Genomic DNA, 121,896 nt, shown 5'->3' with positions numbered 1-121,896 from the left:
AAGGAGTCAGGTTGTGGAATTTCATAGACAAGTTTAAGGAATTTGGCTCAGGGCGAAGGCTAGTTTCTGTGGGTTTAACAAAAGGGCTATTTCCCAGTGTTTCCCAGCAACAACTAAACAGCTTTGTCAGTGCCTGAGAATGTCCGAGACCCAGCTTTCCTTCAAGCCTGCAAAGGAAAGCATGCAGCTGGCCAAGTGATGGAGTAGACAAGGCACTCTGTGTTTCCCGGTCAGGACACAGAAAGACAGCAGGGGACACTGGGGTCCCTACAGAAGGGATAACTGAGAAGGAAGAATAGAGCTCACCTGAGTTGTGTTTGCATAATACATTTGTGAGCTATACTCTCCTTATTCCATTAGCCCTGTGGGACTCTGGAGCTAAGAAGGCTTTTCCTAATTGGAAACTAAGGAAATTGATCCTCAGAGAAGTTGACTGCTTTTTTCATGTTCATAGAACCATTACAAAATTTTTGGTAACTTGCTTCTTTGAGCAAGCATCTACTGAGCTGTATGGAGTCCCACAAGCAATGTTACATCATCATCATCATCATCATTACCATTATCATTAAAACTGGCACTTATGTAGTGCTTGCTGTGTGCTCAGCCATGTGTATTCATCTTATTCAATCCTCACACTATTCCCACAAGGAAGGCATTATCATCCCCAATTTAGACATACTAAAACTGAGGTGCAGAGATGTCTGTAACTTGCACTGTATTACAGAACTAGTAAATGGTGATGGTAAGATTCAAACCCAAGCATATCTGAGTTCAACTGTCCATGCTTCTGGCCACTATGCTATCCTGTTGTACAACTTCACAAGTATGAGCTATGTGTCAACAAGGGAGCTTCTTAGATTAGGCAGAGCTTTGGGTGGTGGCACAAAAAGAGAAGGGAAATGGAATATCCAACTCTCTATTACCACTCTTAGTTCTTGAACTCCCCAGGCCAAAGTCTGTATTCTGGCTCCAGTAACTGCTGACCCTATATTACTCATGCCCCTCCTTACTGGCTGTTCCACATGAAGAATTACTTTTTCATGCAATACTTTCCCTTCTTCTCAATGCCACACCTCTCCCTCCCAACCTGCTTGCTCACTGCCCTTTTCAAGAAAGCCTTCTCAAATGAACAAAACCTGCCACCCAGTCTCTCCATTTCTCCATGACATCCCCAACATCTGGGAAAGTGCTTGCTCTCTCTGTGATTCCAGTCTGGTGAAATGTTCCCTGGTTGGCCTCTGCATTTTTCTCATGTTTGTGTGCATGACTTTCCCATATGCCATGTGGCTCTAGTGTCTTCTTTTACCTCACAAAACACCCATCCAGGTTAGACAGTGCCGTAAACAAGGGCGATTGAGACATGGAGAATTTCAAATGCAGTTTATTGCAGCAAAACAAGGAAATGGGGAGTTTAAGACCTCTCCACAAAAGAAAAACAACTTGCTTACACCTTATGTACAAAACCAAAACAGCACAGAGATAAGATGCTAAGGAGCTGTCCACACCCTGGGTCTAGCTGGTCCTACTCTGGCTGACTTAAGGAGGTGCTTTGAAATGTCATGAGGGTGGTGGTCACTGCTGAACTGTTTCTCAGGGAAAGAACAAAGCAGGGTCATAGCCAGGGGACTGAGATTGCCACTGATCTGAAAACTTCATTGGGAAACAGCAGAAAAGAAAGAGCTGGGGGAATAGGATGAGCTAGTGTAACTAACCATAGCTCTTTTCTCCGGTAAGGCTGGGACAAATCGACCTCGGTCTTGCCAAGCATTTTTGTTAGTGATGCTGGGGGAGAACTAGAGCTAATGAAACAGAGGGCATCTCTTTATCTGGTTACTCCGGAATAAGTGGTAGAAACAAACTTCACGCTGGAACTGCCACCAGAGGACTTGACACCCCCAGAGCTGGATCCCCGGCCTCCTATGGAGCCTCCAGAGCTCCCGCCGCCAGAGCCCCGGCCGCCAGAGCTGCCGCCGCCTCCAGAGCCACCTCTGTAGCCTCCACTGCTGCTTCCGGAGCCGTAGCTGCCATGGCCGCCGCCGCCACCTCCAGAGCCATAGCTGCCACCTCCGGAGCCGTAGCTGCTACCTCCGGAGCCATAGCTGCCACGGCCCCCGCCGCCGCCACCTCCAGAACCATAGCTACCACCTCCGGAGCCATAGCTGCTACCTCCAGAGCCGTAGCCACCGCCGCCACCTCCTCGGCCGCCACCTCCACTGATGGTGGTGTGGCTTGTGCTCACAGCTGCAAGAGGAAGCTCAGTTATTTTCAACCTCAACTCCATTTCCAACCCAACAAAGCCTGCACATGCCCCTGAGAAATCGACTTGTACTTACACACACTCACGTTCGGGGCACATTCTCCTGACATCCTGTAGGAGAAAATAAGAAAATTCCTCAGGACACTCCAGCTTCCCAAACCGCTTCCCCATTCCCCGCTCCACCACCTTGAAGACTTTCCCCATCTGGGTCTTCTCCAATGCACTTAATCTGAAACTTAATCCAATCCCCTCTGGCCTTCCAGACCTGTCATTTTTTCTCAGCAAGAGTACAAACACGGAGAAATTCCCATATAAACAAGACAAGAGCCTTGCAGCCAATGAAGGCCCCCTCTAAAGGTGCCGACTTTAGGCCAGCTGCCATCTGAGGCAGCCCAGATAAAGAATAATTTGCTCCACCTCAAAGCTCTTTCTAGATATGTTACAGCCCTAGAAGAAAAAAATAAACAGCTTGGGACTCCAGTTCCCAAAGTAAAACTAGGTCCTTCCTCCTGCTCCGTGTACTTTTCATTTCCCCACACCCAGCACAAGCTGCAATCAGATGGCTGCATCTTCAACAACAATCAGCTTGCAAGGAAGGAAGACCATGAGAAGAGGTTCGACTCCCAGCATCCCTTCCTCACCTGCTTTCTTCTCCCTCCAGGAGGGTCCTGTAGGTGGCAATCTCCAGATCCAGGGCCAGCTTGGTGTTCATCAGCTCCTGGTAGTCACGCAGCAGGCGGGCCAGGTCTTCCTTGGCCTGCTGCAGGGCATCCTCCAGGTCATTCAGCTTGTTCTTGGCATCCTTGAGGGCATTCTCGCCACGCTGCTCTGCATCACTGATGGACTGCTGCAAGTTGGAGATCTGAAAAAGAATATGACACCCTCTCATAATATGCATTCCCCCCTAGGCCTCCTCATCCCAATTGGTCTCCCCACTCCAGTGAGGCCAGTAATGAGTCCAACAGAACCACTTGGCCTTAAGTCATCTCACACCCACCTCCAGATAACACATCACCATGCTGACTTCCTTAAAAGACCTTAGGGATAACTCAACAGCCTCTCTTGGCCCTGAGTCAAGGCTCCTACAACCCTTACAAACTTGACATTCTTCCAAACACCTGCTCTAAAACCTCCTGGCTGCCCTTCCTCTCACTCCCCAACTCTTAAGTCCACTTTGGGTCATAGGCTAGATCACTCACATTGACCATCCCATCTTTCTCTACTAGGCCATTCTCACAGATTTCCCTAAAGCCAGCACGATGGCTGCATTCTGGAAACTAGCATAGTCACAAAAGGAACCAGGGATAATAATGTAGCCTTGGGATGAATTGCAAGATTCAAAACTAGGAAAGCACTAGCCCTTTACCTGAGGGTTACCCCCATTCCATACAGCTGAGTGGTAGAGGGAGGAAGCACATACCTGCTTCTTGACATTGTCGATTTCAGATCTAAGTCTCTGGATCACACGATTCAGCTCAGAAATTTCTATCTTTGAATTTCTCACACTATCCCCGTGTCTGCCAGCAGTGATCTGCAGCTCTTCATACTAAAGATGGTAGATAGCATTTGTTAAATGTAGGCAGAATTCAGCATGGCACAGGCACACATACATGAGATAACAGGATAGCAAGACAAGCCATTTCAGGGAAACTGGCTAGGCTTTCAGCCCACTCACCTTGCTCTGGTACAAGGACTCGGCCTCAGCTTTGCTCTTCTGGGCTATATCCTCGTACTGGGCCTTGACCTCAGCAATGATGCTGTCCAGGTCAAGACTGCGGTTGTTGTCCATAGAGAGGATGACATTAGTTTCACTGATTTGAGTCTGCATCTGAGACAACTCCTGCAAGACATAATAGGTTAGTGACTCTTACAGCACTAAAAAAAAAACAACTTAGACAGAGAAAGCAGTCAGGAAATAAAAGATAAATATCTATTCTTCTGAATCGTTGTGGGTTCAGGCTTAAAAACTCTCCATTTAGATAAACTTGGTTGAAACTGGAAGACTTACTGCTTGGTAGAGTGCTGTAAGGAAATCAATTTCCTGCTGCAAGTTGTCAAGTTTGGCCTGAAGGTCCACCTTGGTCATATAAGCACCATCCACATCCTAGAGGAACAAGGGACATCATGAAGGCACATTCTCTCCAGGGCAGGTCCCTCTCATTACCTGTGAGGGGATTCTCCAAGCAAAAAAGGAGATTTGGGTCTACTCCACTCCTTTTTGCCCCAGGTAGATCACAGTTCCCTGACTGCCCCACCCCCGGATAGCACCATGAAGGGAGTGTGCCTGGCTTGCTGAGAACCTGCCACTCCACTTACTATGTAAGGTGCTGGGAAATATGGAGAAGCCAAGTGCCTGGATCAGTCCAGGTCCATGATGATGTGAAAATACAGCCCCACTCCATATACTCCTCAGGTCTACTACCTGGCTCTCCATATCATGGCTGCTTTCTGCTTAGTAATTGGAGACCCTCTTCCCTTATTTATTTCAAATGTGAGTTCCATCCTACAGAATTTGCTCACCTTCTTGATGGTCACAAATTCATTCTCTGCATTTGTCCGCTTGTTGATTTCATCCTCATACCTGCAGGAAAGCAGAAACAATTAGGAGATTCAGAGGTGGTAAGACCTGAAGTCCAGCATTCTAGACTAAAGTTGGCATTGCCTATCACTGCCTTTCTGTTATGAACCTAGGACATATTGGCCACTACTTTCTACTGAGCAATAAAACCACTAGACTATTTCCATCTCCTGAGAAAATGAAGATTTCTGAAAATGTCAAACTGATGTGCCTCTAACCTAAGAAAAGACATAGCTACATGCTGCTTCATGATCTTAGCTTATTACTTTCTGGAACTCTTTTAGAGCAAAAGTTAAGAACTGCCCAGACAGGGTCCCTTACTTGTTCCGGTAATCCTCCACCATGTCCTGCATGTTCTTCAGCTCCGAATCCAACCGAGATTGATCACTCTTCAGTTGGTCCACTCTCCTTCTGAGATTGTTGATGAATGACTCAAAGTAGGGCTCTAAATTATGGGTTCTAGTGGAGGTATCTACCTGCTGCAGCAGCTCCCATTTTGTTTGCAGTACCTGGTTCTGCTGCTCCAGGAACCTCACCTAAAAACACAAGACCCCATTACTCCTGATGCAGAAATGGAGTCTCATAGCCATGGAGACCTGTGCCTCATTTGGAAAAGAACCTCAAATCCTATCTTCTGACCATGACAGAGAAATAGGAAGAAGATGATCAAGTTAATATCATCTGCATAACAAAACCCAACTTGTTAATTCAGAGAGGGCTTGGAAGGGAGTAACTAAACAAATACCAATAGCAAAGTGCATACAGAATTATTGCAATTATGTTTTGAAATAGGTGCATGGTATTTAAGAGATTTGCCTTCCAAAATTTTGTTAGGTATATTACCATAAAAACTGGTTTGCATCCCCAGGTCACACACACATTTCAAAAGTATATCAGGAAAATTCAAAATTGGATTTGAAATTTGTTGTGGATAACCTTGGATTGGCACTATTAATGATTAAGCAAAAAATTAAAAAAATGGTTTATCTGAGTTTTTTAGAGCTGATTTTTGGAGATATTAGTATAAAAAAACTCTAGCTTCATCCAGTACCAATGTAAAATTATTAGAAGGCAGAGCTCCCTTCTGACAGCAAAAGATGTTTGGCACTGACTTACTACATGTTTTCTGCTACAATAACACTCTATACTATGTTCACACTCAACTCCCTTTCTATGGTTAGGAAGACCTTTCCAGGGTTCTCACTTGCACCCTGGAAAGTTCAGTTAGCCCCATTTCTATTATCTTCATTCAACAGATATGAGTCCCAATTCAGCTCAAGAGCTGAATAAAAAGCCCTTAAATGTTAATGTCACAGTGATCCACCTTTAGGTAGACCACGAACCCTTTGTCCAAGAGAGAGTCATTAGCACCATTCACAAGCATACTTCTAACATATCTCCTAGGAGACCATTCCACAAAACATTCTTTTAATCACGTAAACATGGAAACTTGAGGTTCAAACCTACATGTGTTTTGACTGCACCAATCCCAAGTGGACCAGCAGCAGCCCTACCAGTGCAATGAGAGAAACTCACCTTGTCAATGAAGGAGGCAAATTGGTTGTTGAGTGACTTGATTTGCTCCCTTTCTCGAGACTTCACTTTTTGGATCTCAGGGTCAATCTCCACATTGAGGGGCTGAAGAAGGCTCTGGTTGATAGTGACTTCTTGTATGCCACCAGGAGGGCAGACAGGCCCATAACCACCCCCAAAGCCACCTCCACCAAAACCACCACCACCACTGCCAAAACCACCAAAGCCACCACCCCCAATGCCACTGCCACCAAAGCCACCACCACCAAAGCCACCACCACCAAAGCCACCACCACCGTAACCACCACCAAAGCCACTACCACGTCCACCTCCTCTAGCCACACTTATGGAGATGCTTTTACTGCCACCAAGGTTAACAAGACTCCGACTTCCAAATCCACCACCAGCACCAAAGCTACCACCACCACCACCGCAGCTTGAAAATCTCCCACCACCTCCTCCACTGCGGCGTGTGGAGCTGCTGGTGGTCCTGCGCTGGTAGTTGATGATCCCAGCAGAGCCAGAGCTGAAGCCCCCTCCACTTCGGTACCCAGACCTGGAACTAAACTGTCGACTCATGTTGACTTAGAGAAAAGTAGGAGCAAGGTAGAGTAAGGGAAGGAGCTAAACACTCCTCTACCCCAAGCATAGAGACTTCCCCTTATATACAGGGAAGAAATTGGGCTTGGTCCTCTAGAGTCAGCGGAGATGCAGTGCCTGTCAAGGGTTTGGCTTGCCTGCAGCCATACAAGATTTTTACGAGCCTCAACAATACGATAAACACTACACACCTAGCTCCCAGGATGGGCTCTCAAAATTGCTGTGCATGCAAGATTGGTTCATGTGGTAATTATTTTATCACACAAGATCTTCCTTCAAGCGTTTGTGGCTTTGGGAAAACAGGACCCCACATCTGATACCTGGTGTTTCTTGGTAGGATTTCATAACCCCCATCACAAAGGCATGAAAGTTTCTATTCTCACCTTGCCCTTGTGAGCTACCAAGCACTCTCTCTTACCATGCACAGCAGGTGCAATTCCCCGTGCTTGGATCTCAGAAGGAGCTCTCTCGCCCATTTCTAAGATCTTCCTTCCAAACTCCAGAGCTCACTCAGTTACACCCTGACAAAGAGAAAGGGCTTTAATAACTAAAAAATTAAAAGGTCTTTCATAAATATAAGCTTTATAAATATACCACAGTGATTAATTAAAGGAAGAGAAGCTGTCATTGAACAAGATGGATGAGTGGGTGGTCTGGAAGAACCAGAAGGGAGAGACATTTTTTTTCTCTGTTTCTCAGTTATTCCTTTTCTTGTTTCTTTTCTTCAAAGATAGAGCAGGAGACAGACACCAGCAACAGAAAACAGGTAGCAATGGATAGCATGCAAACGCCCTTGAGTGAAAAAGCCCACAGAGCAGTGAGACGAGTAAATAGAAGCTCTAGGACATTTTGTAAAGCACAGGGATGGAGGTGAGGCTTGACAGGTGATTCAAGCCTCACACTGGACTGCAAAGAGAGAGAGATAAATGCAGATTTGGAAGGGAAGACAATGAGAGGTGTCTGGAGAGCCTGATATGAGAAGTTTCAATTGTTTCTGGAGGTGATAATAATGATAATACCTAACATGTATCAAAAACTGACCATGTACCAGGCACTGTTCTACGTAGCACATATGTATTAACTTGCTTAATTTTCACAACTTTGAGATAGATGCTATTTTTCTCCCCATTTGTAAAATTAGGAAGCAGAGACACAGGGGTTGAATAACGTGATCAAGTCTACACAGTTGGTAAGTGGGGTGCCTGCAATTTGAAGCAAGAATACCTAGCTGTCGTGTGCAAGATCCTAAACAGCATGTTGTATGACAGTACAGCAGCCGAATTCAAGTCATTCTGCCTGCTGTGTGTAGAGCCAGACAGCACAGGAAGCGCCCCACCACAGAGAGCTCTGAGGGCAGAAGGCCTATTTTATCACTCTGAGTCCTTGGCTCCTGGCACATGCAAGCCTTGGAAAATGTTTCTTCAATTCACTCTGAGAAGGGGATTTTGGTGGCACAGAGTTTAGTGAGGAGATTTTACTTCCATCCAAGTGCAAGAGCACCCGGCATGCGTTGCAATGGACCAGGAAACCTCAGGGGTCTTCCTGGAGAGCAGCACTTGATCAATATCAGTGGATAATAGTGGCACTGAGATCTGGACAGACTAGAAGCCCAAGCAGACTTTCATTCGAAGACTTCTTAGAAGCCTGGCATGGTCCCCGGGCCTGCACATAAACACAGAATTGAAGACTCAAAGGGGAGAAGCCAGCTCTAACTTCAGCTGGCTCCAAGCAACTCTGTAAGTGGCAAACCATAGATGTACATGGGAAGTCTCCACTATGGTGTGCAAAATCTATGGGAGAAAGGGAGTCTGTGAAGATCATCTGGTCCCATTGCTCTGTGGCTCTGAATCAGGCTGGCTATGTCTGTCCTCTCCATTGCACTCCGCTATTGAGCCTTGTCCCTCTTCTCCTCCCAGTTTTTGCCCTATACCCTCCTCCAGAAAGTGCCCCTCACCGCTCCCCTGCTACCCCTCTCCCTCGCCATCACTGTGGCACTGCTGTCTGGGACTCTGTCCTAGCACTAAAATCCTTCGGCTGCTAAACCAACCATCTCTTTAGGGAATGAGTAATTCAGGTCTTGTTAAGAACAATGGAGACTGGGACAGTCTTGGCATGGTAATGACTGTTGCCTAATCATTTTCTGACAGGCAATCAAAATTATTTTAGTTCAGCATACTCCCTCATGAGACATATTGTTCTGCACAATCGATTCCTTCTAGCATTTTGGAGGGGTGTGAGTATGTGTGTGCACACATGTTTGTGTGCACACATGTTTGTGTGCATGTGTGTGCCAGCCAAAAACAGACCTTGGCAGTGATCCACACTCCCATCTTTGAACTAAGAAACTGACATACAGAAAAATCAAAGGTTTGAATGAATGGTCAGGGAATTGGTAGACAACTTAGCTGCAAAACATACTCCAGGTGCTCCTGTGAGAAGGGAGAAATGCAGGACTAGCAGGAATAAGCGCCATAAACCTCACTATAGCTTACATTTGCACAGCTCACCCCACCAAACACATATGCAAAGAGCATCCCACAAGAGCCCTGAGAACTGGGCAATCAAGCTGTTCTCAACCCATTTCATGAAACAGAAAACTGATTCTCAGAGATTAAGTGGCTTCCTCTAGACACTCCGGATAGGAAAAGACACATCTGGAAGCAGAACCTGGGTTTTCTGATTTCAATTCAAGTGACATTCCTCCTGAACCAGGAAGAGGCTCAAAGACAGGCAAGTGGAACTGGGCCCTATAAACGAGTACACAGAGAATTACAGAATGTTCTCATCCATGGGGCCTCAAAGGTCACATCATCTAACCTGCCTCACAGAGAAGTGAGAGCCCAGGCCCAAAAAAGTAAACAAAATAAAATTTAAAAAAAGTGTCCAAGTCATAAGTCAATTCCTGAGACTCTTCCAATTGTTGAATCAAACTCCTTTTCTTTTTCCACTGCCCACTTTCAAGGCAGCCCAACAGAGCTGGAGCTGCAGTGCTGCCAGACCAGGCCCGTCATCTCCTGTGATGTCCCCAGGATCAGTGTGGGTGTGTGGGATATGAAGAACCACATGCAGGAAAGGTGTGAGCCACACACTCTCTCCTGGCTTACTTATGTACTGTGCATTTATGAAATAAAGACAAAATGAGAAAGAAAGAGACACTAACATCTACAGGCAGCAACTATGCTGTTAGGAGCCACATTGCATTGAAATACCACACAAAGTCTGCGTCGTGGGAGCTCTTAGCCCCATTTTAAAGAAAAGGCATCTTAGGTTTATAGAAGTTGAAATATATGCCCAAAGTCATCCAGCAGGTAACTGACAAGCCACGCTTGCCTCACTCCAGAGTCCAAGCCCGCCGCATCGCATGGGCTCCTTCTGTCATTGGCCTGCTCTCACCACCAGCACCACCTACATCTTACCCTGCTCACCCACTCCCCTGGCCTCAAGCCTTGACCCCTTCACTCTCGTGCTTTGCCCAGACTGTTCAACCCTCTTCTTCCCTTTCCATCCCTGTTCCTCTCTGTCTTCCAAGCCCACTTCTACTCTTCTCTTTTCTGAAAGGTCTTCTGGTTGCCTCGGCAACTTGCCACAAATCCCTACCCATAGTCAAGCTCTGGGCCACCAAAGATCTCAATTCCTGAGCATTTGGTCCTGAATCTGTTTTTGGTCCATCAGGGCTTGTGGGCAAATGCCTTCATCTCTCACTCAAGCAGGCAGCAGACAGGTCCAGATCTCATCTCCTCCAGGGAGTTTTCCTCAGTCCACATCGGGCAAGTGCTCTATTGGTCTCTTTTTCCAAGCTCGGCTGCTGCCAGACTTAGTACATATTGATGCATTTGTTGGCTCATTTTCATGCATGTGCTTGTGTGTTTCCTGGCCCCTCAATCACTCTGTAAGCCTTTGGAAAGCAAGACTAAGTCCCCTGTGTCTTTTGATTCCCTCCCAGCATCCCACTTGGCCCCTTATACTTGAGAGTTACCCCAGCGGTGCTGGATGACAGAGCACCAAAACACCCCCACCCAAGGACTCACACACACAACCCAGAACTGATCATTGAGATGAGGCTGCCAGGGGCTCGCTGTGGGGCATGGGCAGGAGCAGGTGTGGTGATGTTTTGAGAGCTTTTTGTGGGATGGGACCAAGAAAAGAGTGAAGAGAGACATGCAGTGACAAGCCACCCAGCCCTGAGGGACTCCACCAGGGACATGGGACAGGGAAATCCCAGGGGAGTGAGGAAAATTGAGGCCTGGGTGGAGTGAAGAGAAATCACAGACAATGGGGAGGCGGGGCGAGATGTTGAAAGCAGCCAGGCAGCAGAGGAGGGGCCAAGGCTTCTTATGCAGGAGGGAGAGCTGCAGACAGAGGGGCAGCCCTATTTAGGATGGACAGCAAAGAAAGAGGTCCTCAGGAGTCACTCACTAGCAAGGCTGGAGCAGAGCAGAGGCCAGGAAGGAGGAAACCAAAGATGAACATGGAGGAGAGAGGCGGTGGGGCCCGTCTTGCTCTGTGCCATGGAGGCTGCCAGGCCTGGGCTCCGCTCCTGATTCTGCACTGCTCTAGGCAGGTCACTGACCCTCTCTGAGCCTAAGTTTCCTTCCTCTGTAAAAAGGAGGCTTTATGTACCTTCCAGGGAAACTGAAGCATAGTAGAGGATAGATAAAGAAAAAAGGAGCCAGGCGTGGTGGCTCACGCCTGTAATCCCAGCACTTTGGGAGGTAGAGGTGGGCGGATCACGAGATCATCCTGGCTAACACGGTGAAACCCCGTCTCTACTAAAAATACAAAAACAATTAGCCTGGTGTGGTGGCAGGCGCCTGTAGTCCCAGCTACTCGGGAGGCTGAGGCAGGAGAATGGCGTGAACCCAGGAGATGGAGCTTGCAGTGAGCCGAGATCTCGCCACTGAACTCCAGCCTGGGCTACTGAGCGAGACTCCATCTCAAAAAGGGAAAAAAGGAAAGATTTTTCCCTCACTCTTGCATTTGAGAGAACCCAGAAGCTGATACAATAACCAGAAAAAAAAAAAAAAACAAACTTTAGAACAAGCCCCTGATTTACTGGAAACAGTGAAAAGGCTGGAACAGGACATTTAAGCCCTTGACATGGGCCCATTTCCTCATCTTGTGAGAGAAAGCCTTAAGAAGTCCACGGACTTGCTCTGGGAAAGCTAGGGGGCATCACATGGAAGAAGGGATCACAGGTGCATCACCAGGCGCACCTGAGGCTGGAGGGAGCTGGGGCCAGATGCGAGAAGCCTTTGCCCTCACTGCAGAGTGCCTGCTCTGCAGGGGGAGCACAAACACTGAGGGCTGAGCACACAGGGGCAGGTGTGGAGGTCAGAATGCACACTTAGAGCCCCCTGGAAGCCCTTCCAGGCTTGGGATTGGGCCACTCAGAGCCCGTCCTCCATGCTAGAAAACCTCCCAACACCCCAAATTCCCAGCCAGCCCTTCAACAGAGCATTGATCAACCTGAAGACATCCCATTTCCCGGACTGATCGGAAAGCTGATAAAACCAGGGCAACCTTGAAGAGGGACCTTCAAGCTCAGTGTAATGCCCAGTAATTTGCTGGACTTTTTTCCCTGGGACCAAATTAACCAGCAAATGGCTCATTAATTTGAAGATGCATTCTGGGCCAAAAGGCTGGGTAATTGCAAAGAGATGACATTCTCAAGAGACTCTTCCTCAGACCAGGAACTTTCCCAGCCCAGAAACGCACACCTTGTCTAAGGTCAGATGCAGTTAGAATTTTACTGAGTCAATGATTGCTCCTCCAGTTAACCATGTCCTCAGATCAAAATCTCTGTGGATGAGAAGCTGGTGGAATTAAATTTATATTTCCAGAGTGCCCCACCCTGTCACCCTGCCTTTCAGAGCAAAGAGCAGCTGGCAGACTTTCCCTGGGACTCTCACCAACCCGGGTATTTGCTCCCTCCTGCCAGCCTCTTGGTTTGATTGATGAATAAGCCTGCTTGGCTCTCCCTCTGAGTATCTGCCTTGTGGGAATAGCATTGATTAGGGGCAGGGATGGAGCACTCCATGGTCCCTAGAAGGACTGCAGACCCCCACACCTGGTCTCCCCACTCCCAGGTACAGTGGGACTCAGGTGAGATAATGCATGCGTGGGCATTTCCTACATGGTTTATAGAATTGCTTGTTGTTTTCACTGGGGTGAGCTGAAAGTGAGAGACATTTTCTCCTGATGGGATTTCTCATTGTCTCTGATGGAAATATTGTCTATTTCAGGAAATCTCTTCAGTGTCTTAGTGCTAGTCCTCCTTGTTTAGGTCCCTAAAGTTACTCTCTCTTTCCCTGAACATCGAATTAAGACTTCTCATTTAGACGTTGAGATGCCTTCTTTGACCAACTCCTCTCCTTTCTGTCCTTTATTTCTCCTGCCCCTGTCTTGTGGAATCTCTATTCCAATATTCTTCAGATTCAGGCACATGATTCCCTCCATCTGTCCCCCAGGCCTCCATGACAGGACAAAATCAAGAATTCGGAAGAGATAAGTCAGGGCCACATTTTCTGGGACAATCTCAACTTGTTCCCAAGAGAGGATGGGAAAGGTGAGCTGTGGTTGGCCTTATCCTTGCGCGTTTTCTCAGAGCCAACGTGGATCCCATTAGAGTATCACACATGCATGATCCCAGGAATAATCAAACTCACACCCTGTAATAGACCCTGTGCTGCCAGAAAACTTAGCCTCATTTAACAGTTCTGGCTAGGGCCTTTGGCTTCTTTGTGACTTTAGCTTTCACTGGCACCTGACCTTATTCTTCCCATATAACACAGAGAGTAGAATTTTTTTTCTCAGGTTTCGCCATGTGAACTCTTAGTACAGCAAAGATGTGAGATGCCTCCCTACACATATCCCCACCCATCTCCACTCCCGCCCTCAACGTCCTGCCAAACGGTTAGCCAATCTCTGCTTGAAACTTGATCACTCCCCAGGTAGCCTCTCCCATGTCAGGATCAATAGAAAGGTGCTTCTTATATTGAGCCAAATATGTTGTAGCTTCCTGAAGCGATATTGATGGAATTTGGATATGGGATTCATTGGAATAGGACAGCAACCCATACGAATAAAACATTGTGTTCCCAGGCATGCCCCTCCAGAAGTCTTTGGGGGGGATGTGGCAGCTAACTGCAAACATCATATCAACCCATAGTGATAAGACACTCTGTTTCCATGCACACCCCTCTATTCTCTCTGAGAAGTTTCTCCCCATCTCACCTATCCTGGCAGCAGGCCTGTCAGAGGACAGGCAGAAAAGGGAAAGGCGGGCAGAGAGCCTGCCCACATGTGGAGAAGCCCACCTTTCAGGGGACATGTGGCAGCTAACTGCAAAGACACTGCCTATCTGGGTCATCGGCTTGAGTCAGCCACCCTTCCTGTGGTCCCATGGAAGCCTTTCAAATTTTGCAGTTAGCTGCCACATCTACCCCAGAGACTGCTCTCCTGGCCTTTCACCGGCACTCCTGTGACCAGGCTTCTGATTCCCCACCACCACTGTCCTGGTCACCTTCCTCTGAGTAGGTTCCTATTTATTACAGTTCTTGGAGCTCAGAGTCCCCACAGTGATCTGACTCCAGAAGAGCCTAAATAAGCTCTAGACGTGACTCTCTTCCTGATTCCCAAGGCTGCCTCCAGCAGCTGCCACACCTTCTGACTCACGTCTCCTCACCTGCCAGCTGGACACTCGAAGTCATGTTTACGCCCACTGCTCCCCATCCATGTCTTCCCTTCCTAGTCCGTGTGCTCTTGGCTCTTGGCTGCAAGTGTGGGACACTGCATCTGTCTGCTCCCTCTCTGCTTCCCTTCAGACAGCCTCTCTGCCCATTTCTCCCTTTCCTACCCATCTCCTGACAGGCCTGCTGCCAGGACAGGTGAGATGGGGAGAAACTTCTCAGACAGAACGGAGGGGTGTGCCTGGGAACACAGTGTCTTATCAATATGGGTTCCTGTGATATTCGAATGAATCCCATATCCAAATTTCATCAAAGTCCCTCCAGGGAATTAGAAAGTAGATCACATCTTTTATGTGATTCTTTTACATGGACTCAGAACTACCACATAGGATGAGGTGATGGCTTAACTTGCTCCATTATGGAATTTCTGCATCTCTGTTTCCCTCAAGGCATCAATTGAAGATGTCTCTGCCCATGACCCCACTCAGTTTGTGGGCCTCAGCCCATTCCCTCCCTAGCTCAGTTTCTCCTGTCCAGCTGCTCCTTCTCACCCCCACACTCTCTCTTATTTTGAGTCTCTGAGTGGACTATTCCCCTGTTTGGAGGGCCCTTCCCTCATCTCCCCACCCACACCTCTCTTCCTTGGCCCTGTTCCATATCCCAGTCCTCCAGGAGCCTGTTGGAACCAAACGTCCCTTCCCCAGCACTGGCACCTGTCGTAAGTCCCACTGTTCCTGTTTTGGGGGGTCTGCCTGTGTCCTCAGGATAGGCCTTGCTTCCACTCTCAGGCTAGGAGGTCCTTAGAAGCACACTCAGATTTCTCTTCTCTCTGAATCTTCCCTCCCCCATAATATGTCATTTAGTTGTGAGCAACTTAAGAGTCAGAAACATGTTCATTCAACATTGCATTCCCAGTGCCTAAGCCACTGCCTGCCACACAGTAGGAGCTTAATAAGTGCTCATTGAACAAATGTATAATTGACTTTTGGATGATCAGCCACTTTAAGGGTTAATAAGATTATGTCTGTAAGATTCTTCAAGACTGTGTATTACTTGTACAATAAAAAATAAGAAGAAATTTTAACTTCCCAAATATAAATAATTTCAGAGGTCTGCAGAAATTTTTAAAGAAATGGCCCAGGTACCGTGCCTCACACCTGTAATCCCAGCAATGTGGGAGGCCAAGGTGGGAGGATCACCTGAGCCCAGGAGTTCAAGACCAGCCTTGGAAACATGGTGAGACCCCATCTTTATTTAGAAGAAAGAAGAAAAAGAGGAGAAGATGAAGATGAAGATGGAAGAATGAGAAGGAGAAGGAGAAGAAGAAGAAGGAGGAGGAGAGGAGGAGGAGGAGGAAGAGGAGGAGGAGGGAAGAAGAAGAAGAGGATGAGGAGGAGGGAGGAGGAAGGAGGAGGAGGGAGTAGGGGGAGGAGGAGGAGGGAGGAGGAGGAGGAAGAGGAGGAAGGAGAAGAAGAGGAGGGAGAAGAGGAGGAAGGCAAAGGAGAAGAAGGAGAAGAAGAAGAAATAATGCATCTCCTGACCAAACAGCAATTTGAGATCACAGAAAAATTTATTATAGAAATACCAGAAATGCTGCCCCTTGACAGTACAACTTTGAACCAGGAAATGATGAAGTCACAAGAACAGCCTAAGAGACCCACACTGAGCCCATCCAATGCCCCAAGAGAATCACGGACTTGGAAGTTGTGTTAGGACTCAGCTAGCAAGTGAAGGTGACTCCGGATCATAGAAGCAAAGCTACATTCCCTCTCTCAAGGCCTGATACTTTCCTCTTCCTGCCCTCTCTAGCACATCTCAAGCCTCTTACATAAGATTCAAAATTAAGAGTCATATTCTCACAAAGGGCTCACAGCTACAGAGAACAGAAGGCAGGAGGGACTAGAGAGGTCTGGGAAAGGGCATTAAAATGCCTTGCAAAAAAATGGGCAGCTTCCTGACTGACTTGGGGTTGGAACCCTTCCAAGACCCAAGTCAGATCCTCAGACTCCTCAGGCCCAAGGCACCTGGATGGAACAGAGCTGGGCTTCACATGCCCACCCAATGGGGCAATTCTCAGAGTGGTTATGATGCAGAGCTTAGGAAGGGTCAGGCTTCAAAAGAATGGAGCTGTCAGGAGGAAACAGGACAGAAGCAGAATTTGCTTGTCTGTTCATCAACTCCCGCATCCACTGCTAAAACGGGCTTCCTTTGGGTAAGGATTCATGACCCCATGCCCTCTGAAATACTTCCACCTTGAGTTGTTTACACAGGGGAGAATGCTTCCTGAAACAGAGGTTCAGAATCAGGACAGTGATGCCTTACAGATATCTGATGTGGGCAGCAAATCTATACTCTCCATCAACATGAGTGTATGAGGCTATGGACCAAGAGGCAGGAATAGGCCACTGGTGCAGAGGTTTTCCTTACCAAGCTAGCTTGCCCTGCAATCAGCAACTTCCCCCAAAGGGATCATTATGTGGTCCCCAGCAGGGCAGGGGGGCGTGGATTCTTGTTCACAGAGCAGCCCAGGTACAGCAAAGGGAGCTTGGGGTTGAGATACCAACTCTCCATTATGCGCCTTGTCGATGCTCTCTACAAGCTGTTTCCCTCCATTGCTAAACTAGATGCCTGGTGTCTTTTAGCACTGGGGATCAATACTTAGCTGCAGTGGCTTGAATTGGGGCATAAGGGCATTCTACTTGGAGGCAGAGGAATGATAACAATGACTTCTCCCTACCTTGCCAACTCACGCAGCCTCTGCCTCTAACTGGAATGTTTCTGCTCACCCTGGGCTACCGATCTTCCAAAAAGGTGGGAGCAGGAACAGCAGCAGGGCCAGCAGAGCGGGATCTGAGTGAGAATGTGCCTAGCTGTGACTGTGACTGCAAGCCAGTGCCCTCCAAAGAGAGATCTGCTGTTTGGACTTATCCACCCTGCTTCCCCCATTAGAGTCGAATTTATTGGCAAAATTGCTGAGACCCTTCAAGAAAAGTGAATGAGAGGGGGGTCAGGAAGGGCGTGGAGGGGAGGAGTTTGAGGAGAGGGCGGCGCGGGGCAGGCGTGAGGTGTGGCAGAAACCAGGCCTCTACTCCAGGATCCGCCTGTGGGAGGTGTTGGTGGAGGTCTGGATGATCTGCACGCGCGAGGATCCGCGGCCGCTTCTGCCGCTCCCTCCGTAGCTCCCGCTGCCGCCGCCGCCGCCGCTGCCATAACCGCCTCCACTCCCGCCTCGTGCCCCGCCTCCGCGGTAGCTTCTTCCGCCGCCATAGCCCCCACCGCTGCCGCTGCCGTAGCCTCCTGAGCCGTAGCTGCCGCCGCCTCCCTCGCCGCCGCTGACGCTCACCTGGCTGTTCTGCACGGCTGTTGGGAGGGGACAGTGCACACGGGGTCAGAGGGACCGGGCAAGGCCCCCACCTGCACCCGCCCCTGCACCTGCAGCCTCCTCCATCCTCGATCACCCGTGGCATCGACTTGCAAACCCCATACATTGAAAATTGAAAGTGTTCCTACTTGAAAAGTATTCTTCATACTACAAAGGGATGCCAGGGTTCCTCTCAGCAACACACTTACATTGTTTATTGAATATGTACCCTAAAGAGTTCTAGCCGCTGCTGATTCCTCCTAGGCATCATTTAATAAAAAGGCATCATAACAATTAAGATAAGCAGACCTGAAATCATAACCATTTATTTCAAATGAATTCTTCCAGGCTTTGCCATTACACTTGTTTACTTTGGTGTCTATTGCACAGGACTGGAAGCTAAAATGCCAGACTTTCCGTTCTCTGCTGGCCACCTCCTGGTCCTCCCTCCACCCAGCACCACCAGCCTCTCTCTGCCCCTGGGCTCTGCTACTTACAGATGCTCACATGGCTCTGCAGCTCTCCTGACATCCTGTAAAACCAAAGCACACGGTCAGCCAGACCCACAGGGCCTGAGGAGAGAAGGCGGTGGCCCACAGACATCTGGATCAGAGGTGTCCCCAAGCCTTAGGGAAATGTGTGTACATGAGCAGAGGTCAAGAAGCCAGTGGGGCAGAGAGAAATTTCAGGGTTTTCATGAAGCCTTTTAGCATTGGGGGTGAATACCCAGCTGCAGAGGCTTGGATTGGGGTATAAGGACATTCTACTTGGAGGCGGAGGAATGATAACAATGACTTCTCCCTATGTGAAGAGGCTTGCCCATTCACACAGCCTCTGCCTCTAATTGGAATGTTTCTGCTCACCCTGGGCTACCAATCTTCCCAAAAAGGTGGGGCTTATCTTTTCTCCAAATAGCCAGTCCCACAGCTTCATGGGTGCATCTCAAGCTTTAGCCCCAGAAACACAGCTGCCAAACCCACCTGCTCTCCTCGCCCTCCAGCAGCTGGCGGTAGGTGGCGATCTCCACATCCAGGGACAGCTTGACCCCCAGCATGGCCTGGTAGTCACGCAGCAGCCGGGCCAGCTCCTCCTTGGACTGCTGCAGGGCCTCCTCCAGGTCCTGCAGCTTCTGCCGCGCATCCTGGAGGGCCTGCTCGCCTCTCTCCTCAGCATCCGAAATGAGTGACTGCATCTGTTCAATCTGCTCCAGAGACAGTTGGAGACCATTTAATGGTTAAGTTTCCAGAGCTCGATCTGGCAGGGCATTGTGGGAGGTGCAGGGCTTGGTCAGCCCTCCCTGAGCACCCGTCCCACCTGCTTCTTCACGTTGCTGATCTCTGCCTGCAGCCTCTGGACGGTGCGGTTGAGCTCTGCAATCTCCATCTTGCTGTTCTTCAGGTCGTCTCCATGTCTCCCTGCCGTGATCTGGAGCTCCTGGTACTGGGGCCAAAGGCAGCATCATGGTCAGCATGTGCTACCCACCACAAGCCCCTCCAGGAGGGAGTAGGTCTGGGCTGCTCTCCCCTGGGAGATTCCCACCCACCTTGCACTGTGGTCACCCCTACATGCATACTCACAGCTATACCAAACCTCCCTCACCCAGGCTGCAAACACATGTATACATGCACACACTCACACTATACCAAGCCTCCTGCATTCCCACCAGTCTCTGGGCAGACTCTCATCCCAGCCAGACAAACCTGCTTTGTGATGCCCTTTCTACCACCTTTTCACACATCTAAGCCTTCACGTTGGTCCTTACCCACACTGAGACCCCCTCACTCTTTCCACCCACCATATAGCTTCCCACCCTTTTCCAGGATGATCTCCCTAGCAGTCAGGCAGGACCTCATGTCCTCAGAGGCCCTCCATCTGCTCCACGTTCAGTCTCATTTCCCCTCCATCTCTGTTTCTGTCTCTGTATTGCCCCATCAGTCAGAATTCCACCCCCAGGACAGGGCTCTGAAGTGGGTAGGAGAAGCATCGACTCAAGGGAATCTGCACTCTGCTATTTTTCACTGTTGGCCATCTGCTTCCTAGTCTAATGTCGAAATCCATTCCACCCCAGAACACTGTGCAGGACTGTGGGACAGAGGTCAGCCAGGATTGGAGTTGGCCACAGATCATCCTCAAAGCCAGTCATCAATGCTAGTTGTTCAGAATTTAGTGACTGGACTGTCAGCCACGCCCTTTCAACCAGAGGCTTCACTATCCAAAAAGATCCAGGTCAGTTTATGGAAAAGAAGTAACCAAAGATGTGCCCAACAACTTAGCCACAAATGAGTTGATCTAATAAGGGAGGATGTAGTCTAACAATATAATACCAGGCTGTTAAAAATGCGGCAGGTTATTTAGTGTCACAGAAAAGTATCCATATGTGATAAGTAAAAGAGAAAGTATAGCCTGGCCAACATGGCAAAACCCTGCCACTACTAAAAATACAAAAATTAGCTTGGTGTGGTGGTGCGTGCCCGTAATCCCAGCTACTCAGGAGGCTGAGGCAGGAGAATCACTTGGACCCAGGAGGCGGAGTTTGTAGTGAACTGATATCAGGCCACTGCACTCCAGCCTGGGAGACAGAGTGAGTTTCCATCTCAGAAAAAAAAAAGTAAAAAAAAATATTTAATAGATACCGTTATGAACAAAGAATAAAAATCATTCTAGTGGTGCGGGGAATGGGTTTGTAGACACAAACCCAATTTTAATTAAGCTCTGGCTCTGCCATTTACTAGCTACAAGGCATTAGGGAAATTAAGTAATCTCACACACTACTATCTATTATAAAATGATGATAATGAAATTCTTACCTCATTGGTTGTTGTAAGGACTGAATGAAATAATAATAAATATGTAAAGCACTTTGTGCAGTGCCTAACACACATGAGTTCTCAATAAACATTATTGGGTTTGTGCAAAAGTAATTGCGGTTCTCGTCATTACTTTTAATGGCGAGAACCGCAATCACTTTTCCACTAGCCTAATAGCGACAAAGAACTGGTAGAAGAGATATTAACATATTAATAGCGGTAGTGAGAGATGGGTAATCTTTACATGTAATTTCTAGAATTTGTATAACAAACACATTTTACTTCAGAAATAAGAGAAAGACAATGCAATAAAAGAAAGACAATTCTGGGAAGAATCTGTTTTTCTGGGCACCAGATCTGGGGGCCGCGCCCACCTTGGTCTGGTAGAGGGCTTCGGCCTCGTCCTTGCTCCTCTGTGCAATCAGTTCGTACTGGGTCCGCACTGCATCGATGATGCTGTCCAGGTCCAGGGAACGGTTATTGTCCATGGACAGGATGACGTTGGTGTCGCTGATGTGAGTCTGCATCTGAGACAGCTCCTGCGAGGCATGGCGCACAGGCTGACTCCTTCCATTCTCCTCTGGGGGCCTCAGTTTTCCTCTGCTGCTCCCTCAAGGCTCTCGGGGGAAGCCAGAAGCCTGGGCCAGGTAGTCTTGGGAAAAGCTCTTGGAATTGTTGTGTGCAATGAGAGATAATAGGGAGTGTCTTAACTGCCTCCAGGGAGAATGAAGGAGCCTAAACCTGGAGCGTTCAGATACCATCTCCCCATCACACTTCTCCTGCAGCTGCCACTCTGCCTTGCTCTGACTTGGCCACCATAGTGAGCTGGGCTCCTTGGCAGGCATGCCTGTTCCTTGAAACCACATGAGTTCTCCGAGGCAGTAGAATGGACTCTAGTTAAGGAGCCACTTGGACTCACTTTTGAGTCTTGGCTGTACCATTGACTAGCTAGGTAATGAAGCAAGCAATTTAACCCCTCAGTGCCTCAGTTTTCCCATCTGTAGAATGGAGATACCCATAACATAAACTTCTAACACAGCATCTGGCCCACAGCACGTACCCCCAAGTTAGACACAGGCAAAAGAGGGCCGGGTGGCGGAGTGTTTGATCCCCCACCACTAAGGTCAGGTTCCACTCCCTTTGAGACTCACACTGTCACCTCCCACAGAGTTTCCTAACAGCTCCATCAAATCCCCAGAATTAATGAAGATTTCTGGTTGATTTTGCCCCTTATATGTCTGGGTGATTTCCCAGACAGATTGGAAGCCATGAACCAGGGACACGTTCGCCTCCACCTAACTCAGGATTCTCCCAGCCTTCCATCTTCATTACCCCGACCTGGGGATTCTGAGGATTGGGGTGGAGAGGATGGCTGACTCCAGGCCCACAGAATCGGGGTACCTGGGGAGATGAGTCCCTAGTGGGTAGTGTTGGGTTTCAGGCCTCCCCTCTTACAGCCCGTACTCCTTGTGAGATGTGAGAAAAGAAAGGGGGTTCTTATAAAGGCTTAACTCACCGTCAAAAATAAATATTTCAAGAAATTGACCTCCCCAGTCAGAGTGTCCACCCTGGACTCCAGGTCCACTTTGCTCACATAAGCAGCATCCACATCCTGAATAGCAGGCAGAAACAGTTTGACTTTATTGCCCAGGCATTGCCTGCCACCAGCTCACTGGTTGGCTCAGGCGAGTGGCAGAGCCACTCTAGGTTTATTTCCTTACTTAAAAAATTCATCACCTCACTCGAATAAGGGACCCACAAGTCCTGGTTTTCCTGGCCAGAAGGAGATGTGACACCAACCTCCACATCCCAGTCAGTCACAACCAACACCCCAGGCCCTTCCTTAGGTCCCAAGGCTACACGTAACTGACACTCAAAAGCTGTCATTTCACTTCATTTCACTTTCAGGACCCCAGAGAGATACGAACTCAAGGCTTCCTGAAGAGTCATTATCAGTGTTAGTTCCAATGTAAGGGCCCCACATTCAGGCATCACACACAGCAAGCCGGCCGTAGAGGCCACCCTACTGTTGTCACAGAGCATCCCACAGGGATTCCTCACTCCCCTCAGCCTCCTGGGTCCACAGCTACCCTCAGGACTCCCCTTTCCCTCACCTTCTTCAGGACGACAAAGTCATTCTCGCTGCCAGTCCTCTTGTTGATTTCATCCTCATACCTGTCAGGCGAGGCAAAGGAGCACAGAAAGGCTGCAGGCTGACCTTGGCTCCCTGAGGTCCCTCCTTACAGCAGAAAGCTTGGAATTCCCCAAATATTTGCTGTCCTGGGTTCAGAGAACCCTGCTCAAGGTGCTGGCTGTCCATTCCCAGAGGCTGGCGCTGTCATGGATGAGGGCAGAGCCAACTCCTAGGTCTGTGGGCCAACAGAGGGGACCCCGAGCCAACATGGAAAACCCAGAGCCACAGAGAAGGTCCCTGGAATGTCTATTTTTATTTTGATGTTTTACCTTTGTAAATGTGTCAAACTCATTCATTCCTTAAAACTGAGAACATGAAATAACAACCACTTTTACTAAATATTTTTGAAGAGAAAAAATTTAACCTACAATTCTGTACCCCACCCCCCACCAGCAGCTCCAGTGTGGATTTCACTTTTCCCTTGTTGATTCACACACACTTGGATCTCTACTGGCACGACACAGTAAGAATGCCAAGGTGATGGGAGAGAAGCACCCTGCACCCCACATGGGGAAGAAGAGGGAGGGAGAGGCTCTGCTGCCTGCACGGCTCAGGAGCAGCTGATCTGGAATTCGACAACTCCTGTCACCGCTACTGTTTGTAGTCATAATAGCAAGGGTTTATTGACTGCTAGGGGTGTACAGCCACAATACTAAGAACTTATTAAGCATCATTTCATTCAAACCAGCAGTTCTCAAAGTGTGGTCCCCAATCCACAAGCATCAGCATCACTTGGAAACATGTTAGAAGTACAAACACTCTCGCCGCATCCCATATCTGCTGAATCAAAAACTCGGGGGGCAGAGCCCAGCAATCTGATTCCAGCAAACAGATGCATGCTCAAGTCTGAGAACCACAGATCTACCCACAACAATCCAACAAGGAAGGTTCTTGCTATTCCCACATTACTAATGTGAACACTAGAAACTTAAAAAGATGAATTTGTAAGCAGCTAGTAAGTGGCAGAGGCCACACTGGGAATCAGGCTTACTTGGTTTCAACATCCATGAAGCTATCCTGCCCCTCCCCACCCAATGCAATTGACAGCTGGCTGCCAATATCATTCTACCTGGGTTGCCACATACAAAACAGCGCCTCCTGCAGTTGTGCAGCGCAGAGCCTGCATGCCCCGCCCCCCACCCTTACACATAAACACTGAAGCAGAATGTCTTGCCCCTGTGACCAGTTTCCGGCCATGCTTCTCCCCTGTTTTGCCCTGCCTGGAGTCTCACTTGCTCTTGTAGTCCTCCACGACATCCTGCATGCTCCTGACCTCCGTGTTCTGGCGCATCTGCTCCGCATTGAGCAAATCCACCTGCCTCCGCAGGTCACCGATGTAGTTCTCCAAGAGGGGCTCCAGGTTGTTGGTTCCAGTTGAGGTGTTCACCTGCTGCAGCAACTCCCATTTTGTTTGTAGCACCTGGTTCTGCTGCTCCAGGAATCGCACCTAAGAGCAAGAGACCCCAGTCCACCCCAGGCCATGGATCAGAGCAGCTCCCCCATAAGTAGGAGCATCCATACCCCCTCAACACATCCAGACCTCAGAGAATCAGGATGGCTCCTCCAAGGGTCAGAGAGCTTCCTTTTCTCGGGATTGAGACACACAGAGGGCAATGTGGTTTCTGACTGCCAATGGCTGTAAGGTCAACTTGCCTAAAATTGACACTAAGCTTACTCTGGTTTTGAAGGTAAACCACTTCCTTCATTTACATCATAGAGCACTCACCCTCCACACTCAATTTATCCATGCCAACGTAAGGAAATGGTGTTTCGGAGCATCTGAGACACTGATGACCCCAAGGCTCCTTTCTCTTTGTGGTCAAAATACATTATGTGATAGAGGAGAGGAAGAAAGAAAAAGAGAGAAAGATCAATTTGGCTTAGAACATTAAACTAATTCCTGAGCAAACTTGCTTGGGTGCCCCTGCCCTGCAGCCACAACCACCTCTGCTGTCTGCCAGGATGTTTGTCAGGAAAGTAACTCATTTAAATGCTTTTATAATGCAGACAGAATTTTTAAGGCAAATGTTCTCATTTTTTAAAAGTCTAATGCATTCAAGTGCCCCAAAGTGAGGACTTTGGGTTGTCAGGTGTTTGAGAACTACCCACTTGCTATTTCCCGGGAAATGGAGAGTGGACATCACCCAATATTTTCACCACCTCTTCTCCCAAAACTGTGGATATGGAGGTAAGATGCGGGGCCCAGGGAGGCGGCTGGCTGTGCAAAGTGTGCGGCTTGTCCTTGGCATGGTAATGACCAGCCTCCACCTTTCCTCAGCCAGGTACACGCTGTGGAGCCTCCGCTCCAGTGCCCTGATAGCAGCAGTGGTGCTGCCTCCAGACTTTGCTCAGCCGCATGCGGGCGCACACGCCCAAAAACACACACCCTCCAGAATCCTGCTTCCTCCTCCAGGCACCGTGTAAAGGGGCAAACCCACTGCTTTGTGTGGTCAGAACGGAACCCTGAAGACACTCCCCTACCACGTGACACTAGTGAGGGTCCTCCAAATCCCCCGGCCCTTGAGACTCCACCCGTCTGAGGGGCCAACCCTGGTTAGCTCCCTTTGGATTCTGACTCTAGGCTGGAAAATGTTTGCAGACAACACAACCTCCCATGGCTCATTTTTGCTCACCTTATCAAAGCAAGAGATTAGGCAAGCAGCTCTCCCAGGCTTGTCAGCACAGCTCACAACACCGTGAGAAATTCCTGCCACTCTCTATTTTTACTCTGTGGTGGCACTCCCAGGGAGTGAAGAAATCAATTCAGTACTCATTCACTGCACTCAGTGGCAGTGGCATTGTGGGGACCAAAAGAAAGAATCCTGTGGTCCCATGGAGAGTCTCCACATAAAACAATGAGGGAGCAGTGACACAACTCTGGGTGCTCTGGCTTTAGCCCAGGTACCCACCCGCAATATCCAGGAGCTCATAGAAGACACTGTGGTTCTCATCAGGCCACCCAAACTGCAAAGGCAGAGTCTGGATGCAGGGAGTGCCTTAACCACTAGAACAATCAGTAAAAGCCACTGTGTTTTTCCCCAGGTTCCCCAAAACACTCCTGGTCTGTGTCCCACCAGCAAAACTCAAGGGCAGCTCAGCTAGCACCGATGGAATGAGGCATGCTGCTGAGCGACCTTCTGGCCCACCCTCTGCTTCAGTGCTCCTCCCCTGCACAGGGACCTCCCAGTGCCCTCAGCACCCCAGGTCTCCTCAACTCTTTGCCCAGCAAACTCCTGCTCATCCTTTAGACCTCAGCTGAGGTGGCATCCCACCAGTGTGTCCCCTTTGCAGCCCCTTGTTCCTTGCCTTTCTAGATCTGTTGAGACTTGCAGTCATGTGGCAGTGTGTGAGCATCTCTCTCCCGGGCTGCACTGGACCCCATGAGGGCAGGCCTATGTCTACTTTTTGTTCTCCAGGGGACACAGTGGACCCATGGACACACAATGCCCAACACGGAGAAGACAAAAAGTGTCATGCACTCATGAAGTGCAAAAGGTTTTAGAATTGCCTGCTGGTGTGGGCTATCCAGGCCACTCACCACTCTTAGCATAGAGGTCTAAGGGTCAGCTGATCAAGGCCAGGCCAGTGTCCCAGGGGTAAGAGCTGAACCCCTCCTTTCCTTTCTGAGGCCCTGTCCCCTTGTCATTGGCTCTAGAAAGCCTTTGGCTCCATTTCCACTCTCTGAGCATCCAGCACTGACCCCTGAGGGGCTGACCCAATTTGTCATCCGGTTTCTATTTATTGAGCAATTCTCATATGTCAGGCACTATTCTGGGTGCTAGGGATTTGGTAATAAACAAAACAGGCAAAATCCCTGCTTTCTAGGAGTTTGCATTCTATTTAGAGAGATTACTATAAAGAAATAATCATGTAAAAAATACAGTGCCTCAGATGGCTGCAGGGACTATGGAGTCACACAGGGCCGGGGCATAGGAACACTGAAGTGGTGGTCAGGGAAGGCCCCACTGAAACTGTGGCATCTGAGCAAAGACCCACAGAAGGTGAGGGAGGAAGGTGGGCCTCTCTTTGGGGGGAAGAGTTCCATGCAGAGGGAATGGTAGGTGCAAAGACCTTGAGACAGAACTGAGCCTTGGATGTTGGTGAGCAAGAAGAGAGCAGGAGAGGAGGCAGAGGGGCACAGGAGGCTGCAGACAACAATGAGTTGGAAGCCTGGGGGCTGTTTTCCAGGCCTCACTCTGCTTACTAGCCATTGTATCCTGAAAGCTGTTCCACCCAGTGAGGGCAACGTGGCCTGATTCCACAAATGCAAGTGTGGGCTTAGCAGCAGCTGCGGGTTGAAGGGCAGGTAATGTAGGGCCTTGTAGGACTTGGGCTTTTCTTTCAGTTGAGACAAGAAGCCACTGGAGGATTCAAATGGAGGAGTGTCATGACATGCTTTTAAAGGATGGCTCTGCTGTGGTGTCAAGAATAGGCTATACAGGGTCAAGGGTGAAAGCAGGAAGACCAGTTTGGAAAGCAGAGTCAGAAGTCACCTGTCATAGAAGCCTTCTTCCTTCCAGCCAGGCCACAGCCCACCTGGCTGAGAAGCCTCTCCTCATAGTCATCATAGGCTGTGCCCTTCAAAGGACAGGAGGCACAGGTCTCTTGCACCCTAGCCTCTGCCCACTGCCCTATGCCATGCAACTGGACAGACCCTGTTCATGGCAGGGGCCATAATCAGATGAGCCTCAGGAGGTCAGTTGCCAGCGGCCTGTGGTCATTTCCCAGCCCTTTCTCCTCCCTGCTCCTCTCTTGGCCCAGCCGTGACCTCCGAGTAGTGACTCCTTGCTCCAGTGAAACCCTCTAACCCCTGCCTGTGCCTGAAGCGTGGTGATACTCAGCCAAATTTCCCACGCAGCATGATCAGAAGCCACGGGAGCACGCTGCTGTGTTGCGCTCCTCTTCGGCAGCCTCTGGGCCTCAGCACTCTCACCCTCGTCCGCCCGCTCACACACTGTCCCATCCCCAGCATCTGCTCAGATATCAGAGGCCTGCCCTGCTACCCAGCATGGCCTCTAGCCACAGCTACCCTGCAGTCAGGCCACAGGTCAAGCTCTGGCCTCAGCACTGAACTCCTGTGGGGACTGAGGGAAAGTCACTGAGTGTGCAAGCGGCCTTGGTGCTCTGTGGGGCTTCCCACTGCATCCCTGAAGGCAAAGTTCCTCCTCGGGAGGTACTAGTGGCCGCTGTGCCTCGACCTCCAGACAAAAGGAGATGCTGGAGGGAGGTCTTCACCATGGCGAGTTCTCCAGCCTCTGCTGCTGCTTTGGACCTAATCTGAAGTTTCAACAGGGAACTAGGGACAGGGGCTTCTGTGTCTCCATCTGGCCCATCCTTGGCCCTTGATGAGCCAAAAGGGGAAACTCAGACAGAACCCTACATTGCATGCTATTGACTTTAGCCCCAAGAGATACCCACCACCAGGGCATTCACCATGCCCTGCCTGCTTCTCCTGCCCTGGCTCTGTGGCTTCATCTCCACTTCTCTCCTCCACCCCCTGGTATCCCATTTTCTCCAGGAATTGTAACTGTTTGAAATTCCCTAAACGCGTCATGCTTTCATGCCTCCTGGTCCTTCTGCCTGAAAATCTCCTCTGCCCTGAGAACCCATTTAACTCGTGCTCACTTCGGCAGCACATATACTAAAATTAGAACCCATTTAACTTTTCATCCACCTTCCAGACTCAGCAAGCAGAGCTCATGACACCTTCCTTTGAGCTACCATGGCCCAGAGAGTACTACCCCTATTGACACACTTCACATACACTGTCGTAATTCTCTCCCCTTTAGACGTGGGCTCCTTGATGGCAGGACCTGTGTCCTAGTCACCTGTAGCACCTGGCACGAGGTCTGGCCTATCATAGATTCTTAGAAAATATTTGTGGGCTAGATGGGTGGATGGATGCGTGAGTGGATAGTTGAATGGATTGATGGATGAGTGAATGAACAGATGAACACGTGTGTGTGTGTGTGTGTGTGTGTGTGTATAAATGGATTTTGTGGATGGGTGGGTGGATGGATGGATGGACGGATGGGTGGATAGTTGGGTGGATTGATGAATAAGTGAATGGATGGATGTGTGTGTGTGTTTGTGTGTGTGTGTGTGTGTGTGTGTATAAATGGATTGTGTGGATAGGGATGGATGGATGGGTGCATGGGTGGATGGGTGGATGGAAAGTGAATAATTATGAATGAGAATGAGGGTACTACATCATGTATCTGTTGAGTATTTTGACACTGCTTATCTCCTTTTCTGCCAAAAGGAAAGGATAGAATTAAATCCCCGCAAGAAGACAAATTGAAGCCCAAATGGATAAATGATTTTCTAAGGTCCCAGGTCAAGCTGAAACAGCACAATGTGGTGAGAGGTGGTAGGGTGTAATCTCTCTCAGTCATTTGGTCAGTGACCAATGACCCTCCCTGCCCCTGAGGTGCTCACCTTGTCAATGAAGGAGGCAAACTTGTTGTTGAGAACCATAATCTGCTCCCGCTCCTGGGTCTTGATCCTCTGAATTTCAGGGTCCACCTCCAGGTGAAGTGGCTCTAGGAGGCTCTGGTTAATGGTCACCTCTTGGATGCCCCCAGGAGGACAATAAGGACCAATGCCCCCAAGCCCAAAATTGCTAGTCCCAAATCCAGCACCCCCAAAACCACCTCCTCCAAAGCCACCACCTCCAAAGCCACCAGCCCCAGTGCTGCCAACCCCAAAGCCTCTGCCCCCTCCAAATCCCCCTACTCCCCCACCCTGGCAGAAACCACTGGTGCTCCTCCCCATTAGATTAATGGAGATGCTTCTACTGCCACCCAGATTGTAGAGGCTCCTAGAGCCAAACCCCCTTCCATGGATCCCGTATCCACCACCACCACACCTCCCTCGAGCATAACACACAGAACCCACTGCCCGACTCCCACCACCAGAGCCTGCAGAAGAGCTGGTACTATAAACCCGCCTGCTCATTGAACTAAACGCGGACTGAGAACTAAATTGGTGGCTCATGGTTGCTGGAGCATCCAGAGAAGCAGGCAAGAGAAAGAGCCTGGCAGGAAGGAGGCAGAGACCAGAGAGGAAAGGAGCTCTGACTCCTTTGAAAAGGATCTGGCTCTGTCTCTATATATACACACACACACACATTACTGGGCTGGGCACCTTTACAATCCTGAAAGGGGAGTATTAATGTTTAGTTTGCCTGCCAGCAACGTCTGTTTAAAACCTCACACCTATGAGTTGCAGAAATCAGATTGCAGACAAACTTCCCCAACTCGATCATTTATCATTCATCTCTTGCCATTTAGAGATCAGAGTGCAAGAATCTCTCAGGATCTCATTGCTGGAAACTTCTATACAGATTCCCCCAAAATCATCAGTTCATCTCTTCCTAAGAAACTCCACCATCGAGTTGTTTGTTTCTGGGATGTGCCTGGGAGATCTGGGGCAAAGTTAGATGGTGTTTAGAGACCTCAGGACCATAGCTGGGACAGAGGTGGAAACACTTTCTGTCATAGCATTGTCCTGGTGGGGCAAAAGTTTTGTTCCAATCTCCCCACACACTGCTTCTGCTCCCTGCAGTTATCATCACCATGAGCACCCAAAATTTTATCACATGGAAGTGCAATATTGTGGTCACTGAGTACAAGTGGAGGCCCACAGATTCTGCCCAAGGTCATTCACATTGTGTGTTGCTTGATAAGCCTCAGACTTCTCAAACACAAAACCCCATAAGGTACTTCAGCACCAAAAGTCTGTGGTTATAGATTTGTTGAGCATCTACCAGTACCTAATATCGTCTTCTAGACCAGAAGACAAACCATCCCTAACTATCTCTCTTTCTGTTTTATCATTTCCAGTTCTTTATAGACAATACTTTTGTAAAATAGAATTAAAGGAATTACCTCCTAAAGATAATTTTTTAAAAAAGATATACAAAATGCAAGCCCAAATTTGTTTGATTTTTAGATTCAGCAAACAAAACATTGTTTAACTGCTAAAAATAGCAACAATAATAATAATTTTCTAAATGGTTACTCTCAAATTCTGTGCTTACCACAAGGCAATAACAAAGCACCATAGACCAGCACTAATCTGTGCTCACCCTCTGAGAAGCACGTCCCAGACAGCATCCTGGGGAGAAGCGCATTCAGTGAGCATCAGTGTCCGCCAACAAAAAAATGTGCGTTTTCCCTCCGGACTCAAATAGCTGTGGCTTTCATCCAAAATGTAATAATAATTTTTTTAACTTGGGGAAAAACTCTCCAGCCTTAGAAAAATGGCTAAGCGATGGCTTGCCCAATTGGATACAATTATTTTAAATCATCTTGTTGGAGACTCTGCAGCAGAACCGGAAACCACTTGTGATACTATGTACCATATTAAAGGGAAAGGGCAGACTACATGATGGAGTCTGTGCTGTGAACTCATAAGAATTAAGAATGCAGAAGGCCGGGCGCAATAGCTCACTCCTGTAATCCCAGCACTGTGGGAGGCCAAGGCAAGCAGATCACTTGAGCCCAGGAGTTCAAAACCAGCCTGGCCAATATGGCGAAACCCCATCTCCACTAAAAATACAAAAAATTAACCAGGTGTGGTAGCACACTCCTGTAGTCCCAGCTCCCAGGGGTCAGGGGGGCTGAGGTAGGAGGATCACTTGAGCCTGGGAGGTCAAGGCTGCAGTGAGCCCTTATTGTGCCACTGCACTCCAGCCTGGGCAAGAGAATGAGACCCTCTCTCAAAAAAAAAAAAAAAATGCAGATAAGACAGACTTTGTAAGTAACTAGAAAGTGAGTTGATTTATTTAGAGACTGTGGGAGGAGTTTTCCTAGGTTTTTTTGTTTGCTTGCTTATTTTTTTGAGACAGAGTCTTGCACTGTTGCCCTGGCTGGAGTGCAGTGGCACAATCTTGGCTCCCTGCAACCTCTACCTCCTGGGTTCAAGCGATTCTCCTGTCTCAGCCTCCTGAGTAACTGGGATTACAGGTGCCTACCACCACGCCTGGCTAATTTTTTGTATTTTTAATAAAGACAGGGTTTCACCATATTGGCCAGGCTGGTCTAGAACTCCTGACCTCAGGTGATCCACCTGCCTCAGCCTCCCAAAGTGCTGGGATTACAGGCATGAGCTACTGTGCCCGGCTGAATTTTCCTGGTGTTTTAAATGTCCTTTTTCTTTATGTTCATTGCAATAAATATTTTTGGCTCACGCCTTTAATCCCAGCACTTTTGGAGGCCAAGGCAGGCGGATCACCTGAGGTTAGGAGTTTGAGACCAGCCTGACCAACATGGAGAATGCCATCTCTACTAAAAATACAAAAAATTAGCCGGGCATGGTGGCACATGTCTGTAATCCCAGCTACTTGGGAGGTTGAGGCAGTAGAATCACTTGAACCCAAGAGGCAGAGGTTGCGGTGAGCCGAGATCGCACCATTGCACTCTAGCCTGGGCAACAAGAGTGAAACTCCACCTCAAAAAAAAAAAAAAAAAAAAGAAAGTTGTAGCAGAAATCCCAATAGAGGTGGGGAAGAACAGGTGGTAGAAACAAGAGCACTGTGGGGGCGCCGCAGTGAAAAGTCATCCTGGTACAGGGAAATGCTCCAAGGGCAATTCCAAGCTTCCACACCCTCTTCTCATGAACCTCTGCATTCCGTACATGGTATCTGTTCAGTGGGTCATCCAGGAGACACTGTGTGATAGAGGAGACAATGAGCCTGAAATTTATAGGCAGAAGCTCTGCTGCTTGCTGGCTGTGTCTAGAGCCTCAGACACTTAAGGAACCTAGAGCCTCTCGGACACTTAAGGAACCAAAGTGTCTATTTCTCAAGGATTCAAAGCTATAAGTCATGTGGGGAGAAGAAAGCAGAGCACTGGAATCACTAAGCAAGCAGAAATAGCTGCTCACAGATCCTGGTGGGATGACAGCTGTCCTGCTTTGCCTGGGATTTTCAGTACTTAAACCAAGATATACCTGGGCAAATCAGAACAGTTGGTCACCCTAGTCCTAGGCACCTATGGTCCACACAGCCATACTCCTAACCCTAAGGTAAGAGAGGGAAGCCAGGGCCTAGCCTCCAGCACAGGGTGACAAGGAGAGAACCAGTAGAAGCAGAGGAAGGAAAGAGAGGTGAAGCTAGGGAAAGGGGTGGGTTCGTGTGAGAAAGCTGCCTGAAGACCAGGATTCTGAGTCAGGTATCAGAGGAGAGGCAGAAAGAACAGAGCAGGGGGAAGAAGCAGGGGTCTGGCTGAGAAAATGGGGGCTGATAGGAGAAGGGACAGTAAGTACCAGACAGGAAACAGCAGTGGTGTGGTGAACAGATCCTTGAGTTGGGCATCTTGAAACCCAGCTCTGACTCCTGGCTCCGCCCCCTCCTAGCCCCATGGCTGGGACACTTGACTCCTTGAACCTCAGTTTCCTGACCTCTAAAATAAAGAAAATAGTAACCAGGCCGGTACAGTGGCTCACACCTGTAATCCCAGCACTTTTGGAGGCAGAGGTGGGTGGCTCACCTGAGGTCAGGAGTTTTGAGACCAGCCTGGCCAACATAGTGAAACCTCGTCTCTACTAAAAACACAAAAATATATAATCCCAGCTACTTCGGAGGCTGAGGCAGGAGAATCGCTTGAACCTGGGAGGTAGAGGTTGCAGTGAGCCGAGATGGCGCCACTGTGTTCCAGCCTGGGCAACAGAGGGAGACTCCGTCTCAAAAAAAAAAAAAAAAAAAAAAAAAAAAAAAATATATATATATATATATATATATATATATATATATATATATATATAAACAGCTTTGTAGAGTGATAGTAATGAATGGCTATGAACAAATATGGAAGGGCACTTTGCAAGCCCCAAGGAGTCACACAAGTGAGGTTCTGCTCCCCAACCCCTCCCTGTGAACCCACCTCTCTCTCCGGCTGCACCACTCACTTTCAACCCCACCTCCCCCTCATGAAGAATACACATAATTAACCCCTTCGCATCTGTCTCTACTGCCACCTAAACAAATAGGAAGCTCCTTGCTGTTGGGACAAAACTTCATGGACCAGGAGCCCCTTTCCTCCCGCAACTGCTGGGCAGAGTGGGCCAATAACAAAGGCCTTCATGACTGAGCTAAAGTAAAGAGACGTGGACAGCTTGGAGAACCAAGAGCTTGGGCCCCACAATTAAGTGCCCCTGGAGTTAAAGCCCAGCTCCCCCCATGTACCAGTTTTATGATTGAACTAATCACTGAGTTCCCTGAACCCTACTCATCTGACCCTTAAATAGAGCACTTGAAGACAACAAATATTTTAAAAGGCTTGCTCTTATGAGAGGTGTTATTGTGTGGCTGTGGCTACAGCATTGAGACCTATGAATGCGATGAGAGTTTTTAGAAAGACAGGCAGCTGGAAAAGGCTTCACAGAAGCAAAGGCAAGCTCAAGCTAACCTTGAAGGATGTACTGTAGGCCAGTGGGAGGGTGCTCTGTTGTAGGGACTGGGACTGGGAAGGACCAGAGAAACTGCTCGTGCCAAGGCCTAGAGGAAGGAATGAGCATGTGAGGGGGTGGGATGGGGGAGCCATGAAGAGGCCCCCTTGCCTCAAGGGAGCAACTGGGAAACCCTGAGACCTGAGTTTGGCTTCGGTCACAGAGGGCTCCAGCAATGTCTTTGAGTGGAATTTGTTCAGCACTCACCCAGGTTTCTATATACTCTCATGCTGAATGTGAAAATATTCCATTGTGATAACATAAAAAAGGAAGTCCCAGACAGCAGAGTTTAGGAAGCTTCTTTGATCTCTGTCTATGATCAGCTTTCAGCATCCAATGCCAACATTGTCATCTACCTCCCATCAGCTGATGGCCCCTGCTGGGCTGCTGTCATCCCTTGAAGGGCTTGGGAGGGGAGGAGGGACACACCCACTAACTGAGCTTTTGGTGGAGGGTGATAGCTATTCTCTACTTCCTCAGAAGAAAAAAAATGACTTAAAGTGAAGCATGAGAGATTTTGCTTGTCTCAAAGGAAGTGTTTCAACTCAGATCAATATTAGTGGGTAAATAATGTTCCTAGGACGAATCACTACCCCTAAAAGAAACTCCTCAGCTGGTTAGACTGCAGAGAGCAGCGGTTTCTAAACTGGCTCACATTGGAATCACCTAGAAAGCTTCAAAATCGCTGATGCCTGGGCCCACACCTAAGGAGTAGAGTTTAATTGGTCTGGGGCTATGGTCTGGAATTTAGAATTTTTAAAAGGTGGTTTTAATGTGCAGCAAGTTTGGAGACCACTGACCTAGAGGAAACAGGACAAATGAAACGGCCTCTTGAGATTCCATTCAGTCTAAGGGCACAGATAGGAGTAACAATCATTATCATAATAGCGAACTTCACCAGGTGATTTCCATGGACAGCTGTCTATAATATGGAAGGTCTCGTGAAATCTAAATACCAACATCATAAGGAAGGTATTCTTACTATGTTCATTTTGCAAATGGAGAAAGTGAGACTTGGAAAGAGAATCTTGTCCAAGAATACATTAATGAAAACAGTGGAATGGAGATTTGAACCTGGGCATTCCCACTTCGGAACCTACATGTATTGCAGAAGAGATGGGGTCGTTGAAGAGAGATGTGCCCGCTTCCTCCTCTCCCCACCTGCCACCTTAAAAGGAAAGTGGGAAGTTAGTTGAAGGCTGCAGCTCACCCAGCCCATCTCCCAGTTACTGAAACCCAGGGCTGCCAAGAAGGTGAGGCCCAGAGCAACCGTCAGCCACCTGGATCACAGTTCCAGACAGCAGCAGGAAGCAGGGTTCAGAAGAGCTGCTAGCATGACCAGCAGGAGCAGCTCCCAAAGCTCTATCCCCCACCTCACCCTACATTTCCCAGGGTCTGGAGGTGGATATCACAGAGGTGTGTCAGGGGCGTGGGGCTGGAAAAAGGAAGGGAGGGAGACTCTCACTCACCAGTCCCCACCAAGGAAAGAATGGAGAGCTGCAGCCCCGGTCTAGGAATGGGGGCCTTTAACCTCCTTGAAATGAGAGCCTTTTGACCTGTCGTCAGCACAGGGGAGGCAGTGATGTGACACATATCGGAGAGAAACCTCTTGGAGCTGAATAGAAGCTGCTAGACTTGGCTTCCCCACCCTTGGCCCACTCTTCTTCCTGCATAACAGCATCACAGCCAAACATATGATGGACGGTATCAGCCCAGTCCTTCATTTTACAAGGAAGAAATGGGTACAAAGACAGGGACTTGGCCAAAGTTACCCAAAAAATTTGGTGGTGCAGATAGAATGAGAACTTGGCTACCCTCCCCCCGAATTCAGAAAGAATAAGGAGGCCTATGTGAAATTCCCAGGTGCCTCTGTGCTCCTGCAGCCTGGGAGAGATGACTATATGGGGCGTTCCACCTTCAATCTCTAACAAGACCGCACGCAGGCGTGAGAAGGTGGTGCCAGGCACACAGGAACATCCCTGGTGAATCCTCTGATTTCTGGGTTGGGGTGTGTGTTTGGGGCAACACCTAGGGCCTTAAGCTCCTACTGAGGCCCAAAACTAGCCTGGACACCACTTTGACATCCCTTTAACTAGAATCTCAGTGTCTGCCTAGAGCATAAGAATCGGGCAGTCTCCTTCCTTCTCGGCAAACCCAATAGGTGCTTTTGGGCCTGGATATTGTCTAGAGGCCTCACTAAGGGCAGCTTGCAAATTCCCACGGCAAAGGTCCAGAGACAATATTGTGCCAAGCGTGTCAAAGCTCTTCCATCCAACATACTGGAAGTCATGACTATTTATACAATCATTTATTTATTTATTTATACAACCATTTATTTGTTTATAATTCACCCAGGCTGAAATGCTCACTGCAACCTCCACCTCCCGGGTTCAAGTGATTCTTGTGCCTCAGCCTGGCAACTTTTTTGTCTCTGAAGCAAAGGGAGCAGCTAGGCAGGTGTGGCCCCAAAGGAAAATAAGGCTACAGGTTAGACTTGGATTGAATTCCAAAAGAAACAGTGAGGTTCCAACAGAGGAATGGTGCTGTCTGGGCAGAGAATGCTTCTATATGTTGGATCAAAGAGGACGGGCCAGTCTCAAGGTTACAGGGGTAGTTAGTGGTGGGGTGGGACCAGCATTCCAAGTCCCTGAGGGTAATATGAGACCTGCCATCAATTCCAGGTTCATGTCTCACTTGACCATGATGGGAGAGATTACAGTGCTTTATAACCATAAGGAATTTGCAGTGTATTATTCTCTTCATTTAAAGAATAGACAGGTTCCTGAAACATTGGCCATAATTAGTAATGACGCTTTATTGAGCTCTTACAATGTGCCAAGAATTAAACAGATGACATGATTCCATCCACACAACTGCATTTTACTGATGACTTTTGGGTGAGGGGTCTGGAGGGTGGCCAAGCCACCCACCTGGAGGGTGGCTCAAGGTCACACACTCCTGGTAAGGAGTGGGCCCAGATTACACCTAGCAGCTGGGTTCCAAAGCCTGAGTTTCTTGCTGTACTATCTTATCTTCTGCTTTATGAGGCAATTTAGGAGGGCTTTGAGGTTAGGCCTGCTGGAGTTTGAATCCTGGTGCCATCCCTTCTAGTTACATGACCTTGGATAAGTTCATTCATCTCTCTGCGCTTTCATTTCCTCTTTTGTGAAGCAGAGGCCATAACACTGCCTACCTCACAGGGCTGTGAAGATTAGATGGGTTAATTCAGAAAAAGCTCAGCACATGTCAGGCAAATAACAAGAGATCATCTACTTTAGCGATTATTACATTATTACAAAAGTAAATTTCTATTAACCAAACTGCATTTTCCATCCAGCTTCCCTTAAATTAGAAAGTCACCATAAGCAGGAAACTGTGGCCCTGTAATATATTGTAAATCATATAAAAGATGCAGACAAGCTTTTCTTTAATCATCTATTTAAAGGAAGATGGCAATTTATTGATGAGTTTGAAACAAGCCAAAAGTATCTCCTCTGTCATTAAGCTAAAGGGCAATCTCTCCAAGCTGCATTCACTGCTTAGGAGGCACATGTGGGCTTGCTTTTTCTTGTTCATTTAGAGAATTTGTTCACCATAGAGAAAGTTTCATTATAACTGAAATTTTGTACCCTTTAAGCAACATCTCCCCATTTCTCCCACCCCTACTTCCAACCCCTGGCAACCACCCTTCAACTCCATTTCTATGAGTTTGACTGTCTTAGATTACACATATAGAGAGATTCTAAGGTATTTGTCTTCTTTTTTTTTTTTTTTTTTTTGAGACAGGGCAGGGTTTTGCTCTGTCGCCCAGGATGAAATATTCACTGCAACCTCCACCTCCCGGGTTCAAGAGATTCTCATGCCTAAACCTCCCAAGTAGCTGGGATCACAGGCATGTGCCACCACGCCGAGCTAAAATATTTGTCTTTCAATGTCTGGCTTATTTCACTTAGCATCATGTCCTCCATTTTTCTATGTTGTTCCAAATGACAAGATTTCCTCCTTTGTATGGCTAAATAATATCCCATTGTGTATATATTCTACTTTTTCTTTGTCCATTTATCCATCAACAGACACTTAGGTTGATTTCATATCTTGGCTACTGTGGATAAAACTGCAGTAAACATGAAGGTGCAGATATCTCTTCAAGATAGTGATTTAATTTCCCTTGGATATATACTCAGACGTGGAGTTGCTGGGTCATATGGTAGTTCCATTTTTAATGTTTTGAGGAACCTCCATACTGTTTTCCATCATGGCCGTACTGTACCAACTTACCTTCCCACCCACAGTGTACAAGTGTTCAACATCACTAATCATCAGAGAAATGCAGATCAAAACCACGATGAGACATTACTTCACAACTGTTAGGATGGCTATATCAAAAAGATAAAGGATAAGAGTGAGGGCGTGGAGATAATAGCAAAGACTTGGAACCAACCCAAATGTCCATCAAAGATAGACTGAATTAAGAAAATGTGGCACATATACACCATGGAATACTATGCAGCCATAAAAAAGGATGAGTTCATGTCCTTTGTAGGGACATGGATGAAGCTAGAAACCATCATTCTCAGCAAACTATTGCAAGGACAGAAAACCAAACACCGCGTGTTCTCACTCATAGGTGGGAATTGAACAATGAGAACACTTGGACACAGGATGGGGAACGTCACACACCAGGGCCTGTCATGTGGTAGGGGGAGGGAGGAGGGATAGCATTAGGAGATATACCTAATGTAAATGACGAGCTAACGGGTGCAGCACACCAACATGGCACGTGTATACACATGTAACAAACCTGCACATTGTGCACATGTACCCTAGAATTTAAAGTATAATAATAATAAAAAAGAAAAAAAGAATGAGGGCGTGGAGAAAAGAGAATCCTTGGACAGTGGGCTTGTTTTTGAGAGGTGAAGCCATAGCCCCTCCCAGTGCAAGCTGCAGTGGACAGTCCCCAGGCTTCCTGCTCTCTGATTTAGACTATCCCAGATAACTGCTTCACCCTACAGCTGGAACATTCTCTGTTGAAGCTGTAGTTATGTGTTGTTTTTCTAGTGTGGTGAGCCTTTGGCTATCCCTCTTGGCTTTTTGTGTACTTAGCTAAGAGTTTCTCTGATCTGTTATCAAGGAGTATTGTCTCTTTCTTGCTTTCTCTGACAACCTTTCTCAGTCCCCCACACTAGTGAGCATTTTACGAGGAAGGCCGCCATGCATGTATGCCTTTGCATGTTTGCTTATGTTTTACTTCTCCCACTCACATGCCCTAATTTGCAAGGGGCCCCCACACCCGGCACCAAACCTCTGTTCTATCCAAGTATTCCTGGATCTGCCTGTATTCTGTGCTCTCATCTGGGGTAGGGGTAGGGATGAGGGTGGAGGTGACCTGTTACCAAACCATTTGAAGTTCTTTGTTCTCATAACTGTCAATATTTGAAGGCTCTGCCCCACATCATATCAAACATGTTAACATACATCCTTGGCATATATAACTTTTGCCATAAAACATTTGAATTTTTATAATTGCTTTTGAAAATGTTTGACTACCAGCAACTCCTTTGATTATAATTAGCTGTGATTCCTGGATAATTTCATACATATTTCGAATTACTAGAAAAACAAGGAAATCTAACCTACGACTTTTTTCAAATAAAATGAAATGTTTATGAATTCAAATCTGAACAATTAGGAAGGTTGATGTATGTCATCCATAGTATCTCTTGGGTGAAAAGGCCCTGCCCCTCCAGCCTGGGAACTCTCAGTACTTCCTCCCCAGGGTCCCCCTCCCAGCTCAGACCAGAGCTGTGTGTGTGAAAGGGACTGTGAATGACCCACTGGCCACAAAGAAAGTCTCAATGACCTGGAATCCAGAATAAAAATTCTACCATGATGTCTGAAGCACAACGCACTTTATCGAAGATTGTACAGAACAGAGAATTCCTTTCTTGAAGCCAAGACGGGAAATCAAAGTACAAGCAGGAAGTGGTGACCGGGGAGGCCCTGCCTGCAGGGAGGGGAATGGGCCGATTGGAACTGTCCCATAAGGCAGTGGGACATTGGCTGGGGTGAGGGCACCTTCAGGGCACAAGTGGTGACATGGCCCAGCTCCTGGCCACTGCCTTGTGTAGGTGGATTTTTTTCAGATTTTGTTTATTTGTTTAGAGATAGGGTCTCGCTCACTTGCCCAGGCTGGAGTGCAGTGGTGCCATGCTAGCTCAATGCAGCCTCGAACTCCTGGGCTCAAGTGACCCTCCCGCCTCCACCTCCCAAAATGCCGGGATTACAGGCATGAGCCGCCGAGTCCGCCGTTGAGGGTTTACCGCCTACTCATCCTTCGCGGCAACTTTCGGGCTGCTGCGATGCCAGCGGTCTGGGAAGGTGGGGCTCCGGGGCACAGGTCAGAAGCAGCGGAGGGAAGGGGCCCCGCGGGGGTGCGAGGCAGCTCAGAGCGGGGCGTGCCGGAGGGCGAAGGGGACTGGGGTCCGAGGACGCCCCTCGCGCGGGGTTCAGAATTTGTGGCGGGACCGCCAGCTCTAGGAGGAGCTTTGTGAGACTCTGGCCGCGCTGCTGCTGCCGCCGCCGCCACCCCGGCTGACGGCGCAGGAGTCCCGGAGCCACAGAAGCCCCCTGAGCACCGCGGAGCTCCCGCCCAAGACCCAGCCGCTGCGGCCCCGGCTACTGCCGCCGGCCCGGGCTCCGACTCCTCCTCCCAGGGCGCAGCCGCCGCCAGTGCTGCTGTGGCCCGTCTCTGCAAAGAGGGTCGGGGTCAGGGAGCCTGGCAGTGTCCGCCCGGCACGCCAGCCCCTCCCACAGTCCCGAGCCGCAGGTCTTCCCCGGGGTGACGCCCCGCCGAGATCCGGCAAGGCGTGGGGAGGACAGGCTTCAAGGAGGGGAGGGGAGGTTGGTTCCTCCAAAACAGCCACCAACAGCTCTTCCAGCCTGCAGGCCGGATGGCCTCGCACCAGCGCTGGCACATGGCTTGAGAAACTGCATTCCGAGGCCTCCAGCCCCTTCCCGGAGAAAGAACCCAGTACTCAGCGAGGCTCACGGAACTCTGGCACCTCCCAGACACCCTGTGCGGAAGACCAGACAGTTCGCTCAGTTCCTCCCTCTCCTTAAACGGCCTTCCTTAGGTCAACAGCAAGGAGAGCCTTGGTCACCCCACCCCCATTCCCTCCTGATTGATGTAGAGAGTGAGAAATAAGCAGGACGGGTGCTCAGAAAATCATAAAACACATTCTTCTTTCTATTGGGTAAGGTTAAAGTGTTACTCTTTCCATTGACATCTCCCAAAGGGATACAGACCAGAGGATACAGAACATTTCTGGACCCACCCATCCGCTCCACCTCCTCAGGATACTCTTCATTTAGCAAATGCTATTTGAACCCACATGGGACAGAGCCCTATACCCATGTGCCAGTGTACGGGAACACACTCTTCAAAAACTTGCAGTTAAGGCATTAATAAAGAAATGGTCTAGAAATAACATTTATGTCTATGACCCTTCATCTTTGCAGACATACACTGTATAGCTAAAACATAGGACGTTATCCCAGGTAAGGCGCTAACGTGTTCATATGGCATAGGAAGCATAGCTTTCTTGGTGTGACAGCACCTCCCAGCCCTGAACAAGAGGCTGTGCCTGCCAATGGCCACCGCCACCTCCCACAGAACGCACAGCTCCCACACCTGGCAGCACGCTCAGGCAGGAAAGCCCCAGGCCTCTGGCCTCCTGGGAACCAGACGGACTCTCACCTGCATTCCTCGCCCTCCAGGAGGGTCCGGTAGGTGGCGATCTCCACGTCCAGGGCCAGCTTGGCATTCATCAGCGCCTGGTACGCACAAAGCAGCAGGGCCACGTCCTCTTTGGCCTGCTGCAGTCCAGACTTGATGTCCTGAAGCTTGGCATTGGTGTCCTTGAGGGCCACCTCCTAGCGCTGCTCTGCATCAGCGATGGTCGTCTGCAGCTTGGCGTTCTTAGTGTGGGGAGCCAGGAGTCCAATTTAGATTCGAATGTCATTCACTGACGGCCCGTCCTGTGTGCTTGGTGCTTGCACGTGTGTTACCTGATGTTGGGCAAGTGAGGAAACCCCAGGCACAGGGGTTAAAGGCTATGCAGCTGGTCAGCAGAGAAGCCTGGGCTGGGACCTAGGTCCTAGCACACCAGGGAGTGGGATTAGAAACACCTGGCCTCAAGGGGCTATACCAACTCAGGAGGAGCCAGACCCTTCCTGTGCCTCTCTCCTTTTTTATGGGAAATAACTGAGCATCTTCTGAAAACTTCCCTCCTCCAGGAAGTCTTCATGAATTATCAGAGAAACCTTCTCTCTGCCTTAGCCCATCTAGATGTGGGCTTCCTTGGCTACTCCCCGAATTCAGTCTTCAACAGTCAACTTCTTTCTCCAACCACCTAATCATGTCTTTACTCAGTTTCTATCCCATATCAACCTTCAAGCTCCAGGGAAGCAGAAACTAAATCCACGTAACAATCTTAGTTCAGCGCTAGCCCAGCACATCACCCAGGAAATCTTAGTGTACGTGAGTGGGGGCATGATTTTGCTTTGCGTAGGTGCTAGGCCTGCGTGTCATGATGGAAGCATAAGCCCACAGCCCTGGTCATGTTCTTTTCCTCCTCATCCCCACCTGCTTCTTGATGCTCTCGATCTCCACCCAAAGCCTCTGGGTCATCCTGTTGAGCTCCATGATCTCATTCTTGGTGTTCCTCAGGTCATCCCCATGCCTGCTGGCCATGGTCTGCTGCTCCCCCAACTGTGTCCAGAAAAGTCACATTTTCAGAAAAGGTGTCTTATAGCTCACCTGTTTCAACACCTTCATACCACAAATGGAAAAACCAGAGAACAGTCATATACAGACCCAGTGCTCTCTCTCCCCACACCAGAAGCCCTGTCTTCCAGAACAGTAGCTACTGTCTGTTGAGCTGTCACTGTGCACCAGACCCTCTGTTTTATCTCATTCATCCTCACAACAACTTGATGAGAAAGGCATTATTATCCCCACCTTATACAAAAGGAAAACTGAGACTCAGATTGCCTGAGTTCCATGACCAAAGTCATCCAGCTATGGAGTGACAGTGTGGGCACTTGAATGCAAACATCCCAGATGCTGGAGCCAGCTTCTTTCTTAACCAGCAGAAAACCCAGGGGAAGAGTCAAATGTAGATGGACCAACTCTGTCTCATTCAGATTTGGGGAATGGGAGGGAAATGTACAGAATTCCCTGGGCCTGTGGAGTTAGACTTTGCCCATCCCCCTCCCTTGGCTGTTCCAGATACCAGCTTCAACACCTCAGTGTGATCAGAAGCGCACGTAGATGCAGAGCCTTTGTGGAGGAGAAATGGAGGAGTTTCTAACACGAAATAACAATAAAGGAGATGCAGCAAGAAAGATTTAGGTTAAGAATTTTTCAGCCTTGGCACTATTGACATTTTGGGCATGATAGTTCTTTTTGCAGAGGCATCCTGTGCATTATAAGATGTTTACAGCATCCCTGGCCTCTACCCACTAGATGCCAGTTAGTACCCCCACCCCACTTTTAGGTATGACAATCAAAAATGCCTGCAGATATTTCCAAATGTCCCATGGGGGAAAATCGTACCTTCTCCACCCTCTGTTGAGAAGCACTGGGTTAGAGCAAAGTCAGAGCTTTCTGACTGGGAAGAAAGCTCTCTGTTAATAAGACCAGACCAGTGGGAAGATGAGGTAACTGCCAAATGGAGGTGTGGGAAGAATGGCTTGGAGGCAGGGTCTGCCCTCCTGTGTGGACTGTCTAGGCAGATTGATGGGGGAGCAAGATTCTCCAAAGCTACATGATGCTGTCACCCATCTTGGTCTGGTACAGGGCCTCGGCCTCGGCCTAGCTCCTCTGGGCAATCTCCTCATACTGGGTGCAGACCTTGGCAATGATACTGTCCAGGTCCAGGCAGCGGTTGTTGTCCATGGAAAGAACCACAGATGTGTCGCTGGTGTCTGACTGCATCTGGGACAGCTCCCACAGGGCCAAGCAAACATGCCCCCTCCTGAGCAGACCCACACCAGGCTTCCCAACAGAGCACGGGAAGCCACCAGCTCAGGAGAGGGGTGCTCAGGACTGAGGGACCACCACTAGAGGCTTTTCTGGAAGGCAATGGCCACTTCTACAACAGAAAAAAGAAGGTGAGGAGGCAGAGGTTCGAATGGTGCAGGTAGAGAACAGAACTACCCACAAAGGTGGGCCAGTGTCTCTCTGGTCAGGACAGACAGACCCACAGTCCTGCTGGACTTCTAAATGCCCTCTCCTCTAGGAGGCAGGGCAGGTGAGTCCCGAGGAATGGCAATGAGGAGAGACTTCCAGCATTGTAGAGGGCTTTCAGGAAGTTCATCTCGCCTATCATCCTCTCCACGTTGGCCTCCAGCTCCACTTTGGTCATGTGGGCAGCATCGACATCCTGGGAGATAATTCAGTCACTGTCTCCACAACCTGTGGCTCTGTCCAGTCCTGCATACTATGGAAAGGGGCAGGAAGAAGGGGCCACGGGGCCCTGCCCCTGGGAGCTCCCACTCAGGGAAAAGGAGACCCCATCCAGGCACAGGCAGCGGCACCCTAACATTGCTAAACCAAGTACTCTGCAGGCTGGGCTGGTGAATGCACACCAGGGAAGGGCACAAAGAGACTATAAGGTGAGAGGAAGAATGAAGTCTGGGGCTGGGTCCCTTACACTGAGACCAGGGGAGAAGAATATGTGAGGAAGGGGGTCTGAGGGAGAATTTAAATTTGCCACACTCAAAGTCTCTCTCTTTAAATAGCTCCTGGGAATGCACTCCTAATAGAAAAAAGAAAGAAATTATTTCTTCCTTTGGTCCATTTTGTAATCACAACTTAAGGCCTAATCAGGTTCATAAACTCTGCATGCCCATCAGGAAAGGACTTGGCAAAAGGCTGCTGGGACCTTCACACCCTTCAGCAGGGGTGGGCAGGGAGCTGCTGGGGCCTGAACCCTGTCTGGCCTCCTCCCTCTTCCTGGCCCTCACTTGCAGGGCCTACAAGAAGTCCTCAGATCAACAGCACTAAGCTTCTGCCTCCCCTCCACTCTCAAACCACTCAGGTTAGCAGGGCTTTGGGGTGGGAAGCTGGGAAGAGGCCCCTCACCTTCTTCAGGACCACAAAGTCATTCTCTGCAGCTGTGCACTTGCTGACCTCATCTTCATACCTGTGAGAAAAAGGTCACCTGTGGTCTGCCTTCTCTCAGTCATCCCCATGGCCCCAGGGCACATCCCATGAATCACATGGACTCAGGGCTTCTTGTCCCACCAGTTTAGCCCAAGGCCTGCATCTTTCCAATGTATGGCCTTCTTGGTTCAGGTAAGACCCAGTTCATTCTACAGACATTTACTAGCACTTAATATGTGCCAGGCACCACTTAATAATGATGATGATGATAAGTGGACAGTGAAGTAGATACCCCTTCCTTATACTATTCTGATTGATCCTAGAAGGCTTTCTGGAGAAATTTTGATATTTTTCAACTATTTATGGGACCAGAGGGAGATGGCTGAGCTGCCAAGAGCTTTCAGGGGAATTTTCTGGTGCCAACTCTGTGTACAGCAAGTACAGTAGCACCATGGGCTCTCCATAGGTACTTAGTGAGTATTCTACAGCAGATGCAGTCTCCAGAAAGATGTTTACAATCCTGGGTGCACTGCACTCAGGTGGGAATTAGAGAAAACCACAGAGAAATGTCTCTCAAGCAGACCTTTTCCCAAGAAGGATCCTAGATGCAACTGAGCCCTGCATTTAAACTTAACCACTGGCTAAAGATGTCTCAAACTTTTATTTGCTATGAGACATTTCTGCACAAAATTCAAGGCTAGCCATATAAGCAGGGGAGTAACTATCAATCAACTGGTCATTCAACAAACATTTGCAGAGCACCAAGCATGTGTCAGGCCTTATACTAGACACTCAGGATTCCAAGATCTCAGAAGGCCCCTTTGAGGATGATAAGGGCTACTGCTGAGACCTTGGGCAGCCAAACCCACTTGCTGTGGAGCAGCTGCATTTTCAGCATCACTTTCTGTTTTTCTGTAAACAAATTTTTTTTGAGACAGGTTCTCACTCTGTTGTCCAGGCTGGAGTGCAGTGGAGCGATCTTGGCTCACTGCAACCTCTGCCTCTTGGGCTCAGGCGATTCTCCCTCCTCAGCCCCCCAAGTAGCTAAGACTACAGATGTGCACCACCATGCCTGGCTAATTTTTGTATTTTTTGTAGAGACAGGGTCTCGCTGTGTTGCTCAGGCTGGTCTCAAACTCCTGGACTCAAGTAGTCCACCTGCCTCAGACTCCCAGAGTGCTAGGATTACGGGCGTGAACCAACGCACCCGGCCTCTGTAAATAAATTTATCCAGACACCCAGATGTCTGCCAGGAACCAGCTAGGTACCTCTAGAAGGTCACTTAACTTTCAAGAGCTTCACCTCTAAAAAGGTGTGATGTTCCAATGTTAAGACTAACTTCTTCATCTTTGCCCAGGACACATATGAAAATGGGACCCCGCAAAGAATCACTACAAGCCCTTTCTGTGAGGCCTACTATTACCCCAGGGTCACAAAGAGATCTCCACACATTGTACCCCAAGAGTACTGATGACACTCTCAGCAGCTAACCAAGCCCAGACACCACACAGTCACCACTGTCATTGCCATGGTTTCCCTTGCATGGAATGTCCAGAACGCAGACACCCCCATAAACCATTCATTCAGCCAGGCCCTTGCACGTATACGTGCAAACAAGCCTCACATGCCGTCAACATTTGCAGTTCCTCACACTAAAATCATCTATGAGAAGCACCTAGGAGGAGGTGCCCCTTCACCCTCATCTCACGTCACAAAGCTGATGGCAGGTTGACTCATCCCTCAAATACAAATTCAGCTTGGGCAGAGTCAGCCTCTCTTTCAAAGACGAGCAGCTTGCAAATCCTCTCAGATGGAGGGAGAGTTCTGCGTTTGGGTTTCAGAAGGCAATGGTTAGGAGACATCAATGATGGCAGCCAGCAGTCCCCAGAGCAGCAGCCTCAGCAGCCCCTCTGAGGAGCAGAGGGACGGGGCACACAGAGGGATGGCACCTCCATCTAGGGAGGGGCTACAGCATTTTCCTCACCTGTTGCTGCTGTAAGCAGACCCACTACTGCTGAGATACCACAGAGGGCTTGACATATTGGGTGAACCCACAACTCCTTCCTCAGACTCATAAGGAGAAGAGGGAAAAAAAAGACCAACACAATTGAGCCAGATTTCCTCACTGTCTAGCTGGCTTGAGATGGGCTCACCTGTCAATGAAGGAGGCAAACGTTGTTGAGGGTCTTGATCTGCTCCCGCTTCTGGGCCTTTACTTGCCCAAACTTAAGGTCAGTCTCCTGGAGGGGCTGAAGAAGGCTCTGGTTGACAGTCACTTCCTGGATTCCACCCAGGAAGCCACCCAGATCACTGAGGTCACGGAGGCCACCAAAGCCACCAGGACCACCAAAGCTTCCAGAACCACCAAAGCCACCAGCTCCTCTGCAGAAACCCCTGGCTCCTCCTCTGAAGCCTCCAATTCCTCCACCAAAGCCCCCAGCTCTTCCACCAAAGCTTCCACCCATCCCTCTTCCACCACCTCCAAAACCACTGCCTCCAAAACATCCCCCACCAGGCCCCCCGAACCCACCAGCCCCGCTGAACCCACCAGCCCAGGTGCCACCTCCAGCCACACTGATAGGGATCGTCTTCTTCCCCCCAAGGCCATGGAGACTCTGGCTGCAGAAACCTCCCCCCATCATGGCACGGGCAGCAGACCCACCCACCACCAGCCCTTCCTGAGCTGGAGGCAAAGGAGGACATGATGGAGCTGATCCAGCTGTGGCCTGACACCACTGCTAAGTGGCTGCTGAAGGTCTGGCAGTAGGCCCCACCAGAAGACCTGCAGGGCTGCTGGCTGTAGCTTATCTGGTGACTCATGGCAGACAGCAAGGTCTTCCAAAGGAAGGGTGAGCTCAGAAGGCTGGAGGAAACTCAGAAGCCTTCTGAAGTTCTGGGATGGGGATGGCCCTTATGTAGAGCCTGGGAGCTTGGCTGGCTGCTGGTGCCAGCCACCTAACTGAGGTATTAGCAGCTTTGGTTTGCCTGGCAGGAAGAGGTCGAGTTCAAAACATGCAACACACCTTGATAATCCCTCCAAATTTCCAAATTACTTTGTTTTCCCAGGGTTACTTCCCTGAAATAACCTTAAATTGGGAGAGGGACCATCCTGTAGGGCTGGACACAACCCTTAATCCCCAAGAGATCTATGACCCCATGCTGAGAGTGACAGGTCAGCACTTCTCTGCCCCTCAGCCACTCAGCCAGACCAGCCAGCCTCAGGAGGTTCCCAGGATGGGTGCAGAGCCCCAGTGGGGGCAGGACCCCAGGCAAGGACTCCAAGGAAGAAAGGAGAGGACAGGGGAGGGCTGTGAAGGTGACGTTGTGGCTGACAAGGAGAAGGAAGTTGCAACAGAAGTTCAAGAATGCACAGCAGCTGCCTCTAGGACCTCACCCTTCAGGGAGGAGGTGCACATATGAATGCACAAAGAGCAAGTTCTCAGCCACAGGGACACCTAGAACTGGGGTCTAAGGGGCCTTGGAGGGAGAGCTGCAGGGGAGGAGAGAGGAATCAGTCTGACAAGGACAGGAATGAGCATGGCTGGAGAAGAAGTCAAGGTCACTGCCAAGTGCCCTAGGAGAGGGTGAGCAGAGAGAGGGGCTGAGGCCAGCCTGGGCAGGGTAGAGAGAATGGACCACTTGGGCCAGGCCAGAAAAACCATCAGCTTTTCCTCTTCCAAACTTGTACAACAAAAATGAATCCAGGATTCCCAAGGCCCTCTTCCTTCAGCTCACGTGAGACACCACCCCCACCACCTAGGAAGCTCAGATCCTCACCAGTAAAATTTCAGAATAACAAGGGCTTCTTCTTAAGTCTGTTAGGGGCATAATATTTGGAAGAAGTTCTGTGTGACATGAAATGTTACTCACTTTTGTAACATTTACCTCTACTTACCTTTGGCAGCAAAGACTACCTTTGATGACACCAATCCTGACAGCACAAACCAAGGCTGGAAATGAGCCTCTGCAAAGGCCAGCCCCTTTTAAAATGACCTTTGCCTTTTCCTCTTCTAATCTGACCTCCAATTCCCTCTGATCCGTGCTCGTCCAAGAACCCTTCTCTCATTGATCTCACCTTCTCCCCTTTGCTCAGACCTGACTTCCTAGCCACTCAGCACCTCCTTCTTCCCTTGCCAGCTCACTGGAGGGAGGGCCAGTTCAAACCAGTGACCTGCCAAACCTCAGGGAAGCTCCTATTCCTCTCCATCAAGTCACAAAAGACCCTCAAGTAAAGTGGAAGAGAATGAACTCAGTGGAGAGAGAGAGAAGCAAAACACACCATAAATTCACACCAACACACACACACACACACACAGACATCACAGAACCACAGGCATGCCCACAAGGATGCACACGCTCATCACAATTCCCTGCCCAGGGCACTCTTCCCCATGCAGCCCTTCATGCCACAGGTAGACATCGTCCTCACCACCTTCAAAACCTTGGTGCCTACCCCATCCCCCAGGGCCCTGATTCTTGCTCAAAGCTCCTTGCTGACCTAAAAACCAAGATATGGCAGCTGGATCCAAATAGGGGCACAGACTGAGAGGAGACCCAGGTCCCAACTCAACTCAGCCACTGAGTCTTCCCCTTGCCAGGCCTCAGTTTCCTCCTCTGCACAATGAGGACTTCAGACTTGAGTAGAGGATTCACGTTGGACCTACTGAAGCCCCAGGGTTCAAATGAGGTATGAGTGGGAGAAAGGGATGCAGTGGGCAGTGTTCTGGTCTCATCACCACTGCCATCCTGACACCTCCACGCTGATCTCTTAAATGAAAGACTCTGCTGTTTAAAAACAATTTGGAAACTCCTGGGCCCATTGCCCTCTGGATCACTTCCCGTGCTGATGGTGGGGCTCAGCAACATAACATAAAACCGCTGTCTTTGCTCACATATGGGGCTGATCCTGACTCCAAAATCCAAGTCATGTTTTGGTTTCCAAGTGTGGCCTATGCTTTTGTCAAGAGAGGCCCCAGGAGCAAATGAGAAAAGGTGTCCCACCATCCTCCTGTCCCCCACTTGCCATTTGTAAATCCTTGCTATTGAAGGGGAACTCTGCAGAACAATTCACTGGTTTCCACCCCTTGACCACTGCCAATGACCTGGCCCAGTCTGAATACGCAAAGAAGTCAGTTTGCATTTTAACATCAAGAACAAATCCCAAAGAGATTAGGGTGGAAGTTGGGGTTCTAATGAGGACCCATCCCAAATCCCTTCATTAGCAGTGGCAAATCCCACCAATCCCCCACACCTGCAAACTAGAAAAGTCCTGCTATTCTCCTCTGTTGCCTCTTCAAAAAAAATTAGAGTGCACTGCTAGCCAGGGAGTCGCCAACCCTAGAATTAAACCATATGGGCCTTTCCTGGGGATGAGGGCACAGAGGCCCCAGGAGAGACACTGAGCCCTGCCCTCCCTCCTCTCCGTGGCCATGGCTATGCCTCCCAGGCTGGCACCTGACCGAGGCCCCTGTGCTCTGGGGCAGCAGTGCCCTCACCAGTGGAGTCCAAGGGCAGGGGAACAACCGCATCTGCCATTGTTCCTGCCATGAGGCAGTCCCAGCTTCTCGGGGAAATGGGGCCCTCAAATGCAGCACCCAGGGCTGAGGCCAGAGCTTGACAGTACATGGCATGGCAGCTGGCAGATGATGCTGGGCCAGGGAGGGCAAGTGGGGAGAGCAGAGTTGGGACAGAGCTGTGTGTGTGGGAGGCTTCAAGGGGAGCACATAGATGGGGCCCTGGGGCAGATTGGGCATGAGCCAGGAGGAGCTCAGCTCTGGTTCCCTGGGCAGACTGTCCCACTCTGTGCCCTGCAGTCAAAGGGGAATCTGTTCCATAAGAAATTGTTGGTTTTGTTTTGTTTTGTTTTGTTTAAATGGAGTCTCACTCTATCACCCCAGCTAGAGTGCAGTGGTGTGATCTCCGCTCACTACAACCTCTGCCTCCTGGGTTCGATTGATTCTCTTGCCTAGGCCTCTCAAGTAGCTGGGACTATAGGCAGCCACCACCATGCCTGGCTAATTTTTGTAATTTTGTAGAGATGGGATTTCGCCATATTGGCCAGGCTAGTCTCAAACTCCTGACCTCGGTTATCCACCTGCCTTGGCCTCCCAAAGCGCTGGGATTAGAGGTGTGAACCACCGGGCCTGGCCAGAAACTGTTCTTCAATACCAGGTGACCTCTGAGCTGAGTCTCACTGAAGAGGGCCAGCCTCATGGCATCTGAAACTTAGGAAAAAAGGTCTTGGGCCAGGCAGCTGCAGCTCGAAACTTGGCCCAGCCCAGAAGGAGAAGGCCCAGGGAGTGAGGCAGCCTCTTCAATGTGCGCAGACCTACCTACCCCAGGAGGCCAGCAGAACAATGCCATGGAAAGCACCCTGGATAGAGGCAAGGGCCCCAAGTTCCAGTCTCCAGGCTCCTCTGGGCCTCCTTTTAGCCCATTGTAAACTAGAGCTGATAAACCTCTTCTCTGCCTGTTGAGGCTCTACTCCTGAGCCCATCGAGGGCCAGGTGAGTGAAGTACAACAAGGGACTTATAAACTAGAAAGCAGGAGCGCCTTGGGAACTGAGGGATCACAACGGCAGCAGGGAGTCAGGCCATAGAATGCTAGCCAGTTAGCAGGCTCTAAATTGACACTTATAGACTTTTTCAACCTTCATGGCAACCCTCTAGCTCTTTTTTTACAGATGAGGGAAACTGAGGCTAAGGAGTTAAACAACTTTTCCAGGGGCCCACAGCCAATAAGTGGCAGAGCCAAGCCTCCAGTTCAGTTTCTGTCCCAGCCTGGAGCACATGCTACGGACTGAGGCATGTACGACTCAGAGCTCTGGAAAGGCTCCTTGTGCAGGCACTGGCAGGATGTTCTGTGTCTGTCCCTTCCTTCTGTGTCTGTAAGTTCTCAGCTTACAGAACAAGCCCTGACTCTGAGCAATTGACTTGTATTTGATCATGTTTGCAAAGTGGTGTGGAATTGATAGAAAAGGCACAAACAGGACTCCGTGCTTCTCTAAGCATAGTCCTTAGAAGGGCACTTTGCATGGTTTTCCCAGCAAAGGGGATGGTTTGTGCTGCCCCAGCTTGCTCCTTCCTCAGCAGGATCAAGGGTGTGATTATGCAAGCTGATGGGCCAGGAGAGGGCCACAGTCTAGACATAAACCATTTCCCTTCCACCCTAAACCAACTCATTTAGGAACCAGCCAAAGTCCCAGCCCCAACACAATGCCTTATATGACCAGCCTGGCCCCCTGAGCTCTCCTGGCCTCAAGCTCCTGGGACACTCATTGTCCCTATGGTGTCTATAAGTCAAAGAAAAATATCTTACTTCTCAACCAGTGTAGAAGCCATGGGAGGGCAGGACCCATACCCGGCACATACACCCACCCAGCTCCCAGCCAAACTTATACAATTCAGAAAGTTCTTGGTTCCTAAAAAAGCCAAGCCATAGCCTCATACGTGTACATGACACTTAATAGTATCTGGCATTTGTGGAGTGTCTTGAACTTGTTAAAGTCCTTTCATTTATCTACCCTGACAGACCAATGGGCAAACATGCCACACACAGACACACACCCTCTGTGACTCACAGACAAAATACTTTCATACAACCTGTAGCCCCAAATGAAAATGACAAAAGCATTAAGCATGAAGTAGGTTTAAAACTGATGCAGTCAGAAAGTAGAAGCCATCTCAACCTAACCACTGGCTCTGGTTTCTGCCAAGAAGCATGAAAATTGGAGCAGGGATCTAGAGTCAGGCATAATGGGTACTCCTGTGCTCTGTTCAGAGAATCCAAGAAGGAGTGTCCAGAAGGGTTTCCCCTAGAACTTCATTCCCTCCAAGAGATGCAACATTGACCAGTATCCATTTAGTCATCTCTCCAAACATTTATTCAATCACTCAGCAATGATTCGTGGAGCACTTGCTTGTGTCAGCAGCAGGCTTCCCAATAGAAGACAATGACACACAAAATACAGTTCATGGTCTGGGGGAGCCTACAGTTTTGTTGAAGGAAGTATCAGGCATGTAAATAACACCTTAGAGCACATTGGAGTCAGCGTTATTGACAGTAGATCAAAGTACTAAGGTGTGAGAGGAAGAAAGGATATTGAAGGCATCATAGAGGAGGTAGTTTTGAGTAGGGTACTGAGGGAGGGGTCGGAGTGGGCCCAGTGGGTGGACAATTCAAAAAAGACACCACTGGTAGAGACAGGGAAATCTAATGTGGTGGGGGAAGTATTGGTAAGGTATCCCACATGTTCAGTATAGGCGTCATAATGGAGGAGGAGAGATGATGGGGAAGGAGCTGAAGGTGTAGGTTGAAACTGATTGCATTGGTCTCTCTGTGCTATGCTGCAGATTTGGGACTTTGCTCTGTGGGCAGCTACACATCAGGACCACTGGGCAGCTTTTAAAAATCCAGATCCTGAAGCCCTACTTCTGCTCTCCTGAATCAGAATCAGGGAGCATGGCCCGGGCACCTGGATTTTTTTAAAGCTCCAGTTTGCTTTAATTCTGATGGACTAATTCCCAGAATGTAAGCAATTTTACTAAAGGAGAAAATGTCCCCATTTTTATAAAAGGCTAGGGGAAGGGTAAGAGAGAGTCACTTGTCTTCACACAGGACATAGAGTTGGATCTAATCCAAGGGCTGAGCCAAGCACTCAGCTCTAGATACAGGTACAAATGCTGCTGATTGGGAAGCGCCACTTGCCAATCGGCAGGGACTCCAAGGGGCAGGGAGCTTTGGAGCACATCATTAAGAACATGAAAAGGCAGGGGGAGGTGGGAGGGAGAGCATTAGGAGATATACCTAATGTTAAATAACGAGTTAATGGGTGCAGCACACCAACATGGCACATGTATATATATGTAACTAACCTGCACGTTGTGCACATGTATCCTAAAACTTAAAGTATAATAAAAATAAAAAATAAATAATAAATAAAAAGAAATTCTACATATATACATTAAAAAAAAAAAAGAACATGAAAAGGCAAACCGCAGACTGGGACAAAATTTATATTTGCAACACATATGCCTGAAGGGTCTCAGAAAGATTACAATGAGCCAGGGAAGCCAGACACAAAGGAATACATTCTACATGACGGCATTCCTATGAAGCCCTAAACACAGCAAAACTAACCTACAGTGACATAAAGCAAGCCTCAGCCTGGTGCTGGGGATTGGCAGGGGATTGACTGCAAAGGGGCATGAAGAGCATTTTGGAAGATATTCTATATTTTGGTTGCAGTTGTGGTCACGCAGGGATTTACATTTGTCAAAACTCATGGAACTGTACTCTGAAAATGGGTGCATTGTTACTGTATACAAATTATGTCTCAATGAAGTTTTTTAAAAGGGGACAAGAAAAAGAGACAGGAAGGACAGGATACTCATGTTCAAGACAGCATGAGCTCTGAGCTGTTCTTTGGAATAGCTGTTCCTGGGAATAGGATTTGTATGTCCTGCATTTGTGTGTCCCGATATACACTAGACTGTAAGTTCCTTAAGGGGGCATCCATGTTATAGTCATCTCTGTGGCCACCGCCCCCATGGTACATGGGCCAGACTGGTGCTAGATGAAATCTGAATAAATGTATGAGTGAAACCAGAGTAGGCAAACTCACCCAGGAACAATATGCAACATGAAAAGAACAGAGCAAAAAAGAAAGAACCCAGGGAAACACCTATTTTTTAATATTTTTCAATATTTTTCATTTTATTTTTAACTATAGAATATTTCAATCATACTGAAAACAATAGAGCAAACACCTGTGTGTTCACCACCAAGATTAAGTAGATTTATATGTCTTTTCATGTTTTAAATGAAATGTTATAAAACCCCCAGTGTGAAAGGCCAAAGAGTAGAGATTTTAGAAGAAATCAGAGAATGTCTCCATGGCCTTGAGAGCATAGAGCAGGATTCTTAAACAGGACACAAAAACACCACAAGAAAGAAAAATATGATGAATTAGAAGAAGTAAATTTTGAATAAGTAATTCTGCTTGTCAAGTAGCTTAATTAAGAGAGTGCAAATATCACCCCCAGAGTGGGAGAAGATATTCATAATTTACGCATCTGACAAAGGACTCATATCCAGAACATAAAAAGAACCGCTATAAATTAGTAAGAAAAAGACAGACAACCCCACCGATAGAAAAATGTTCAAAAGACGGGACCAAAGAGGTATCCAAATGGCCAATACACATGTGAAAATGAGCTCTACGTCATTAGCCACTATGGGACATGCAAATTAAAACCACAAAGATACATAACAGTCCCCATCCAGAAAAGCTAAAATTCAAAAGAAAGAAAATAGCTAGTGTCAGTAAGAACTGCCCTGCCTTCCTGGAGCTACTTTGGGAACTGTCTGGAGTATCTACTACAGCTGAACATATGCATACCCTATGAACGGCAACGCCACTGCTGGGTACACACAAAGACACGGAGTGCATACGTGATTCCCCAAGGGCCATGTACGAGAATGCTCAGAGCAGCTTTGTTCCTAATAGCGTAAAGCAATCTCCTCGTACTGGGCGTGGACCTCAGCAATGATACTCTCCAGGTCCAGGTGCCAATTGTTGTCCAGGGAGAGGATGACAGACATGTCATTTGATTCCGACAGTAGTTGGTTATACTCCTGCAGACACAAAGACAATTCTGCTTACATCTAATGGACAGGCCCCTACCACAAACCCCCAAAGTTAGCTTTTTAGTGATGCCACTAAAAAACACGATGACCAAGATGCAGGCCGAAATCTCAGCCAGCAGGCTAAAGAATGAAAAGGCGTCTGTCTTCTAATCCTACTGCAGGATGCATGCATCTCTTTGTCCAGGTACCTTGGATGGGGGAGGAGACTCTAAGAATGTTATCCATAGGCACTGGCAATCATAGATGTGGGGGACACAGAAAAGGGGGAAGAAAAAAGAAAGGGAGTTAGAATATTTGATAGATAAACAGTTTCAAAGGTCTCAGAATCTGAGTAGATGGTGTGGTAATAAATGTGAAGGAAAAAAAGCAATGAATGAAAAAAAAATAGGGCTTAAGAGAATCAATCATATCTTAAACATATATTAGGAAGGAAGGGGGCCTTACAGCCTCAGAGAGGGGCTGCAGGAAGTTGATCTCATCCATCAGGCTCTCCACTTTCACCTCCAGGTCCACTTTGGCCACCTGGGGAGGGAGAACACCAGAACAGCAATTGGCATATTTTCATTTGCTTAAAGCCTGTACTGGTCCATAATTACAGCAGACCAGTGATGGGCATATTCTCATTTGCTTAAAGCCTATACTTGTCCATAATGGTTATGAAGGGAAGTGGAAACCACTTTTACCCTGGTCATTAAACTTAGGTTAAGAGTGGCTTGAGGATGGCGACAGCTCCACGACGTTGAGGCCGCATTGGGCAGTTCAGACTCCAGGTGATGACAGGAGAGTTGGCTGACAAAAAGGACCATGATGCATCACCTTCCAAGGAGGAAAGGAAGCGATCATGGACTCCTGACAGAGAGCAAGATAGAGACCAGGACTGGAAGTCTTCCCCATCTAAAGATAGGAAGCAGCATTATTCAAGGAACAGACATCGAGGAGGCAGCCATTCTTGCTTTCGTTCTCGTTCCAAATCTGCAGAAAAAGAACGACGGCACGAAGAACAAGAATGAGATAAGGACAGGGATCGGAATAAGAAGGACCAATATCAAGACAATGATGGGCACAGATGGGACAAGGACCAGAAACGATCCAGTTTCTCCTGGCCGAGTAAAAGACTTTAAATCTCGGAAGGATGGAGACTCTAAGAAGGATGAAGAGGATGAACATGGTGATAAGAAGCCTAAGGCCCAGCTGTTATCCCTGGAGGAACTTCTGGCCAAGAAAAAGGCTAAGGAAGAAGCTGAGGTTAAGCCCAAGTTCCTCTCCAAAGCAGAACAAGAGGCTGAAGCTCTAAAGCAATGGCAGCAGGAGGTGGAAGAGCAGCAGAGGATGCTTGTAGAGGAGAGGAAGAAAGGAAACAGTTCCAAGACTTGGGCAGGAAGATGTTGGAAGATTCTCAGTAATGGGAACGTAGGGAACACAGGGAGAGGATGGAGCCAGAGACCAGTGGAAATGAGGATGAGAAAGGGCAGCAGAAGATACGGGAAGAGAAGGATAAGAGCAAAGAACTGCATGCCATTAAGGAGCATTACCTGGGTGGCATCAAAAAGCGGCACCAAACAAGACATCTCAATGACCGAAAGCTTGTTTTTGAGGGGGATGCATCTGAGGATACATCCATTGACTACAACCCCCTGTATAAAGAACGGCACCAGGTGCAGTTGTTAGGGCAAGGTTTCATTGCAGGCATTGACCTCAAGAGCAGTCATGTTTCTGTGGAGACCTAATGGAAAAGAGGTGAACCCTGGAAGAAAAGGAGCAGGAGGAGGCAAGACTCCGCAAACTTCATAAGAAGGAAGCCAAGTGCGCTGGGATGATCGTCATTGGTCTCAGAAAAAGTTAGATGAGATGACGGACAGGGACTGGTGGCTCTTCCGTGAGGGCTACAGCATCACCACCAAAGGTGGCAAGATCCCCAATCCCATCCGATCCTGGAAAGAGTCTTCTCTGCCGCCACACATCTTGGAGGTCATTGATAAGTCTGGCTACAAGGAATCAACACCTAACCAGCATCAGGCAATTCCCTTTGGGCTACAGAATCGTGACATCATTGGTGTGGCTGAGACTGGCAGCAGCAAGACAGCAGCCTTCCTCATCCCACTGCTAGTCTAGATCACCACACTTCCCAAAATTGACAGGATCAAAGAGTCAGACCAAGGCCCTTATGCCATCATCCTGGCTCCCACCCATGAGTTGGCTCAACAGATTGAGGAAGAGACCGTCAAGTTTGGGAAGCTGCTAGATATCCAACTGTGGCTGTCATTGGTGGCATCTCCAGAGAAGACTGGGGCTTCAGGCTGCTCATGGGTTGTGAGATTGTGATCGCCACCCCTGGGCATTTGATTGATGTGCTGGAGAATCGCTACCTGGTGCTGAGCTGCTGTACCTACGTGGTTCTGGATGAGGCAGATAGGATGATTGACGTGGGCTTTGAGCCAGATGTCCAGAAGATCCTGGAGCACATGCCTGTCAGCAATCAGAAGCCAGACACGATGAGTCTGAGGACCCTGAGAAGATGCTGGCCAACTTTGAGTCAGGAAAACGTTAAGTACCATCAAAGTCATGTTCATGGCCACCAAGCCCCCAGCAGTGGAGTGTCTGGCCAGGAGCTATCTTCGGCGACCTGCTGTGGTGTACATTGACCCCGCAGGCAAGCCCCATGAGCGTGTGGAACAGGTCTTCCTCATGTCAGAGTCAGAAAAGAGGAAAAAGCTGCTGGCAATCTTGAAGCAAGGCTTTGACCCAGCCATCACTATTTTTGTCAACCAGAAGAAGGGCTGCGACGTGTTGGCCAAATCCCTGGAGAAGATGGGGTACAATGCCTGTACACTGAACGGTGGAAAAGGCCAGGAGCAGCGAGAGTTTGCATTGTCCAACCTCAAGCCTGGGGCCAAGGATGTCTTGGTGACTACAGATGTGGCTGGTCGTGGTATTGACATCCAAGATGTGTCTATGGTTGTCAACTATGATATGGCCAAAAATATTGACGATTACATCCACCGCATTGGCCGCATGGGACAAGCAGGCAAGAGTGGGGTGGCCATCACCTTCCTCACAAAAGAGGACTCTGCAGTTTTCTACGAGCTGAAGCAAGCCATCCTGGAAAGCCCAGTGTCTTCCTGTCCCCCCAAACTAGCCAATCACCCAGATGCCCAGCATTAGCCAGGCACCATCCTCACCAAGAAGCGCCGGGGAGAGACCATCTTTGCCTGACACAGCATTCTTCCTGTTGAATGAGGGCATTTCCAAAGCTGCCTCATGCCTGTTCTTCAGAACCCTCACATCCCTTTTTCCAGGTCCTCACTCTTGGGTTATGGAGGCTTAGGAAAACAATCCGACTCCCTAGCCCAGACCCTCAGGTCGGGAAGCCTGCATGTGGGGCTGCAAAAGGAGAAGACGATGCTGTAGGAGGCAGGGAGAGCAAATTACCACAGCTTTTTGGCCCAGCTCTGCCCTTCTTTGCTTTGGGATTGCACTGGGCCATAAGCTCATGCCAGGCTATGGGGGCAGCCAGTTGGCATTGCTCCCCAGACTGAACAGAAACCTGGCTGCCTGATGGGACCTCCTTTGGCACAGACTTGACTGTGTAAGTGTATAAACTGCAGCAGCATCGTTGCCCTAGATGCCCCAGGAGACCTGGCACCATGAGGATTATGGACAGTGGAATCTTACTGTCATCTGGACAGCCGTTTTCCTGTTTGGATGGTAAAGGAAGTTGAGAACCTTTAGACCTGTGCACAGCCCTGCACCAAGGAGTGCTGTGTGCTCTAGGCATCCCTTCCCCAAGGGATTTTCTAAGTAGATGGGGGGACAGGGTGAACTGACTGTGTCCTTCTTTGTCACTGAATGAAATCTCTGTTTTCTATTCTCTGAGAAGATGTTTGTATGTTCTGAGAATAAATTTATGAATATTTTTAAAAAGTGACTTGAAAATGAGACTCAGGAATTAAAGAGAGTTCTTATGTATGACACTAATGCCTCATCGCAGCAGGAAAGTGGCATTATATTCCAAAGAGCTCAAAGCAATTTGGCAACTGATGAGCCCTTATAGGCTCTGGAAGCCCTCAGACACAGGAGCCAATAAAAAAGACGGCAGAATTTCTGCCTTTGAAAGAGATAGATGAGACACCAGTGATGGGGGACCTGTAAGTGTTCATGTGACCCTGGGGCATGTTCTCCCGGGAAGTCTCTCAGTCTTAGGGAGAGCCTCCATATCTCTCTGTCTCTTCATCACTTTTTGCCCCCATCACCCAGGACCCTCTGGCACTGATCTAATCATGAAGGAAGCAGAGTGTGACATTTGAGAAGTGACCAGGCTGGCAGCATTGAGAAAGTCCTGGAACGTTGGGAAGTCTCATAGGCACGATGGGAATTTGGCTGACCCCTGAGGAGCACTGTTCAACCTGGCTTTGGCAGCTGTAGCCCCAATCCCAGTCCCCATCCAGCCCCCATCCTTGCTCACCTACTTGAGAAGCACCAAGTCCTTCTCAGCTGCTGCACGCTTGCTCCGCTCTTCACAGTACCTGCAAGAGGAACAGCCTGGGTCAGCTGCAGCTGTACCAGAGGGCTGTACTAGGAGAGGTCCCTGGCCAGTCCAGCTCAGGGGTGAGCCAAGCAGAAATCTCTCTGAGTCATAGGGATCCATGAAGCCCTGAGTCCTCCCAGCCCTTCTCAGCACTGGCATAAATGTTCAGGATGTTGGTGATGGAGGTAAAAGCGTGAGAGCTTGTCCTCCTCCAAACCCAGCTACACTGCATGGAATGCAGTCTCCATTCTCCCACCTGCTCCTCATGCTCCCATATGGCTCCCCATCTCCCACACTGAGGCCTGGGCCCCTCCCACAGCCCTGGAGTCTTTCAGTGTTCCTCAGTCAGCACTGAAGTTAATGTCCCTTCCAGTCCCACAGGGTGGGAACTCCCAGAGAGCACCCCTGAGCTTCTCTTTCCGGGGCCCCTCACTCAGTCCAGGCCCTACACCACAGCCACGATGACTGAGGGCCCCACTCTTCTGCCTCTGCCACACTAATGCAGTCAGCTACCCCAGCCACAGGGCCCTATGGGAACAACCGGCCCCATGAGCTCCACATGTACAGCTATAGCCCCAGCACCAAGCACAGGGCCAGCACAGAGTAGACATTTAATACCTTTCATTATTATGTCCTTCGTAGTTCATGTCATTCAGTAATAATAAAACCAGCATTATTAACAAGCTATTGGGTTGATGAGCCTTTCATTAGTATTAACTAATTAATTAATAAGGTGTCACTATTTGCCAGGCACTGTTTGAACAGCATATATTAAATTATTTAGCTGTCAAACAAACTTTTAAGGTAGGTACAGTTATCACCCCCGTGTTACAAATGAAGAAACTGAGGCACAGATTGGTTAAATAAATTACCTATGATTGTGCAGTTAGAAAGAGACATAGTCAAGCTTAAACCCGGGCAGTCTGGTTGCAGAGCTTTTGCTCATACACACAGTGCTGCATGGCAGGTCCACCAATGAGCCCCGTCAAGTGCCTTCCTTATCCATATTGCCCCAGCTCCTTGTTGATGCCCACAGAGGCCAGATGACCTTCACGTTCTGGGCACCTGAGCCTCACCACCGGGTGCACTGCCTCTCACCTCCTCTTGTATGCCTCCGCGAGCGCCTGCATGGTGCCCAGCTCCCCCTCCAGCCGACCCCGCTCCATCAGTAGCTTGTCAAGGTGAGCCTGGAGGCAGCCAATGTAGGATTCAAAGAAGGGCTGCAGGTCATTGGAGGTGGCCATTTGCTCCTACAGGAAGCATCACTTGGTCTCCAGCACCTTGTTCTGCTGCTCCAGCAACCGTACCTGTGATCAACCATGGAGGAGAGAGTTATGCTCTGTCCAGTCCCTGGCTCAGGAGCAGACCTGGTCTCCAAATCCAGGCCTCCCATGCCTGGGATCCCAGGGGGTCTCAGGGCCTCTGACCCTCTCCAACCTCAGACACTCACCTTGTCAATGAAAGGGGAAAATTTGTTGTTGAGGGTCTTGATCTGCTCCTTCTCCTGGGTCTTCACCTCAATCTAGGCGTCAGTCCCCATGTTCAGGGGCTACCAGAGGCTCTGGTTGATGGTCACCTCCTGGATGCCAAAGGGAAAGGCCCCCAAACCTCCAAAGCCCGAGGCTCCTCAAGGCTGTCCTCCAAAGCCACCAGGTCTCCCTCCAATGCTGAAGGAGCTTCCTCCAAAGCCACTTTTCATGCCCCTTCCTTCAGCCCCACACAGACTGCTTCCCAAGGTGCCCCAGCACCCCTGTGCCCTGCCCCCAGCACCCCTGTGCCCTGCCCCCAGCCTGGGCGGCACCTCCAGCAACCCTCAGTGAGATCTTTCTCCCTGCAAAGCTGTACAGACTCCTGCTGTCAAAGGTGCCCCCTGTCACGGCACAGGCCGCAGCAGCACTGCCTCCCCCAGAACACGAGGCTGACGGATCTGATGGCACCACCATGGCTCTAGCCAGACACCAGGATGGCAGAGTGGCCACTCGAGCCCTGGGTGGCCTGGGAGGTCCTGCTGGACTGCTGGCTCATCATTTTCTCTGGATGCAGGAAGATGTCCTGGTTCAGAAAACCTGAGGAAAGGGCACTTTCTGATGCAAGGAGAGAGGTGGCCCTTTTTATAAGTCCCAGTGGATTGGCTCACTAATTTGACAATTTCCTGAGCTTGATTTTCTAGCCAAAACAGGTCAATGCCTCAAATCCCAAATTCGTCTTGGTCCTAACCCTGGAGCCACCAGTTGCTTTGATTTTTCTCTGACATTGGCCTCACTTTTCCTTCACCAGATCCAAGGCAGAAAAACACTTAGGCTCCCTACAATGGATGGGCTGCTTCCTACTGGAACCTAGCCCCAAACATCAGGGCATTTGCTGTAATTAGGTGATTTTCCATGCTCCTCCTGTCTCCGGTGACCTGAGTCATTAACTTCTGCCAGTCAGATCCCAGCTCTTAAAACATAAAATATTCACAGGAGACCTTGTCTCAGTTAATTGTGCAGTGTGGTCCTGAAAGAAAGCCCTTCAGCTCTCCCGGGAACCACATCCACTGCGGTGGGGTCCTCGGGATGCAGGGGCCATCAAGAGTCTCTAAGATAATGTTTTCCCTTTTTGTCCTGAGGAAGTGACTCTCCTTACCTCTGGACGGTGCCTAGCCTGCAAGAACAGGACTCTCTGCCCTGCAGGGGCTTTACCTGCAATCATCTCATGCCTGGGTAGTTCAGAGTAAAGCCTAACTCCCGCCCAGACCATCAAATGAATGCACTGTACGTTCTAGGCTGCTCCTCTCTGCAGCTCGTCGTCCTGGCATTTCCAGCTATCAGCAGAGAGGGTAGCTCCTCTCTGCAGCTGGTCCTCCCTCATCTCTCCATCCTCTGTGTCCTTTCCCCTGCTCTGGCTGTGCCCTGGGCTTTTATGGACCTCAGAGGGGAGGAAGTGTGTGCTGATTGGTCCATGGGCTGCCCCAAGGAGGTACCACAAGTCCCCACTCCAGTTGGCGGGATTGGCCGACCGTTCCCCAGCCTTCAGGCCCTCCCCGACCTGAAGTTGCTTATCAGCTTAAGGAGATTTGGGGCTGAGATGATGGGGTTTTCTAGATATACAATCATGTCATCTGCAAACAGGGACAATTTGATTTCCTCTTTTCCTAATTGAATACCCTTTATTTCCTTCTCCTGCCTGATTGCCCTGGCCAGAACTTCCAACACTATGTTGAATAGTAGTGGTGAGAGAGGGCATCCCTCTTGTGCCAGTTTTCAAAGGGAATGCTTCCAGTTTTTGCCCATTCAGTATGATATTGGCTGTGGGTTTGTCATAAATAGCTCTTATTATTTTGAGATACATCCCATCAAAACCTAATTTATTGAGAGATTTTAGCATGAAGCATTGTTGAATTTTGTCAAAGGCCTTTTCTGCATCTGTTGAGATAATCAAAACCACAATGAGATACCATCTCACACCAGTTAGAATGGCGATCATTAAAAAGTCAGGAAACAACAGGTGCTGGAGAGGATGTGGAGAAATAGGAACACTTTTACACTGTTGGTGGGACTGTAAACTAGTTCAACCATTGTGGAAGTCAGTGTGGCGATTTCTCAGGGATCTAGAACTAGAAATACCATTTGACCCAGCCATCCCATTACTGGGTATATACTCAAAGGATTATAAATCATGCTGCTATAAAGACACATGCACACATATGTTTATTGTGGCACTATTCACAATAGCAAAGACTTGGAACCAACCCAAATGTCCAACAATGATAGACTGGATTAAGAAAATGTGGCACATATACACCATGGAATACTATGCAGCCATAAAAAATGATGAGTTCGTGTCATTTGTAGGGACATGGATGAAACTGGAAACCATCATTCTCAGCAAACTATCGCAAGGACAAAAAACCAAACACCGCATGTTCTCACTCATTGGTGGGAATTGAACAGTGAGAACACTTGGACACAGGAAGAGGAACATCACACACAGGGGCCTGTCGTGGGGGGGTGGGGAGGGGGGAGAGATAGCATTACGAGGTATACCCAATGTAAATGATGAGTTAATGGGTGCAGCACAGCAACATGGCACATGGATACATAAGTAACAAACCTGCATGTTGTGCACATGTGCCCTAAAACTTAAAGTATAATTTTTAAAAAATTGTCATGACTGGGAAAGGGGTGCTACTGACATAAATAAATAAAAACTTGCTTTAAAAAAAAAAGACAAGACTATAGGGACAGAGAACAGATCTGTGGTTGCCAGAGGTTAGGGGTGGGGGTAGTGAACAACTATAAAAAATAGCACGAGGGGGTTTTGGGGGGTGATGAAATTGTTTATACCCTGATTGTGGGAGTGGGTACATAAATCTATACATGTATAACTGTGTTAAAATTCATGGAACTGGTGGCAGGGCGCATTGCCTCATGCCTGTAATCCCAGCACTTTGGGAGGCTGGGAGAGAATCACTCAAGCCCAGGAGTTCAAGACCAGTCTAAGCAACGTAGCAAAATCCCATCTTTACAAAAAATACAAAACTTAGCCAGGCCTGGTGGCGTGCACCTATAGTTCCAGCTACTCAGGAGGCTGAAGCGGGAGGATCACCTGAGCCCAGGAGGTTAAAGTTGCAGTGAGCCATGATTCTGCCACAACACCCTAGCCTGGGCGATTGAGTGAGACCTTGTCTCAAAAGAAAAAGTATATATGTAACTATACACCCAAAAAGTCCATTTTAATGTATTAAAACCTTTTTTTTTTTTTTTGAGACATAGTCTCACTCTGTAGCCCAGGCTGGAGTGCAGTGGCACGATCTGGGCTCACTGCAAGCTCCACCTCCTGGGTTCATGCCATTCTCCTGCCTCAGCCTCCTGAGTAGTTGGGACTACAGGCACCTGCCATCATGCCCGGCTAATTTTTTTGTATTTTTAGTAGAGATGGAGTTTCACCATGTTAGCCAGGATGGTCTCGATCTCCTGACCTCGTGATCCACCAGCCTTGGCCTCCCAAAGTGCTGGGATTACAGGCGTGAGCCACCGCGCCTGGCGACAAATTCTTTTAAATATGGACAAAGGATGGAGAAACATGTTAAACAATATCACACTGTGGGGAGGAAAAAATCACTAACTTAGGATGCTAACTCTACACACAGATGACCAGGTTTCTTCAACAAATAAATTACAAGAAACAAGAAGAAGAATGGGAATCCACACATATCCACCAATTACAATGTATGAACATTGTTTAGACCCTGATGCAAGCCAGCAATTTTAATGAAAACATTCCTGAGACATGAGGGGAAATGTGAAACCTGACTGGATATTTGATCATATTAAATAATTAATGTTTATCTTGTTAAGGGCGATAAGGTTATAATGTGGTTATATTATTCAAAGAGTCCTTATCTTTTACAAAAACTTATAAAATATTTATGAATGAAATAATATGATGTCTGAGATTTGCTCCACCATCTAGAGGCATGGAATGGGTAGAAATGAAATAAGATGAGTTTATTGTTGAGGTGGGTGATGGGTACACAGGTGTTTATTACACTATTCTACTTTGATGTTTGCTTGACATTTTCCATAAGAAAGTTTTTGTTTATTCCAATTTTTTGTGCACACAAAAAAAGAAAGTTTTTGAAGAGCCACCTTGCCTTAGATAATTATGACACCTTTCTTTCCTAATATGAATAAGCAGTTTTTACTGTAAATAGCAGTTTCTTTTTCCAGTACACACAAATAAGGACATCTTTGCATGTAGTTCAAATATATAGTTTGCCTGAATCTAGTAAGAGTAACAAGTAAGTTGGACGGCAGGGTCAGAATCCAAAAATAATTTGACAGTTTGAAGCTTGAGCCAAAACTATTAAGAAAGATTTAACAGAGATTAATGTAAGACCCCACATGTGCATTCAAGCAAAGCAGCTGCACAGTTCCCCATGGGGAGATAAGGTTTCACAATGGCTTACATAAAGTCATGCCAGCTTAAGGTGAGTCAGTGGCAGAAAGCAGCTGCCAAAATTACTTGCAAGGTCAGAGGATGCACAAAGACAAGCTCTGTGCCCACCCTTTTCCTGAACTAGTCAGGCTTCACCTGAAGGGTTTGGTTCTAGGCACCTGGAAGATGTCTATGGGAGAGCACCGAGGATGGCTGGGGGCATCCCCCAGCTGAGAGGAGATGAAAGGGTCCCACCTGGAGAAGGACCCTGATAAAGGGGGAACCTTCCTTAAACATTTGTAGACTCTCATGCGCAAAGGGATTTAGGGTTGTTACCTATAGCCACAGGAAAACTTGGACCAATTAGTGGAATTTACATGGTAAGACTCAGCTTAACCTTCTCTGTGAGAGGAAGAGGATTTCCCCACCACAGCAGGGTGGGCTACCACTGTAGACAATGTTTTAGAGAGGACATAGGTATCTAAATGGAGGCTCCTCTTGATGGCTTCTGAAGTCACTTCTAGTCTTGAGAGTCTTATTCCTCAGAAATCAACTAACAGTGGTAACCCTAGAAATAATGATAGCAATATCTCCCATTTATTGTGTACTTATCTTGTTCTAGGAGCTGTGCCAAGCTCTAGCATGCCTTATGTCATTTAATCAGTCCATCAGTCAGCAAGTGCTTACTGAGTGCACATTTCCTGCTCAGTATTGTGTAACACAGAAACACTATATGACACAGTTGCTTTCCTTATAGAATTTAGAATAAAGTTGCTAATCAAAATTTGCGTACATATAGTACAATATCAGTATGAACATCTTTTGTCTTATAAAGTGTTTTTTACATATATTACTTCATGTGTTCTTCAACACATCCCAGAGAGGAAGATATTCTTTTTATTACCACATTAATGAATAATAATACTTAATGTTTTAAATCATTCTCCTCCTCTGGAAGTGTCCAGTTTCTAATGTGGCTCAGCATGAACCTAGCCTCAATCAAGAGAAGACTAGCTTCTTAGACTTTTTTATTTTTATATCCCTGTCACCACAATAATGAGGGAGTTAACTTAAAATAACAATCCATGTTAAAATAGGAAGAAAATATAATACTCTAATCACCAATGACAAATACTTTCCAGTAGCAGGAGGCAGAAAGGAAAACATGCCAATATTCATAGGTTTTATTATTCATAAAGACTTAGAGGCAAATTTTTTTGGTCTTGGTTTTATGGGGAATATAACAAAATAGACAAAGTCTGAGACTATTTTAAAGTCGGGCTCTGGACCAAATATTTACCTGATCTTAGACAGGAAATTTGTGTGCCCAAATGCAAATCGTCAGAGCTGAAGCAGGGGATGGGGAGAGTTGAGTTTGGAGGAAATGACTACAGTGTCAGCCTCCTGAAATAGAAAAGGCCACCGGATACCTGGGCCAGATTTCAGCACCAAGGACAGAGCACCGCTTCCTGGAAGGCGTCTAAAGACTCAAAGGCCTCTCACTAAAGTAACGCTGTGCCGTTGAAGACCAGAAACACACCCCACACACACACACTGTCTTGAAGAAACAAAACTACACCTATGTTATTAATATAGCATGGGAGTGACAAGCATGGACTCCGGGGCTCAACTGCCTATGTTCACACACTGGCTCTACCACTTGCTAACTAACCTGTGACACAATGTGACCTTCACGTCTCTATACCTCCTTTTCCACATCTGTAAAATAAGGATAATCATACCCACCTCATAGTGATGGCAGCGGCTGCAGCAGGGAGGCACAGCTGGGGCTGCATACTCCATGGAGCCAGTGGGAACCCCACCTCTTCTGAGTTGGGGCGGGACCTCCCCAGGTGATGCTGCAGCCATCCAAATTGCTGCTGCAGACCCAGTCCTCCTGTTCTAAGGAGAAAGCAGAAGCCCCGCCCTCCTCGTCAGGGCTACAGCCCCCCAAACTGTGGCTGTGGATCGGAGCCTCCCTGTGCTCTTTAGAGGTCCAGGAGTAGGCAGGGTCTGCCTTCCTGGGTGCAGCGGCAGCTGCCTGATCTACAGCAGCAGACCTGGGTCTCCCACTCTGCAGAGGAGGCAGGAGCCAGGCACAAGCAGGAGCCCCGCCCCTTCCAAGTTGGTGGGGCAGAAGCTCCCCAGGTACAGCTGCCACTGCCCTCCCAGGAGCAGGACCTGGGCATCTCTGCAGCGTGCACCCTCAGAGGCCCGGGAAGGGCCCCCCTCCAGTCCCTGCTGCTTCAGGGGGTGTCTGCTTCCACTGCCTGGCCTCTCTCCTCTCCTGGTGCCTGCTCTGATCTCCAAGCAGGGTTGGGTCTGAGCCCCAGGGCCATGAATGGCAGTGGGAGGCAGGCAGATTACTGGGTGGAAAAGAGCAGTCCCCAGTAAGATCTCACCTTCAGGTCAGGGAGGGCCTGAAGGCTGGGGAACGGTCGGCCAATCCCGCCAACTGGAGTGGGGACTTGTGGTACCTCCTTGGGGCAGCCCATGGACCAATCAGCACACACTTCCTCCCCTCTGAAGTCCATAAAAGCCCAGGGCACAGCCAGAGCAGGGGAAAGGACACAGAGGATGGAGAGATGAGGGAGGACCAGCTGCAGAGAGGAGCTACCCTCTCTGCTGATAGCTGGAGATGCCAGGACGACGAGCTGCAGAGAGGAGCAGCGCTCTCTGCTGAGAGCTTCAGAGACTTGTGGAGATGACGTCCCGACAGAAAGGAGCCACCCTTTCCAGGGCCTCCTCTCTGCTGAGAGCTGCACACTCTACATGGTACAACTTGCCCACAGAGGGGAGCTACCCACTGTGGGTCACTTCTGAGCTGTTGTAACACTCAATGAACTCCTCTTCATCTTGTTCACCTTCCACTTGTCTGTACACCTAACTCTTCCTGGACACAGGACAAGAACTTGGGTAAAGGTGCCACCAGCCACAGAGGTTTCTGGCCACAAAAGTGACACCCCAAGGATCCCATAACAGTAAGATCATTGTGAAGATTAGGTTAGCTATATTGAAGTTCTCAGAACAATTTCTGGCAGTTAGTAATTATGTATATAACTAGGTAGTATATATTTGCTTCATTTATTGGTTTTCCATAACCTTGAGATCTCAGTATGCGGAGGAAAAGGGCATGTGAAGTGTTGTGGGCAAAGTCTTGCTGGGGAGAGGATTGGCTTCTCTTGAATAATAAGGAAGGAAGATACATGGGCAGTGTTTGACCACATTTTCCCACCACCTTGGCCCAAAAACCTCAAGGGGAGCATTGAGGAAGGCCCTGAAGAGACCCAGGCTGGGCACTGAAGTGACAGTTGACTGTCACTGAGCCATTTGGAGCTCTTGGCAAGGACCACTGAGGCCTCTGCAAGAAGTGTGCCAGCCTCAGGGTGTGGGCTGCCCTAGGGTGGATCCAGAAAGAGGGAAGCATATCACTGCAATTAGGCCAATTATCTGACCCAGGTTGCTTAACCCCAAAGACTCCCTCAGTGCTCTCATTCTCTTCTCATCTCTCGCTCAGTCCACACACAACTGCTACCATAACTTTCTGCAGTCTTTTTATCACCCTCCAATTCAGAAGGCACAATGGGTTTCTATTGTTCTACAAAACTTAGAGCCAAAATGCAGCATAACATATTACAGTTTGATGGAGAAAAAAAAACAGAGCTGAAAGAAGGAAAGGCAGAGTTTCTATATAAGACAACATAAAGGTGAGCCAGGCACAGCAGCTCACATCTGTAATCCCAGCACTTTGGGAGGGCAAGGCAGGCAGATCACAAGTTCAGGAGTTCAAGACCAGCCTGGCCAACATAGTGAAACCCCGTGTCTACTAAAAATACAAAAAATTAGCCTGGCATGGTGGCGAGTGCCTGCAATCCCAGCTACTTGGAAGGCTGAGGCAGGAGAATTGCTTAAACCCAGGAGGTGGAGGTTGCAGTGAGCCGAGATCACACCACTGCACTGCAGCCTGGGTAACAGAGTGAGACTCTGCGAAAGAGATATAGTAAGAGAGAAAGAAAGAGAGATAGAAAGAGAGAAAGAGAGAAAGAAAGAAAGAGAAGGAAAGAAAGAAAGAGAAAAAGAAAGAAGAAAAAGAAAGAAAGAAAGAAGGGAAGGGAGGAAGGAAGGAAGGAAGAAAGAAGGAAAGAAAGAAAGAGAAAGAAAGAAAGAAAGAAGGCAATAGTGGCTTGGCTCAGGTCCAACCCCCTAGCTTGACAGTGTATTTCTGGGTCCCTTCTTGGCTTGGCTTTGAACCTCCAAGGGGATGGGATTGTGGTGTCACTAACTCTGAGGAGAAAGGAGTTATTACAGAGGAGTGGCAAAGGTCAGGGGGACTTTCTGTATTCATGAATTAGGTCTCAGGCTCAGTATGTGGTGCAGGAGCACTGGCCACTGCTGGTGGTGGTCTGCACAATCCTGGCTAAGGAGGATGGAGATGAACTGCCAAGTCTGGGATTCTGATCCATGGAGAGACTTGTGCTTCTGAACTAGACATCCTTCCCAATAGCCGTGGAGTTGATACCCCCTTGGAGACCCTGGGTACCTCTGTTGCTCCAGTCGCCACTGCTGGAGCTGCTACTGTCCCCCATACTAATGTTTTTGCTGCTAGAAGTGCGGTTGACCACAGCTGCAATGAGAATGGACTGCTCGGTCACAGTCTGTCTTCTTAAATGCCCATTGCATGCCAATCCCTGTCTGAGAAATGAGTGGTCAAGGAAAGCCACAGAGGAAAGACTTGTGAAAAGACACTACAAAAAAAGACCAAAAAAAAAAGAGAGAGAGAGAGACAATGCTCCTATGGGCCTTCCCTGTCTGAGGGAGGCCCAGGACATACACTGGATGGGACATCAGATAAATCCTACCTAAATATGACTTATGTGTCTCTCCCTTGTGCCCCTGCCTTTGTGTTACTCTAGGGACAAGGCTGTAGAAGACAATTCCAGGGTTTAAAAGCTAATACAAAGCCATGAGAAATCATCTAAAATGATAGAAAAGAAGTGCACAGCATACTCACAGATACACACCGGATGCTGGCACTCCCCAGACATCCTATTCAGGAACAAAATAAATATCACAGAAAGGTTATGGTGAAATTACCCAGGTGGGACAAGTTCTTTTTGGAATTAGCCCCTGGGATGCCAAGATACAATGATATGAGCTCCAGCATCAGCGATTGAGTTTAGACATGAGAAGGGACTTCCCTGAGATTCTAGGATGGGGAATGCAAAGAATAGAAATGTAATATGTCTCTGGATACATGGCTGTGCCATCACCTTGGCCTCAGTTACTGCATGGGCAAAACTGGGATAACATGGCTATTCAGCAGTGTGTGTGATGAGTACATCAACCTGGGTAGAGTGCCCCGCACATTCCCCATTCCATATCAGAAATGACACAGCTCCTATTTGCATCATCCTTCTGGGCCCTTGGACACCACCCGCATCCAGGTGCAGGTGTCTTTTTTTTTGAGATGGGGCCTTTCTCTGTCACCCAGGCTGGAATGCAGTGGTGCAATCACGCCTCCCTGCAGCCTCACCCTCCTGAGCTCAAGTGATCCTCCTCCCTCAGCCTCTCGAGTAGCTGGTACTACAGGCACATACCACCATGCCTGGCTAATTTTGTATTATTTTTTGTAAAGATGGGGTCTCATTATGTTGTCCAGGTTGTTCTGGAGTTCCTGGCCTCAAGTGATCCTGCCCCAGCCTTCCAAAGCACTAGGATTACAGGCGTGAGCCATCACACCTAGCTGGCCGGGTATCTTTTCCAGAGCACTGCACAGACTCCAACTGTCCAATGTTAACATTAACAAAGAAGGGAAGGTGGGGAAGAGTGACTGGTTCTGAGGAAAATGGAAACTCCAGTTTAAAGTGTAGGGACAGCAGGCTGTTAGGACTACCTGGTACTCATCTTTGTATTCTCCACCACACCAGGATTCACTGACATTTGCCTTTCGGTGCACTATATGCCTATTAGGAGGCAGGCTCTGAGTGTTCTGCTCTAGCAAATATTATAAAAGTTGTATCCCTGAGCCCAAAGAGAGAGTGCTGAGCAGTACAGTCCACTTCATCGAGCACTTGTTGAGCCCTTCCTTTGTCCCGTGCCACTGTGTTAGAGCCTCCATATACCAAGGGGAAGGAAATGCAGAGACAAAAATCACTGTAACACAGTATAGCTAACCAAAGGACCACATAATCCTGTGAAATGGGTTTCTCAAGTTGGATTCTGTGCCTTGACCAGACAGTGCCTACGCTGGTGCACTCCTCGCCCTCCAGCATCTTCTGGTAGGTGGCAGTCTCCACATCCAGCCCAGCTTGATGTTCAGCAGCTCTTGGTAGTCACACGGAAGATGAGCCTGGTCCTCCCTGGCCTGCTGCAGGGCCTCTCTGAGCTCTGCCAACTTGGCCTGGGCATCCTTGAGGGTCAGCATCGCCCCCTGCGCCATGCTGCTCAGTGTCAGCAATTGCCACCTCCAGGTTAGCATTCCGAAGCAGGAGGAGGAAGTGCACTGAGTCCCTGGATCCAACTGCATATGTAGCCAGGTGAACACAGGTCTCCATCTTTCCCGTTAGTGAAAATCTTTAATCTGTGTGCTATGTGGCTGGTGATGCTAACTTCTGCTCATAGCATTCACATCCATATAAAATAAACCATACTGGGAAACTCCAGTGATTGTCAAGCCTTTACCCAGAGATAGTGGTCACCTGCTTCCCACCTCTTGGGAAGGAATAATCCATATTCTGAGATCCCAGAAACTCAATGCCTCATAGTTTATGAAGTTTTGGGGACCATGTCTACCAGATTGAGAGAAGATCATTCTGCCTTTAAGTTGATGGATGTAAGTTAAGACAGCGTAAAGTCCTTGTTCTATGTGGTGCCACTTGGCAAGCCCAGTTCCAAAAGGTCCCAATCAGGAGTCTGAAAAGCTGCCCTACCTGCTAGGTCCAGGTGGCCCCTCTGGCGTCCCAGGACACCACTTTCATCAGAGCCATAATCCTGGGCTTTGAGGAGCTGCCCCCACCTGCTTGTTGATGTTCTCAATCTCTGCCTACAACCTGTGGATCATCCTGCTGAGCTCCGCAATCTCATTTTTGGTGCTCCTCAAGTCATCATCATGTCTTCTGGCTGTGGTCTACAGCTCCCCAAGCTACAGCTGGGTGAACAGAGAGAGCAGGTAGGGAGAGATTATCCTGACCCTGAAACATGTGTATGAAAAGGGCAATAGAATCAATCCAGAAAGTCCTAATTCACATAAAGCCCACCAGGCACGTAGAGTGGAAAGAATCACTTAACTGAAACTCAGAGTTGCCCTTAAAGATATCGGGTAGTCGAATGAAAAGCACTATAAAGACTCTGCAAGTTTATGGGGGTGGGCACAGTGGCTCACACCTGTAATTCCAGATACTTGGGAGACCAGGGTGGGTAGATCACTTGAGGTCAAAAGTTCAAGACCAGCCTAGCCAATATGGTGAAATGCTGTCTCTACTAAAAACACAAAAATTATCTGGGCATACAGGTGCAAGCCTATAATCCCAGCTACTCAGGAGGCTGAAGCAGGAGAATCGCTTGAAGCTAGGAGGCAGAGAGGTTGCAGTGAGCCGAGATTGTGCCACTGCAGTCCAGCCTGGGCAACAGAGTGAGTGAGACTCCATCTCAAAAAAAAAAAAAAAAGATTCTGCAAGTTATGGAAATTTGTGAAAGAAATTTCAATAGGTTTCCTAGTGAATAAAATATGTATTATCTGGGATGGTGCCAGAAGGGCTGGAGGTAAAGTTCAGAAGCCCTGGAAAAGGCTGGTGGGGTCCAGATTGATCCAATGATCCTTATTTACCTTGGTCTGGTACAGGGTCTGGGCCTTGGCCTTGCTCTTCTAAGCCATCTCCTCATACTAGGCCTTGACCTTGGCAATGATGCTGTTGAGGTCCAGGTGCCAGTTATTGTCCACAGACAGGACCACAGACATATCACTGGATTGTGACAGGCCTGGTTATACTCCTACAAGCACACAGGGGCACACCACTGGGCGGTTGTAACCATCTCTCTAGGATGCCCTGAACCAACCATCCATTGGCTCAGGAATGTTATGAGGTCGAATAAACTAAATCTGTTTTTATTGCCCAGCCAGCCCATGCAGATGACTCTGGATGTTTCCTAGGCGGCCAAACTGAAGGAGTTTCAGCTGGCACATGGGTTCCCGCCAACCGAGCATTTAAAAATAAGCAGCAGGGGACGCTAGGGAACAGAGTGTGTCCCTCAAGACGACCAACTCTCATCAGTTCCAGTTGGTCCACACCGGCAGAAGCGATTTTGGAGTTTGCTTTGATGAGGAAAATGCTTTCCCTGAGTAGTCCCTGCGGTATTTCTCCAACTCTGTGACTGAAACGCTGTCTGCTTTTCTCTAATGGTGACAGGAAGTCAAGGGGAAACCGTGGGATTCAAAGGTTTGAAGTACTTCCTCGCGTACTGCTAAAGGAGTCGACCACACCAAAATGAGTCTACATGATGCTAGTGGGGGACATAAGAGATCAAGAGATAGATGAAGGTCAAGTGACAGATCACGAGATTCATCTCATGAAAGAACAGAGTCTCAACTCACTCCTTGTATTAGAAATGTGACTTCTCCAACACAACAGCACCATGTTGAACAAGAAAAAGATTGCAGTTCCTCTCATCCAAGCAGTCTGCGTCCTCAAAAAGCATCCCCAAATGGTTCCATTAGCAGTGCTGGGAACAGCAGCAGAAACAGTAGTCAGTCAAGTTCAGGTGGTAGCTGTAAGACATCTGGGGAGATGGTGTTTGTATATGAAATTGCAAAAGAAGGAGCTCAGAATATAAGAATGTCAGAACGAGTGACACTAATAGTGGATAACACTAGATTTGTTGTAGACCCATCCATTTTTACTGCACAGCCAAATACAATGTTGGGCAGGATGTTTGGATCTGGCCGAGAACATAACTTTACATGACCCAATAAGAAAGAAGAGTATGAGGTGGCAGAGGGGATTGGTTCCACTGTGTTTTGAGCTATTCTGGATTACTATAAAACAGGAATAATCCATTGTCCTGATGGCATATCTATTCCTGAAGTGAGAGAAGCATGTGACTGTCTTTGTATCTCTTTTGAATATAGTACTGTTAAATGTAGACATCTCAGTGCCCTAATGCATGAGTTATCAAATGATGGTGCTCATAGACAATCTGAATTTTATCTGGAAGAAATGATCCTTCCTCTCATGGTAGCTAGTGCCCAGAGTGGGGAACGGGAATGTCATATAGTGGTGCTTACAGATGATAATGTGGTTGATTGGGATGAAGAATACCCACCACAGATGGATATTCACAAATTATTTATAGCACAAGAATATTCACAAATTATTTATAGCACAAAATTATATAGATTTTTCAAGTACATTGAAAACAGAGATGTGGCCAAGTCAGTTTTGAAGGAGAGGGGTCTTAAGAAGATTAGACTGGGGCCCGTCTCCCTCTCCCTCTCCCGTCTCCCTCTCCCTCTCCCGTCTCCCTCTCCCGTCTCCCTCTCCCTCTCCCGTCTCCCTCTCCCTCTCCCGTCTCCCTCTCCCTCTCCCGTCTCCCTCTCCCTCTCCCTCTCCCTCTCCCATCTCCCTCTCCCTCTCCTTTCCATGGTCTCCCTCTCATGCCGGGCCAAAGGTGGACTGTACTGCTGCCATCTCGGCTCGCTGTAGCCTCCCTGCCTGATTCTCCTGCCTCAGCCTGCCGAGCGCCTGCGATTGCAGGCGCGTGCCACCACGCCTGACTGGTTTTCGTGTTTTTTTGATGGGGACGGGGTTTCGCTGTGTTGGCCGGACTGGTCTCCAGCTCCTAGCTGCGAGTGATCCGCCAGCCTCAGCCTCCCGAGGTGCCGGGATTGCAGACGGAGTCTCATTCACTCAGTGCTCAATGGTGCCCAGGCTGCAGTGCAGTGGCGTGATCTCGGCTCGCTACGGCCTCCACCTCCCAGCCGCCTGCCTTGGCCCCCCAAAGTGCCGAGATTGCAGCCTCTGCTCGGCCGCCACCCCGTCTGGGAAGTGAGGAGCGTCTCTGCCTGGCTGCCCATCGTCTGGGATGTGAGGAGCCCCTCTGCCTGGCTGCCCAGTCTGGAAAGTGAGGAGCGTCTCTGCCCGGCAGCCATCCCACCTGGGAAGTGAGGAGCGCCTCGTCCCGGCCGCCATCCCATCTAGGAAGTGAGGAGCGTCTCTGCCCGGCAGCCCATCGTCTGAGATGTGGGGAGCGCCTCTGCCCCGCCGCCCCGTCTGGGATGTGAGGAGCGCCTCGGCCCGGCCGTGACCCCGTCTGGGAGGTGAGGAGCGTCTCTGCCCGGCCACCCCGTCTGAGAAGTGAGGAGACCCTCCGCCTGGCAACCGCCCCGTCTGAGAAGTGAGGAGCCCCTCTGCCTGGCTGCCACCCAGTCTGGGAAGTGAGGAGCGTCTCCACCCGGCAGCCACCCCGTCCGGGAGGGAGGTGGGGGTCAGCCCCCCGCCCGGCCAGCCGCCCCGTCCGGGAGGTGAGGGGCGCCTCTGCCCAGCCGCCCCTACTGGGAAGTGAGGAGCCCCTCTGCCCAGCCAGGAGCCCCTCTGCCCAGCCAGCCGCCCCGTCCGGGAGGGAGGTGGGGGGGTCAGCCCCTGCCCGGCCAGCCGTCCTGTCCGGGAGGGAGGTGGGGGGCTCAGCCCCCCACCCGGCCAGCCGCCCCGTCTGGGAGGGAGGTGGGGAGCTCAGCCCCCCGCCCGGCCAGCTGCTCCGTCCGGGAGGGAGGTGGGGGGGTCAGCGCCCCCTCCCGGCCAGCCGCCCCGTCCGGGAGGGAGGTGGGGGGGTCAGCGCCCCCTCCCGGCCAGCCGCCCCGTCCAGGAGGGAGGTGGGGTGGTCAGCCCCCCGCCCGGCCAGCCGCCCCATCTGGGAGGGAGATGGGGGGGTCAGCCCCCCACCTGACCAGCCACCGGGTCTGGGAGCTGAGGGGCGCCTCTGCCCGGCCGCCCCTACTGGGAAGTGAGGAGCCCCTCTGCCCAGCCAGGAGCCCCTCTGCCCAGCCAGCCGCCCCGTCCGGGAGGGAGGTGGGGGGGTCAGCCCCCCGCCCGGCCAGCCGCTCCGTCCGGGAGGGAGGTGGGGGGGGGTCAGCCCCCCCGCCCGGCCAGCCGTCCCGTCCGGGAGGGAGGTGGGGGGCTCAGCCCCCCACCCGGCCAGCCGCCCCGTCCGGGAGGGAGGTGGGGGGCTCAGCCCCCCGCCCGGCCAGCCGCTCCGTCCGGGAGGGAGGTGGGGGGGTCAGCACCCCCTCCCGGCCAGCCGCCCCGTCCGGGAGGGAGGTGGGGGGGTCAGCCCCCTGCCCGGCCAGCCGCCCCGTCCGGGAGGGAGGTGGGGGCGTCAGCCCCACGCCCGGCCAGCGGCCCCGTCCGGGAGGGAGATGGGGGGGTCAGCCCCCTGCCTGGCCAGCCACCCGGTCCGGGAGCTGAGGGGCACCTCTGCCTGGCCGCCCCTACTGGGAAGTGAGGAGCCCCTCTGCCCGGCCACCACCCCGTCTGGGAGGTGTACCCAACAGCTCATTGAGAATGGGCCATGATGACGATGGCGGTTTTCTGGAGTAGAAAGGGGGGCAAGGTGGGGAAAAGATTGAGAAATCAGATGGTTGCCGTGTCTGTGTAGAAATAAGTAGACATGGGAGACTTTTCATTTTGTTCTGTACTAAGAAAAATTCTTCTGCCTTGGGATCCTGTTGATCTATGACCTTACCCCCAACCCTGTGCTCTCTGAAACATGTGCTGTGTCCACTCAGGGTTAAATGGATTAAGGGCGGTGCAAGATGTGCTTTGTTAAACAGATGCTTGAAGGCAGCATGCTCATTAAGAGTCATCACCACTCCCTAATCTCAAGTACCCAGGGACACAAACACTCTGCCTAGGAAAACCAGAGACCTTTGTTCACTTGTTTGTCTGCTGACCTTCCCTCCACTAGTGTCCTATGACCCTGCCAAATCCCCCTCTGTGAGAAACATCCAAGAATGATCAATAAAAATAAAATAAAATTTAAAAAAAAAAAAAGAAGATTAGACTGGGAATAGAAGGTTAACCTACCTACAAAGAAAAAGTAAAGAAAAGGCCTGGAGGCCACCCAGAAGTTATCTACACTATGTCCAAAGACCCTTTATTTGAATGTCCTGGGAGAAGGAAGAAGGAAAGAGTCGGCATGTAGACTTTCAGTGTGTAAAGAGTAAATCTATCACCAACCTTGCAGCAGCTGTGGCAGACATTCCCCAGGACCAGCTGGTAGTCATGCACCCAACTCCACAAGTGGATGAGCTGAATATTCTCCCTATCCATCTGCCTTCTGGCAATGGTGGCCTCGATCCTGATGCACAGAATCCAATGCTGTAATGTTGATGTTCCCTGAAACCATAACATGCTACTCTTCACAGTGACATTGTACTCTCCTCATTCTGCAATGCAAGGCCACTCTTCTTCATTGAGATGCATGTAACAATGCTTAGGATGTTGCAGTGTAGGCTTTTTCAAGACCAAAGGTAGCTGAATGGTTTTTTTAAATGAGTACAACTCTAGCATTTTGAAGTTCCAGTTATATAAATGTATTTGTTTACCAGTAGGTTTGTGAAATTGGTTCTTTGTATGGCGGACGGTCCTTTTTCACACACCTAGGTCTTTTCAAAAGTGGTGGAAATTGGCAGCTGGGGTACTTTCAGTTTGGATTGATATTCATCACACCCCAGATAAAATGCAGAGTATTATATAGTTGCACTTTATAGATGGTGGTTAAATGGAAATGTTCAAGCCATTTTATAGTTGTGATGCACAATATAATTTAAGTGCTTCTGTCAAAGTATTCCTCCAGTAAAATTTGTATAGTTTGCTGCCCTTGATGAGCAAAAAGTATTTATGTTGGACTTACCCGAATGATCTGGATGAGATTTAATGCCCATATCTTATCAGTTCAGTTATCTCCAGGGCTGTTTCACCCTTTAGAGTGAGTCATATGCAGGGAGTGTGAATGTCAGAGGTGGTTTATTATCCAGTCTGCCTTACCCTTAATCTGTTCACAGATATTTATTTACTTATGCTTTTTTTTCTTAAGAGTTATGGGATAGGAAAATGAATTGTTTGCTCTTCATTTACTAAATGATTATAAACTTCAATTTTTCGTCAAAATAAAATTCCATTGTTTTAATGTTTCTGACCAAATTTATAACCACCTTGAAAAAAAAAGAAAGAAAAAAGAGAAAACTAAATCTTAGTGAAGAGAAAGGAAAGTAACAAGAGACAGTAACCCAGAGAAGCCAGGCAGCAGAAAATCATCCAGCAGACAATAAAGGGTTACCCATAACTCTCCTCTTGGCCACTCTTCATATATTCCCCTTGGGATGCTGTGGACATAGGGATTCTAAAAGCCTGAACTGCCGATGCTAGGTACCCTGAGCCTTGGGAAGGACAAGAGGGAGGAAGTAAGCAATATGGGGAAGGGGGCTGTAAAATTGAAGAAATGATGGAAGAATATGGATCGTGATGGGAAACACTTTGCAAATGTTTCCTGAAAATAGATTTCACAAAGGAAGAAGAATCCCCAGAATCAAGCAAGACTTGACACCCTACATGTGGCTTCAATCCTAGAAGAAATAATGAAGGTCCTCACAGCTTCATAGAGGCTCTCAGACTGGCCAGACTCTCCGTTTTGATTTCCAAGTCCACTTTGGTCATGTAAGAAAGATCCACCTCCTGAAGATAATCAGCCTTATTTGCTTCAATATTACTCTCATTTGATAACATCAGCAGCATGTTTACATGGTTACAGGAGCAAAAATCAAAAAAAAAAAAAAAACAGACAGTACCCTTGCAGTAGAGAAAGAGGTTTGACAATTGAGCTCAATATTAGAGAAGGCACGTTACTATTAATTTCTATAACCTGGATGATTATAATGGTAATTATCTACAGTTCAGTAGTGAACTGGTGTAATGAAGGGCTCAAAGCGGTTTGGCAACTGGCAAGCAAAACACACTTTGGAGGGATGTTAACTCCGGAAAGAAAACCCTGGGGCAGAGGCTTAGCATTGAGACTGGCACTGTCCTAGGTTTTGGCCACCAGCAACAGCAACACTTGGAATTCCTGTTCTGGAGAAAGTGTTATCCAGCCTCACAGCCCTGAGAAGACACCACCATTCCTCACTTTCCTGGCTCCATCTCCTCTCTTCATAGCTCCACTGCCCTGCTCACCTTCTTCAGAACCATGAAGTCATTATCAGCCTCTGAGTACTTGTGAAATTCATCCTCATACCTACCAGAAAGAAAAGAAATAAGGCTCAGGTGGCAGCAGAGCCAAGGTTATATGCACAGATGTGCAGAGAAAGGTGTTTATCCCAGGAGTTGGAAGCTCAGCTGGGGCAGGGTTGATGGTGAATATTCTCTGGATAACATGCCAGTGGGTGGCATGGGTTATTAGAACGGTAGGATTTTTTTTTCTTTGAGACGGAGTCTTGCTCTGTCACCAGGCTGGAGTGCAGTGGCACGATCTTGGCTCACTGCAACTTCCACCTCCCAGGTTCAAGCGATTCCCCTGCCTCAGCCTCCCAAGTAGCTGGGAATACAGGCGCATACCACCACGCCCAGCTAATTTTTTGTATTTTAGTGGAGATGGGGTTTCACCATGTTGGCCAGGATGGTCTTGATCTCCTGACCTCATGATCCGCCTGCCTCGGCCTCCCAAAGTACTAGGATTACAGGCGTGAGCCATCGCAGCTGGCCGAATGGTAGGATCTTTAAGAGCACAATGGTACCCCATTTCCAACACTCCCAGACACTGAAACTAGAAGGAGATAAAAATGTAATGGAACTGGCACACAGCCCTTGCTGTCCCTGGGTGGCACATTCATATAGGTCTCTGGATTCTCCACTGCTGGAGATCACCCAAGTCCTCATGAGCCAGGGCCAATGCTCAATCCCAAGGCCATCTTCCCCTTGAATCTGCCCCCAAAGCTCCCAGCTCCATCTGTGTCCTGAGTGTGCATCCTGCCCTCAACATCAGATCAGGACAGGGCTCCTTCCTGTCTTGGCCCCCGCTTGAAGCTCCCTCACCACCCAAGACAAACACATTTTCTAACTGGTCCTCTCCTTGGTTATACATTGGAACCACCTGGAACTCAATAAAAGCTACCAAAGCCTGGCTCCCATGCCCAGAAATCCTGATTTAATGGGTTACAAGTGCAAATTTGTAAAGCTCCCAAAGTGATCTAGTAAACAGCAAAATGTGCAATCCATTTTTGCTAAATGATGGAGTGCCTGAATATCTGTCCCTGTTTACTGGGGAGCAACTAAGATGCCCATCTCTGAGACATACGTCTCATTCTCCTTGGCACCAACACAAAATATCAACAGAGGGCAGACCCTCCTTTCATCAGTGCCCTTTCCAGACACCTCATCTTGTGGCCTACAGACTCAGAAGTCATGAGAACACACAGGAACTCTCCAGTTGGAAAACCCACACACCACCTGACCTGCAACATGGTCACCCCAGTGACTGTCCCCCAGGCACCTCCATCACTTACCTCTTCTTTTACTCCTCCACGAGTGCCTGCATTGTGCCCAGCTCCCCATCCAGCAGGCTCTGTTCCATCAGTAGCTTGTCCAGGTAGGCTTGGAGGCAGCCAATGTAGGACCCCAAGAAGGGCTGCAGGTCATTGGCACTAGCCTTGGCCGTCTACTGCAGGAGACACCACTTGGTCTCCAGAACCTTGTTCTGCTGCTCCAGGAACCGCACCTGTGATCAACCATGTTGGAGAGGGTCATGGTCTGTCCAGTCCCCAGCTCAGGAGCAGATCTGCCCCCCAAACCCAGGCCTCCCATGCCAAGGCCCCAAAGGCTCTCAGGACCACAGGCTCTCCCCCACCTCAGACACTCACCTTGTCGACAAAGGAAGCAAATTTGTTGAGGGTCTTCCTTGGTCTTCACCTTCTCAATCTAGGGGTCAATCCCCACATTCAGGGGCTGCAGGGAGCTCTGGTTGATGGTCACCTCCTAGATGCCAAAGAGAAAGGCCCCCGAACCCCCAAAGCCCCAGGCTCGACCAGGAGCTCCTCCAAAGCTGCCAGGTCTCCTCCAATACTGAAGGAGATTCCTCTAAAGCCACTTCTTGTGCCCTTTCCTTCTGCCCCACACAGGCTGCCCCCAAAGGCACCTCAGCACCCCTGTGCCCTTCCCTAGCCTGGATGGCACCTCCAGCCACCCTCAGTGAGATCTTCTTGCTCCCCTCAAGGCTGTACAGACTACTGCTGCCAAAGGTGTCCCCTAACATGACACTGGCCTCAGTGGCACTGCTTTCCCCAGAGTATGAGGCCAACTGGAACCTGGTGGAACTGCCATGGCTCTGGCCAGACACAAGGAAGGCAGAGTGGCTGCTGGAGACCCAGGCAGCCTGGGAGGCCCTGCTGCACTACTGGCTCATCATTTTCTCTGGATGCAGGAAATGTCCTTATTCAGAAGCCTCAGAGGAAAGGCACAGGGAGAAGGGTGGCCCCTTTTATAGGTCCAGTGGATTGATTTATTCATTTGACAATTTCCTGGGTTTCATTATCTGGCTGAAATTAATCCCCATAGCAACTTCCTGTACTGTAATCCTGAAAATCTCCATTTCAGGTCTTTCCTATAGTTAGTCCTGCATAGACTTCCTGCAGGAACAAACCCAGGCCCTCCCTTGCTAAGTGAGCTTGGTTCCTGCCAGACATGGCCCAGCCCCAACCCCAGCACCCTGGGCACTGGCTTCTCAGGAGGCAGCAGGTCCAATTAGGTGAGTTGGTGGCTTTTTCATTCCACCTTAACCCTGGGCATCCACTCCTGTCATTCTGCTGTCTGCCTCTCGGAATGAACAAGGCTCACCCAGGAATCTGGAAAGAGTTGAGAGGATCAAATGAAAGGGTAGATTCCTCCTAATTTTAGCACCTCCAAGTTTCACACCATGTGTGTCCATGGAACTCCCCAGAGAGTTTGTCCCTGGGTCTGCAACACAACCAGCACTCTCACTATTCTAGCCAGGGAGAGGGGGATTCAGCCAGAATATCCCAGGCTGAGCCAGGGGTCTGAATGAATGGACTGGATACTTGAAGGCATTCATTCATCTGAGACTGAGCAATGCTCACCATTCTGGTGACCAAGAGAGTTCCTAACATCCCCTCTGTCTGCCTGTGGCTCCCTGGGTGGCTCTGTTGATCCTGTTTTTCAACCTGCTGCCCAGGGAGCCTCATGTCACTCATCTCACATCCCATGCCCAGTCTCTTCCACTTTCAAACACGCCCTCTTAGTCCCCTTTCCAGGCCCCTATGTATTCTGCTGCCTGCATTCCCTTCCTGCCTCTCCTCTGCAGGGAGGACTGCACCCTTGTCCACCTGACAACAGATGCCATGATGACAGGATCCTCTCTGCCTGGTTCTCCAGGGCTCCCCATTGCCTAGCACAGTGCCTGGCCCATGGTAAGCTCCCAGATTTTGTGGGATCAGCAACTATTCGGTTCCTCCTGCTTATAGCATTGTCCTCTGTGTGGGTAGTTGTGTGTCCCGCCTCCACTGTCATGCTGGAGAAGAAAAGTCTTGGCCCTCCAGACACCCTTCTACCCAATCATCTCTTGCCCCAAACCCAGGACAGGAGCCTGTATGCATGAACTTAAGATGGGGTTTTGAGATACAGACTGACTAAATCAGCTGCCACTTGTAGGAATGGCTGCCCTGTCTGCTAAACATGCCCACCTGTGTACCAAGCCCATGTTAAGCACATGGGAAATGCAGCCAAATCATCCAACTGGAGGGAAAAGAGACCCAGCTGATTGGAAGGTCTTGAATCTCACCTCACACCCTCACATTTTCTCAACGCTTAGAAGCCCCTAACATCCCAGCTTGGATGCTTGTCTTGGCAGCCTGACACCCTCAGGGGCCTGGGTAGAGGCTGAAGATTATCCTCAAAATAAACAAAAGGGAGGCAATTTTATGAAGAATTCTAACCGGGGGTTACAGCAACAGTCATCCTGGCTATAAGGAGAGAGGATCTGAATCCAGGGGTTTCTGGTGAGCACAGGCCAAGAAAAAAGTTACGCTACAGTAGCGGGGGTGCTAGAAGGCCTTCCCTGTAGAGAGGCCAGGGAGCTGGGCACTCCAAGCTGCCATGCCATTGCCTCTGGAAGGAAGAGAAGTTTTGACTGGGTGTCAGGGGTAGGTTCACTGCCAACTGACCCTGTGCACGAGGATAAACAACTTGATGACCGAGAACCTTCTAGTTACAGTTTATTAAAATTAAAATAAAAATAAAGATCATGCTCAGGTTGCCCTGGAGGCTGCAGTTCTTTCCACCTCTGGTAGGTGCTTATACCAGGCTTAGAACAGACACATTCTTTGGCACCACCACATCAACAGGAATCTAATGTTGTCCTTGCCTCTGTAGACAGCACCACAGGAGTAGGTCATGGGATGGCAAGTCAGCTCTCAAAGATTTTGGGAAGGGCACTCATTGCAAGACACACAAGACAACATGGGAGCTAAAGTTTAAGCAAACCCAGTTCTGTTCCATTTATTGAATAGCTTCTTGATCATATAACAAGAAGTTTACAGGAAGGAGGAAATGTGTTCTGTTAATACCCAGAAAGCAAACAGCCTGACACTGTCACCCAGAGCATGAGGCAGACACAGATGGGACCAGAAACAGCCACGTGACTATTGCAGTTGCAGGAGGGGATTGAAATGGGAACTGTGGAGGGCGGTTAGTCAAGGAAGACTTCCCAGAGAAGGTATCTTGAGGTGAGCTGATGGAGAGGATAAAGAGTATCCCATGTTGCGGGCATAAAGAGACTTGCAGAAACCCGTCTGTGCAGCAAATATTACAGCTTCATTTGAAGCAAGATCATCAAAGGCTGCTGAAGGCTACAAAGCAGAGTGTGGTATATCCACGAATGCAGGGATATGTACCAGCCTGACCCATTGAGTGGGAAGAATTTATGCTGTTTCTGACAGCCTGGCAAACTGCAGTGGGTCATGAGTTTGGATGTGGCTCACTGCTCCCCAAAGATAACCCAGAGTCTCTAGTCTCTCTTTGCTCCCATCCACCCCTGCCAACATGATCTTATGCAAGTACCATTTTCAAAATGTCACTCTCCTACCCAAAAGTTGACTAGCCTGCCTCTTCTAGCAGAACGATCTCCTCTTTTGACCTTAAATGCCCTCCCCTTTCCCTTTTTCTTTCCTCCATCCTGATTCCACCACTTTAATGTTAAAACTCTGTCATTCCATCCTAGCCAATCTTCTTGCTATCATTTGGTAGGAAGTTGAACAAATTACCTCCACGATTTCTTCCCCCTGTTGGGTTCTGGAACACCATGCATCTCCTCCCCACCACCACCATCGTCCTTGCTAAGTTCCACCTCTGAGAGGATGACCCACTCAGCAGCCTGGCCATGGAATCCCTGGGTCTTCTCAATTCCGGTCACCTTCTCCTTCACTCCACCTCAACCACACACTCCATGCCTGCAGCCTGGACCATCACCAAGAACTGCTGCCTCCTAGAAGCTTAATTCCCAAGCCCCACTTTCTGGCCATAACTTTCCATCTCCCAGGGCTCTCCCACCTAACTCTCATTACATCTGCTCTTCACTCATGTGAATAGTCTCATTGTCTTAACCCCTTCGTTTTTTCCAAGGCTGTTAGCTCTCTCCTAGTTTCTTTTCCTGCTCTTCTCACATTAAGCATTATTCATTCATTCAACAAATACTTTCTGAGCATCTACTATATGCTAGGCATTGACCAGGTGGTGGAAAGTGGTGAACAAAATTGATGCTATCTCATTCCTCATAGAAGGAACAGACTGGACTTCACCACCTGGACGACCTTCTCACCAGCCTCATCAATTCCCCTATTCCCCTATCTTTCAACCATCAGCCTAACAAAGTCCCTTCTCAAGGCCATGACTACAACTTCCTTCCCCCACCTGCTGCAGGCACTGAGCTCTGCTAAGGGAGACCACCCAAGCCTAGCTTCCTACTTCACCAAGAACACTGAAGCCATCAGGAGTGATGCCCTCAGCATCCCTTCCGTGCCTTGACTCCTGCCTGCCTCCACACCCACCTGATTTTCCTTTTTCTTGTACAAGGCTTCAAGGTGTATCCCCACCCATCTCCTCTAATTCTTTGCTCCATCAGTTACCCTCCTCCCTCTCCTGCCCCTCCTCTCAACCTCTCCTCTCATACCCAAGTCTTTCCCACCCTTACAGTACCTCTTATCACCCCATGGCACCTTCTTGTTATCATTCTGTCTCTCTTCCCCTTCTCAACTAAATGTCTCAAGAGGATAACCCCATTTTGTCCACTTACCTGTCTATGATTAGCTCCTAAACCCATGAAATCTAGTTCTGTACACAACCCTGACATCATGGATACCACATTCCTAAGAATGCCTTTCTCCATGACTTCCTAAAAGCCAAACCCGATAGACAACCTTCAGTCTTCATGCCACCAGATCTCTCTACTGCAGCTGAAATGTGGTATATGCATAAGCCATTCTTTGCAGTATCATCACAACAGTAACTTGCACATGTTTTTTAAATCCCTACATTCCTTAAAAGTGTGCATTAATAGGTTTCCAGCTTCATTCTGGCACAACTTGGCAACTTCCTTGTGGATGTGGTGGATAACCCACGGGCAGGTCCAGTTTGTCAAGAACGTGAACACAGTGCTCCTTGATGAAATGAATCTAAAACCAGGAGATTCTAAAGCTCCTAGAGTGGCAATGAGCCACTGGAGAGCAGGTATAGAGAAGTTGTGGTGTCATTACTATCTTGTTCTAGAAAGGCAGTGCTGACCTTACATTGAGTGGTGTGGAGGCAGGCCAGCTGCAGAAACTGAGGACTGAGGAGATTCAACATTAGATTGAGGAAAGGCCCCTCTTCTCCAGATCTCAGGGCTCAGGATAGTGACAAACTAACACAAAACCACCAGACCACCATGTCAGTTGTGTGTATTGTGTCATATATAAGAGTTCCAGGCCAAGGATGTGAAAGGGAGCAAAAATCTAGCCCATACTCTAGTCACCGAGCTGTGTGCTCTGCCATGGACTATGTCCACCCAGAAGAACACAAACATATGTTACTTTACACAAGTGCTATCCTTTGCTAAGACATGCAACCATGAAGCTGTCTGCACAGAATGGACATCTATTTCTAATTCACAAAAAGACCTGAGAGGTCCAGAAGACTTCAGAACACCAGTTTAACATCATGAGTTTCAGCATGAGAAGAATCTAGCGCTAGAAAACCTTCACTTGTGCCTCACTGGTCTTCAGGTCAGTTAAGTCATGTTGTGGTGAAACCCCATAAGTCAAATCCTGGCTCCCCACCTCCTAGTTACATTACCTCAGGTAAGTTGTTTAACCCACTATGCCTTGAATTCCACCTATCAGATGAAAATTTGCTGTGAGGATTAAATTATTTTAGAACATGTCCTGGTACATAACACGTACTCAGTGCACATTAGCTTTTAACTAGTAGTGTCATCCTTACGTACAATGACAGAAAATCTTCTCTGGACCATCAACCACACAACACACCCTCTCATCAGCGGGGTCTTTGTTCTCCAAAGTTTGCATGTGGGTGCTGTTGCCACATTTGTTCAGTGCTTTCCTGTTTTAAAAAGGCAAGTGAGTACAAGGGTGTGTGTGTCTATGTGTGTGGGAGGTAAGGCAAGGGTTACAGTCAGAAGGCTCAGGGCATCGGCCAAGTGTGCAGAGGGAAAATGAGCAGACCGATTCAGCCCTATATTAAAAACCATGCCAATTCTAACTAAACCATTTCAGCTTTGATTTTACAAAGCTGAAAATAAACTAAAAATGCCTCAAGTCCTAGGTTTTCTCTGTACTTCTATTACAAAGCATTATTGTTGGCCAGCTAAGACCCTGCATCTTAATTACCAGTTTTGCAGGGCAAAACATGCAGGAAATAAATTTATGGGAATTCAAATGTGGACTATTTGGCCTTGACTGTGAGTAACCCCAGCTTTAATAAGGCAAAACGCCTGGCTTGAAGCAACCAAATAATTAGTCTAAACAGTGGGAGTGAGAAAGGAGCTCTAATACATACATTTTGTTAATTGCTCTCCCCTGTTGCCAGCAAAGGTGAATTGGAAGAGGTCAACCAGAGCCCCCTGGAGGCAAGGAGGACAGTTAGGAGTTTGTCTCTGTCAGCCAGGGATGAGTTAGCAAGAGCCATTACTTCAGTGAACTGGGACACCAGAGTTGGACCTCAGAAATTCAGCCAGTGGGAGAAAGAACATCTGGAATAGACAGAGAAGGCAGGAGGGGGCCTGGGAAGCCTGGCCTAAGTAGCAGCAATCCCTACTCCAGCCCTAGCTTGGCTTTCCTGAATGTCCCAAGCAAGCATTTACCACTGATCAAATGGCAGCATGCCAGAGAAGCCCACCCCCTCCAGAATCCCTGCAGAATGTTCTCATGAGTTCTATATGTGTGGTGGGCTGCCTGCCATCCCTGGGCCTTCACCTCCAGGGTCTTCAAGGATCCCAGGGTCTTCTCCATGCTCCCAGGGCACCAGCTTTTACCAAAAAAAAAGGCAACCTCCCCATCCAAATCCCAGTCAACCAGCCAACTGACCAGCTCCCTCTGGCCCTGTCTCAGTTCAAATTCCGAAAAACAGACTCAGATGAAGATTTGTGTACAGGAAGTTTATTGGAGAGGATCAATATGTAAGGAAGTGAATGAAGCAGGATTGGGGATTGGGGAAAAGTTAAACTGCTATGTAGTTGGGTTGGCTGCAACAAAGGTCTCAGCAAATCCCACCAAGCACTAGACCTGCCAATGGGGAGAGATCACAGCCTAGGGAAAGGCGTTCCTGGAAAGGCACTCTTCTAAGAGCAATCAGGAGCCACAGCAGCTGGAGAAGTGAGTGCTAGGTTCTCAAAAGGGTGAGAGCCCACCACCCATCCACTACAGACCCCACATCCCTAGGGGGCTGATCCTGCTTCTGTTTCTCTCCCAGCCTTGCCTCACTCTGTCATCTCATCTACTACCACAGACATAATTTTGGAGGTGGCCTCTTCCCACAACTTGGCCCCACTTCCCTGCAATCCTGTAAGCCCCTCTGCTGTCCCTCCTGCTAAGCTAGGTTATCAGGGGAAACACCCCACTTAATTCAATGTAGGTTCTTTTCTATTTTCCCTAAGTATAGGCTGGTCTGAGAAATAAAGGGAAAGAGTACAAAAGAGAGAAATTTTAAAGCTGGGTGTCCGGGGGAGACATCACATGTTGGCAGGTTCCATGATGCCCCCCAGGCCACAAAACCAGCAAGTTTTTATTAGTGATTTTCAAAGGGGAGGGAGTATACGAATAGGGTGTGGGTCACAGAGATCACATGCTTCACAAGGCAATAAAATATCACAAGGCAAATGGGGGCAGAGCAAGATCACAGGACCAGGGCAAAATTAAAAGTGCTAATGAAGTTTCGGGCACATATTGTCATTGATAACATCTTATCAGGAGACAAGGTTTGAAAGCAGACAACTGGCCTGACTAAAATTTACTAGGCAGGAATTTCCTCGTCCTAATAGGCCTGGGAGCGCTGCAGGAGACCGGGGCTTATTTCATCCCTTATCTACAACTGTATAAGACAGACATTCCCAGAGCGGCCATTTTAGAGACCTCCCTCTAGGAACACATTCTCTTTCTTAGGGCTGTTCCTTGCTAAGAAAAAGAATTCAGCAATATTTCTCCTATTCGCTTTTGTAAGAAGAGAAATATGGCTCTGTTCCGCCCGGCTCTCGGGCAGTCAGACCTAATGGTTATCTCCCTTGTTCCCTGAACATCTCTGTTATCCTGTTCTTTTTGCAAGGTGCCCAGATTTCATATTGTTTAAACACACATGCTTTACGAACAATTTGTTCAGTTAACACAATTATCACAGGGTCCTGAGACAACATACATCCTCAGTTTACGAAGATGACAGTATTAAGACATTAAAGACAGGCATAGGAAATCACAAGAGTATTGATTAGGGAAGTGATAAATGTCCATGAAATCTTCACAATTTTATGCTCAGAGATTGCAGTAAAGACAGGCGTAAGAAATTATAAAAGTATTAATTTGGGGAACTAATAAATGTCCATGAAATAGTCACGATTTATGTTCTTCTGCCATGGCTTCAGTCAGTCCCTCCATTTGGGGTCCCTGACTTCCCACAACACTAGGTTCTCTCTTTGTCACCCCACCCCAACTATTCTCAGCATCCCCAACAGCGCACTGATTCTGGCACAATTGTGAATGGTTGCTGGATTCTTGAGTGACTAAGGTGCTGTTGGAGTCCTTGCCTCAGGCAAGCAAGAAGACAGGAGCAGCAGCTTCTTCCCAATGTGGAACCACAGAATGGGACTAGGATATATGTAGGACTGGCTTCTAGGTGACTTGCCAGGAGGTATGGTGGTACAGGGATCAGGCTCCCCTGAAGAAGGTGGACTAGACAACACCAGGGCCCCTGGCAAAGAAAAGCAAGACAGGGTGGAGACTGAAAGCTCAGGTTGTAGAGGACAGTCAGTGGGCCCCCTTTAGGGAATTTTCTCCAGTCCTGTCAACACTCAGCATATGATATTAGTATAAAATCCTCTCCATTCACGTCATCCTTCCCCAGTAGGTTCTGCTTTGCCTTTGTCTCTTTAGGGGGATCCAGATCTAAATAGACCATCCAGACATAGTCTAAACAATGCAATGTGCCCTGGACAGCCTCTGCTAAAATTGGGATTAAAAGAAATCATTATCTTTTTCTGCTCAAAATGTTGATAGGGCCTTTGATCTCAGACCTACCACTAGGCTGATCACACAGTAGGTAGCCAATAAAATGTGTCTTTCTTTCATCCAGTCATGATACCATGGCAACAGTTAGATGAAATATTTATCTGCATTTATAAGACACTGTTTATAATATCTTTTACAAACAAATGGCTAGTTTTGTTAATCTACAAAGAGTATGTACAGATTATTTAGAAAAACAAAATGATCACCCAAAGAGAAAATGGACTGAATAACTGAAGAGACAATTCACAGAAAATGAAAGCTAAATAGCAAATAAACATATTTGTAATGCTCAACCTCATTAGCAATCAAATAATGAAAATAAAACAGAAAACTGTCAAAAAAAAAAAAACTAAAAAGAATACCACACAGTGTTCAGAAGACTGTGGAGAAATAGGAAGCCTTATACGTTACTTACAAGAGCATGAATTGGTACAATCTTTCTGGAGAGCAGCCTGACCATATAAATCAAAAATTTTCAGTGGCCTTGCAATTCCAATAACTTCTAAAAAGTTACCTTAAAGAATGAATAGGACCAGTGTCCAGAGAAGTGTGTGTTCATTGCAGCAACATTTATTACAGTGGAAAAAGTAGAAATAAACATATATGTAAAAAGGTGCTACATCTATATAATGGAATATTATGCAGTTATTAAGAAAGACGACTTGGCCATGAGGGTAACAGGTGGCAGGGCATGGCACCTACAGCTCAGTAATCGGGGGGGCGGGGTGCAGGGAAGGGGAGGGATGCACAGGCACAGACTCTGTGGGTCTCAGGCTGATGGGAGGCTGCTTGCCAGCTCCTAGATCAGGGATGGATGCAGCAGTGGAAGTGACGGAAGCCCCAGAGGAAGAGAGCTTTGCACTACCCATCTCTTCCACCTCTGAAGCCAAATTCAATACTGTGGTTGGTTCTATTGAGGCCATCATCATGGATCCCGAGTTCCAGTACCACAGAGAAATTTCATGGACAAATACTACCAGGAATTTGAAGACACAGAAGAGAATAAACTCACCTACACACCAATCTTTAACGAATACCTTTCTTTAGTAGAAAAATATATTGAAGAACAGCTGCTGGAGCGGATTCCAGAATTCAACATGGCGACCTTCACAGCAACATTAAAGCACCATAAAAATGAAGTGGCTGATGACATATTCAACATACTAGTCACATTTACAGACTTTCTGGCATTTAAAGAGATGTTTCTGGACTACAGAGCAGAAAAAGAAGGCCAGGGACTGGATTTAAGTGGCGATTTAGTGGTGACTTCGTTGTGCAAAACACCTTCCACGCCAGCTATCCAAAACAATCTGTGGCACTAGCTTGCATCTCCAGGCAGTGGGAGACTTCTGGACATCATAGGCCCAGTAGGCGGGGAGAGGCGTCTGTTCTTAATGACAGAATATGTCTTGGAAAGACTGACTGCAGCTCTTCATTAATGTTAAGCATTGATGAATCAAAAAGGTAATTACCTGACCCTCCAGGGACCTCTGCTTTTCCTGAAACACCTTCTTGTATTCAGTAACACTACTGCCCCTGCCAAAGTAGACACACCTCTCTCAGGAACTTCTGAGGGTCAGACTACTCTGTGACAAGAGATTGTGTCAAGCAATCCACCTGGAAGACCCCTTTTCTCACCATACATGTTCCTGTGTCAACAATATGGAAAATAACACCATCATAAACCCTCCCTGTCCCAGATACCACAGGCAGGCTTTGCACTAAACTTTCGTGTGCTCACAGCTCTTTCACTTGGGTAAGATTTGTAGTCCATCAACCCTAGGGATCCACCTGGGCAAGTATTTTACTTTTTGGGAGTATTTATCTAGGATGTCATTCAAACCAACTGCCCCTGACTTGAGATTTCTGAAGCTCCTATTTTCTGCCCACTATTACGAGAAAACTAGAGCCAGTCTTGGCCAAAAGAAGCAACTGAAAAACAGGTCGTTAACTAAAAGCTACATGGGAAAAATCAATTCCTAGGTGTGGGTTTGCAGTTCTTTTATCACTGTCTTCTGCTAGTCCTCATATAGTCCCACAGTTTCTAGAGAAGCCTTTATTTTTTTAAGCATCATTGTTGAAAAAATCTTTTTGTAGATGAATACTCAAGCTGTAGATCTAATACAGTAGATCTGATTTTAGAATTTCTGATTAGCCCCTTAAAGATCTAAGTATTAAATGGCTTGTACTTTTTAATTGTAGTGCTATGATGGCAAAAATGTTTTCTTTATTGAAATTCCTATTTTACTGGACATCAATGGATATGTGCTATGTGCTGGAAATCAACTAAAAGGTATCTTTTACTTATACCATGTTAAGTGTGTTTGTACAGATTTACTTAAAATCCTTTCCATATAAATCCGTCTGTTAGGTTTTTGGTTGGGGTGGGGGTGAGTTTGCTAAAATGTGATTCTTCAGGCTCTGTAATTCCAACTCTATCCTTCTTCCTTTCAAAATATTTCTTGCAAAAAAATAATGTTCCACTGGTCTAGTTCAGCCTGAGTAAGAGGAAGTAGCAAAAGGCTTCAGAGGTACCAAAGGTCATCTGTCTGGCTTCCTGTTAATAAAATGTTTGGTAGGACATTACTGACTAGAAAACATGTATGTCACACCTCTAGAAAGAAGAAAAACACATAATTGTTTATAGTTCCTAATGTGTACCTTTGATTTTGTTTTTTAAGTAAAAATAAGAATCTGCACTGAAAAAGAAAATTATGATCTCCATCTACATTTGCTGTTGTGGAAAGATGCTATTTGGTAAATTTCTTATCAGCTAGATTATAAATTCTGTGAGGGCAGAAACTATATGTGTTCTCCCCTGTATCCTTGGGCCTGGCACAGTAGCTAGAAAATGGTAGGCATTCAGTCTATTAATAGTTGTTGAATAACTAAATGGATGAATTCCACAGTACATTAGGTGAAAAATCAAGTTAAAAAGCAGAATGTATTAAGACCCCATTGTAAAATATTCTATATATTTCTATGAATATGTGTGTAAGCATGCACATGCATGAATGTAGGAAAATGTCAGGATGGTAGAATCATAGATGATCTTAATCTTCTTTAATTTGCTAAAACTTTATGCATTTTTTGCTATAAATGTGTGTTGCTTTTATAATTTAGTAAAAGATATCTAGAAGGAGAGGGAGAAGAGTAAAGGATAAAGAATAAAGGATGGAAAACAACAAAGTAGTTGCCACTAGGAGACAGACTGTTTAATTCTAAAGACAACTGGTAGGATTTCAAGTATCAATTCCAAAGGGCTCCTGTCACCCTTTTGACCATTCCACACAGGTAAATGTCTACTCTACTTACCCTGGCTGCCTTCAAATGCAAAGAGCTGCCCCAGTTCTGCCTTCAGATGGGCGATGGGTTGAGGGATTCTGCAAGGCTGAGACAGCCCAAGATTGCCAGTCTCCCACAGTCTTAAAAATGTTCTATTCTCCCCAGCCCCTATCCTGGCCTCAGACTTGATGCCTTCACCCTGGAGCTTCACCATGTGCTCCACTGGCACATGATTTAGTGCCACTGTGTCAAGAACATGGAAGATGATACTAGTCCTGGAGTTCTCCTGGGATTTGGTCTGGATAGCTGAGCCCTGACCCCTTGCCCTTCCTCCATATTGCCCAGAGTCTCTTTCCTTCCCAGGCCTGCTCCAGGCTTCTTCTACAATGTGCCTTTCTAAATAGGCCCCTTCCTTTAATTCTAGGTATCCTTAAGTCTTTCATTACCTTCCTTGGTAGCCCCCTCCACCATTCCTCCTCACAAGAGTTCAAAAGAGGGTCCTAGGCCCTCACTGTAAACTTTTCACTCTGTCCTACCTTGGAGTGTGACCTATCTCATCTTCCATTCAGGCTAAGGGGATGCGGGGCCCACTCTCCTTATTCATCTCTATTCATCCTTTCAATTGACCACCAAACTTTCACTCAGTTCCCCACCTGCTATGCAGGGCCCTGAGATTAGTACCCAGGACCCAGCTATCAACACACATGGAGCAGATGGATAAAGAGACTGAAGCAGATGTCTCTAAACCCTGCTGCTTCTGTCTTATGAGAAGTTGTGTTGACTCAAGACAGTCAGCCTCTTCCCATTAAGTTAAGCAACACATGGAGCAGATCTCCCAGGGTGTTTTCCTGTGGGGAGTTGGGGAGACAACCGATTATGTTTCTTGCAGCATCTCTAAAAGGCCAGTAAGAGCAGCAATTCAGAACTGCCTGCCCCTGCTCAAAGTACCCAGAGCTAGGCCAAGGGAAAGTGGAAAGGGCACTACCTCCGGCTTGTAAGCCATGAAAAGATGGGCAAGGATTTATTGATCACTCAGGTATAGGAACTTTAAAATGCCCTCTTCTCCAATTCTTGAGGCCAGGGCTACTGTACTTTAGAGATTAGATGGGCTGAGCTAAGGCTCAGAAATATGGAGACCAGGCCCTGGCACTCCCCTTGGACATCAGACAAATGTACAGATGCCCTCTTGTTATTCCATCCCTGACCTGACTTATGGGCAGTAACACATGGTCTACAGTGACTTACAAACTAGTATTTTGCAATGATTAATGGCATGCAGAGGGCATTGGTTGGGGGGCAGGGTGGGGAAAAATCACAGATCCTAAATGTCATCTCCCTGAGGCCCCCAATTTTCCTGGTTTCTCTCAGTGACTGTCTCATTACCCCGTGCCCCCTGGGTTTGGATTTCAGCTTTCTGAGAATGGCTGGTAAATGCTGGTGTGAGGGCAGGCACACATCATGCCTGTTCCTAATTTTACATCCATGTGGAGTGAGTTTTACTAGTTTAACACTCCCACCCACTCTCTTACCTGATCGATGAGTTTGGAAGGAAGAGTTGAGTTTGCAGAGCAATGCCCTTCCATCTCTTAGGATCTGGCTGTCCACAGTAAGATTATATTCTGCTCTCTTTTTCTCTCCCTCGACTATGAGGGATCTGACCCCATAGGGAAGGACACAGTGGCCCTAGGCTGCCCCTGCCCAGGTGGAAAATCTGGCCTAATCCTGAGGTCCTGTGATAGGAGAAACCCTTTCCATCCGAGGTAAAAAGACACATGCTCCAGTATCTGCTTTCTTGGTAATAAAGGCAATATTGACCCTCCATCTGCTCATTCATTTGTCTTATTTTTTAATTGGCTCAGAACCTATGCAAGGAAAAGATGTTATGTATTGACCCCTTCAGATTCCAAGAGCTGTGTTTGCAGAAAGAGGATTGCTTCTGTGTCTGGCTGGGATGGGGATGGAACAAAGGAACTGAAGTCCCAGTGGAATCTGTTTCCTTGATGAACTGCAGAACTCACTTCTTCCAAGACTGAATTGCAGAGGCCTGCTCAGAGGCTGGAGGAGGGATGGGATGACTTTCTTGGGAGTGGGGAAGGTCTCCCCTAAACAACATACTCCTGGGCAGACCTATCACGGGAACCTAACCAAATAGGTGGAGAAGCCAAGACTATTCAGTGGCCTTTATACCCACTTTTAAATTCCTGGAAGACCATCACCCCCACCTGATTTCTCATCACTTTTGGGTCATGATCTATTCTGTGACTCCTGGAATAAAAGATCAACACCAGAATGTGAAATTCAGTGCAATTTATTGAGAAAAGAAAGTGCAACATACTCGTCACCAGAGGATCTACAGCTCAGGGAATTAGGGGACAGAAGGGAGTCAGGATCTGAAGCCCAGATGTAGGGAGGGTTCCCTGGGAACCAGCAGTCTGGAGATCTTGACCGTGCACCCTCCAGCACTGAACCCATGGCTCTGCCCTCCTCAGACAGTGCTGAGATGACTGGCTTCAAATCACCAACTCCCAGTAAGAAAGGGAGATGGGCCAGAGTGGGAACAGGCCAGGCTGTGAAGGCCAAAACTGGCTTGGGCTCAGGGGTTGCTGTCCAAAGTAAGGGGCCATTTCAGGAAGGCTTCCAGGGGCATCATCATCCCAGACCAGCAGCAGGACCTCCATGGCCCTGGGAAGGTCATGGGGATGGAGAAACCAGGAGTTCAGCTTCTTCTCCAGGGAACTTGAGGAAAAATGTGGTTGACCCATATGCATCTACTGATGCCAAGCAGAGAGTGGGAAACACTATTGCAGGCTGAGTGGGAAGCAGGTGGTTATAGAGATTTGGAACAGTAGATCACTTGGTGGAGCTATGCTGGCTTGAGCTCGTGGTCTGGGAGAAGCGGATACTGGTGCTGCCTCCACCACCAGACTTGTAGCCACTGCCTCCAGAAGTCTGGATGCTGCCAGAGCTGGAGTCCATTCCACTGTGGCTCACAGAGATGCCACCTGCACCGCCGAGCCTGCTCCCACTACTGCTGCTCTGGTAGCTCCCGCTGCTACCCCTGCCCCCAGTGCTGCCACTGCTGACCCCTCCATAGCCACTGCCGCTGCCGCCACTGACTCCATAGCCGCTGCTGCTGCTGCTGCTGCTGCTGCTGCCACCTTTGTAGCCACCACTGCCACTGCCACTGACCCCTCCAAAAACTGCACGGCTACTGCCAGAGCTGCCACTTGTGCTGGTGACATTGCTGACCACTGCTACAAGACAACAGGCACACAATTCAGGCAAAGGGCCTGGGAAACTGGAAGCCAAGGACTGTATTACATCCCCACCCTGCTTGGCCATGTGACTTCGAGAAAGATGCTAACTTATCTAATGCCTCAGTTTGCAAACCATGAGAGTGAGCCTGGCCTCTAGTGCCTTCTCCCAAGAACAGGAACCAGAAATCTACAGAAATTTCTGGTTTTCCAACCTAGGCCACTCCCCAAACCAGAGGGGCTTTAGCTTTGGCCTGAGAGGTTGTCAGCTTACACTAGGGGCAGAGCATGTGGCCATGGCCTGAGATCCTAGACGCTGTCAGGTGGCCTGACTTCCTTGGATGGAACAGGCCTTCTTGCCTGAAGGTCAGTCAGTGAGGTTGTTTCTAGCTGCCCTTTTACAACCCAGGAAGAGGGTTTTTTGAATGGGCTACTTACAAATGCACACGGCACTCTGACATTCTCCAGACATCCTGAAAAGGAAGAAGAGAGGTGAATTCTTTCTGTAATGAGTCAATAACCAAAGAGTTGAGAGTTCACAACTTTGGGAGCCATGCCCTCCCATTTGCCCCACTAGGGGTCAAGCTCCTGCAAGAAGAAAGCCTATTCCAAGTCTGTTTCCATGACCATATCTCCCCAGAAAAGGGGGCTGCTTCAAGAGTTGAGAATTCCCACACTTTTCCCCTTAGCCCTTAGAGATTATCTTCTCTAGGCAAACTACTTGATGCCCAGCTCTGCCTTGATTGGCCTGTCTCCACTTCTCATCCCCTGCTAAGACCATCTTCCCACCTTAGCATGCCCTTTCATTCTTCTCTACCCAGCCCTGGATTTTTTATTTCCAATTCTGCCTTTCCAAGAAGGCTTCCACAATGGGCCCTCCTGGGGTGGTGGTGACATGATTGGGGTTGTTCAGGGTGGAGAAAATATGGGAGGGGCTGAAACTCAATGCAGGATGGATTTGAAATGTACCACCTACACTGTCCATCTTCCTGTGTCTTATTCTTGTTAATGGAGCAGGCACGTCCACATATCTGAGAAGATATGGAATGGGTCTGCATATCTTGCCAATGTGTGCCCACTGGTGTTGACCATTCCCTCCTCATCCCATGACTCCTAGTACACTTGACATCACCTTCACTCTCACTTTCCTTCTCATACTTGGGTTCTGCTTCCTCCATCAGATTGGGAGCTACCCAAGGACAGAGGGTTAGCTACTCCCTGAGCACATGATGCATTGGGCAGAAACTCAGCAGAAAGATCTCTCAATTCTTGACACTCCTTTAGCATTTGATAACCACTTGCTAAGACTATCTGCTGCTTAATGCTGTATTATTTTCCAAGAGCATGGATGTATCAACCGTCTCCCCATATGGACTCAGCTTCAGGGGTGGGGCTTGTAGGACTGTCTATATTGAGCTTTCCAGTATGGTAGCCAGTAGCCACATGATGCTATTTAAGTTAATTAAAATTAAATTAAATGTAAAACTGTGTTTCTCGGTTGCACTAGCCACATTTCCAGGGCTCAAGTGGCCAATGGCTACTGTATTAGACAGCACAAGAATAGAAAATTTTCATCATCTCAAAAAGTTCCAGTGGACAGCACTGGTCTATCACTTGTCATAATGCCAAAGAACTTTCCTAATACATTGCACATAGTGAAGATCAATAGAGATATGTAACATGATATTGATGTCCATTAAACATTTGGGAGTTGGATGATCTTGATGGACATAAAATAGTGGGGCTTGAACCCTTGACTCTGTCATTCAAGACACTCCTTGCCCTTTGTCTTAGTGTTCCTCTCCTTATCATCTTGCCCCCTTTCCACATTATCAAAGGTCACTCTAAAACCATATCTGGAGAATGGTGATCCCATGGCCCCTCACCTGCACTCCTCTCCCTCCAGCAGCTTGCGGTAGGTGGCAATCTCCACATCCAGGGCCAGCTTGACGTTCATCAGCTCCTGGTAGTCACGCAGGAGCCGAGCCAGGTCATCCTTAGCCTTCTGCAGGGCAGCCTGCAAGTCTTGGAGCTTGGCATTGGCGTCCTTGAGGGCCATCTCTCCACGCTGCTCAGCCTCTGCAATTGCCGTCTGCAGGTTGGCATTCTGAGGTAGAAAATCAATTAGCATAGTGACCCGGAAACAAACACTTGATCTTTACTAGGAGTAGATCTCTTCCCCCACATCCTGCATCCCTTCCTCCCTTTCCTTAGAAATCCCAATGGAGCATGCTCAGAGAAAAGAAGTCAGTTTTGCAGTTGGTTAATTCATCTTTGTCCCATTGAAATCAACTTGTGGCTCATCAAGAAAGGGAGCACTAATTTGCTTTCCTATGCTGTTACAGGTAGTAGTGGTCTGGTTAGTCCCTAATCTTTTTTGCAAGACTGTTAAAAACTCTCTTGCCTAATGACTTCATTCCAATGATACAGAGCAGCCATCAAGGTTATGTGAAATGTGTGAGAAACAGCTTCACTAAGGGCAGATCCTGCTGACATCTGAGTGTTTAAGTCCAGAACTGCAGTTGCAAGATTTGTTAGGCAAACTAGAATAAACAAACATCTTTCTTGAGTGAGCATTCCAAGAAGTTCAACCTCCAACAGAAACATCTGGGAGAACAGAGTTTCCCAGACACTGCGCTATCCCACATGTGACACCATGAAAGGATGGAGAGAGCATGTAGCAGAGGAGCAGAGCTTATGCTGCTTCTCTCCGGGGCCCAGAAGACCTCTGGGATCTCTCCGTTAAACCCAGCCCCACCTGCTTCTTGACATTTTCAATCTCAGCCCGTAGCCTCTGGATCATCCTGTTGAGCTCCATGATCTCACTTTTGGTGTTCCTCAGGTCATCCCCATGCCTGCCAGCTGTGGTCTGCAGCTCCCCAAGCTGACAGAGGAAAAACCAATCAACGTGGCTTTTGCAAAGTGTTGGCACATTCTCAGTGAAGGTCATCAGGATCCAAGGACACAGGGAGGGTTCCCACCTTGGTCTGGTACAGGGCCTCAGCTTCAGCCTTGCTCCTCTGGGCAATCTCCTCATACTGGGCGCGGACCTCGGCAATGATGCTGTCCAGGTCCAGGCAGCGGTTGTTGTCCATGGACAGAACCACTGACGTGTCGCTGGCATGGCTTTGCATCTGGGACAGCTCCTGCAGGGAACATGGATAGTTACTCTTACCATCGCCTGGACCAGGGGATGCTGGGAATCCTCTACTAGCGGAGATATCCCAAGGATGGGGCTAGAGGTGGATCAGTTGGAAAAATAAGCTCACATTTTAGGCCTGGCTACAGCCTAAAGGATGTTAGACAACAAGGCTAAAGGAAATATGCAAAATATGCAAATATAATTAGGCTGTCAGCCTGAAAGTATCAGCCAATGAGTCTTATTGTGTAAGTTTCCATGGGCCCCCAGCAGGAGGGAGTATTATGAAGAAGCCAACTATGACATGGGTATAGAAGCCAGAGAGAAGGTGCAGAGCAAAATGGCCTGAGGACCTGTGGGCCAGGTCTATGCAGACTGAAGGACCTCAGTTAACATTTCCCAGGTGGGGTGGAGCTGAGTCCTGAGCCCCATTGCTGGTTTTGTGAGTGTTGTGCTGTTTGGCTGTCCCCTAAAGTTATGCTTGGGAAGAATCAGACAGGAAGGTTCTGCAGCTTGCAAACCAAGGAATCACCATCTCATAGAGGGTCCTCAGGAAGCTGACTTCATCTGTCAGGCTGTCCACTTTGGCCTGCAGCTCCACCTTGCTCATGAAAGCCGCATCCACATCCTGCAGAGGAGGTCAGAAACCCAGAGAATGACCCTCTGTTCCCCTCCCACCCAGTGGCTCTTTCCTAAGCCCTCATGTCTCATCTTTGTTCCGCCCCCAGCTCTCCTCCTAATTGTGACTTCTCATCTTCCCTTTTAAAATAAGGAAGATCAAAATGGCTTTCTTCCTTTTCCTTGCTTGACATATCAAGCCCCAATACTTTAACAAAATACAAACCATAAGGCACAGAGTAACCATCTGATTTTAGGGTAGAAAAATCATATTTACCTAATATGTATGTGACTTTGGTTGTATAGTACCAGAAATCCCACCCTCCTGAACAGAAATTAGGGTATCCTCACTACTTCACTTTTACGATGACTGGTTTAAATATGCTACAAGTATTTGCTGATTGTTTTTAATAGCATCTGGAGTACATTTGCAGGCTGAAAATCTTGATTAATCTTACACATAAAGCGCTCATTATTAGTTCGCATTGCTAATCAGCCCATTAGTCACAGTAACATTTTAACATACCTTTCCATGGTAATATACTTAGAGCAGCTTCCTTCATGAAACATTTCATTTCCAAAAATGTAAGGAAAAGTGTCAATCCCACACACAATATAAGGTCCCTGTGCCCCAGAACAGCTGGCTGTGCACTCTCTCCACGGGGGCAGCTCCCAGAAAGGAAACCTGGATATGCTGGTCCAGGCTCACCTACCTTCTTGAGCCCCACAAACTCATTCTCTGCTGCAGTGCGTTTGTTGATTTCATCTTCATACCTGGAACAAGAAGAGGCACACATTTGAACACTGGCATTTCAGAAGTAAAAAAGAGAGGTGAGGATTCCAGGCACTCTCCTCACCTGTGCAGAGACAGGACGAGCTTCATGGGCACGTGCAGTTACACGGGACCCTGGGCTCAGGGTCCTCACACTTAGCTCAATGCTGGCACCATATTGACATTCTTTCTTTTTTTTTTTTTTTTTTTCTGAGACAAGGTTTCACCCTGTCACCTAGGCTGGAGTGCAGTGGCACAAACATGGCTCACTGTGGCCTCAACCCCTTAGGCTCAAGCAATCCTCCTGCCTCAGACTCCCAAGTAGCTGGGACTGGAGGCATGCACCACCACGTCCAGCCAATTTTTTAATTTTTAGTAGAGGCAAGGTCTCACTTTGTTGCCCAGGCTGGTCTCGAACTGTTGGGCTCAAGTGATTCTCCCTCCTCAGCCTCCCAAAGTACTGGGATTACAGGCATGATTGAAATTCTTAATAATTTTGTAACTAGGTTCCTGCATTATCATTTTGCACTGAGGCCTGAAAATCATGTAGCTGGTCCTGTCCAGAGACCTCTCAGAGCTCAGGGCACTGCCTGGCCCTCTTCCCTCTAAATCCAGTGATGGGCAGAGGTATGGGCAGTCAGTGAGAGGGCAAACTTCAAGGAGCCTGACCACTTGCCTAGGCTCTTTGATTGACTTTGCAAAGCACAATGTGTGCATATGGAACCCAGTGAAATGTTTGCTCTCATTGGGCATTTCTGCCTATTTCCTCAGTTTCTGTTTTCCTTCATTACAGTTACTTCTTATAGGAATTTCAGTTAAGAAAGAATTCATATCTTCTGAATGCATCAAAGTTGTGGGATTCCTGCCTGTTAAGGACTAAAATCTACTACCAAGAGTTTGTATTTCATAAAGCTTGAGGAATTGGACTGATTCTAGGAGAAAAGAGGTCTCTGGGCAGGACCTCTTTTTTTCCTCTAGGAGAAAAGAGGTCTCTGGATCTCTTTTGGGAATATGAATCTGGGTTGCCACTGGATTCCCAGAGCCCAGCACACAGCCTGCCACAGAGTGGGTGGCCACCACGTTTGTGTGGTTGAATTGGAATAGGGCCTCTGCAGAGCAGGTGTGCCCATCCCTGTGGGTTCTGATCCCTGGGGAAGTCGGGAGCTCCCTCCCACCTTGAGAGGCCCAGTTTGCTCCTTGCAGACCTCAGCGGATATGGACTGCAACTTGGAACGTGGAGGAGGAGGCAAACCAAAGCTACAGAACAGGAGATTGGACGGGACACACTGATAAAGGCCTTTACCAAGTGCAGCCCTGGACATCTGCCTAGAATCCCCAGGAGCTAGGGGAGCACTCACACTCCTGGGGCCTGTCCACACCTATGATTCAGAATACCTAAGACTGGAATACAGGAATACGCATTGTTGACAAGCATCCAAAGTGATTCCTGTGTCCAGTCAAGTGTGGCGGACTCCCCATCCTAAAGGATTCTAAACTCTGGGAGGACTCTTTTGTCCCTCTGGGCTGGAATAGGAGGGGGCCCATCTGGAGCCTGAAATCTGTGTCATAGCCACATGGGAGTCTCAGTCCCCACCCTTTCACCCCCTTCTGCTTTGTCATGCTTCACTCAATAAATCCATCCCAGAGTATTGACTGAAGGCACAATTGGGAACAGTTGAAATCCCAAATTAGGACCACACCTCCCTGCTAATTCCCCAGAAGGGGAAACTTCCCAGGAGGAGCCCTCACTTCTTTTTGAAGTCTTCCACCAGGTCCTGCATGCTTTTCAGCTCTCCCTCCAGGTTCCCCCTCTCCCCTAGAAGTGAATCTAGCTGCTTGCGTAGGAAGCTGATGTAGGATTCAAAACAAGGCTCCAGGCTGCTGGGCCCTGAGCCTGTGGTCTGCTGCTGGAGCAGTTCCCACTTGGTCTCCAGGACCTTGTTCTGCTGTTCCAGGAACCGCACCTGCATCAAAGAGGGGAGAAAAGGAGTCAGCCTCTTGAGTTGGGCATGTGGGGCTGCCCATCCCAAATGTAGAAGTGTGGAGAAGGAACCCAGTTCTTCAATCTACAATTTCCCATGTTTTTTAATTTGGGAAGGATGAAGATTTAGAAAAGGGAGAGCTAGAATTTGTTGAGTGATTATGCCTTACCTGTTATTTTCATGTATTTCCATCACATTTAATCCTGACAACCACCTATAAAGGAGTTGCTGTGATCCCCATTTTGTAGATAAGGAAACTGAGATTCAAAGAGTTTAAGTTTCCCAAAGTGACAAGTCTACTGAGTGACAAAGCTAAGAATCAAATCCAGGACTGTCCTGGGTCTATAGGGATCCTTCAGAATACCACTAAAGGAGGTAAGCACAAATAAAGTTTGTCATTGTTTTTTAGATGTAAGCTTTTTTCAGCTCCATGAAGGCAGTGAAAACAGTCAATGAGGTCTAACATTTCTTTAGAAGTTTCACATAGGAAGACCTCCTTTCAGTTATTCAGCTTGCAGCTGACCTAGAATTCACTTCAGATCTTGGGCTCAGTCCCACACAGACCCAGAACACCCTCCTCTGCCCCAGCATGGACAGCTCAATTTAATTATTGGCTGAAGCACAGCATCATTTGGAAGGTAAGGCAGCTGCCAATACACCTCATTTAGATGCAGCCCCAAGATCTGTGCTAACACAAGTTTTTGATTACCAGCTACTTTGGATTATCAAGCAATTGCTTTTCAGGAGCAATTATAGTAACTGCAATAATTTCATGACTAAAATGGCTCATTCTTCAAAAAACTAAGAGCATGTTTGGACCCCCACTTCATTTACCCTCATCTCATTCTTAGCAGGAAACCAGGACCAGGAATTCTTCCCCCCATTTCACAGCTGGAAAAAGAAGGCCCAAAAAGTGAAAGAGGCATGATCACTGTCCTGTAGGGACCAAGACAGCACCAGGACAAGAGCCAAGCACCCCTGCCCTGTGTCTCACAAGTCCCCATGGCATCTTTCTACACCAACCCCTGGGCACCACAAACCCTCCACAGCACCTCTTGGCCTTGTCCTCACCTTGTCGATGAAGGAGGCAAACTTGTTGTTGAGGGTCTTGATCTGTTCCCGCTCCTGGGCCTTTACTTGCCCAATCTGGGGGTCGATCTCCACATTGAGGGGCTGCAGGAGACTCTGGTTTACAATCACTTCCTGAATTCCCCCAGGAAAGCCCCCAGGGCCAAAGCCACCAGGACCACCAAAGCTGCCAGGCCCACCAAATACACCAGGACCACCAAAGCCACCAGCTCCACCAAAGCCACCAGCCCCTCCAAAACCACTACCTACTCCTCTGCCACCACCAAAGCCACCACCATAGCTGCCCCCAAAGCCACCTCCATAGCCACCTGCAAAGCCACAGCTGCTCCGCCCTCCCCCAAAGCCTCCAGCCCGGGAGCCGCCAGCTGCCACGCTGATGGAGATGCTCTTGTTGCTGCCCAGGTTGTAGAGGCTGCGACTGCCAAAGCTGCCTGCTCCGCTCCTGAAGCCACAGGCCCCTCCACCAGCTCCCCCAGAGTGGGCCACACAGCTCATCCTGCTGCTGCCAGAGACCACAGCAGAGCGGCCAGAGAAACCCTGGCTCCTGCCACTGAAGGATTTCTTGCAAACTTGTCTGTTCATAGTGAGAGAGCTTGGAGGTGAGCTAGTGATCACTTAGCAAGAGCTGAGAGGGATGGGGACAAGAGAGGAGACTGGCCTTTATATAACAGGGAGTTTGGCTTGGCAAAAGGAGAGGCGAGCAATTAGTTGAGAATCATCTTGGGTTTGGTTTGCCTCGTAGGCATTAAGTTACTTCTTGGTTCCCAACACACCTCAAAGATAATCCTCTGGGCCAGAGTGGCTTTGCTTTCTTAGCTTAATCACCTAAACTTGCCTCAGTTGACAAAATGCTGGAGCTCTCCTCCCTCCCTTTGTGTGCTGTCCTCAAGGGTTTCAGGGAACCCAAGCAGCACCTGATCCAGCAGGAGGAAGCAGCTTTAGACACCAGGTGATCCGGAGCCATGAGCTCCCTGACACAGGGGTGAGGACCAGGCAACCTCTTCCGAGTGGGCTGGGTCCCTCCCTGCAGCACCACAGTGTCCACAGGCTCCCGCAGTGGCTGCGCCCGTCTCTCCCATCATTAGGCCTTTTCTTCTAGTGGCATGTCACCTGTTCCCAACTCTTCAGAGGGCCTGGAGTGGGAGCGGAAGTGAGAGGGGCCCAGACCCATAGAGTCTGCTCTGCCAGCACCTCAGCCAAAGGCATCCATCTCAGCAAACCTGGAGTTTGGGCTGAGAAATGCTACTTATGGGGAAGAAATTACAGTGGAGGTAAACACGTCTAGCTCCTGGAACAGGGAGCAAACAAGTATGAGGTTTGGGAAGAAGAGGGGGCATGCACTGTGGACAGCCTCAGACCAAGCCCTCCCCCCACCATCCTAGACTGACAGCAGGCAATTTCTGGACCCAGAAGCAAGAGGAGACAGAATCTGGTAACCCTCCAGCTGGCTGGTAGAGTCGGCTCAAGGACCCCATTCATCTTAGGAGGACAGTGTATCTTGTGTCTAGGCCCCAACTCAGATCTTCTGGAGGGGATCCCCTCCCTGCTTTACTCCCTGGTCTGGGTCAGATGCCCCTCCTTGTCTTCCCACCATACCCTGTACTTTTCCCATCGTGGCCCTGACATAAAGTATACTTACCTGCTTACTTGTCCATACCCCTCCGGTCCCTGAGCTTCTTGAGGGCAAGGCTTGAGTCCTGCCCATTCTAAATTATCCTAAATGTCCAGCTCCTAGCATAGGGTAAGCACGGCACAAACGTGTTAACTGACTGATGACTGATGTCTAAGAATGCAAATACCTAAAACCAGCTCCCACCCCAGCCCTATGAATGAAAATCTTCAGAGGAAAGGCTTGAGAGTTTGCATTTTTAACAAGCCCTCCAGGTCATTCTTATAATGCAGAAAGTCTGGGAAACCCTGGTCTAGACCATGGCTACTCCATATGGGCCAGGAATAGGAGGATGGAGGACCCCTGATGGCAGAACGAATGACACATGATGAGTTACTGCTGTCACTGCCAAGAGCTCAGCAGACCCCAAACCCCATCCAACCCACCTCCACACCCAAACACACCACACAGGGCAAGACCAAATCCTCAGGTTGTCGTCTGCATAGGAGATTTCACACATGACAGGAGCAGGTGGCACTGATTCTAGACTCCCTGAGAAATTGGTGGGGGGTCTATCTCCAGAATTCCAGCCAAACTGGCAGTGGGCACTCTGTCTTTCTGAGTTTCTGGTTTCTGAACAGTCCAGTCTAGGGGAGAGGATTGGTCTGAGAACCTTGGAACCACCTTGAGTTGAGCGACTTCAAGATCTTTGCAGCTAATTCTCAGCTCTCTGCTCTGCAGCTTGTCTGGCGTCAGATCCCAGATCCACTATCCACCAACTTTTAGGCCTTGGACAAGTTACTTAACTTTTATATGTCTGCTTTACCAATTGTAAAATGGGGCTAAGAATGGCAAGTACTTTATGGGGTTGTTGTGAGCATTAAACAAGTTAAGTAAATATAAAATGCTTAGCCCAGTGCTTGACACATAGCAAGCACTATATGTTTAGCTACTTGCCAGTACTCTATTTGGGGGAATGGAGAAGCAATAACATGTTTGGCCCTGGCTGTTCTCAAGACAACTTTGCATCCCTAAGAAGCTCACCAAAGGTGAGGAAAGGAGGCTGAATAGGAGTGAAGAATTAGAAAGCCAACTTGGGATAGAAAAGACTGAGACTTATACTGACTAGGGTTGGGTTGGGTGACCTTGGGCCACGATTTAACGTAAGTCTGTGTTCTAATCTGCCAAACACTTTCCTACCTTACTGGTTTGTGGTGAGACTTGCAGGATAATGTAAGTGAAAGTCCTTTGAAAATCACAAAATTCCACACAGGAGTAAGATAGCTGTGGTGTAACAGAAAACCTGTCATCATGGAATTCTGAAGACCTGGGTTCAAATCCTATGTCTACCTCTCACTATGTGGTGACCTTGGACAAGGTACTTGACTTCTCTCTCTCCTTATTTTTAAAAAGTGGCATTGATCCTACTTGCAGGATTGTTTTGAAATTTAAATACATAGTATTCAGCAATATATGTTTGGATTTTTAAATTAACATCATTCATCCACAGATAATCCAGGAAGAGGATTTCATGTTGAGTTCTTCCATGAGACTTTTATACTCCACCCATCAATTGAATGACAGCCCCTCCTGGTAAGGTCTTTCCTCATATCCTCTGGATCCTTTAAAAGCAGAAGATCACATGCTCTTCCTGGAAAGAAAGCTGAGCCAGGCTCAGCTGAAGCTCCAGGTGAGAGTCTGAAGCAAACAAGAACAGACATAAATGTCTCTGATTCCCTTCCCTCCCTTGGCTGCAGTACTGAGGTGGTGGGTGGCAGCCTCTGATGTGTGGTTCACCTCTGCCACCCTGGCGTAGGCTGGAGAAGCGTGGTGGAGAAAGGTGATGCACAGATCACAAAAGCACGGGTTTGGGCTGGGTCCCCTAATCCGTGTCGCCTGAGCCTGCCAAAGCATCACCTTATTTAGCAGATGGGGATTGTCTTCTCAGCAGTTGAATGGAGCTGCTGGAAATACCCAGAGTTGCTATCCTCACCAACATTGCCCTCATTCACTGTAGGATCTTTCAGAACAGTATCTAAAGGGTCTGCCTACTGCCAGCAATCTGAGTTCCAATCTCTCACTGCCAGAACATTCTGTGTAAGGCTTGCCAGATGGCTGAGCACCCTGGATTTTTACTTCCCCACCTATAAAATTGGGGGCACTAAAACCAAGGAGTTATTCCCTCTAACCAAATTGCCCTCTGGTAGTCAACTGCGGTGAGAAGACTTCAGATTGCCTGTAACATAATTATGAGTGGAGGAATGCATCATGAGACAGTAGTCATTATCCTTGGCCAAAGTGAGCAGTCATCCCTCTCCACCACCATCTGCTGAGGATGAGGGAGCCATGGCTGCTGACTCTTTCTCCATGGAGGTTCGCAGATCCCATTTTCAAGATAATCGCCAATTTGTTCTCAAAAATAAAAAACGAATAATGAACGTTCTGGGTACGCTGCCCCTGGACTAGGAATTAGCATTCTTTTCTTGTTGAAATAAAAGCTTGTCACTAGTGAAGCAATTTTAACCAATGAACAGTAAAAATAATTACCATATAGAGCAAGATTTATAGTGAAAGCTTGATAAAGAAGCAAACATCTAAGTACAACTAAGTCCTTATGTTACTAAGGTCTTAGCTGTTAGCAACCACAATTTGTTCTGATTCTGGTCTTATCTCTACACTCGATTAAAATACACACCAGCTCATCCCTAATTCTTTATCTGGTACTTGGATCTCTCCCAGGGCTTATGCAGGGCAGAATTCTATCTCCCAAGATGGCCCTGATTAAAAGGTTCTGTGATTACATAAATTTGGGAAATGAAAAATCTATAGTTCTTTCTTGGGATTTTAGTAAAGTTATTTAGCATATTAAAAGCCCAAAGAAGTCCTATAGAAAATAATATTTTTGCCTTAATTTAATCACAGCTTCCCAAATTTAACAACAAAATCTTTCTATCTTAACATCTACTAACATGCTGTCAAGTATACTCGGGAAACACTAGTCCAACTAGCCATCCAGGATGGATGAGAATGTGCAGATAGACCAATCAGAGGATTAGGGCATAAGGAGACATCCTCATTCCTGGAGAAAGAGCACTTGCTCCAAGTGAGCTCCTCATCCCTGGAGAGAAAGCACTTGCTCCAAGTGAGATAGCAGGAAGCTGAGAGCAGACTAAGGCCTGGGGTTGAAGGTGCAGCAAGAAGGGCACTGGCATGCTGAAAACTGAACAGGTTCTCTAAAGACCAGCTCTCCTGTCAATGAATATTTCTCACCAATAAATGGATTTGGCTGAATATTTCCAAAAACCGTGGATATTTCATGGGCATGCTGGATTTTCTGGAACTCAAATAATTTCATCTCCTCCTCTCTTCCCTTGCAGCTTGAAAGAATGGAAAATATGGAAGCCTTGGAATTAGACGAGCCTGTGTTCAGATCCCAGCCTTGCCACTTTCCAGTTGCATGGCATCAGGCAAGACGTTTTACCCTCTGGACCTCAGTTTCCCATTCAGCAAATGGGAGTTAGCACAGCCTCCTCATAGAGTTGCAGTGGGGACTGTAGGAGGTAAAGTTGGAAAACCCTTACACAAAGCAGGTGCTCAACACTTGGCAGCCCTTGTGATGATGATGTCAATGTAGGAAGCCCTCCTAGAAGGTGTCAGTTTGGAAGCTGAAGAGGAAGGAGGAGTTCTAAGGGGTAGCCCAGTTTAGGGTCAAGGCAACAGTGAAGTCTTTGATTATTTTGCAACAAGTTGCAAAGAATCATAGTGTCTATATTGAGAATTACATTTTCCCATGTCTGGCCAAGCCATTTTCCCACTACAGGGCCTCATCAGTAATGCAATCTATCAATCAGCAAATACTTATTGATCTACTACATACTTTCTAGAGGTGTGGGGACTATGTTTCAGTGAAAACAATTTCCTCTTTCAAATCTTAACTCCTATTGCCCATCTGTGAATAGAATTTTAAAACAGCTAACATTGACTGCCTGACATATACAAGTCACTGACAGGTTGTTTACATGCGTCATTTCTAATTGTCACAAAAACTTTGTAAGGTATGAATTTTCATTCACATTTTACAGATAAGGGCATGAGGTTAATTAACTTGCCTCAAGTCAATTCACTTGCAAGCTTGGATTTTAATCAGACTGCCCAACCCCAAAGCCTGTCGTAAATTCATGAATGCTTTTCATCTGTATAGACTTCAGCAAGTCAAATTACACCATCCCAAAGTGAAAAGTCCACTTTGACATGTAAATAACCCACCAATATTCTCTCCACCTGACCACCACATGATAGGTTGGACACCAGCCATGTGCAACCTACCATGCTAGCCAGGGCCACCAAGGCACTGGTCAGGACAGTCTCTCAGGGACAGAACACATGGGTGTGCATGGAATTTATAGATGACAAGAGCCGCTCCATCATCTGCAATGTAAAAGGTCTTCACCCTGTTGGAGAAAGAGCAAGAGGCCAGGAGTTTGCGCTGAGCTTAGCTGCTTGCTGGGTCTTAGATGTTGGAGTTGACCACTTGGCCCACAGGTATGATTCGCCACAATCTTCTCTTTCACTTTTTTTTTTTTTTTTTTTTGAGATGGAGTCTCACTCTGTTGCTCAGGCTGGAGTGCAATGGCACGATCAAGGCTCACTGCAACCTCTGCCTCCCAGGTTCAGGAGATTCTCCTGCCTCAGCCTCCCGAGTAGCTGGGATTACAGGCGCCCACCACCACACCCGGCTAATTTTTGAATGTTTAGTAGAGACGGGGTTTCACCATGTTGGTCAGGCTGGTCTTGAACTCCTGACCTCAGGTGCTCCACCCACTTCGGCCTCCCAAAGTACTGGGATTACAGGCATGAGCCACCGTATTTTGTTTTTGCTCACCAAACAGGTAATCAAGATGCACCTTTAAATAATACATTTGTGTTGCATGTTAAAAAAAAAAAAAAACCCAACCTTAGAAGGTAATGGTCAGATCTGCCTTGAAGCATCAACCTGTGTTGATGAAAATAGTTTTAAACTTTGTGAATTCCATTGTGGCATCAAGGAGGAACACCCATCATTATCAAGGTATTCTCCTAATCAATCTCAATGGCTTCTCTGTCTGGAGATCAGAACTCCCCAGAGTTGAACGTGGGCCTGCTCACCATCACAGAGCCTTAGCTGTAGAAATCTCGTCTGCTAATGTAGGAACTTCAGGTTTGGTTTCTGGCTCAAAACTATGGAAAATCGTTAGTCCACATACAAGGGAGGACATCCTAGAATCCAAGAAGACACCAGCCGGCCCCATTCAGCAGCATAGCACAGTAGTTGCATGTGTACACTTTGGATTTGAGGCCAGATCTGCCACTTCCCATCAGTCATGTTACTCTGCTTCTCCAAGCCAGTGTCCTCATCTAGAAAATGAGGATAATTGCTGCCTGCCTCCTATGGCAGTTGCAAAGGATGAAATGAGATGACATATGCAAAATGCCCAGCGTATGACTTGCACTAGTCACAAAAGTTAGTTGTTTAATCCAGTTGTTTTTGTTAAATATGTCAGGGCAGTAATTACCTTTAAGAGTCTACCCTACCCTTTTCAAAATCTCATTAGCTTAGTGAAGCTCACAGTGCCTGCTATGTGCCAGGCATTTTGCTGGTCACTGAGGAGCACAAAGATGAATCAGGCAGAGCCATCCCTTCGAGTAACTTCTATCTTAATGTGGAGAACAGGCACTGAAACTAGTCATTTTAATATAATACGGCACATGATAAAAAGGGATAGACAAAGTCCCATGGGAGTCCAGACAGATGCTCAGTGCCATGGAGGGTCTAGGAAGGTTTTCAGAAGGCAGTGCCTGGGTAATCCTCAGTGATGAGTGAGGCAGGGCAAGTGGGTGAAGGCGGGATGAGCATTCCTGGCAGAGAACAGAGCATCAAAGGCACAGAGGCGTGAGAAAGCCAGGTTGATACCAGAACTGCAGGCACCTTGTAGGCCATTTGCACAGGTCTTGAAAGTCTCCACATAAGGCCACACTGTTTCCTTGGCTTTTTTCCTATGTCTTCATCCAGAATAAAAGGGCATTTCCATTTTAAAATAAACAAACTTCGGGCAGGCACGGTGGCTCATGCCTGTAATCCTAGCACTTTGGGAGGCCGAGGCGGGCGGATTGCCTGACTCAGGAGTTCGAGACCAACCTGGGCAACATGGTGAAAGCTGGTCTCTGCTAAAATACAAAAAAAAAATTAGCCAGGCGTGGCGGCATGCACCTGTAGTCCCAGCTACTCAGGAGGCTGAGGCAGGAGAATCACTTGAACCCATGAGGTGGAGGTTGCAGTGAGCTGAGATCATGCCACTGCACTCCAGCCTGGCGGCAGAGCGAGACTCCATCTCATAAAAAAAAAAAAAAAACTTCTACGAATACATACTTCCCTCAAATCCAGAAGGATCTCTATCCAGTTCAACTATAACCCATATCACTGTAACTAAAGATCTTCTCCCAAGGAAAGAAATGAATGAGACGACCTCTTGTTTGGCACAGCTTTCTCTGCAGTGGCACTGTGGACATTTGAGGCTGGCTGTTTATATGTTGAAGGGGGCTGACTTGTGTGATGTGGGATGTATAGTAGCAACCTGGCCTCTACTCTCTAGATGCCAGTAGCACTCCCCGACTTGTGACAACCAAAAATGTCACCAGACATTTCTATATGTTCCCTGGGGAGCAAAATTGCCCCCACTGAGAGTCACAGCATTAGTTTCACCTAGAGTCACCTTCTCCTGCCGCCGTCTTCTCCAGTGGTTGACGGAGCTGTCACCATTCAGTCTCATCACCACAGATTCCAAAAGTATCAGATTCTCCCAGCACACCACCATCAATGGTTCCCTAGGAGAGCCAAGTCACCTTCAGCCTTCAGCCTGGGCTGGAAGTGTTGATGGGGATTAGCTCTATCTTAGGCACAACAGAGATGTGTGTTAGACCATGTGTGTGCCAGAAGGGCTTGTGAAGGATGTAGTGAAGATTCAGATAAAATGTGTGAAGAAGCATTTTCAGAACTTAAGTGAGTTTTTCTCGGTCATCCCAAGATTATCTCAAGGTTCCCACACTTTTTGTCTTTGTCTTTGTCTTTGCATAGAGGGAGAATGCACATGGGCTGAAGTGCTGAGAAGGCAGAGAGAAGAGGCAGTCCAAATCCCAGAAAGTGAGATCTCTGATGCTTGGCTAACAAACACTCCACCCAGTTCTAGGCAAAACAGAGAAGAGTCATGTAGAGATTTACCTGTAAATTACACAAAACGTTACATGCAAAACTTGATCATCAGCAGTCAAGTCTAGATTATCCATAGGCAAGCGCTGAACCACTTTCAAATTCTTGTGGAAAACAATCCTCTGATTTCCTTAACTGAGCCTTTCATAGGTGTGACACTGTTACCACTGATACTTGCTCTGACATGCAGCCTGTATTCTCACAAAGATATAGAAGGAAAACCTGAAATCTAAAAACACAACTTGGTCTTCCTAATGGGAAGTGAACCAGTGAGTCCGCAAGCTCTTAGAACAGGAAAACACTCTTCTGAGCATTTCTTCTGGGGAAGACAGTGTGGGGGTGGTTGGAGGGGATAGATGATGATAGATATATATATAGATAGATAGATAGATAGATAGATAGATAGATAGATAGATAGATGATAGATACATAGATAGAGGTGTAGGGTAGAAGTTGGTTCCTCTATGTCCAACAATGATAGACTGGATTAAGAAAATGCAGCACATATACACCATGGAATACTATGCAGCCATAAAAAATGATGAGTTCATGTCCTTTGTAGGGACATGGATGAAATTGGAAATCATCATTCTCAGTAAACTATAGCAAGAACGAAAAACCAAACACCGCATATTCTCACTCATAGGTGGGAATTGAACAATGAGAACACATGGACACAGGAAGGGGAACATCACACTCTGGGGACTGTTGTGGGGTAGGGGGAGGGGGGAGGGATAGCATTAGGAGATATACCTAATGCCAGATGACGTGTTAGTGGGTGCAGCGCACCAGCATGTCACATGTATACATATGTAACTAACCTGCACATTGTGCACATGTACCCTAAAACTTAAAGTATAATAATAATAAAGAAAGAAAGAAAGAAAGAAAAAAAAGAAGTTGGTTCCTCTGTTTCATTGCAAGTGGATATACCTCTCCACACCCAGGAAAGAGAGATGTGGAAGAGAGAGCAAAGAAATTCTTGACCATTGGCCAAAGACCCCAAATCCCAGTTTAGGATCCAGGCTCACAAGTAGGCATTATTCAACAATCACTGTGAGCTCTTTACGGGCAAAAGTATGCCTTAGAGGGCAGGAAAAGCATGGACAACACAGGACTCACTACGTACTAGAAGAATGAAAAGTCTAGTCAAGTACAAGAAAGCAAACTCAAGCCCAGTGACTTAAGAGCTCTTGAAAAGTCAACATAGAATTGTGCAAAAAAACTATGCAAATGCTAAGGCAAAGGAAAAGAGGAGCACTGAGAAGCAGGTGAAGTTCCCTGCAAGGGGTTTTCAGCCTGGATTAGAAACAGTCAGGACCTGGCAGGGCGCGGTGGCTCATGCCTGTAATCCCAGCACTTTGCGAGGCGGAGGTGGGCAGATCACCTGAGGTCAGGAGTTAGAAACCACCCAGGCCAACATGGCCATCTCTACTAAAAATGCAAAAATTAGCTGGGCTTGGTGGCTTGCACCTATAATCTCAGCTACTCAGGAGGTTGAGGCACAAGAATCACTTGAGCCCAGGAGGGAGAAGTTGCAGTGAGCCAAGATAGTGCCACTGCACTACAGCCTGAGTGACACAGGGAGACTCCATCTCAAAAAATAAAGAAAGAAACAGTCAGTGCTGGGCTGAGAATATCCAGCCAAGCATGGAGTTAACTCCTTGGGTCCTAGGTCCTGGCACCAAGGTAACCTGCCCTGGCCATTCCTCTGGAACAATTACATCTCCAAGAAATAGCCTCTCCACCCCACTCCTCCTGTACCAGGCTGTCCTTCAAGAAGCTGCATAGAGCCCCATCCCACCACCTCACCACTAGTGGTTACTTAGGTAGCAGGGGCTCCTGTAAACCCCACAGGAGAAACAAGGGCCAGCGAGCACAGGTCCAGGGAGGAACAGCAAAGGACAGAGGTCACAGTCTGAACGTGAGACTTGAAACCAGTGTGCATAGCGCCCAGGAAGGCCAGGCCTGCTCTGGGCTTTCCTTGGAGCCAATTTAGAACCCCCATGACTGCTTGGGTGGGGGCACTCTGAAGAACATGGCCTAGGCTCCACCTTCTGGTTGATTGCACTCCTGTCCCTGACTCTACCTTCCAGTCTGCTTTGGTTCTCAGCATGGGCCCTCTTCTCCACCCTCTCTCTGGAAAAACTCATTCGTTTCCACGGCTTTAAAATCCACCCTTAAGCTGATGATGTCCAGATGCGAGTGTCTAGCCCTGACGGGGCCCCCTTCTGAATCTACAGGCTCACATCTCTCCTGGATGTCTCATGTGGCTATCTCGTGAGCAGCTCCTGCTTTTCTAAAGCACAGCTGAAGTTTCTCTCCACACCCATCTCGCCCTCCCACCCCTCCACTCACCTCAGTAAATGGCATCACCAACCACCCAAGTGCTCATACTGGGAAACTGGGCATCCTGGTTGAATCTCCCCTTTCCCTTAACCTCCCCACCTCCATCCAGTCCATTAACCAGTCCTGGCATTCATCCAACTCAGCCTCTAGTTTCATTTCTTTATATACTTCCCACAGCTTAAAATTATTGTGTTCATTTGGTTTGCTTACTTTTTTTGTTGACTCCCTTACTAAAATGAGGGTGGGGTCAACATCTGATTTCTTGCTCACCAATTCGTCTCCAGAATTTAGCCCAGTTCCAGACAGAAAATAAACACTTAATGAATACTGGTTGAATGAGTGAACGAAGGAATTCATTGATAAAGACTTTGCCCAGGGTGAAGCAGCTGCCCCATGACTGGCCTGGTGCAGTCCCATAGGGCGAGCCCCCTAAACTGGGTTGGGCACTGAGCCTCCCCACCTGTCCCTCCCACTCCTTTCCACAGAAGGATACCAACCAGAAAAGGTACCTTCCTACCCAAATGTGAAGCAACAGCTCCTAAATCCTACCTCCTTCAAAAAGTGGATCCAGTAGCTGGATTTCCAGGCTGAATCTCTTCAACCCCCAGTTGCAGGTTTTCTTTATCTAACTGCCTTTCCTCATCTCTAAAATAAATTCAACCTTGTCCAAGGATGGAAATACTGCTTCCCTGGCCTGGCCTGGCTTGACTACACATTTCTATTCCACAGCCTGTGTGTTCTCTCCGGGTGCCCGGGCAGTGTGACATGCCTGGAAGGCATCCTCGAAGACAGTGTGGGGAAGTGGAAGGAGCTCCGGACTTGGGATGCAGGGCTTCATTCCTAGCTCAGGCATTCACATGCTGTAAGACCCTGGAGGAGTCACCCCTCCTCTCTGAGCCTCAGTCTTTTCATTTGGAAGCAAAGGCCTTGGACTCCTTGTTTCTGAGTCCTTTCCAGCAGTCACCTTCTGGACAGCACTCCCACGGCCAACTAACACATTATCAGAGCTTCTTAGTGCAGGGCAGAAGCCAGGATGACAAGAACTCTCATGGCTGGTGCACCTATTTTCAGGCCCCAAGTGCATGCACAGTGCTAGGTGCAGGAATGGGGGCCTCTGCAGGAAATGCTGGATTCAAGGAAGCTAACAGGTTTTCCTTGCTACTGAACTTCTTAGAAACTCTAATATGTGCTCCAAAAAGAAAAGATGTGATGGGCGTGGAGTCTTTTATTGCAGAGTGTCTCAATGGAATGGTGTTCCTGGGTCAGACTTTGAAATAGGCTGCTCTGGGGCCTATTTCCATCCCTGGGCTTCCAGCAGCCCGCACTTTCCCGGAGCACCTTGATGGGGGAAAAGCTTTCACGATGTCAGCTGGAGTGAGAATCAACACCAAGGGAAGAAACCCTCTGTCCCCAAGGCCCTCTTAGTTCCCCCACATGAGAGAAGACAGGGAGGAGATAGATGTCTGCATGGGCCAGCCTTCACCACTAAGGACGGTAAGGGTACACAGGGTACAACAGCGTCGGGGAGCAGGACCTCTCCGTCCCCACGGTGCTCACAGAATAATGAACAACCGGATGCGCACCATGGACGGAGAAGACGAACTGCCTTTGTTTCAGAGGAAGAGTTCTCCAGCTGCTCTGTGGATCACAGAGCCCACATGGGAGAGGCAGAGGCAGGGAGGCCAGGGAGGTGACCAGGGAGCTCAGTGCCCTAAGGAGAAGGACATGGAGCGAATACTCAGAGGCCCGGAGTGAAACACAGTGCACTTTATTGGCGACAGACCGGAGGGGCGGAGGGGGCTGTGTGCTATATACATCAGAGCTGTAGTGAGCATCCCACCCAGGGAGGGGACTCCAGGGCAGCAGAAGGTGGCGGCCTAGGCCACACCTGGACAATCACAGGCACAGGCTGGAGCCGGAGAGAAGAGCCTGAAATTCTCGTGACTGGGCTTGGCCGGGGATCTGGAAGGAGGAGCAAGAGGCCACAAGCCTTCCAGCGCAGAGCCGCGTTCTTGGGGAGCATGGGGTGGCGCTGGGGGTGTTGCCAATATGGGGGCGTGGGGAGCGGAGGGGAGGCGCTGGAGTGGCTGCGGTGCTGATGCGTGCTCTTTATCTGGAGTAGCGCTGGGAGGACTGGGAGGACTGAGAGAACTTGATGCTGCCGCCCCTGTTGCTGGCCGAGCTGAAGCCCCCGCCACTGACTCCATAGCGGGCGCCAGAGATGGAGCCAAAGCCGCTGCCACCACTGAAACCGCTGCTGCTGCCGCCGCCAAATCCACCGCCGATTCCACCGCCGCCTCCCCGGCCAAAGCCACTGCCTGAGCCGCCGCCCGCACTGAAGCCACCTCCTAAACCACCGCCCAAGCCTCCGCCGTAACCTCCTCCATAGCCACCTGCGGAGGCGGAAGTCGTGCTGCTGCTGACCACGGCTGTGGGGGAGAGGACAGGACAGCGATCAGCGACGGCGCCCAGGCCAGCTACTATGTTATCGTCAATGATCCACCGGGCCCACGACTATCCAGAGCTGATCAAGGCAGCTTTGCACAGGATGTTCACCACGAGCCGTTCCAAGGCCACTAGCTACTCACTCCCCTGCCGTTAAGCCATTATGAATTAGCCAGTGGTTCCTCCCACAGTACAATCTTGATGACCCCCTTGGAGGGGATCTAGCGTCTGAATTTATCCTCCCATCAAGAGGCCCCCTGTTGGATATTCCACATTGGCCGTCGAAGCATATTAAAAGTGCCCTGAACCCAGAACAATTACAAAAGCCAATCGCTTCCCTCTCCTCTCCCAGAAAACCCCTCCAACTTCCATAAAAATATGTTTAAATTAGTTGCTACTACCCTGGATTAGTGCAGATATTTCAGAATTAACTCTCATTTTCTTAGCTACTTTCGGTACTTACAGATGCTGACAGCACTCGGACACTCTCCAGACATCCTGTTTGAGAAAGCAAGAGAAAGTGGGCCCCGTCACAAAGCACATCACCAACAAGTCCACGGACCAAGGGCATGAATAGCAACCAGAGCTGAACAGAGAAGCCTGGCAAATCAGGTAAGCTTTCTCCACCCCTCTTTGGGCCATAGCAAGGAGAGCCTGTGGGCACTGGTTGCATACGTGCCCTGGGAGGGAGTGGGCTGGTAGACGCAAATGCTTCACCACAAGGCCTCTCTTTATACAGCAGGGCTCCATCCCCAGTTACTTGATCACTTATCTGGCCCTTGGCCTATGACTTGATCCAGGGGGTGTGGGAAGACGGGACTGGAGGCTCACCTGTACTCCTCGCCCTCCAGCAGCTTGCGGTAGGTGGCGATCTCCACATCCAGGGCCAGCTTGACATTCATCAGCTCCTGGTAGTCACGTAGCAGCCGCGCCAGGTCATCCTTTGCCTGCTGTAGAGCAGCCTGCAGCTCTTGGAGCTTGGCATTGGCATCCTTGAGGGCCATCTCCCCATGTTGCTCGGCCTCGGCAATGGCCGTCTGCAGGTTGGCATTCTGGGGCAAGGGAGGTAGGAGGAATGAGCTCAGTAAGAGGGCCCCAGGCCCTTCCTGACATGCAATGGATTATCCCATCTTAAAGTCAGGGAACATTACTCCTCCCCTAGTGCCTCCATCTTGTCTCCATTTGTGGAGATAGTGCCCTGTGGGTCAGTCAGCCTGAGATGACCTCCAGACGTCTATTCCAGGGGAGGAGTCCTGAGATCCTAGCCCCTGCCCCTCAGCAATCATCCCAGGTGCCAGCATCCATGACCATCCCACCTGCTTCTTGACACCCTCGATCTCTGCCCGCAGCCTCTGGATCATTCTGTTGAGCTCTATGATCTCGCTCTTGGTATTTCTTAGGTCATCCCCATGCCTGCCAGCCGTGGTCTGCAGCTCCCCCAACTACAGAACAGAAGGGAAGATGGGGTATTCCTGCAGCTTTGCTTGACTTGTTTCTACACCTCCAACATCACCCACCAAACCTTCAGAAGCTCAGTAAGGCATTTGCTAAAATGATACTGCATTGTGTTTCGGCAGGGAAACCCCCAAGGCAGCAGGAAAGAGAACATCTGGGTTGTTGTGGTAGAAGATTTTCCTACCCTGTAGTTCCTGAGCAAGTTGGAGTCAGTCCCACATAGCAGGCAACCACCTCCCCCAGGGGCAAGACTTTCTGCAACTGAACCACCATTAGAAGGATGACTTCAGAGGGTAAAACCAAAAGGCATTCACCCAGTGACCACTGGGAACTCACTACCCAGCTGTCCAATAGGCCACGGCCTCTCTGAAATCTCCAGTGGATCCCGTAAGAGGTGACTAGCACCCACCTTGGTCTGGTACAGGGCCTCAGCTTCGGCCTTGCTTCTCTGAGCAATATCCTCATACTGTGCACGAACTTCAGCAATGATGCTGTCCAGGTCCAGGGAGCGATTATTGTCCATGGACAGCACCACAGATGTGTCACTGATGTGGCTCTGCATCTGAGATAGCTCCTGTCAACACAGAGGGAGTTTGTTCACTTTTGGGGTCCCTGTAACAAGCACACAGGGCCCTGAAAGACTCTTGATCAACAGTCTCATTCACTGATTCCTTGCTCCACATGTGTATCAGCCACACCCTGTCCCCAGCCACTCAGAGAACCCCATGTCTGCAGCTTATCCTGTGGAATCCCTTCCGAGGGTCCTCATCTCCAGGCTCATCCCAGATGTCTTCTGGGGCCTATATACCAAAATGCACCAGCCTCAAATCTGGAAACACCTCACTCTCCCTCTGTCCCTTCTTAGTAGGTAACATCCTCACAGCATCGTAGAGGGTCCTTAAGAAGTCGATCTCATCTATCAAGGCATCCACTTTGGCCTGAAGCTCCACCTTGTTCATATAGGCACTGTCCACATCCTGAGAAAAGAGGAAGATAAAGGCCTTATTCTCCCAATGAACAAACAGCAAACCACAACTGCAGCAAGAAAGAGCAGAGGGGACTGGTGCAGTGATGGTCCTTGTCTAAGACCAGTCTCCACTTGAAC

The 121,896-nt window shown here is 48.4% G+C and overlaps 5 protein-coding genes and 3 pseudogenes across 5 annotated transcripts in view; 3 read left to right on the top strand and 5 right to left on the bottom strand.

Annotated features, from left to right (window-relative positions):
- Positions 1-1,365: 1,365 nt before the first annotated feature.
- Positions 1,366-6,984, bottom strand: KRT1 (keratin 1). The gene is given in 9 exon segments (NM_001110818.1): positions 1,366-2,241; positions 2,334-2,368; positions 2,899-3,119; positions 3,678-3,803; positions 3,933-4,097; positions 4,266-4,361; positions 4,778-4,838; positions 5,157-5,371; positions 6,372-6,984. Coding segments are annotated over 9 exon segments (1,914 nt in total). The 5' UTR covers positions 6,948-6,984; the 3' UTR covers positions 1,366-1,822.
- Positions 6,985-16,207: 9,223 nt separating this feature from the next.
- On the bottom strand, positions 16,208-30,104 carry KRT77 (keratin 77). Its single transcript, XM_522394.5, has 9 exons — positions 29,457-30,104; positions 24,251-24,465; positions 22,939-22,999; positions 22,341-22,436; positions 21,199-21,363; positions 19,332-19,457; positions 18,998-19,218; positions 18,515-18,549; positions 16,208-18,016 (listed from the first exon to the last, which is right to left on the bottom strand). The coding sequence occupies exons 1-9, from the start codon at positions 30,012-30,014 to the stop codon at positions 17,742-17,744; spliced, it is 1,752 nt and encodes a 583-aa protein (XP_522394.2). The 5' UTR covers positions 30,015-30,104; the 3' UTR covers positions 16,208-17,741.
- A 10,684-nt stretch (positions 30,105-40,788) lies between these two features.
- On the bottom strand, positions 40,789-52,135 carry LOC112205046 (keratin, type II cytoskeletal 2 epidermal-like). Its single transcript, XM_024348252.2, is given in 12 exon segments — positions 40,789-41,220; positions 41,284-41,545; positions 42,229-42,449; positions 43,117-43,244; positions 44,319-44,482; positions 44,823-44,917; positions 45,619-45,679; positions 47,793-47,813; positions 47,815-48,322; positions 49,535-49,570; positions 51,135-51,287; positions 51,976-52,135. Coding segments are annotated over 12 exon segments (2,241 nt in total).
- Positions 52,136-57,060: 4,925 nt separating this feature from the next.
- LOC107967508 (probable ATP-dependent RNA helicase DDX23) lies at positions 57,061-59,500 on the top strand (annotated as a pseudogene).
- Positions 59,501-75,214: 15,714 nt separating this feature from the next.
- Positions 75,215-79,105, top strand: LOC100615687 (BTB/POZ domain-containing protein 10-like; annotated as a pseudogene).
- Positions 79,106-92,361: 13,256 nt separating this feature from the next.
- LOC100615602 (ADP-ribosylation factor-like protein 2-binding protein) lies at positions 92,362-92,873 on the top strand (annotated as a pseudogene).
- A 4,255-nt stretch (positions 92,874-97,128) lies between these two features.
- On the bottom strand, positions 97,129-106,326 carry KRT76 (keratin 76). Its single transcript, XM_522397.5, has 9 exons — positions 105,673-106,326; positions 104,369-104,583; positions 102,561-102,621; positions 101,762-101,857; positions 101,072-101,236; positions 100,849-100,974; positions 99,977-100,197; positions 98,529-98,563; positions 97,129-98,090 (listed from the first exon to the last, which is right to left on the bottom strand). The coding sequence occupies exons 1-9, from the start codon at positions 106,270-106,272 to the stop codon at positions 97,687-97,689; spliced, it is 1,923 nt and encodes a 640-aa protein (XP_522397.4). The 5' UTR covers positions 106,273-106,326; the 3' UTR covers positions 97,129-97,686.
- A 12,354-nt stretch (positions 106,327-118,680) lies between these two features.
- The window catches only part of KRT3 (keratin 3), a 6,400-nt gene continuing 3,184 nt past the window's right edge, over positions 118,681-121,896 (bottom strand). The window contains exons 4-9 of the mRNA XM_009425354.4: positions 121,673-121,768; positions 121,201-121,365; positions 120,653-120,778; positions 120,168-120,388; positions 119,800-119,834; positions 118,681-119,320 (exon numbers count right to left, since the gene is read on the bottom strand). Coding sequence (XP_009423629.1) covers positions 119,001-119,320; positions 119,800-119,834; positions 120,168-120,388; positions 120,653-120,778; positions 121,201-121,365; positions 121,673-121,768 — 963 coding nt within the window. The 3' untranslated portion in view covers positions 118,681-119,000. The remainder of the gene's footprint in view (positions 119,321-119,799; positions 119,835-120,167; positions 120,389-120,652; positions 120,779-121,200; positions 121,366-121,672; positions 121,769-121,896) is intronic.

The sequence above is a fragment of the Pan troglodytes genome, chromosome 10, assembly GCF_028858775.2.
Source record: "Pan troglodytes isolate AG18354 chromosome 10, NHGRI_mPanTro3-v2.0_pri, whole genome shotgun sequence".
In the NCBI taxonomy this organism is placed as follows: domain Eukaryota; kingdom Metazoa; phylum Chordata; class Mammalia; order Primates; family Hominidae; genus Pan; species Pan troglodytes.
The sequence above is the reverse complement of the archived record's forward strand: the minus strand, read 5'-3'. Positions and strand labels throughout refer to the sequence as shown.

What these genes read in the sequence shown, in the direction of transcription:
- KRT76 (XM_522397.5), bottom strand. Translation starts at nt 106,272, where the DNA reads ATGAACAGACAAGTTTGCAAGAAATCCTTCAGTGGCAGGAGCCAGGGT. An exon ending in AGTTTGTGGGGCTCAAGAAG is followed by an intron (nt 101,858 to 102,560) that starts GTAGGTGAGCCT and finishes CCTCCTCTGCAG; the next exon opens with GATGTGGATGCGGCTTTCAT. An exon ending in CTGGAGGGAGAGGAGTGCAG is followed by an intron (nt 98,564 to 99,976) that starts GTGAGGGGCCAT and finishes CTTCCTTTTCAG; the next exon opens with GATGTCTGGAGAATGTCAGA.
- KRT77 (XM_522394.5), bottom strand. Translation starts at nt 30,014, where the DNA reads ATGAGCCACCAATTTAGTTCTCAGTCCGCGTTTAGTTCAATGAGCAGG. An exon ending in TTGCCTCCTTCATTGACAAG is followed by an intron (nt 24,466 to 29,456) that starts GTGAGCACCTCA and finishes TCTTGCTCTTAG; the next exon opens with GTGCGATTCCTGGAGCAGCA. An exon ending in ACTTTGTCGTCCTGAAGAAG is followed by an intron (nt 22,437 to 22,938) that starts GTGAGGGAAAGG and finishes CCTGCTATTCAG; the next exon opens with GATGTGGATGCTGCTTATGT.